The sequence below is a fragment of the Polypterus senegalus genome, chromosome 2, assembly GCF_016835505.1.
Source record: "Polypterus senegalus isolate Bchr_013 chromosome 2, ASM1683550v1, whole genome shotgun sequence".
In the NCBI taxonomy this organism is placed as follows: domain Eukaryota; kingdom Metazoa; phylum Chordata; class Cladistia; order Polypteriformes; family Polypteridae; genus Polypterus; species Polypterus senegalus.
In genome coordinates, this window is record NC_053155.1 from 73,526,155 (window position 1) to 73,670,333 (window position 144,179).

The 144,179-nt window shown below is 37.3% G+C and overlaps 2 protein-coding genes across 3 annotated transcripts in view; one reads left to right on the forward strand and one right to left on the reverse strand.

Moving 5' to 3' along the window:
* Positions 1-4,899: 4,899 nt before the first annotated feature.
* Positions 4,900-61,186, reverse strand: cnot11 (CCR4-NOT transcription complex, subunit 11). 2 transcript variants are annotated; one of them, XM_039743977.1, is made up of 8 exons: positions 60,600-61,186; positions 55,288-55,452; positions 50,019-50,171; positions 42,139-42,228; positions 27,903-28,105; positions 25,945-26,147; positions 12,251-12,347; positions 4,900-5,358 (listed from the first exon to the last, which is right to left on the reverse strand). In XM_039743977.1, exons 1-8 carry the CDS (start codon positions 60,916-60,918, stop codon positions 5,161-5,163), a joined length of 1,428 nt encoding a protein of 475 aa, XP_039599911.1. In that variant the 5' UTR covers positions 60,919-61,186; the 3' UTR covers positions 4,900-5,160. The 2 variants fall into 2 exon arrangements, with proteins under 2 accessions (XP_039599911.1, XP_039599912.1); XM_039743978.1 differs by lacking the exon at positions 42,139-42,228 and having other exon boundaries at positions 60,600-61,185.
* Positions 61,187-93,943: 32,757 nt separating this feature from the next.
* Positions 93,944-144,179, forward strand: part of LOC120523040 (TBC1 domain family member 8) — a 156,041-nt gene continuing 105,805 nt past the window's right edge. The window contains exon 1 of the mRNA XM_039743979.1: positions 93,944-94,852. Coding sequence (XP_039599913.1) covers positions 94,726-94,852 — 127 coding nt within the window. The 5' untranslated portion in view covers positions 93,944-94,725. The remainder of the gene's footprint in view (positions 94,853-144,179) is intronic.

The following is a 144,179-nucleotide window of genomic DNA, read 5'->3' on the forward strand; positions in this document are numbered from 1 at the left end:
AGGAAACATGCTGGTGGGCAACAATGGTGCCAGGCTGCATTGGCTTTATGTATTTGACTGCATTCAGACCACAAACACCCATTGGAGACAAACAAACAGGGCTAAATGCAAAGCAGCACCAGGGATCCATACACCTTTTTTCCTGCATTTTCCACCAGACCACTTCACACAACCTTCCACTTCTTTTCAAGCTGAGCACATCGCTCCCGTCACCAGATGGGAATTAACCTGTTGACAAATGAACAACGTGTTGCCATGTTTGTTAGAAACAGCGCAGAACCAAATCCACCTCGACTTTGACGGAGATTTGCTCCCTTATTTCATAACCCATCTAAATTTCCTGAAGCCTTTCCAATGGCTAATCCGAGAATTCAAATGCCCCCCCCCCCCCCCCCTCACCTTCCCAATTCCCTTTTCTTTACTTTTTCCCCTTCTCGATCTGCTCAGATGTGCGAAAATTCTGGGAAACTTCTGAGAATTGTTAGATTCTGATCTGAGACATTGCTCAAAAGAGTTTTTCTGGAACTTCTGAGACTGCGACGATCACACATGTCCACAAATCTGAAATTTGCCAGCTTATGCAGTGGATGGTCTTTTCAGTCTTTTATAAGGGTGACAATAAAATGCATCCTGGGAGTATTTTTCAGCTAAACATTGAAACTTGGACACTGGTAGGACAATGGTAGAAATTAAGAGATGATAACTGGGAAGTACTTCTTCACACAAAGGGTCGCGTTGATCTGGAACAAACCAAGCATTTGAATGGTTAAAACAGAGTGTTCCAGCTATTAAAACGGAGACCACCTGGACCACTGGCACAACTTAGCTACTAGATGCCCAAGCCAGCAAAATTGCCTCCTCATGTCAGTGACGAAAACACAAGTGACACTGCAGTCCTCTGAGGAGCACTAAATATACTGTTAATGTCGCCTGAGCCACTTTTAAATTAATGACTTGCTGTATAGAATAAGAATTACATGTACAGCAAAATGAGCCACATAATCAGAACAAGGCAACAAATCCATGTTTGCAAATATTACCTAGAAATGCTACTTCATATTAGGAGATTCTGCAAATGCATCAAGAAAAATAAAACCAAATTAATTTCTTCATAAACAGATGTGAATTTGACATTATAAGATTAACTGAATCGGCCACTGTGGCCCACCAGGGCCTAAACACAACTCAAGAGTATAGAGGACGAACATCTCAGGTCACCCCGTGGCCATTGCTGACTCACTTGTAAAGAAACAATCCATGGGTAAGACACGGCCAGAGTGAATGCGCGTCCAGGACTCGTGACTTGGCAATCTGCTGGTTGTCATGACAGGCCATGCAAGAGAAGCCAATCCTTTAAATCGATTACATTTATGGCAACAACTAGAAATAAAATTAAAATCCAAAACTCCAAAGCAAGGACTTTTGTTGTTTTTGGTTTTTTTTGTGTCATAGTAATTGGCCTGTTGCTGTCAGAAAGGCTTGGCCAACAGAACCCTTTACTCATGAGAGAGCCAGAGACAGACAGACAGAAGTCACCAGGGGGGAATTTAGCTTTTTATAGAAGTTCTTTAAATAAATAAATATATAAAGGGATAAGTAAATAAATATACTCACACACCACAATAACTACGGAGGAGCAACAACAAAAAGAAAACTTCCGACTTGTAGGTCCTGGTGAGGCACTGCGCAGGCGTACTGCTGTCTAAAGGAGCACCCATAGCATTTCTTGACACACTTTCTGTTGACTAAAAGTTCTCCGTGTTACTGCTTTGGCAATACTGTCGTGGTGATATTTCTAATCTTGACCCACGATATTTTTGCTTTGAGATGATTAGCAAATGCTTACTTGCACACACTCTAAAAAAATAAATGAATGAATAAATGCAAATTTTCAGAATAAGGAAATGATTAATGAAGGACAAGAGGAGCGCTAAGACAAGCTTGCATTAGGATAGAAAGTTAAGGTGCTGTGGAACAGGCCCCCAGCCATCAGGCATGTCAAAGCCGACAAGAGGCGAGCGCCTGCCCACATGTGACAACTTCCTAACGTTTTCAAGTCTGTGAATGTTGCTCTGAAGTCCAATGCTTTGCTGAGAGAGGTTTTATCAGGTCAAATACTGTTTGAAAGTTTCTTCATTGAAACCTGTAGTAGTAAACTTGCGAGATCAACAGCAATCAATCATTGATTACTTACATCGCCAACGAATTTGAACCAAGTGATTACACACATTGGAAATGCACTGCATTTACTTACACCAGGAAGTTTAAATGCTTTGTTGCTGAAAGCTATAAATCTGAACACATTTTCACTTACAAAACCCAACAACTTCCTCTGTTGTGGGGTTCAACATGGCAGACGCTCTGTTTTGATAGCCAGTGGTAAAAGCCATTGCAACAAAGGAGGCAGAGGATGTTGTGACGGCTCAAGTGGTCAGTCTGGATGTGTGAACAGAATCAAGAGCAGTGAGATAAACACCTACTCAGATCATTCAGTAACTGAGGAGCTGCTGCTGCTGCCCAGTCTCCATGAGCGCCATTTCACATTTGCTAGTATTCGTAAGACTGGAGTCTCTCAGGCTGCTGAGAAGATGTGACATGAGCTCTATATGGCCCCTGCTACCACCTCTAGCACCTTAATCCAGTCACTTTGTAATAAGCAGGCCATCGGTGAGCCAGAGTGCTGTGTTCTCTGATCAGATCTGCAGTGCCATCGATGGCTCACGTATCCCTGTCACTGCCCCACAAAGAATTTCACATGGATTATTACAACTGAAAGGGATGTCATTTAATTGAACTTTGGGCTCATTCGCTGTACAGGTGTGCCATTTTGGAGCAGCTAAAGGCCGATATACTTAGCAAGAAAAATACGTAACGTATTCACATAAATAACGTGAAACAGCTATGGTACCATCGTGTTCATCTCACATTGTCTCACCTGCATTTTGTGCTTTTTCTAAATTCAGAAGCACCAATAAATAATGGCTGGTGAGATCCGCTGCATGCTGTGCAGGCAAAGGAGTATCTGAGCTTGTTGTGAATCTTTCACAAGAATGGTTAATTCATTTGACTCACCATGCAGTTGTGTTGAAGGCAAAGTGTTTCTAGATAAGTGACACTGATTTCTTCTTCTTCTCTGTCCATTTGAACATCTGTGTTCTTGTTCTTACATTAGAGAAAGATACGTTTGCCACACTGCATGGCATTTGGCCACGAGGACACCCAGTGGCCAAACTGCAAACTGCAGGAATTGTAGAAAAGCAATCTTTGCTTTTCTTCTTAAAAAGGTGATTCAACCTCGAACACCTCCCCAATAACACTGACGATGTTTAAGGGGATGATGATCGACTTGAGAATTTTACATATTGTCCAAACCTACTCTACACAACAAGTCACGTCAAGTTTGGCCTTGGCAGGTTAAGAGAAATTGCGGCATAATTTGGAATGAGAAACTCGCTAAATGGATGGATAACATTAGGGCGCTATACACAAAAAAAAAAAGCAAACGGCAGTCCACTCCATAAACATTGTGCCTCAATTATCTAAGCAGCACTTGCACATTTTGTATTCCGAATTAAAAAAAAAAAATACAAAAAAAATTGAACGGTATCTGCAAAGACAACAAAGAGTTAGTTTGTTCTCCTGTGCTGTAATGAATTGCAGTATGAAAGGCTTCATCGTTTAGCAACAGAATTGACATTGTCATTGGTGACGCGGGACATTACCTCAACTGGAGGATCAAATCGCTTCATCCTTTGGTTAAAGAATTTGCGTCATTATTTAATTTCATTTGCCAACAGTCATTTTTCTTGCCTGGTCTAGCAGCTGCCTACAGCATCAGCAGATGGCAAGGTGATCAGAGAGTAAATCAGAAATGTCATAACAGATCATTCATACTTAATTGTGAAAATACTGCTTTAAAGTTTTGTTTCTACAACAAAAATATTGGGCAGCCTATCAAAGTTATAGAATCGTGACTAAGAATACTAAAGTAAAGAAAGCACTCTTCAGTTTTGCATGTTGCAGTATTCTACTGCCGATGATGTGCAGTAACCATCAATCAAACACTGTATCTAAAACCCCATCCAAATCTTTAGACCTCGCACTACACCCCGCCAACACCCAAAGCAACCAAGTGTACAAGTAGGGCAAAAATCAGTGCCTCCAACTGAAACCCCCCACTATCATGTAACTGATTTATTAGGGACACTATGGGAGCATGATGACCTACCAACGTCACCCCATCACCGGCAGGAAGGTCACGATATGGCCTGGACAGGCCACTTAGGATTTTTCCTGAGCTGCTCATCTGTTTGACACAAAATAGCGTCGGACTCCACACTAGCACTCCACGTTTCTGGTGGCTATGAGCTCAGAGCTAAATTACACCACGCACAAGTCAGCAGGCCGTCACACTGCATACTCTCACCGCCTTTTGAGAACCTTACAATTAGCCAAATAACACATAAGCACACAAGTTTAGAAAATAACACATCTTTCTGCAAAGAAGGTAAACATTATCCTACATTTAAACATTCAAGAACATTTTAAACCAAATTGCAGTGTTTCTGTGTTTGCTGACCCTTCATAAACGAACACATCTCAGCCATCAACTGATAGAAAGTCTTGCCTTCATGTTCAGTCACATTTGAAACAAAATGACAGAAATCCAAATCAAACAAAAGCTCCAATTTATCAGACGTGGCCTAAAGGGAAACACGCACCCTGCTCCGTGTGAGTCACATCCTATGCATTAATGCTGTATAAAAAGCCCACAACCATGACGGCAGCAGACAAGCCAAGTCATTCGAGCCTGATAACCTTTACAAGATACAACGGTTTGACATCTTCATTAAAAGACAGACGAGGGTCCTGTAAGGCTTCAAAAGGAAAAGAAAAAAATCTGTTCAACTTATTTATTACATGACAGTGTTGGTGTTGATTAAAGATACATTAAAATTAACAAACAAAAATAAAAGAAATAAAGTCTGTTGAGTAACCGAAAACAGTTCTCATGAAAGTGTAAAAATGATTTCTCTCGCAACACTGTTGATGTCAAATTCCATGGAGGAGGATATGCAAGCCACATAGTAAAATCTGTACAAAGAAATCTGAGACTGTATTGATTCCGCCCAAGTGCCTTTCAAATCGAACAGCAACCCCCTATTTGCTGGGTTTGGCTTCAGAAGGACTCTCCCCGGTGTCCAGTGTTTTCAGAAGGCGGAACAGTCCAGCTGCTTCTCTGATACGGCTGAATTCAATACAAAATGCCTGAACTTCTATAAACAGGTCCTGAACATTTATGATTTTGTTTCGAATCAAAGACTGAAGGAAGACACAGACAAGGCGTACCAGTCGATTCTGAAAAAGAAAAAAAAAAAAAAAAAGAGGAAGGAAGGACAAGAGATTTAGAGATGAGGGACACTGAACTAAGCAATACATTTAAAAATGTAGGCAGCACATGTTAGACAAACATCTAATGAATCCAATCATTCCTATGTCTGAGAGGCAGCCACACATGTGGTCCATGGACTCTGTTGGTTTCAGTGAGGTTTTTTAGATTTCCTTTACACTTTTCCCACTTTAATTGTGTTAACCCATCTTGGTATTCATTTCAAACTTTTGTAGGCTATTAAATCCTAAATCTATGCATAGAGCCAGTACGTGATAATGTTTTGGTGTGTGCAATCAGAAGATTGAAAGAAAACATTAAAAAAAGTATGCTTTGTTTGAGTACAATTTACAAACATGACACTTTAAAGCACACATTCATAAACACAGAAAGTGTGCTGGTGACCCAACACCTATTAGGCAAATAAATGATGATAAAAAGTAATTCTGGCATATTTTAGGTAGTAAATTGCTGTGGATGATAAAAGAAAGTATACCATGGGAAGGCTATCTACACACACTACACAACTCTCCATGATCTCATTGTCAGGAAACATTTCCCAAGAAAGGTTACCACATCTTCAACATGACTTGTATAAATAATGCTTGTCCATCTGATTTTCATCACATATGAAGACAGAAATGGCAATATAGTAGAAGTATCACTAGCCCTGCTAGAGCGTACACCATCGCTGCTGCAGGATAATCCACTGGCACTTGAACAGCTTGTTGTTGTGGCAGTTAGGACGACAGTCCCACAAAAAGGTCCAAAAAATTCTTAACTGAATTACTGGCTTCCTTGCTCCTCTTCAGTTCACAATGTTTACTTCCTTTCATATGGATTTTCAAAGCGGACTCTCCCATATTCTCCAATGTCGACCTTCTTCATACAGTAATGGCACCAGGCCATATGTTTGTTTGATTTGTTCTATAGAAGCCAATCTTTGTAGTCAACATTTTTCAACCATGTCAATATAAACGGACATGTTCCTGGCATTCTGACTGCTCGCTAAATCACTATACCAGTTCACACAGAGAACACAATGAAGGGGGTTAAAATGCATGTTTTGTTGGCAAAATATCAGATGTTTTATCTTATGATATGCAATTACAATTCAAATATTTAATTAATATTTTTATTTTAATTAATATTTAATTCATATTTTCCAGGACTTTTAAACACATTTTAAATTTTGTTTTTACAATTTCAAAGACTTTTCAGTACTGCATTTTGGCCTGTTAACTTTTCAGGACTTTCCTGTATGAACCCCGGAAGACGCACAAGTCTGGGGATAAACCGTGAGTGACGCACACCATTCTTGATGCGACCACTAACACAGCAAGTAGCACTGTTAAAACTCCCACCCAATGACCAACTCTTTTTCTAAGGAGCATATATTTGGCCTGGTAAAAAAGCTGAAAAGAGAAGTGTCAGGACAGTGGCTGGGTTGTGGGCTGCTCATGCTTTGTCTTCAATAATGCTGCTATAAGAAGAGGGGTAAAACCAAGAAGGCTAAAAAAAATTACTTGTAAAGCTGTGAAAAAAAAAAAAAATTTAACATCAAGACCCATTAAATTGTTAAAAATGTAAAGTCTTTGGCAAATAGATTTTAAAAATTCTTTCTTTAAATGTGGGACTAACATTTTCATCTGACCCTATATACACAAATATTAAAATTAATAACACCACAATAAGCAATTGTAAATTATGATTCTGCCAATAAAACACTGCAGTTTGCATAACAGTTGAGCAAATCCAAACAGATTAAGATATCTAAAACAATAATTTGCTTTAGTTGTCTATACAAGTATCTGCTTATATTAAAAGTATTCAGAACCATCTATAAACCTAATTATTCTGAAAAGTACTTGTGAAATGTAAAAGATACACTGCACTTATCTTTTTCTGGAAGTATTAAAGTGCTATTCGCTACATTTTTGAATATTCCATTAATTTTAAATACATGACTAATGTTATCTTAAATTGCTTAGCCCCAAGTCAGACTCATTTGAAAGTTTCTAGTTTGTTTCTGTTGTTTGGTAACGGTTGTTTAGCCTGCAAGCTACTATAAAGAGATAAAACCCGAGAAAGCAGCAAAGGAGCAGCAAAACCACAGGCACTCCCTCTATACTTCTGCCTCTCCATTTTGTTCTGAACTGTGAATTTATCCATGACACTCCCTGCTAGTCTTTATTCTAATCTGTATTGATCTACAGGAAGATGTAACCAAGAATGTCCTACACAAATGTGAACAAAAACACAGCAGCCAAAGTATAAAAAATAAATAAAATTCTGCTTTGGATCTTATTTCAAATGACAAGAACAAATGACCTTGTATCTCTCCTTCCAAGTTGTTTTACAGATAAGCCCACCCACCTCCATTAGAAATTGAATGTTCATACATTGTCTGCATTTGGCCAGTTATAGTTTCTAATTAAAAACAAGCTTCCTGTCCAGTATCAGGAACGTGTACGTGGTCAGCATGTGAATGGAAGATGTGACAAAAGTTTACAGATAGTGGTAGCTGGGTGACAGGGTGGTGCAGACAAAAACATTGTTTGGATGAGATATTACAATCAAAGCCCAGAAAGACGCTTTGGAAGCATTCCTAACCAGCAGGGTTCTTGAAATGACTCTTTAGTAATCCACACAATAAATCTCGATGGGAAAAAATCCAGTTTTTTCATATAATTTGAGTTTAGCTTGTGAGGCAAAACATATGCCAATACCAACTTGTTTACCAGGCTGCAGACAAAGTCCCAGAATAAAGGATTAATGGTACTTTATACACATCCAAGATTCCTTTATTTGTCCCTAGGAGCTCTTTAAATAAAAATTAATACATAGATATAATAGATATTATACACACACACACACCCCCACCCACCCACCAGAATGAATGAAAATGAAGAAAATTAAGAAGAAAGCAAACTTCTCACTTGGCAGTTAGTTACAGTGAGGAGTATTGCAGGCGTATTGCTGTTGATATAAAGGAACCCCATTTAACCATATTATTGGAGTAAACCGCCATCCTGAGGAAATAAAAGTTTGACGTGCATTCAGAATGTTTCAGGAGAGCTTTGAGAACTGGTTCCTGTGTATTTGACAATAGTCACGTGAATACACTTTGCCAGCTGCAGTACCTTTTCAGGTTGTTCAGCTTGGCAGGAAGCCAACAGATGTTTGGTGGAGAAAGCAATCCATACTAGTAACACCTTGGACATACAGGGTGCGGACTTGTGAAATGAACAAGCAGTTGCTTTCTCTCTCTCACTCTCCAGTTGAAGGGAATCAAGCCTAAGTGGGTCATGCTGTAAAATGGGATTCAGTATTAACATTCATGACTGCAATATTTACCCTGCATCTCTGATGCAAGTGACTCTGGGTAGAAAGGACAGGTATTGAAAAAGCTGCACTATAAGATGGGCAGAGAGCACTGCCTAAGTGTATCCCAACACTAAAGTTAAAATTAAATAAAATTAAGTTAAAGCTAAAATTCCCTGCAGAGACAAATAAAGTATCCTCTATCTATATATTTAAAGGGAATAAACTAATTTGAAACACCCTATAGTCTAGAGCAGGAAAGAACACCAGACCATTTATGACAAAGTATAGAAATGTGGAACTAACTACTGCCTCATAACTGAAGCAGAAACATGGACGTCTTAAAAATTGTATTAATGAGATAACGAGACAACTTTGAAGGTGATTTCACACCGGGTTCATTTTGTGTGTTTTTTTTTTCCCCTAACTGTGCAATTTCCTCATAAGCCTGGTTTATTTCGGTAAACGTGAACATGCCAATTGCACTCAAGTGTGGACTAAATAAACCAGATCAAGACCCTTTGGAAATTGTGGTCTCTGTGCAGAACCAAGCAAACCCCCAAGCAGTTTTGTATGAGGTATAAATGTGACCCCAGATCTAAACACAGAAAATACTATGCATTATGGGTGAAACCGCATGCTATGGTAGTCATGCTGAGTCTACTGTCGAGAATTAGGGAAATCTCATTCGCAGCATAATGAGTTGAGGGTTAACATGGAGCATTAAAAACAACGAAGAGGTAAATAAATAAACACACACATATGTACAAACATGACCAGTCAATCAGAGCAAGCCTGTCACTTGATCAGACACTTAATACATGCCTTTTGCACGTGTGATTGTTACATTGCTGCAAGACAGACGGTCAACCCCTCTAATCTTACATCACAAACGTGATTTCAGGTTGGGCACAGTGGCTGGTGGAAAGATAATATGCAACATTCTACAGTTAAATGAAACACACTTAATATGTCTACTGTCATAAAATTGAAGCACATCACTGTACACCCTCAGTACAGCCCGCCTGTTTTTTGTACACTCACCTATTTGAAATGTGTCTTTTTTCTGCCATGCCTGGTAGCGCAGTTTTCAAGTAGTCTCCCAGTTATTTGGTAATAGGTATTTTGCTTTAAAAGCTATGTGTGGTAAATAAACCAGATAAATCTGGAAAAAGCAGCAGTGCGCAAACACGTGGTGACCCTTCATGAAATGTTTCTGCCAAATGAAAGAAGTCAACCACATGTCCACGGGGTGTTTGTTCATGTGTTTAGTTCTCTTGAAATATGTAGTGTGAAATGCAACCAGACTAATTGGGAACTCAAAAAAAAAAAGTGGTGGCTCTGAGGCTAAGGATCTGTGCTGGTATCCAGAAGGTTGCCGGTTCAAATCCCCGTCACTGCCAAAAGAGATCCTACTCTGCTGGGCCCTTGAGCAAGACCCTTAACCTGTAATTTCTCCAGGGGTGCTGTACAATGGCTGACTCTGTGCTCTGACCCCATGGGGTATGCGAAAACTAACAAATTCCTAATACAAGAAATTGTATAAGGTGAAATAAAGAACAAAAGCTGGTCCTGGACTATAGGAGTCATCTTGTAGTGGACCTGGCCCTACTGCAGATTGCTTCTTGGACAAAGATTTAAGTGAATCTGTTCCACAAGACTTATTTTCACCTGGATAAAGCTGGCAGCACAGTGAGGATTTTTTTTTTTTTGTCCAGTGCCTTCAAAAATATTCCAGTCGTCACTGTTAAGGGGATGAGCCTATGCTGTCCTGGATGAAGAGTAACTGTCAGGCAGACCACAGTTTGTGAGACCCAAGAATTGTGTTTTTGATACAGTTGTGAGCAACACTGAAGCATCACAACACTCTTGTCTCCTTTTCTCTTCACTCTGTACACCTCAGACTTTAAATACAACACCAGATCATGTCACTGACAGAAATTCTCAGATTATTCTGCACTTATGGGGTGTACTGATAAAGGGGATGAGACTGAGAAAAGGAGTAGAGTGTAGAACTTTGTTTCTTGGTGCAAAGACAATTGTCTGCATCTTAACATCAGCAAAACTAAAAGAACTGGTATTGGTTTCGCTGCACCAAACAGCATCTATGCCCAGACACTATTCAAGGAGTGGATGTAGAGATGGTGCACTCCTACAAGTACTTGGGGGACCTCAATGACAAGTTGGACTGGTCTTGGAACACAAAGAAAGTATATACGAAAGGGAAGAACAGACTCCTTTTCCTTAGAAGACTGCATTCCTTTAATATGGGTAGTGGCAACTCTATGATGGCTAGGGTTGCTGAAGTAGTAACATTACTTCAAGAGAGGCCCACCAAATCAAAAAAAACAATTGAAATGGCAAGCTCAGTTTTAGAAAGCAAATTGGATACCTGGGGGCTGCAAAGAAGCAGAAATTAAAAACAAAACTGACTGTCATTATGAACAATGCTGCACATCCTCTATCTGACACACAAACACTGAAGCCTTTCAGCCAAACAAAATATTCAGCAAGTCAAGAAATGCTACTGGGGCTCCTTTATACGGACAGCAATATGTCTGCATAATGAGTCACTGTGACTGTGACAGGCGAGACAGAAGTTTTCTCTTTATTTTTTTTTTTCTTTATGGTGATTCTGGTGTTGTGTGTTCAGATCAAAGTGTACACATATTTATTTAAAGAACTTCTGTAAAAAAAGCCATATTTCCCTCTGGGGACAGACAAGTTCTACTAATCAAATCAATTAAAGTAACAGATAACCCTTACTTTGGAAAAGGCAAATGGATTATGAGTGTGAAAACTCTTTAAAACTTAGACAGATGAGCTTGACAAACTAAATGTTCTTACTCTACTTTGAAAGATTTTTTTATGCTGTAAATAAGAACACTGTGGGTCAACATTTTCCACAAGAAATGTTTTCTTTAAATCAGAAGCAATGATCCAACTCTTTTCGTTTATTGCTGCAGTTTTGCACCCAAACAGTGGAAATGTCCAATAACAAAAAGAGAAGGTGTGCTGTTAAGTCTCTTCATTTTGACTTTTTAAAAAAAAAAAAAAAAGTAGAAACTAGTTTGTAATTCTGCTTATGGTTAATGATATCTCAATCATATGCGACTATAATGTGCTTTGTAGAGAAAACTACATTTTCACACATGTATCAATTTGACGTCAAGTGTGTATGAAGTAATCCAGCTATACCAAGGTGAAAAGCAAAATGTACAGCAAGTCCAATAAATTAGTAATACAAGTGGCTAACGAAATGGGGTTAAAGGACTCTGCTGCAAAGAAATTGTGCATTAATAAAAAACACTGAACATTTAAAAAATATACACATCTGCAAATACCACTTATAATAACAAAAACATAGTAATTTTGTAAAGCATAGCCAATAACTGACTGAAAGCATAGTGCATTTATTATCTGGTGGAAGTACAAAATGCATACTCAGCTACAAAACAGAAATAAGAACACATTCAACAGAAAGTGTTATTTACCTAACACATGCCTTTGGTTTTGCTCATCTAGGAATTGGCTTACCTGCATATACTTGTCTTTGATTTGTTCACAGGTGGAAATGCAGTTTGAAATATATAAATGGATGAATTCAGGAGGGAGATCAACTGCTGTTGTGAGCCTACAAATTAAAAAGGAGCACAAAGGTCATTTTATAGGTGGAATCGAGTATCCACATGCTTTAGGTTCTATGGAAATGTGATGTTAAACATAGAAAACCCCTTTAATTGCCATTACAACAACCAACTCACTTAATTAAACAGAGAACATTCATAGAAAGTGTTAAATTTAAAGCACATCCTTGGTTACTTTAACTAAATTTACTAATCGGTCAATACGAAAACACACTAAGGTATTCAGGATATGCACGGACTGCCCTCAGAGCAGCCACCAATGACATTTTATCACATTGCAGTTAATGAGCTCTCACTAAGTTACGGAGTGCTGTAGACTATTGATCACATCTTAAACACGAAAAATTCAAAGTAAAAATGAAATGTTTCTATATGCATTAGTGTGGAGTGTGAATAACACCATTTTTATTTATTTAAGGAATGACACATGCATAATTTATACATGGATCAAGCACCCTGGATTGAATCTTTTTGTCTATGTGGGGTTTCTTTTGGGTACTTTGGCTTCCCTCTCACATTTCCAAAACATCCTGGCCTGGCTAACTCTCTACTTCAAATTGGCCCGGTGTTAGTGTGATTGGGCCAAGGGATGAGGGACATGTGGGTGTGTTAGTTGGTCCTGCGATGGACTGGTGTTTCATCCTGGGTTGTTTCTCACTTTGCACGCTGTGGTGCTTGAAATTCATTTTTAAAATGGGGAGGGAAATCCCCCACTTAAATTTAATACAACAGGGGGATTTCAGAAATGAGGAGGGTGGGTGCACTTTGATATTCATATACTTATTCTTTCTAATGTAAATGTATAAAACTGAGTAGACAATATCATCCAGTTTTTTAAACAACAATTTGCAATTTTGACTTTAAACAGTTGTTTAATTTCCCATGTAGTGATTTCCACTCCACCATATTTAGCCAAAAAAGACTTGCAATGGAGAAATTGCTTCAGTACAGTAATGCAAAACATTCTACAAAACAAACAATACGCTAAGAAAAAACACATTTTCTTAAACCTATACCATACGTTTTTTCCTGTCAGAGTATATTTTTTTGTAGCTTTAAGACAGTCGTACGACTACAAGTTTGAATGTACTTAATTTAAGAAATTTGAGCTATTTAGTTGAAATATAATTAACATATTTGTATCTTAGGTGGCACCAGAGTGCACAATGATTAGCACTGCCACTTTACAGATCCAGCACCCGGTTGTCTGCACAGAGTTCTCCATGTACTTCTGTGCTGTTCTTCTGGGTACACCAGTTATCCTCCTACATTCTCATAGCCACGTTTGGTTAAATGGCCCTACTGCAAGTGTGAGTATGTGCGTGAGTGGACTCAGTAGTAAATTGGTACCCTGCCCATGCCCTTTACTTGCACCGTGCCCAATGCTACGAGGATTGGCTCTAGCTTCCTGCTCCTCTGAAATGGAGTAACAGGGTTTGAGAATGACTAGGACTATTAAATGTCCCAATGAACACAACACATTTCCTTTGAGATTACTATGAACTGGTAAAAGACAATAAGAGAAAATACAGGTGAAATGTGTTACTATAAAGAAAGGGGTCCTACAAAGTCCTTTTTTCAGAAAAGTCCCTCTTTTCAGAGTTAGGTGTCTTTTAGCCATGGGTATATCCAGTGCCAATTTTCTTGAAACTTATCCTTGAGGTGGGCTGTGGGAACAATTTTTAAGGGGTGCTGCCAACTACTACAAAGACAGTTTGCATACATGACCCACATAGACCTAAATGACCTACATACAGAAAATACATGACAAATGCAGCAATGGCCACCAACTAAAACTACAAACACAGCAGGCATAGTTTTGTTTTCTGTTTGTAGAATCTTTTGTCAAGCCTCCAATAAACATTACCTGTTGTTCAGTACAGTGGACATAGCACCAACTCAGTAACTCAAGTATGTAGATTTTAATAAGTCTCTATATCAGTTTGTCAAATGTTTTTATTTTCAAAAGGGATTTCTCACTAATGCAGAGTAACAAAATTTAAATACCTGAGACGCAAGTTAAAACATTTTTCAGTAGTGATCTTGTTGTCCACAAGGCATTCCAAATGATCATTTTGTTGACCAGTACATCTCAATGTCAACTTTCTGAATGATATACAATGAGTACAAAGAAAGCGAGCAACTCATCATAACATCAGAATTTAAGAACAGTCTAGACAGACATGGGCCCGGGTGCAAGTAAACAAACACCCTAACTAATTTCGCCCACCAAAAAACCAGTAAACACTTAAAGAAATTAAAAAGATATATTATATTTATATATGTGTGTGTGTGTGTGTGAGACATTTCCACGAACATTCAGAAGTGGCATCACAGTTTTCCGTTTCAACAAAATCATCACCTTCATTACTAGAACTGGAATTTACTGTATAATACAGTCACTAGCCATTCGAACTCTCACTAACATAACTGATGCATAATTCTTCATGTGTTTCTCATTCTGACAGCCTACATTTTGCCAATCCTGCTTCTGTGAAAGCCGTGTCAGGAGCCACTATTTACTGGGGATGAATAAACTCAGGGAAGGTGGTGTACGAGCAACTAGTGGTGGATGAGCTCTCCCATTAGATTAAAGATGACAATCAGCCAGCCTTGAGGCAGGAATATCTCACTGAAAAGATGAACAACAAATCTTATTTCATATCATATATTCTGCTATCGGACAATTCGATGCTTCCATCCAATGTACTTATTAAATAAATAAACTTTATTCATTAATTGTTTGATTGGCTGTATTGTCTGCCTTGTGAGTCTGTATCCTTGTCTTTTTATGTTTCTGCTGCTGTGTGCATTTGAATTCCCCCATGGGATTTATAAAAGTTTCTTATTAAAAAATTAAAACTCTCCTAGAATGCTTAGATACAACAAGAGTTTTCCTACTTTTAAATCAATTCATTCAATAACGAAGTAAGTTTTATTACTTCTGTGAAGCCAAACTTAAGCAAGGACACAATAAAAACCTGATATCAGTGCTATATTGTCCAGTTACGCAAGACTATCCTTTAAACTTGTTTTTTTGGCATGCTATGTACTTTGGTAACAATTCTGGATACACAACACAAACACTGATATCTTCTTAAAATAATTTAACAACTACCACCACCAAAAGAAGTAAAACAGCATTATTAAGACAAGTATGGGTACAATCTGTATGTCATCATTTGAGCAAAACAGGAGTGTACTACTATAGTTATAATTTTACAATTATGTGCTTGGTAGTATGACTAATAAATTGAAATTCAGTTTGATTGAAAAGGGACAAAAATAACAGGACTGCTGGTTACATGCTGAACTGTGATTTACAATACATTTAGTCTACAGCTTAATATTCACTCATTTAGTAGGAATCCTTGTGTTAGGAAAATCATTCATTGCCTGGCTGTTCTAAATATGTCCCTATGACTGTACAAACTGTGCCTATTCTGTTACTGAAAGAAATTATCAATTTACAGGGAACAGAGTCGAGAAAAAAAGTCAAGAACACTGACTTTTTGTCATGCTGTTTTTTTCCATACCATTTAAGTGTGCTCAACTTTTGAGAATGCTTATAAACCACTCAAATTAAGCAATCTGGCATCAGCCACAAACATCAAAAACTATACACTTCATTCCAAAAGTGTTTTTTCTTCCAATAATCTGATACCAAAAATTAATAAAACACACTGAATTAGTTTCATTTTAAAATGCAGAATTAAAAGATTGTGTTTATAAACACTGAAAGCAAAACGAATCGGGTCAATTTATGCATGATATGACTTGTATCTTAAAAAAAAAAAAAATCATTCTGCCTGTGGAATGTTCATGTCCATTCTAGAACCTACTCAGACTCATAAGCATTCTGTATAGAGCTTAATATTTAAATAAATATGGTATGAACAAACTTCTTCCTGTATTCTTTCCAAAAATGCCAGTGCCTCCTTATCATTTTTAAATAGCATTGCTTAACATTCTACTTGCAGCTTCATCTTGTTTTCAATTGAATCAGTTTTTATCCTTTTACCCATCTACATTTTATATATGACTGTACTGTCTTGACAATTTCAGATATATTAACTATAAGTGTTTTTCTCTCCTTTACTTTGAAATAATTGTTCTTGATTGCAGTATCAATATATCTATACTAATAAAAGGCAAAGCCCTCACTCATTCACTCACTCATCACTAATTCTCCAACTTCCCGTGTGGGTGGAAGGCTGAAATTTGGCAGGTTCATTCCTTACAGCTTCCTTACAAAAGTTGGGCAGGTTTTATATCGAAATTCTACGCGTAATGGTCATAACTGGAAGCAGTTTTTCTCCATTTACTGTAATGGAGATGAGCTTCAACGCCGTGGGGCGGAGTTTAGTGTGACATCATCACGCCTCTCACGTAATCACGCAGTACATAGAAAACCAGGAAGACCTCAAAAAGCGCTGAAGAAAACATGCATTATATAATTGAGAAGGCAGCGAAACAATAAGAAGCGAGCGAGTTACATATAGAACCATATTCATGAGTTCTGCTACTTCGGAAACAAAGCACGATGTAAACCTACACTTTAAATTAAGTTCATAGACAGGCTGCCGCTGGCGTTTGTAATTTAGTGCCTGCCCATATAAGGACGTCCGTCAGCGGCAATCCAATAGCAAACTCCCACTAAATATTCACGGGTTAAGGACTGTGTTTTTATGGAGAGGAAGATGAGATGGTCAGGGTGGTGTTTGACACAAACTCAGCGAAACTGCGAGAGAAAGTTTTAAGTGCCAGGACTAAGGTAACATTAAATACAGCCATGGACATAGCACGAGATGGCACCAGCACAGCTGGGAACCTTCGATGCATGTACACGAGTGGCTCACGTGAACTGACGCAGTGCACAGATAAAAAGCAACAGTTCCAAAGAGCTGAACAAAACCCGAATTACACAATTGAAAAGGCAGCAAAAATATGAAGCGCCTGATAAGCATATTCATAAATCCAGCTACTGCGGAAACAAAGCACACGGTGGAAAAGTCAATGTCCCGCTAAAGGAAGACAGTGTAAAAAAACGTGCATGCAGTGTGTCAGGTCTCAGATAAAGAAGAAGACGAGCTGTTTATTGATGCAGTAAGAAACTAATCGATGAAAGAAACCTGTCATCTTTACAACGATTGACAAACACGGAATGTAACTTGAACACAACACATCCTACAAATACGAGCCTGATTGAAAGAAATAATGATAATCAAATCCTTGATGACAGCAACACTCAGTAACACTCACAAAACAAATACTGTACAGTGGAGGAAATAATTATTTGACCCCTCACTGATTTTGTAAGTTTGTCCAATGACAAAGAAATGAAAAGTCTCAGAACAGTATCATTTCAATGGTAGGTTTATTTCAACAGTGGCAGATTGCACATCAAAAGGAAAATCGAAAAATAACTTTAAATAAAAGATAGAAATTGATTTGCATTTCATTGAGGGAAATAAGTTTTGAACCCTCTAACAAAAAAGACTTAATACTTAGTGGAAAAACCCTTGTTTGCAAGCACAGAGGTCAAACGCGTTTCTTGTAATTGATGACCAAGTTTGCACATTTTAGGAGGAATGTTGGTCTACTCCTCTTTGCAGATCATCTCTAAATCCCTAAGGTTTCGAGGCTGTCTCTGTGCTACTCTGAGCTTGAGCTCCTCCATAGGTTTTCTATTGGATTAAGGTCCGAGACTGACTAGGCCACTCCATGACCTTAATGTGCTTCTTCTTGAGCCACTCCTTTGTTGCCTTTGCTGTATGTTTTGGGTCATTGTCGTGCTGGAACACCCATCCACGACCCATTTTCAGTTTCCTGGCAGAGGGAAGGAGATTGTCGCTCAGGATTTCACGATACATGGCTCCGTCCATTTTCCGTTAATGCGATTAAGTTGTCCTGTGCCCTTAGCAGAAAAACACCCCAAAGCAAAATGTTTCCACCCCATGCTTGACTGTGGGGACGGTGTTTTGGGGGTCATAGGCAGCATTTTCTTCCTCCAAACACAGCGAGTTGAGTTAATGCCAAAGAGCTCTATTTTGGTCTCATCAGACCACAGCACCTTCTCCCAGTTACTCTCTGAATCATTCAGGTGTTCATTGGCAAACTTCAGACGGCCTGCACATGTGCCTTCTTGAGCAGGGGACCTTGCGAGCCCTGCAGGATTTTAATCCATTGCGGTGTAATGTGTTTCCAATGGTTTTCTTGGTGACTGTGGTCCCTGCTAATTTGAGGTCATTAACTAACTCCTCCCGTGTACTTCTAGGATTCTTTTTCACCTTTCTCAGAACCATTGACACCCCACGAGGTGAGATCTTGCGTGGAGCCCCAGAGCGAGGTCGATTGATGGTCATTTTGTGCTCCTTCCATTTTGAACAATCGCACCAACAGTTGTCACCTTCTCTCCCAGCTTCTTGCTAATGGTTTTGTAGCCCATTCCAGCCTTGTGCAGGTCTACAATTTTGTCTCTGACATCCTTGGACAGCTCTTTGGTCTTTCCCATGTTGTAGAGTGTGGAGTCTGCTTGATTGATTGATTCTGTGGACAGGTGTCTTTTATACAGGTGACTAGTTAAGACAGGTGTCCTTAATGAGGGTGACTAATTGAGTAGAAGTGTCTAACCACTCTGTGGGAGCCAGAACTCTTAATGGTTGGTAGGGGTTCAAAAACTTATTTCCCTCAATGAAATGCAAATCAATTTCTATCTTTTATTTAAAGTTATTTTTCGATTTTCCTTTTGATGTGCAATCTGCCACTGTTGAAATAACCCTACCATTGAAATGATACTGTTCTGAGATTTTTCATTTCTTTGTCATTGGACAAACTTACAAAATCAGTGAGGGGTCAAATAATTATTTCCTCCACTGTATATTGACAGTCATGTTACGTTATTTTTAAAATGTTCCCTTTTCTTTTCTAGCTTTTTAACACACTACTTCTCCTATGCACGCTGGTATATATATATGTATATATATATTCCGATCTACATACTCGAATAATGGATACTTTATTCGCCATCAATGATTGTTTTGGTAAAGCCATACTCAGTGTATTCATTAGATGAACGGTAAAAAGTAAGAGCGAGGGAGGATGCAGGCTGTAGTGCGTCAACTCTATCTGAATTGCGCGATCACATTTCAAAAATATATCTTTTCAAGTTCTATTTAGTCCATATTTGTCAAACTTAAGGGCCACGCCACATCCGCACGGCGTGTAATTATATCCGCCCGAGATCATTTTATATACTGTATTATTGTTATTAATGGCCCAGGTATATGAAGCGCTGGTAACACAATAAACTACAGATCCCATAATGCAGCGCTTCAGCTGCCTTGCGAACACTTATTGCGGCTAGCTCACGCGATGCTGGAGAGAAAAGTTCATTCTGAAAATAGAGCCTTTAAAAAGCGATGGGAGGCTGAGTATATGTTTACTGAACCCGTGTGTCTCGTTTGTGGAGCTAATGTGGCTGTAATTACAGAATTTAATCTAAGACGGCACTATGAGACAAAACATCAGGGTAACCTGAATGCAATGCAGAAGATACAGAAAGCAGAATAATTAAATAAGAATCTGACACTTCAGCGGACGTTTTACCCGTGCACAATCACAAAGTGATTTCAAGTGAAGCTGCTTTTATGGGAGACACAACCACTTGCCCCACTTTCCCTGTTACCAAGTAATGTTAAACCAAGTCGTCACTACGGTGTTCCCAACACGCACTTTGTTGATAAACTGAGCGCACTGAGTTTGCACGGCGCTTTGGTGACTTTGAAGAACAAAAAAAGTCCGTCTACATGCGGCTCGAACCTTGTGCATGTTTGGTAGCACATATCTGTGTGAGCAGCTCTTCTCAGTGATAAAGACTAACAAAGCAGCACACAGGAGTCGCCTCACTGATGAGCACCTGCAATCCATCCTGAGAATCTCCACAACACAGAACCTCACACCAAACAGAAACGAACCTGTGGCCAAAAAAAGATGCCAGGCGTCCAGCTCTAAAATGACATATGAGCAAAGACAACTGAATGATTTGATTTGTTATTGCTGAAAGGAACACATTTTATTTATATTTCCACGTTTTGTTATGCAGCATGTTCATATTTGAATTTGTATAATTTTGACAGGATATATTTTTATGGAGAGCAAAATCTTTTGGGATATTTAAAATCTAAGTTTATTTTTTATATAAAATTACATAAGAGTAAAGAAATTTGAATGTTTGTTCTTTTAACGTTTACTTTATTTCTAACTTGTATAATTTAGACAGGATATATTTTTATGGAGAGCAAAATATTATAAGTTGTTTAAGGTTTGAGTCGATTTATTCAGGAATAATATTCCTGTCTGTTTTTACCATTCCTACCAAAGATATTTCTGTCGACTAAATAAAAATTCCTTCTATTTAAAATTTAAATAGAACTTGAACAAATACGATAGTTCATAATATCCACGCAGACTTGCACGTAAGAGCGGAGTTATCCATTTTAACAAGCAGCGTATTGCACTGATCTGAAATAGCTGTGTGTGTATATATGTAGATATGTATGTATATGTATATATATGTTTATATATGTGTGTGTATGTATATATATATATATGTATTTGTGTGTATATATGTGTGTGTATATATGTAGATATATATGTATGTATATATGTGTATATGTATAGATATGTATATATATATGTTTATGTGTGTGTGTGTAAATATATATATATGACAACAACACTCATCACTCACAACAGTGACAAAACAATTACATTGACAATCATGTTACGTTATTTTCAAAATGTTTCCTTTTCTTTTTCATTGCTTCTTTAACACACTACTTCTCCGCTGCGAAGCGCGGGTATTTTGCTAGTAATTTATATACTAGATGTTATTTTTTTCCCTTGCACTCAGTGAGCGAAGCCACTGGGTAATCAGCTAGTATATATATATATATATATATATATATATATAGTGACGGACAGCCGGGTCCCATGCCCGGCAGGGACGCCCCTGCTGCTTCTGTTCCGGGAGTCGCCATGGGCAGTTCAATACCTCCCCGGGGACGTTTGCTGGCAGCCTCCCTGGCCGACGGTGATTTACCAACCGCCCGCAGGGCTCCATGGGAGATGGAGTCCTCCACAGCTTGGTTGGGGCCCGGCATGGCCGCTAGGGGGAGCTGCCTGCTTCCCACAGCCCGGCTGGACGAGCTTTCAGCCCCACCCGGAAGTTCAATTAGGACCAGGTGGTTAATCACCTGGAATGCTTCCGGGTGGGCTATAAAAGGCCCCAGCCACCACCACTCAGAGAGCCAGGGTTGGGAGGAGGAGGACTAAGCTTGCAGAGGAGTGGTGGAAGAAAAGGCGAAGGAGAATTGTGGTGTGTATTCTGTTTGGTGCTTTGGACTGTGCTTGGGCTGTGTGGCACGGCTGAAAAAAAATAAAAGCATGTGTGTTTTGTACACGTTGCCTCTGCGTGGTCTGTGCCGGTCGGGCTATATAGCGCTTTTACATTTTATATATATATATATATATATATATATATATACACACACACACACACACACACACACACACAGTACTTTGATACATCGGTTTCAGTCAATTTACAACTTAATTTTAGAGGGAACAAATGGAAAACAGTGCAGATGCTACAGAACTAAAAGCTGTTTCACTAAATTTTTAATTTGGGAACAGAAAACAGTGTGGAGGTTTACACAGAATCAAAGACTTAGAACAAAGTGATTCGTCACAAGGACAGCCTGCCAATCAAATGTGTGTAATGTCACATGTCCCAAAGCTCCGGCGTGGAATTTCAACATAAATAATGGCCCAATGAAAAAAGAAGGAGCTGAACAACATAGACAGCGGCGTCAGAGACAAAGCCATGTCAGAGAGAGAGAAAAAATGGATCATTTGTTTGATCTGAACGTCAAAATGCTAATGTATTGCTAAATTAAAATGCCGCACAAGACAAAATCCATCCTTGACCTTGATGATTTTCAGTAAGCTTTTCTAAGACTATATTTAGACATTTGCTTTCCAACTTATTTTCTATTAAACTTTCTTCTATTGGTATTATTATACTTTAATAAATAACATGTTGTTTTACATTTCTACTTTTTAAAGTAAATCAAACTGGTGCAGGGAACTTGTTATTTGTTCATTACCTACAGGGCTATCACGGATGAGAGGTTGAACCATAATAGAAGAACAAGAAAGAAGTGCGCAATGCAATCTCGGTAATTACTAACACGAATGGAGATAAAATCATCGAACACAAAAATATAATGCACACTTTCAGAGACTACTATAAATCCCTATATACTACTGAGTTTAAAGAAGACAATACACAATCTAATGCATTTCTGGATACATTACAGATACCACAAATAGACGCTATTAGTGTGGAGGAACTTGATAAACCTCTGGCGTTATCAGAATTACTAGATGCTATAAAGTCACTCCAAGGCGGAAAAGCAGCAGGCCCTGATGGCTACCCTGCAGAGTTTTACAAGAAATTCTCTGCTCAGCTAGCTCCCCTCCTATTAGCAACATTTACAGAAGCCAGAGATAACCAATCTTTCCCGCAAACCTTTCGCCAAGCACGAATCACTGTCTTTCCAAAACAAAATAAGGACTTATTACAATGTGCATCATACAGACCAATTTCACTTCTGAATAATGACGTTAAAATACTCTCTAAAATCATAGCCAGAAGGATGGAGAAAGTGCACCCCTCTGTAATATCACAAGACCAAACTGGATTTATTAGGGGCCGACACTTATCTTCAAATCTTCGACGCCTGTTTAATGTAATATACTCACCAACTAAACCAAACACGCCAGAAATATTATTATCATTGGATGCAGAAAAGCATTCGACATGATTGAATGGAAATACCTTTTACTACATTGGAGAAGTTTGGGTTTGGCCCAACATTTGTGCATGGATTAAATTACTGTATACAACCCAGAAGCTTCAGTTTGCATCAACAACATTTGCTCAGACTACTTTAAACTAGAACGTGGCACTAGACAAGGATGCCCTTGTCACCACTGCTGTTTGCATTGCCATTGAACCACTGGCAATACATTGTCGAAATACTGATCAGATAAAGGGGATTAGCAGAGAAGGACTGGAACAGAAAATCTCATTATATGCAGATGACATGGTACTGTATATATCGGACCCAGAAAATTCTGTGCCTGCAGTCTTAGCAGCACTCACAGAATTTCAAAAGATCTCTGGTCTCAGAATTAATCTGAATAAAAGTGTACTCTTTCCAGTGAATTCTCAAGCATATAATATTAGATTAGACACCCTACCTTTTATCATTGCAGAACAGTTTAAATACCTCGGGTAAACATCACAAGTAAACATAAAGCTCTTTATCAACAAAATTTCAGTCTGCATGGAAAAAATTAAACAAGACTTGCATAGATGGTCAACCCTTCATCTCACACTAGCTGGAAGAATTAACACTGTTAAGATGAATATTCTTCCTAAGCTCCTTTTTATTTCAAAACATCCCAATATACATTAATAAATCATTCTTTAAGCAATTAGATTCAACAATAACCTCATTTATTTGGAATTCAAAACATCCACGCATCAAAAGAGCGACCCTACAAAGACAAAAGGCAGAAGGTGGCATGGCTCTACCTAACTTCCAGTTTTATTACTGGGCAGCAAATATACAGGAATAAGAACCTGGACACAAATAGAAGAACATACACAGGCTTGGACCACAATAGAAGTAAAATTCTGCAGTACTTCTTTGTATTCCTTGCTCTGTGCTCCAATAAACACACGTTATCGGCAATACACTAATAACCCAATTGTGCTCCACTCACTTAGAATCTGGAACCAATGTAGAAAGCATTTTAAGACGGAGAAGCTTCTATCTGTGGCACCTCTGCAAGAGAACCACCTCTTTCAACCTTCACAAACATATGCAGTTTTAATATCTGGAAAAATTTGGAATTAACTTGCTTAGAGATCTTTATATAGACAACGTCTTTGCATCCTATGAACAATTACATTCCAAATTTAACATTCCAGCTACAATTTCTTTCACTATCTTCAAATCAGGAACTTTGTTAAACAGAACCTTCCAGATTTTCCTCATCTTGCACCCTCATCCATGCTGGAAAAATATTGCTCAATTTCAAGGAGTTAGACTCCATCTCTACAATATATAAAATCCTTTTACAATCCCTCCTTTCAAAGATCCAAGAGGACACTGGGAAAAAGATCTCTCAATTAATATATCAGAAAAGGAGTGGAAAGTAGCAATGCAGAGAATTCACTCAAGCTCCATATGCAAAGCATACAATTATACAACTCAAAATTATATATCGAGCACATCTGTCTCGACTAAAACTCTCCAAAATGTTTCCAGGACATGATCCAACCTGCGAACGTTGCAACCAAGCCCCAGCCTCAACAGGTCACATGTTCTGGGCCTGCACCAAATTAACATTATTCTGGACAAAAATTTTTAATTACCTGTCAGACAGCCTTGGACACACAATCCCTCCTAACCCATTAACAGCTGTGTTTGGGGTTCTTCCAGAGGGCTTAAAGTGGAGAAAGACAAACAAATTGTGATTGCATTCACCACACTGTTGGCACGCAGACTTATTCTGATAAACTGGAAGAACCCAAACTCTCCTCTTTAAGTCAGTGGGAAACCAATGTGTTATATTATTTCAAATTGGAAAAATCAAATACTCAGTTAGAGGATCTGCACAGACTTTTTTCAAAACATGGCAGGATCTAATCAGTAATATTTTAAAATAAGTTCATAAAGCACAGAGAATTTTTTTTTAAATTAGGTATGTTTACAAGCCTTAAATTTAACATTATTTGGCTTGCTCTCTCTCTCAGGGTGGGGATCGATCTGTTCTTAACTCAATTTTTCTTTTTGTAAAATCTTGATTGCTTTGTATGGATTGTAATAAAATTAATAAAAAAAAAAATAAAAAAAAAGAACAAGTGTGGTAGAATCAAGGCATCATTGGTTGATAAGTGGTATATAGCCAAAGAGTGTTGAGCCTTTGTGTGTCTCAGGGACACCTGCACATTTGTTGGTGCTGGTGAAAGAGTCCCTGTGTGGATTTACTGAAAAGTGACAAGTCCCTGTGTGGATTTACTGAAAAGTGACAGGCTTGAGGCATCACTCTCACATACTTAGATCGAAAGGATCCGTTGTGGGATATTACGGAGTGACTGGGAGTTCTGCATCACTCCCAAGTGGCTGCAGGATCGCTGTGTGTGTTAATCTTACGGTACAGGAGTAGACAAACTATGAAAAAATTGACCAAGTAAATCTTACCCAGCCCACAATAGTACATTAAGCATGTCAAGCTATATTTTCAGTGCAAACTCCAGAGTGTGCCTGTTCTGTGATTTGAACCCATAACTCTAGAACTGCAAGACACTGCTCCAAGTGCCACCCATCAAGATGTGATGCATTACAATATCTCGGACCACAAGTTCAACAGTAAAGATATTCATGTTTCTCTGTAATCTACGTTTTTTTCATTAGATGGCCAAATGATGTCCAGTGATCCACTTACCTATTTACAACCTCCATAGAATGAAGAGACATATCCATATTTACAAGGACAGAAAAATACTCTGTGATCTGACTTGATTGCATCAGTTTCAGCAACATCTCAATTGCAACCAAAGGATTGTTTTCTACTAGGTCAGGAAGTTTGGAGGGTGAGAGACCAATGTGATATACCAGTTTAGGATCTTTTTCAAGTTCTCCGAGAAGCTAAAAGAGAGAAAAATAAATAAATGTGATATCTCTTTAGTCTGCTTTTGAAGCACAGTACCAGAAAAATGACAAACTTTGAATGGTATTGATTCTTTTATCTAAGTATGATGATGTGCCACCTTGAAGGCTGAAACTGTAACACTATATACAGAATTTTATGTTCTAATGTTTAAAGTGTTAAAGCTAGAATTACAATCTCTGTCCAAGTTTGAAATAGACAGTTTCCTTGATAAGTAACCAGTAGATTACTAATCTTGACAGTTTTTTTTTCTTGGGAGCTCATTTCTTCACCTTCAAAGTTGAACCAATCACCAGAACAACAATTTCATGTGTCTGTCTCCTACTTTAAGGTTCAGTTTTGTACGAATAAATGGCCATGCTGCATCCATATTTAGTATTTTTGTCTTCTGTGGAGTACAGCAGAGAATTATATACTTGTCCTCTTGTTGAGGGTGGAAGTAAGAGACAGGTCCTTAAGGAAGCCAGTACCAGATGTAACTGCAGTAGATGCAGGGTGGGAGCCAAACCTGAAGGGGTTCTGTCCCATCATGGGACACACTTGTGAACACAGAGATATACTCACTGACACTTATCCAATTTAGTATGGCCTGTCGACTCTCCCTGCATATACAGCTAATTCACCTTAGACAGCATCTCTTTGTGTATGGAGTTGTAAGAAAAGTAACTGCCGAGGATTGGATGGAAGCCTGCTTCCTGTGACAATAAAAAGTCTACTTATTTGAGTATAACAGATAGATTGAGCAATTCATCACATCTCATACATAAGGTCTGTTACCACTCAATAAACATCAAGATTCAATGCTTTCAGCCTGCTCCTGTAGCGCAAGTAAAGAGAGCCTCATCTTAAATAGACAATAAGCTCTTTTAAGAGGTAAATGCCTTTGAATTAGTCTTTTACCATGTGATTAACTGTATGATTGTTTAGCAAAACACATTACAGACCTCTTATCAGGTTAAACTTTCAGCAAGGCTATAGAAAAAAGGAGGTTTCAATTCTGAAGGACAAAGTTCCGGAGGGAAGTGTATTATTCTGCAAGTTCATAGCGACAATGGAAGACTAATCTTATCCTATGCAGCATTAAATGGGTTTACAGAAAGTGGATACAGAAAAATGAAAGGTCACAAGATCAAATAAAATGCTGAAGCCACTTTGCATAAATGCGGTTTTTGAAAGTACTTAATAGAATGGCTTGTCCACTTCAAAAATACTAACTCTGGCCTCATACTCCCACCAGCAGCCATTCAGTTTATGCACAGCAACGAAGCAGCTTCAAACCACATTTCAGGTTTCCTTTATGCCAAGCCCTAGAAACATTTCACGTGAACACCACCTCTGTATTTGTGAGGTGGACAACAGGTTGGGTCCCCCTTTAGTGTTTAATAGCATTTCTAGATGACTGAACCTTTAATAGCATGTTATCAGGTAGATTGCCTGCCTTAAGAAGTCAAGACAATCTCACTCCTGCCAGTCCCACATTGTGAGCAGTACTGACTAATGGGCTACGGGTTTTTAGCTGTCCTTATGTTAGTCTTACACTAGAACTATGTGTTGCTTCCTATTAGAAAAGAGGTGGTCCAACCAGCTCCAGATATGTACGGTATTTGCTGGTTCACTTGCACTCTAATAACCTTGGGCTAAATTAGGTTTCATCAACAAACTGCTATGTTTAAATTGCAAAATATGCTCTTCAATGTTAAAAAATGGTTTACCTAAATAGAACCAAACAATACCTGAGTCTGTTGTTGTGCAGAAAGAGGGCTTTTAAAAGCCTTGGACATAATCCTCTTAATCTCCACACCTGTACTGTTTTTCACACACATAGAACGGTCCCATTGTATAGCATGGTCAGGCTCAGAAGGGTTAAGCCATACCAGTTCATCATCACACACATGAAGAGGTGGAGGTGGACGAATGAATTCTGGCCGAAAATGACCTGCACAGACAAAATAGGAGAATAAGAACAAGACTGAAGAACAACAAGAAGTAATAACACAAATTAAATAACTAGAAAGAATACACCAGAGAAAACCTTAAGTAAAACATTCGAGTAAAACCTAACAGCCCCCTATTCAGTTAGGCTCAAGTTTCTATTATAAAATTAACAATCAAGAATTAAAAAAAATCTGTGATCTACCAAAAAGACTGGTGTATCAAAATTGTTTTACTCCCTCTCCCCCCCCAGTCAGCAAAACAATGATCCCTAAAAACTGCAGAAATACAATATTTGTTATTTATAAGATACTAGCCACAGTACCTTTTGAAGACAGGTAATAGAATAATGGAAAAATATTTGCTATCTTTTACCCTGTGTGTACTTTCAGCACCTTTCCTCTGTGTTTGCATGTGTCTGAATGTCTCTTCACCGATACTCCCCCACTTGAGTGGAATCCCATAAAGCCTGCCTCTCAGTCCTTTGTTATTTTTGAGGTGCCTTTTTTACGTCCTGCTTTTTTTTTTCCTTTTTTTATATAAAGAATTCCAGTCTTTAAAGGCAACTCTCAACATGCATTCTACACCTTTACTCCTTTTCGTTCATCTCACACTCACAATTTCTCTTCTGTCACGTCACCAAAGCCAAACTGAACAATCAATGTTCTGAGGGAGTGAACACACAAAACTGAGTGTTTTATTAGATGAATAGATACAATATAAGTTTTAGTGTGTTGTGTGTATCTGTAGTTGTTTACACATTAAAGCCAGTAAAGGGTGGGAATGTCTAGTAACTCCATGATACAATATCTTGATAATTAGGTAATATTTGATAATATTGTGATTTATTTAGATGTTTAAAAATATACTGTGATTCCATTATGTCACATGTTGTGATTTATAAAAGAAAACTTTAAATGAATATATGCACAGCAACTCTGACCCCCTGCACGTGCAACATTTGGAAGTAACTGGGAAATGACCACACCCTTGATTAAGCAGGAAATGCAGCCAAAAAAGCTAAATGACTTGAATGCAAAATAATTCAAAATCGCCAAGCTGTTGTTATAATGTGTGTTGACGTGACAAACATATTAGACCTTAAAAATGATGAATATGATGCAGTGACTCTATTTTAGATCCCTTTAAAGAGAGAGACAGTTTATATTGGCTCTCTTTTGTCACTTCTCAGGGACCTGGTCAACAGTATCTTGGCCAGGCTTCACTCCATCATGCCTGCTGTGCTGAAAGCCATTAACTGGTCAGCGAGGCATTACATTGTTTTCATATGTTGTGGTTGTACATCACAAAATATATTTTATAACGCTTTCCTAATTTTCCAAATTTGCACTTGGATTATTATTGTTCTTTTTTGAATTCTTTTCTCTCCAACGCTTTTGGGCCTCTTTTCAACGCGCTGCCTTTTCTTAATCGCTTAGTAGTTGACATTACATCTAGAATGTATAAAATTATTGTCCAGAAAAGGACTACATCAAAGGAAACAAATAGATTGTATGTCTTGTATTGAAATGAGGAAAGCAAACATTTATAAGAGCTGAGAGCACAGGAACTGTGTCTGACAACAGCATTCACACAAATGATAGGTGAGTAGACCACGAGCATAGTTAAATCTCTTGGCACAAAGTCTCCTCTTGCGGGACTTGAAATTATCTTTCTGAAAAAGTCTCACCCCAGGATTTTTTTTTAATATAATAGAGACATACATATACACATGTATATACACTTAGGGGGCTTTGCCCCCTGCTCGCTTTGCTCACCAACCCCCATGCCTGCGCTATGCGCTAGCCTCTTTGCAGTTCTTTCACTCACGTATGGGGATGCAGATGCACAATTTAAACAGATTTTAATTTTCATGGGAATTGTTACATATGCATAATAGAACTATTTTAAATTACAGTGAGTAATTAACCATATTAAAAAAGAGTAAAAGGTAATAATTTGAAAGTAAATTATGTTTCATGTTGCGTTAAGAGTTATTTGTTGTGTAATACGATTCTTTTCTGTTTGGCTTTGAAATTAACAAGCAAATGCTTTTTAACTTACACATTTACTGTAACTTTTTGAATTAAACTTTCATCAATATTACACTAAATTTTGATTCTGTGTTTGGACTTTCATCGTGACAACACAACGTATAACCTCCCGTGATTGAATTTAATTCCTCTCTCTATTAAATAAAATTACTTTTCGAATGTTTGGCTCTGAAACTCGGATTTCTTAAATGCAAAAGCTATTCTAACTGGAAATCGTTAACATTTTAATACGAATGGTATATCAAGATCAACTTTGTTGTGTAATGTTATCCGCAGAAGATGTACTATATTGCCTTTCTTGGATACATCCTTCTTTCATAAGTAATTTGGCCAGTGGAAGACCAGACAGTGTTAATGGTTATAGATATTCTTCGGGATATTGCAAGTTGATGTTTTAATCTTCCGCACAATCACCACCAATTGTTTCAGCATATGCTATTTATAAACATTTAATAAATGTGCTGTGTAACCAATCAACATTTTTGGCTTTAATTCGTTTGACTTCATCGTTGCTCCATGCTAGGATTGCCGGTGTACACATTTTTTCTGTTGATAACACTTAGTGATGAAATTCTTCAATAAGATTTGGACATAATACTTAAACTTAACTTAAAGTGAGGAAAAACATTCAAATTTATAAGAGCTGAGAGAGCAGAAATGGTGTCTGTCAAAAGCATTCACACGAATGAGAGGCGAGATTACCGTGTGCATGGTTGAATATGGTTGAGAGGAGAGCATGACTTGAAAAAAATCTCATGGCCAAAGTCTCATCTTGCTGAACCTGAACAAATTTTCAAAAAAACATATCTTGCCACTGGATTTTTTTTTATATAATAGAGATATACATATACAGAAGGCAGGCTCTATTGTAGGAGTAAAGTTGGACAGTTTAACATCTGTGGCAGAGCGACAGGCATTAAGCAAACTCCTGTCAATCATGAAGAATCCACTGCATCCACTGAACAGTGTCATTTCCAGGCAGAGGAGTAGCTTCAGTGACAGACTTTTGTTACTGCCTTGCTCCACTGACAGACTGAGGAGATCGTTCCTCCCCCACACTATGCGACTCTTCAATTCCATCCAGGGGAGTAAATGCTAACATTACTCAAAGTTATTGTCTGCTTTTATATGCATTTTTATTACTATTTAATTTAATACTGTTTTTTGTATCAGTATACTGCTGCTGGATTATGTGAATTTCCCCTTGGGATTAATAAAGCATCTATCTATCTATATACAGTGCATCCGGAAAGTATTAAATGTACATCACTTTTTCCACATTTTGTTATGTTACAGCCTTATTCCAAAATGGATTAAATTCATTTTTTTCCTCAGAATTCTACACACAACACCCCATAATGACAACGTGAAAAAAAAATTTACTTGAGGTTTTTGCAGATTTATTACATTTATACATAAGTATTCACAGCCTTTGCCATGAAGCTCAAAATTGAGCTCAGGTGCATCCTGTTTCCCCTGATCATCCTTGAGATGTTTCTGCAGCTTAATTGGAGTCCACCTGTGGTAAATTCAGTTGATTGAACATGATTTGGAAAGGCACACACCTGTCTATATAAGGTCCCACAGTTGACAGTTCATGTCAGAGCACAAACCAAGCATGAAGTCAAAGGAATTGTCTGTAGACCTCAGAGACAGTACTGTCTCAAGGCACAAATCTGGGGAAGGTTACAGAAAAATTTCTGCTGCTTTGAAGGTCCCAATGAGCACAGTGGCCTCCATCATCCGTAAGTGGAAGAAGTTCGAAACCACCAGGACTCTTTCTAGAGCTGGCCGACAATCTAAACTGAGCGATCGGGGGAGAAGGGCCTTAGTCAGGGAGGTGACCAAGAGCCCGATGGTCACTCTGTCAGAGCTCCAGAGGTCCTCTGTGGAGAGAGGAGAACCTTCCAGAAGGACATCCATCTCTGCAGCAATCCACCAATTAGGCCTGTATGGTAGAGTGGCCAGACGGAAGCCACTCCTTAGTAAAAGGCACATGGCAGCCCGCCTGGAGTTTGCCAAAAGACACCTGAAGGACTCTCAGACCATGAGAAACAAAATTCTCTGGTCTAGTGAGAAAAAGATTGAACTCTTTGCTGTAAATGCCAGGCGTTATGCTTAGAGGAAACCAGCCACCGCTCATCACCAGGCCAATACCATCCCTAAAGTGAAGCATGGTGGTGGCAGCATCATGCTGTGGGGATGTTTTCAACGGCAGGAACTGGGAGACTAGTCAGGATAAAGGGAAAGATGGCTGCAGCAATGTACAGAGACATGCTGGATGAAAACCTGCTCCAGATCACTCTTAACCTCAGACTGGGGCGACAGTTCATCTTTCAGCAGGACAACAACCCTAAGCACACAGCCAAGATATCAAAGGAGTGGCTTCAGGACAACTCTGTGAATGTCCTTGAGTGGCCCAGCCTTGAATCCGATTGAACATCTCTGGAGAGATCTTAAAATTGCTGTGCACCGATGCTTCCCATCCAACCTGATGGAGCCTGAGAGGTGCTGTAAAGAGGAATGGGCGAAACTGGCCAAGGATAGGTGTGCCAAGCTTTTGGCATCATATTCAAAAAGACTTGAGGCTGTAATTGCAGCCAAAGGTGCATCGACAAAGTATTGAGCAAAGGCTGTGAATACTTATGTACATGTGATTTCTCAATTTTTTTTATTTTTAATAAATTTGCAAAAACCTCAAGTAAACTTTTTTCACGTTGTCATTATGGGGTGTTGTGTGTAGAATTCGGAGGGAAAAAATTAATTTAATCCATTTTGGAATAAGGCTGTAACATAACAAAATGTGCAAAAAGTGATGCGCTGTGAATACTTTCCGGATGCACTGTATATATACACACATATATACTACAAACACACATAGGAAATCCGCAGCAGTGTCTGGTTCTCTAAACATAATCAAAGTATTTTACTGCACTCATAATGCAATAAGGGCACCTAGCAAGAATGAAGATGCTTGTGTTTTCCGTAAACATTAATGCACAAATCAACCAAAATGAGACTGTCAAACCATGTCAACCCATGATTCATTTATTTTAAAGCAAAGTAGCTTTGGCAGACGTGATGGTGCTGTACAAGGTGACTGGCTTCTTGGTAAGGTAACTGGCTGAACCCTCAGTTTCTCATGAGGCCTGTACTATTCCTTGTAACAGCAATCATGCCATTACATGTGCCATGTGATAATGGCTACCCAGTCAAACGATGGTGCTTTACACCTTTCCAGGACCCAAAGAGACGCTGTAATTCCACACATGATTTTGCACTCTCAGCTGTGGAGCACAGCCAGATACTCCTGAATGATGCTGGTGGAGTCTGGACATGTCAGGAGGAAACTGCTCTATCAGCTAATGTAGTCCTGCAGCATCCTGATTGCATATGTAGGACATTGATTAGCATGCTCTATAAATGGATGTTAAGTTGCATGAGAGTGTGGAATGAGGGCATTCGAGGTGCATTACACAATGCAAGTAAAAAATTTCTCAATTTATATTCAATGATTTCTACAATGCAATAAACATTATATTTGTCTTTTAATCAATTCTGCACACTACCTATATGAGAATGTTGCCATCAACATAAAATCCAAAATTATTATGGAGGTTGCCGCCTGTAATACCACATCTCCTCACCTTTATTTATAATGGACATTCCTTTTTTCTTACATATAGCACTTTGAACTTTTCTACATTAACCTGCAGTGTTCACCTAGTTTTGAAGATTGTCAAGTCCTTTAAAAATTGTTTGTGCTGCCTCCACAATAACTGTTATCCATCCAATTTTAGCACCATCTGGTAATTTTGCACATTTACTAACTATACAAGAATCTAAAGCATGTCATTAATATAAATTGGAAAAATGAATGGTTCAAGGAAAGACCTGCGAAAGACTCCAAGGATAACTTACCACTTATTTATAACCTGTGTCTTCAGCTAATTAAGCAACTTATTAAGTTTAGTAGGCTAAGCTTATGTCACATTAGATGAACTTTACACCGATTTTTAGTCGTAGCCTTCATTTAAATAATATTCAGAGCCAGCCTGTGATGCAAGTTTAACTAGTCTGGCTATGATAAAATCAAAAGGGTTTCATTTTCTTGTTAGTCAGAGGGGTGGGCTGTGTATGCAGGAGAGCTGACAAGCAATGAATGCTCATCTGGAAGTATAACAGAATGTAGCAACTTAGTATTTCAGATTAGATGGGTAAATTTGGCTTTTGACAGAAACTCTTTAAATAAATATATAGATACCATATTTAAACACATACAGTGGGTACAAAAAGTATTCAGACCCCCTTCTATTTTTTTACTCTGTTATATTGCAGCCATTTGCTAAAATCATTCACATTTTGTTCCTCATTAATGTACAAACAGCACCCCATATTGACAGACAAAAAAAAGAATTTTTGAAATCGTTGCAGATTTATTAAAAAAGAAAAACTGAAATATCACATGGTCATAAGTATTCAGATCCTTTGCTCAGTATTTAGTAGAAGCACCCTTTTCAGCTAATACAGCCATGGGTCTTCTTGGGAAAGATGCAACAAGTTTTTCACACCTGGATTTGGGGATCCTCTGCCATTCCTCCTTGCAGATCCTCTCCAGTTCTGTCAGGTTGGATGGTAAACGTTGGTGGACAGCCATTTTTAGGTCTCTTAAGAGATGCTCAATTGGGTTTAAGTCAGGGCTCTGGCTGGGCCATTCAAGAACAGTCACAGAGTTGTTGTGAAGCCACTCCTTCGTTATTTTAGCTGTGTGCTTAGGGTCATTGTCTTGTTGGAAGGTAAACCTTCGGCCCAGTCTGAGGTCCTTAGCACTCTGGAGAAGGTTTTTGTCCAGGATATCCCTGTACTTGGCCGCATTCATCTTTCCCTCGATTGCAACCAGTCGTCCTGTCCCTGCAGCTGAAAAACACCCAAAAAGCATGACGCTGCCACCACCATGCTTCACTGTGGGGACTGTATTGGACAAGTGATGAGCAGTGCCTGGTTGTCTCCACACATACCGCTTAGAATTAAGGCCAAAAAGTTCTCTCTTGGTCTCATCAGACCAGAGAATCTTATTTCTCACCATCTCAGAGTCCTTCAGGTGTCTTTTAGCAAACTCCATACGGGCTGTCATGTGTCTTGCGTCTCCTCAGTGTGTGGAGACAACCAGGCACTGCTCATAACTTGTCCAATACAGTCCCCACAGTGAAGCATGGCGGTGGCAGCATCATGCTGTGGGGGTGTTTTTCAGCTGCAGGGACAGGACGACTGGTTGCAATCAAGGGAAAGATGAATGCGGCCAAGTACAGGGATACCCTGGACAAAAACCTTCTCCATATATGCTAGGGACCTCAGACTGGGCCGAAGGTTTACCTTCCAACAAGACAAAAGCCCTAAGCACACAGCTAAAATAATGAAGGAGTGGCTTCACAACAACTCTGTGACTGTTCCTGAATGGCCCAGCCAGAGCCCTGACTTAAACCCAATTGAGCATCTCTGGAAAGACCTAAAAATGGCTGTCCACCAACGTTTACCATCCAACCTGACAGAATAGGAGAGGATCTGCAAGGAGGAAAGGCAGAGGATCCCCAAATCCAGGTGTGAAAAACTTGTTGCATCTTTCCCAAGAAGACTCATGGCTGTATTAGCTCAAAAGGGTGCTTCTACTAAATACTGAGCAAAGGGTCTGAATACTTAGGACCATGTGAGTTTTTCTTTTTTAATAAATCTGCAACAATTTCAAAAATTCTTTTTTTGTCTGTCAATATGGGGTGCTGTGTGTACATTAATGAGGGAAAAAATTTAATTTAAATAATTTTAGCAAATGGCTGCAATATAACAGAGTGAAAAATTGAAGGGGGTCTGAATACTTTCCGTACCCACTGTACTAATATGGTCTGAACACACACCAGAATGAAAGCAAATGAAAAAAAATTAAAAAGAAACAAAAAGATAACTTGGCAGTCACAGTGAAGAATTAAGAATATTTATTCCCGCTGATATAAAGTAGCCCCAGTAGCATTTCCTGACAAACTTCTGCTGAATAATTCATTGGATGAAAGTCCTGTGTTAGTGTGTCATGGAGAGGATGTGCAGCATTGTTCATAAAGGCACGCAGTTTTGTTTTAATTCTCTTCTTCACTACTATCTCCAGACGGTCCAGCATGCATCCCTTAACTGAGCCTGCCCTTGAACAGCTTATTAATTTGGTGGTCCACTCTTAAAGTGATACTACGGGACCCACACACCACAGTGCAGAAAATTGCACTGGCCATCACAGAGTCGTTAAACCTCACAAATAGAAGAGAATTGTGTCCGTTTGATGTCTCATGTTTTTTAGGTAGAGACGATGGCTGAATGCTACACAGCTATAAACCCTTCAAACTGTGCTGGCTCCGTTAGGAATTCCGATAGGAATTCGCCAGGCAAATACAGTAGAGCAATTTAAAACACTGCTGAAAACACATTACTTTAACATGGCCTTTTTATAACTTCACTTTAACATAATCCTGATACTCTGTATGTTCAATTCTTCATAATAACTATTCATGGTGGCTCTAAAATCCGTACTGACCCCTACTCTCTCTTCTGTTTCTTTTTCCGGTTTCTTTGTGGTGGCGGCCTGCGCCACCACCACCTACTCAAAGCATCATGATGCTCCAACAATGATGGACTGAAAGCCAGAAGTCTACGTGACCATCATCATCAGGTCCTTCCATGAAAATATGATGATTTATGTTAGGTAGAATGCCCAGAGGGGACTGGGCGGTCTCTTGGTCTGGAACCCCTACAGATTTTATTTTTTTCTCCAGCTTTTGGAGTTTTTTGTTTTTCTGTCCACCCTGGCCATCGGACCTTACTCTTATTCTATGTTAATTAATGTTGACTTATGTTTATCTTTTATTGTGTCTTCTATTACTCTATTCATTTTGTAAAGCACTTTGAGCTACATTTTTTTTTGTATGAATATGTGCTATATAAATAAATGTTGATTGATTGATTGATTGAGTTAGGCAGCACACTATTGGCTGGCAGAAAAAGAGGTGTACCTAACTGAACTGGAAGGTCGGTGCTCAGCCAGCAAATGTGATATGGGCTGCGATTTCCAGTTGTGCAATTTGACGTGGTGCATCACCGACATCACCAACTCCAACCAGGAAATCTAACATGCCCCACAACAAAATGTCACATAACATGACATTGGCTTTACTGTGCCACTGATACAAGTGGTTCCGAGTTTAGTTTCAGAATTTATCTTTATTGTGGAACTGTATCCAAGACTCTTTGAAATTCTTAATAAATGGTGCCACAAACTTTACATTTTCTACTATTCAAGCTCATGAAAGTCTAAATAGGTTATTTTCGTAGGACATTCCTCTCGAGTAAACCATGCCGGCTGCTATTTAGTGTGCAATTTTCATAGAGTTTCTCCAACATATTTATTATAATTTCCATAATTTTACAAGGTATAGAAGTAAAGCTTAAAAACCTGATGTTAGGATTTATTCTCACTCCTTTTTTGTTGGTCAGAGTCACATTTGCAACTCTATCAAGTTATCAGGTACATCTCTCAACTGCTGAATTACTTTTAATGTTTTATAAATGATGTCTGTCATTCCTTTTTTAGAAGAAAGAAAAAAAAATCCTATCAAGACTGGATTTCATTATTTTTCAATCCATTGAAGCCTGAAGCACATTTGACTGTTTTAAAATCTGCAATTTGAAGTTTAGTTTTACTACTGTCTGAAGTGTTCCATTTATTTTTCCTTTTACAAAAATGTAAATTTTTTTAGTTCACTTCTGCCTTATTTTCAATGGTCTCGCCTAGTGCATCACACTGATATTTTCATTTTTTAATAGCAATTTTTTCCGTTTTTTTCCACTCTCTCTAATGCTTTTTGATCCCCTGTCATAGTGTTAACTCAGGATTCCTCCAATTATGATTTTTTTGTCCGTTTAAAATTTTTATAGAATTTTCCATTTTTAATGATGGCCTTGTTTTCCCATTTCTTTAGTCTGCTTAATTGGTTTTTGGAATATATTTGGGGTCTAGCAAAGAACCATCTGCAGTCACACCATCTGTTATTTACAGCTGCAGATCTTTCATTTTCTCATGTTTTCTAGATGTTTCCACATTTCCAAAATGTCAACTGTTCACAAATTAAAACAAAAGGTTTTGGTTTATATTTGTGCTTTTTCAAAGAACAAAAAATTATATTTTACTATGTTTTAATCACTGTTGCTTAAAAGTATCAATAGCCCACATTATTATTTTGTCTTTACTATGTGACAAATACAAGATCTAGACATCCACTAGCCTAACTTAGGCTTGAAACAAACTGGTGAGAAAAAAGTAATTGCCATTAGCCACCATTTCAGTTTCTTCTTCTGTATTTCCAAGGGGTGCTTTCCAATGCAGAGTATGTTTCGAAAAATCTTCAATGATCATTACATCTTTATTTCACATGACGTATTAGATTAAACTTGCACTTGTTCAAATTACCAATATTTGGTGGCTTATAGTAAACTCCAACTGCTAAAATATATTGCTTACTATCTTAACCTAGGTTTTTCTGATATGTTCCCTTCTTTCATGTTGACATTTTAAGCCTTATTATTTTTCAAATAGTGTCACACCTCCTTCTTTTCTTCTAATCTGTTCTTTACTGAAGAAAGTATTGTCAATGATATCCATCTCCATCAATCTCATTTAGCCATGACTTAATTCCGCAAGTCTACACAGCTTCAGGCATCTAATAAACCTCGTGGATATATAAAGCACCTTTATCTGTTCAAAGATAAATTTCAACTCCAAGTACCTAGTACACCTGCTTTTTTATGTTTATAGCCGAGTAACAAGCTTATGATCGCTTGATGAGTAATAAGCTTGTGAGCTTAGGATGTGTCAAGTAAACTTAGTTTTTACAAGCTTTAATGGCTATCCCTAAGCCCTCACACACAGAGTCATGCATTTGACCAAGGAAATGCAGAGCTTACTGTAATATCACACTGAAACTCCAAATGAGAAATCCTAAATGAAAGCACTCATAATATTTCAAGCATCTAGAGCAGTCTATTCTGGGTTTTATGTTTGTCTCTCTCCCTCTATTTTGTACACACAGTATATAAAATATATACATTTTAAATAAATATATATTTGATCTTTTCTATTCTTAAAATAAGTATAGGTAAGTGACCTTGACACAAGTTAATATTTTGTATTCCCCCATGTAGAAATGGCAACAGAAAAATTGAGAGCCTTACTGAAGATATTTGGTGTCACCAAAAGCAAAGCAAATAATAAATTAATTAACACCACTCAGTTAATTGGGTTGGCTCTAAGATCCTTGGCAGTTCTTAAACCTGTAACTGTCAATAGCATGAGCCAAGCACATAAAGGCACAAAGAATTAGAGCAAGAGTTTGGTGCAAAAATGCTATTGCTTTTATTTACAAAAAGTCAAGAGTGAAAGTGCAAAAATATTGCAGTGTTCTTCCATTAATAAATAAATCAATAAATAATCTAAATAAAAAACAGGTGATACATGGAGGTTAAAAAGTCATAATAAATTATCAATAAACCATAGAAACAAGGTTAAAACACAAAGGATCAGTTAATTAAAAGCCAAATCTTGCCTCAGTGCTCCCTTTCTAAACTGACTTCTCCTCAGCGTTGAGAAGACGTTCTTCAGCAGAGGCAGGAAGACATGTTTGGCATGACCTTGTCACAAGACAAAACGTCGAGACTTCTGCAGTTGTGGTTTTGTGTGTCATTGTGGCTACGGCTTGGGCCTTAATATTAGTGTTTATTGTTTTATTATCTTCCATTTATGCTAGCACCATTTTCTTTTGCTAGTAAGTAACTTTGTAACTTAGTCATGTACCTAATTTGAGCTAACTACGGGCCACTTGGATGATGAAAGTACATCCAGTATATAGTATAGCTAGATAGATCATTTACTGTAGGTTACTAAGTAGATTTCTATTTTTTAGTTAAGAGTAAATAGGGTACTGCTAGGATACAACAGCACTGTATTTTATTGCCTCTTGGAAATTGGTTTCTGTGGCTCAGAATGATCCTGCCATCCCTTGAATAATCTTCACCAGGATTTGGGGACATGAAACCTGATTCAATATATTGCTGAACCATGCTGTACAAAAGTCATCAAAAGAAATCTAGTGTCTGAACACATTTACATTTTGTTTAAGGACACAGAAAGCTGAACTTTGATGATCAAACTAAGGAAACTTCTTTTCCACTGCAATTAAAGTCAGAATATGCATTTTCCTATTTGACAAAAGTAATGCAGAGAAGAAATGCATTATAATATCAAATATACTAAATACCTATTCAAATTTGTTGAATGTTAACATATATAGAACACTGTAAAAGCCAACGTATAATTCTCACTTATAACACACCCACACACAAACACTAGTAAACTGGTAACATTAGATCAAATACTTTTAGCTACAAAAATGACCCTGTCAACCAACATGTGGAAAAGTCTGCTTCTCAATCTGTTAGCTATGCCAACAGAAGAGAACATCTATTCAAGAGAGCATTAAAGATTACATTAGCACATAGATTATGGTGTGCCAATCTACATTGTTTTGGGAACTACATTGTGCAGTTCATCTATCAGAATGCACAGTTCCATTGTGAAAAGCTTCAAATGATTCTGAGCTGTGGACCCTTCTGCACCATACTTATTTTTACCAAAGAGAAAAAATATTGCGTTTATAGTCATCTTTTTTTCTTGCAGGAAAAGTGGATCTTCACCAGAATTGCTGTCATAAGTGACTGAATTAAAATTCTTGGCAAGTTTTTCTTTTATACTTTGCCTTACCATTGAACTGACAAAACTGAGAGGTTTATGTGTGGGTCCACCAGCACTAACTACAACTTTGTGGCATGCAAAATTCATAAAAAAAAATGTCATAAGATATTTAGATTTTTCCATGATTTGTTTACTGTGATCATCATTAGTTTTCTGACAAAACACCATGGCGGATGGGCATTAAACTACAGGTAAAATTCCGCTACACCGAACTCCCAAGGACCTAAAAAATATTTCGTTGTAACGTAAATTTCGTTTTAATGAGATTCTGTATTTGTTATTATAGTGCTTTCTTTAACTTGCGCTCAGGCATTTGCAATCATTTCAATAGCTTCTGTCGCGTTAAGTTTAAATCTCCTCCTGCCTAAAAGTTATGCTGACGAGAATTTTTCTCAGCATTTCCTTGCGATAAAACACTTTCAGGGTGTGAATGATGCCCAAATCCAATGGCTAAAGCACTGCTGTGCAATTGGGTGGGAGGAATTCAACGCAAACATTATCTAAATGTGGAGGCATGTTGTGGGCAGCAGTTATCAATCAGGAGCTGAATCATCCTTTTCTTCTTCATATTGTGAGGTTTCTGAACTCTTGAGTTTTACTTGTATTCTGTATTTATTACAACAGATTGCCAATTTCCTCATAGCAGGTTACTTGTTAAATTTCACACAGTAAACTAGAAGTGGTATTTAAAAGTCTAAATTCGTTTTACAATTCAAACTCTCTAACTACAATGACTAACTACAAATTATTGTCTCAGTATATCAAAGTCTTATTAAAATAATAAACATTCAACTTTAAAAAAATATTACTTTAACAGCTCAACATAAATATCTTTGATACTAGTGATTTGGGTATCATTCTAGGACTAACAGGCTACATAAGATAAAACATTTCTCTCAAATTTATGAAGCACTTATTGTTTAATCACACAACCAACTTTCTATCATGTGCAGTGTGTAAGATGATTAGCCTATACAATCTAACCCAATTTATTTGAAAAACTTTCACATCCCAATGCAAAGAAAACAATTATAGGCTGTTTGAAATTAATAAATTCCCACAACAAACAAAAATGTTCAGCATGCAGGCACACATTAACCACTAAAAACAAACCAAATATTTGCTTTTAATAACTTTTCATGCCTGCCAAGTTGGAAAAACTGGAAAAAGTGTAACTCAAGGAAACTGGACTTGCTTGTGAATGCCAATTAATGTATTTGAAGGCTGTAAAAACTCAAAAAGGTTTCGATTTAGTAAAGGCTGTTCTAAGTATCTTCTCTTCAGTAATTTTAAAACAAGCAGGGGTGAAAAAACACAAACAAAACTTTCAAAGTCTATGCTTCTACAAACTACCTCTACAGTTCAGATTGCTTCTACAGTTCAATAAGAAGGCAAAGAGTAAACTAAGCTTTGTTATACAGGTTAAGTGACCCTAATCCGAAATGCCTGGGACCTGAAGTACAATCCCATTTACAAAAAGAGTATGAATGCCGTGTAAAATGTAAATAAAAACAGAATGTGATGATTTACAAAATCACTTAAACCCATACTTAACTGAAAATAGCATTTTGATGGCAGCAACATGTTTCAAAAAAGTTGACAGGAGCAACAAAAGACTGGAAAAGTTGCGCAATGCTTTAAAAAAAAAAAAAAAAAAAAAAAAAAGTAATAGTGGGTCATAGCACTTGCTTTTACACAGGGGACCATAAAAAACATCCAGCAATTGTGTCTCCTAGTTTCATTGTGCTTTGCGGGATAAACAGGCCCACCAACTACTCTGAATGAATAAATCCATTTGGAATGTGCACATGATGTTCACATCCACTCAAAAATATAAATATATAAGTAAATAAATAAAATAGTGGAAACATAGGAGATGTCATGTTGGCGTACAAAGATTTTCCGATTTTGGAACTTCAAATTATAGATACTTAACCTGTACTTGCTAATTTAAAAAAAAATACCTGCCGAGGAAAAAGGGCAAAAGGAACAATGACAACATACATAAGTTTTGCTTGATGTACAGTATATATACCCATCAGAGTTAAATGTCTGATGAACTATGCTGTTCTAAGCTCCACTGTATTGTATAATTACTCTGCCTAAAACACAATCAATCCTCATACTTTCTCTATTATTTTGACACCCATTTAGTACAGAATCATCCTGAAGGTTTAAAACTGGAGCATGCATTGTTATTTTTGTGTTTATGATATCTGATCAGAATAGAAGCATTATGCCAATGACTGCTCTATACATTATTGATACCATGTGAAATTGTCAAAATATACAAAGCAGATACTACTACTTTTGTCAGATCACTTTTAATTTTATAACATTTTGGAGTAAGGTAAGAATCATAATGAGGCCATTTTTGGTCTTGATCTTAATTCAATCAGGGATGATGGAGAAGGTTAATTCCATATTGAAAAATATAAGTTAAAAAGGACATTACATGCAATACTCAACATCTGATAAGGAAGTTAACAGGATAATGTTTTTCATTTGAAATTAGGAATGAGAGTTTTACTCCAGCAGGTGCCCAGAAATATTATCTGACTCAGTTTTCTTTCAAAAACCAAACAGCCACTACTCTCCTGACAAAGTGGGGCATTATAATTAATTTGTATATTATATACTGCTACATGTAATATACTGTATATAGATGTAATTGCGCCATTTGAAATAAAAGGTTTTAGCAAACAGAATGAGCATTCTGGGAATTTTGTATATCAAATTACTTTTGTATTGTACTATAAAAAAATAATCTGGGGAAGAAGACTGAAGATTTGGGAGGACTGATTGTCAGTAAAGAATTTGCTTTGTACTCAAAATGTGTAAAGCTCTTAAATTGGTAAAAATGCATGCTTGTGGAATGAATAACAGTATCTTATAAACACACATTTTGTTGGCCAAGCACTTCATGATACACCACAAAACAAGATAACTGGTTAATATTTTTACTATCACAATTATACTAGTTTAACACAATTAGTATACTATCTTTTGTTTTCTAAAAATGAGGTACATAGCTAAAACATCTGAAGCTGTTACACTATACAAAACATGTTAAATGTGACTAATAAATAAATGCATAGACAAAATATTAAGAACTGGTATATTATATAGCCTGACAAGGTTTGTTGCAGTGCATGCATCATTAAGTTAATACCAATGAATAAACATATTGATTGGGTCATGTGACTCATACAACACTAGAAGAGTTTGTAATCTTCATCCACGGCTGCATAAATACTGACACCTAGTGCACAAATCGTGAATCACTACAAACTCAACTTTGGTAGATTTGCAACTGTGTTATGACAGTACCTTTTCACATGCCATATTATTACTGAAATGTATACTCTAAAAGGTTACTACCATGGTACATCTGCTCATTAATTTCTGAGTTCTTTCCCTTCTCTGTATCACAAGAGCATTCATATCCTGGATGATATGGACATAAACCTCTTGTGCTACATGGCATTTAATGGTTTTAATTTTATTCTTTAGATCACTTTTGGGCTTACTCAGGATGTTCAATTTTCCCTAATTCAAAATACACACCCTGGTTTTTCCTGTCTGTTGACTGCATTGAATCTATGGACATCTTTGCTTAAGGTTTCTCTTCTAATAGCACCCACCCTTCAAGTTATTAGTTGAGGTAGCAAAGGTTTGCATTGACGAATACTTAACTGCTTCCAAAAATTTTGATTTAAACCTGGTGCAGAAACATAACACTAAATTTTTACTGATATTCTACCAAGGTAACAGTATATAAAAGCAAACAACAGAGAGGTGATAATTAATAATTTGTCTGGCTACCCAATTTATGGATGGCCTCCATGATAATGTACAAAAACTACCAAAAATTCAATAGTAAAAATGCAGCCCATATGGAAGCACAATTAATTACTTTTTAAGATGAGGTATTGGTCCTAAATCCATGCCTACTGACAAACTAAGTGGATTGCTAAAGAAAATGGTCACATGTAACTTCTAGAGCTATTTTAAAAAAACTATGTTATTTTATTAACTTGGTGTGGGCACAGCAACAATAAGATACTACAAGAGTAGTAAATCATACCTATACCACCACAGCAGAACTGTGAGTTAACAGTACAGAATTCAGTGTTTCTGAAGGCAGATGTTGCTGATCAGTTAAGACAAAAACACGAGCACCACTTTGCTTGCTCATTTGCCAGTTACTGCAACAAAAGCTGGGTGCTCCTGCATTGCTGACCAGGAAGAGTTGAATAGCCTTACCACTGTGATTTTGTGGAAGGTAAATTCATTGTTTGTAATTATGTTATTCATGATAATTGTCTGCATAATGTGTGTGTGTGCGAGCAAGCATGGACGATTTCTAGTATATTCAGAAGAACTTTGCTTCGATAGTATTTGATCTGAGAAGAAAGTGTGTACATGTACGTGCAAGTACTACCTACTACCTTACTTTACACACTATTCTTACATCAACACATTTTGGTACCTGGTCAATCTCAATTGGCTTCATATTATTTTGGTGCCCTCTAGCATCAACATCTCACAAAATACAGCAATACGTATTTAAATGTTACATAAACTGAGACTCTTGCATAGGCACCTGCTGCCCAAAAAGATATACTGGCAATGAACTGCCTAAACTGTAAGACTACCACATCTAGTTGAGAATCAAACAGCTTTATGGTGAGGACAGACAACCCGCAGTAACACGGAAAGAACATGCATGTTACACATACCTCACAATTCAAATACAAAATTCCTAAGTAATAAAGAGCCCCTAAGATTCAACTAAGAGGAATAAAGACTCATTTCAGAGCATTTTAATTTTTCTAAATGTCACTGTATGGAATGGGCCTAAAAGATGCATGTGAAATATCTTCACAACAGGATGTCTTACAGAACACTTAGCTTGAAGTAACAGTACTACACGTACCTGAAGACAAGCAGTATTATGAATACTGGTTGTCAAAATATATACAGTTTGTGTAGGCTGATAACGCACCCAAAAATGTAACTGTGTTTAGTCCCACTGAGCCTTCGTCAATAGCTTAACTGAAAACATTTCACTACAAAATTAATTTTAGCACACCTGGTGAGGAATGCTTTAACATTCTCTACTCATTTGGAAAAGATTAAGTGAATACAAATTGCACCCAGAAACACACATTTATCCATCTTTAAAAACATGCTAACCCCACTTAGAAATGCACTGTACTGAATAATGTCTTGTAGTACATTTGTACATTTATCTAAGTACTGCTCTAAGGAGGCAATGACCCTCAGTGTTTGAAACAAACTGGACCAGGTGTTCCAAAATGTCTCACATACTGTGGCCTTATATTCAGATTCTTTAACCAATTCTCTGATTGTAAGATTTTATGGAAGCAGACAAAAAAAACTTAGAGGAAATATGCTGTTTGCCTAAAGTTTCAAGTTTAAACAATTGAAGAACAATTGCCCTGGAAAGGTGCAACTGCCTTACAATTGGCATTCACCAGTGAATCAATAAACTGACACATTTTATGGATAAATTCCCCACCATTAAATGATCATTATTAAAGTTTTGAACCTTAAGGACAGCTGTAAAAATTAAGACTAAGAGCACTGCATACAAGTTAGAAATAAAATAATTCAAAACAATATCTGGGGTATAGAAGTCCCAGAGGGCACTGTTAACTCAATTATCATGAAGTAAAAGATGTAGCAAACCAACCAAAATGTTGGCAGAAAAAAAAAATATATATATATATATATATATATATATATATATATATATATATATATATATATATATATATATATATATATATATATATATATATATATATGTGTGCAATCAAGAAGGAGGCTTCAAAGGGAAGTCAGAAAGAGGCATCACTTTCAAAGAGCTACAGAGTTCCACAGCTGAGAGTGAAGATGTACTAGTTATCACTAGAAGCACCTGGTCCACAACATTTGAGTTGAGTCAAGTTTTTAAATTTCAAATTAATTATTTCATCGGCATGCACATCATGCTCCTGTTTTCCCTTGACTTTTCCCAATTTGCTTCACTTCAAATGCCTGTGCTGCTACAACTCTAAAAATCTATTCAGAAAATGTATCTGGGGGGAATCATCAATCACAAAGACCTGCTATTACTGCCACAAGCAGCACCATTGAATGTTGGTACCCAAGTATAAACCACTGTCTTTCTCCTCCAGCTCACACTTGATCATATATGCATATACTTTTTTACCTAGACAAAGCCCCTTCTGCTGCTGTTACTCACATTAATGAATGTTGATTCCCAGAAATGAACTGCAGTCTGTCTACAGCAATCAACTATAAAATAATCAATGTGAAAATTCACATTTATAAATCACTCGCATTGTTTTACTATGCAATATGAAAAGAACACATCAACAATGAAAACTGTTGACACTTTAGTTATTACAATTAGGTAAAAAAAAAAACTATAAACACACATGCAATTTGATTTCAACTGTTTTATGTACTATATTAAAAAAATTACACAGCTAGCATATATTTTATGTGCAGAAGGGAGAACCTGTGAAGTTAGACATGGAGGATGGAGCAATCTAGCCACAGTGGACATCGGCTCACTCACAAAGTTTTCAGACATTGTAGACTGATAATGAATGCAAATGCAAGAATAAATGGCTGTCTTTCTTTGTGAAAATGGAAAAACCGATGCTACATGTTACTTGGCCATAAAGGAGGTGCCTTTAAGAATGATACGAGTACAGCCCAATTGCAACTCTAGAGCATGTTTTGAATTACATACATTCATAAAATTGAATCACACGTGTTTGATGGCAGATGCGTACACGTGCAAAAAAACCAATTTATTCTTGTATTTGTATATTCATACATCAGCAGGTCTGTTGGTCTGGTTCACTAACAGATCACGATCTGTCCATAATGAAAGATCTTGCATGTTTTCCCTTCCTCAGGCAAAACTGATGCAGGCTGTCCACGTTGCACACGGACAGCTTTGTTGGTATATTGAACACTTGGGCACGCTATGTAAAGAACGGCATCAGGTATTATAAGGGCAGACAAACTTGTTGATGACTAGTGATAGAAATGATCATGCCCTTAAACACAGTGAAAGTCAAATGCAAAAGACAAGTCTGAAATCGAACTATTGCTGCTGTTGTAACAAATACACAATATTCTCCATAATGTTTGGGACAAAAACACATTTTTTTCTCAATTTACCCCTCTGATTGATAGTTTTAAAATTACAAATCAAACAATTCCGACATGATTAAAGTGCATATTGCAGACTTTAATTTAAGGTTATTTGCATAAATTTCAGTCACACCTTGTAGAAATTACAACACTTTTTTATATATGGTCTCCCCCAATTTCATTAATGGTAGGTGACCCACTGGAAATGTGATTAGTCAATAAAAAGTGAATTAATCTGTCTGTGAACATTGTTGGAAAAATTACTTTTGCCCAGCACAAAAGTAGCAGTCTTAAACGATAACCAAATTTATAGTTTGCTTGTATAAAATTTATGGAGGAGTTATAAAGCGAGTTTTAAAGAACTCACCCAAAGTGAATGTAAATTTCAACTGCATACACCTCAGAATTCATTGTGCAACTTCCGTCAGCAGTTCCATCATCAATGAAGGTAAGTGTGCCAGTATCTGTGGCAGCCGTTAACACCTCAACCATATTTAACAGATGAGGTGGTATGCTTTGAATCTTGGGCTTTTGCCTCCACACTTTGCTCTTGCCACCACTCTAATACAGGCTCATCTTTATCTCGTCTGTCCACAAGACCTTTTTTCCAGAATTCTGTAGGCTCTCTTACGTACTTTTTCGCAAAGTATAATCTGGCCATCCAATTTTTGTGGAACTGCATCTTGCAGTGTGGCCTCAGTATTTGCGCTCATGATGTATTCTGTGGATAGTAATCTACAATACTGTACACTTATTTGCCTCCTGAAGACAGTTTCTAATCTGATTGTACTGGCAGTTCACGTATGCACACTGGTGACCCACAGAGCTTCAAATGCAACAACCTGTACACTTCACGATTCCTGTTGCCTTTTCACGGCAAGCTGCCATTGATCCTGGTCACTTCTGCTCCTCTGAAAAACTCAGGAGTGATCCAATCCATCCATTCCCGAGTGCCGGCCAAACGCCTCGCTGGGGCTCACTTCCCAGCTGCCTGCTATTACTGCAGTGAGTATGCCTGCTCTCGCTCACTCGCTCCTGCGACTACTGCCTTCTTCTCTCACTCTTCTAACCTCTGCTCTTTTCTTTGATCTTCCCCTCCGCAATCGCGCTTTTATTATTTAAATTGGTGACATGGCACAGGTGCGGCAATTAGCAGCTCCCAGCATCAATTACGGACACGGGTGATCCCACACCTGTGCACTTCAGTATGGAAATGCACATGCCCATAACACAACTGTGAACTGCACCGGCAACACAACCACGCCCCCTCTTTAAGCCACGATTATGGCGATTATTTATTTAAACTCTGGCCATTCTTTTCAAGCCGCTGACCGGCTACATCACACACAATTAGTGTATTAGTACTCACGGATACGCTAAGAAGCATTGCCTGTACTCTAAATTGAAACTGAAAGAGCACTGCTCAGAATACTAATATTGGGAGAACATTGCAGCAGACAATAAACTATAAAACTGCACGCCAAAATGCCTTAAAGTTATACTAAATAAAACACATACTAGATTTTTAACACATCTTTATGAGACTGATAAAGTCAACAGTTTAAAGTGGAATTTTTTTTTTTTTTTTTACAAAGCATGCAAGTACAGTACAAAACCACATGAAGGACACTGCACAAAAAATATTCTCAAGTTGACACTGGAACTACATTTTTGCCAAGAAGCTTTGGAAAAATTAGGTATTGTTAGGCATATAATCTATTTAATGATGTGAGAGAAAGCCATAGAAGAAAACTCTACTCTGTGGAACTAAAATTTTACGAAGAAAATCACATATTCTACAAGGTTATGTGAGGCATACTTACTTTCAATTGGGGGTCGAGGCCCACTGACTAAGGCTTCTGTAATCTGATTGGCCACAGAGCTGTCAAATCCCGAGTTAGATGAATCTGGATCTGGATCATTGAGGATGCTGGGAAAGCTGGCTTTACTCTGAGTTGGCAGTTCCGACTGTCGTTCTAAAAAAAAAAACATAATAGTAATTAACTTCACATGGTACTACTTTACAAAAATATAATTGCAAATGGAAATATTTCCACTTACATTAAAGATGATAATTAAGAAAAACATTTTAAGCCAATTTCATCATTTTTATATTCACCACAACAAAAAGACAGTATAAAAGACACTTTTACATGCAGATTTTAATTTAAAATAATTCCCCTTGCTTTTTAGCAGCACTACGCCTTTTCAGTGTATACTAGTGTTAGTGTGCAGGCAAAAATCAAAACATAGTAAACCTTAAGAATGCTGGTTCAGACCATACCAACTCAGTCAATGAGCTCCAACTGTAGAAATAATTGTACATTACCCTTGGGTACCGACTATAAACACATCTGATAAATTAACTAATGTAATCTCAAAAATCAGCATTACCTCTACAACTGAAATTAGCAGGTGGGCCCTTATAGATTATGACAGCAGACAATTAATAAACTCTTAGCTTGCAAATGTTATCTTTTTAGCATTTCTCTTCTGCTTTTTGACTGCCTAAAAATTAGTCAATTTCTACACTAGGTAAATAAAATGAAATGATTCAAGTCAATATCAATTAAAATACAACTAACAGGTTTGCAGTTTTCGTCCTTTCCGATGTCTGATTGTTCCTTTTCTAAAGTAATACATCAACAAAGGCCTTGCCTGTTCGAAAGTTTCAAACCTTCTGAAAATAAATCAGAAAAGAAATAATCAGGTTATTTTTTTTCCAGCATTGTTTGCTCATCTGATTATTTAAACAAAGCTGAAAATTAACCTAGGAATTATTTGGCTCTTATGTTAAGAACTACACATACTGCCATAATCATCTATATTAGTTTTATTTCCACCAATGACTGAAGCACAATTGGTCATCTTATCTTCTTTACTTAAACCTGGAGGAAAACTAATTGCCAGAACACCCATGAGCAGATACCTAAAAGCACCGAGGTTCTCTAAAATATATGCACAGATAAAGAAATTGTCACAAATTACACCAGTGTTTCTATAACCATATTAAGCATTACAGATATAGATTCTGTGATGTTATTTGTGCCAAAGATGATAATTTTTTTTTTTTACAGATTTGTTTCTTCTCTAAAACATGAATTACTTATTCTAACTATACATAACTTGTTTTAGAGAGACTATCCTAGCAGTATTATGCACTTTAAGGATAAACCCTGGATGTGCGCACCAGATCGCCATTAGGTAGGTGCATATTTTCTCTCTCTCTCAGGCCCATTTAGAGTTCACATTTATTATATCATGATCTTCTTTCAGATGTGAAAGGAAAACTGGAGTGTCTGGAGAAAACCTCATGCATTCAAGGGGAGAATCTGCAAATTCCAGTGCAGGTGGTGCTCAGGCCAGGATCTAAACCCAGCATTCTGAAGCTTTGAAGCTCAAGTACCAATCACTGGCACAGTATGTGACTACTCATTTAAAAATTTATTTTGAATTACCTGTTGAAGTTTTCCTCCTTTGATAAGTATAAAAATCAATTATAAGTGACGTCCAATACACTTATCAACAATGCCAATACTCTTGAGCAAGAAGAATGAACAATAAAAAAAGTATACCGTATTTTAAATATAATTAATCACTGATTTGATTGTCACTGTTCTAAAAATAACTAATCACTTTTTACAGGTGTAAAAGATGCTGATCTAATTTTAATATATATAAGCAGAGTTACATTTACTCCATCTGTTCAAATTGCTGTAAATCCTCCTCCAGCAGTACCTTTAAGACCTGAAAAAGCTCTTTAAACATGGAGCCTACTTTTAAACCACTTTGCATTTTTCCTGGCTAAACTAGTGACACATTGAAAAACAAAAAAACAGCATAGTGCTCAGTTAATTTGTCAGTGAAGAATGCACATTCCAACAGATGAGGGAAGAAACTGGCTAGAATTTCTTGACAGTCTCATTAAGCAGGATATACCTGTATGATGTGGCTATTCTATATGCAGCCAAAGAAGAAATGTAATCAAATTACTTTCACTGTATGACTTAAGAAGTTATTCACTAACTAAAACTTTCCCACACCTGTCTGCACCAACTGAATGAAGCTTGGAAAATGTGATATGCTAGTCTGCAGTATGTCACTAACCGGACACAAATATGATGTGAATAATGGTGTTCTAGTACAATCACATTTAAAGCCAATTAAATGATAATACTTTCAAGAGAAAGACTACTTTGTGCCTGTCAAACTGATCGTTTGCCATTTCAATATCTTTGACCACACAAGCTGTACTCTATCTTTCACAGAACATATTATCATAATGTACTTAAGCAAAAAAGTAAAGTCAAATAGAGGACAATTTACATCCATGATAACAGCGTAGAAAATAAATACTGGGAGAAGCATGAAAAAGGTGAAATGTAAAGTAAGAGCTGATACATTACACAAAAGAGAGTCAGTAAGAATATAAAATAAACACACTGCACTGCAGATATAAAGTTCAAAAGAGAAGGTAGGTTTTAAGGTGATCTAATGAATAAATATTTAAAATAAATAATTAACTTAAAACATATCAGTTAAGTGCTATAATAAATAGACTCCTTAATTAGAATTGCCACTTTTGTAATCTAAATATTTTAATTTCCAGATAATTAAAAATATCAATTTGGAATTTGTGCAGTTATGTTTTTGAAATTGTCTGCTGCCATAAACAACTGCATTGCAAATTGAACTTATAATTATAATAATATTATATAATATTATAATATAATAATTTATAATTTAAAAAAAAAAAAAGTTTTTCTGAGAAGCTAAAACAAAACTGCAAAACATTTTCCACATTTAAAATGAGACTGATTCAGCATAAATCACCCCATCTTCAAAATGCAAATAATATACCCAATTTTATGACATTCTACCATTATAGAAATTACTTCCAGTTTCTCCATCACTTCTCTTTTCTATACTGTATCATACAGTGGCATAGTTACAGATAAATGTTTCTGAAATGTAAGCTACTTAACTTAAAATTTGTTAAACCAGAAGGCACTGATAAGAAAGAACAAAAAGAGTGACATGTATACAGAAAGAGAGAGTAGCAGTGGACAGCTGCACACTTTGGAAAAGCTAAAATGGCCACTGTGACCGAATGCCAATGTTGCCATTGCCATTAGAAAACCTTTATATGCCCAATGATACCATTTTGACTGGTGATGGTATGGACTATCTTGCAGATAGAAAAGTTGTCTAGTAATCATCAAACATGCAGTTCTGGGGACCTTTTTTCCCCCAAAAGGAAATCAAAAAAGGATGGACCAAATGAACAACTTTCATTAGAGTAAATGATATTATTAATCTTGTTAGCACTGCATGACTACTTTGCTAGTGTGACAATGTTACTCGACAGATTGAAGAGGCACACTTGTTTCAGAATGTACATTTTGAAATACACTGCTACAGATACAAATTAAGTGCTATAACAACAGCTTCAAAATATTAGGATTGCTGAAAAATAAAGCATTTAACACACTAGCTATGCACAATCACAGACCATTTTAGTTAAACAGTTTTTTACATACACATCTCCCAAGAAAATGGAAAGATTTTGTATATAAGAATTCAATTAAAAAAAAAAAAACACAAGCAAAAGGCATTCAGAAGTTATAAAGCATATGTAATTAATATGTCAAAGGAGAAGAGTTTTCAGCACTTACAAATGCATAACCCCCAAATAGAAAAAAAATGTTAAGTAAATAATGAGCACATGCCAACTTCGGTGCAGAAAGGTGGGGTGTAGGCCCAAGAAACAAAGTCATGAGCATACAGGGCAACTTAGATACCTCTCCCTTCTTTGGTAAACTATTTCCCCTTTACATCCTTGCATTGTTTCTCAGGCAAAGTAATCTTAATGAGTGAAGCCTTTTTCATTGATGCTCATATTTTCTACTTGTCACCACCTAATGACGACTACTGTGAACTCTTTATATAATCATTTACATCACTTTACAAGGACTCCATTTATGTTTCTTTTCTCTAAATAGATCTATTACATGATCAACAGATCACCATTTTAAGGTGTGGCTAGCAAAAAAATAATAAAATAGAATAGAATATACACTTACATAAACAAAGTATATAAAATATTAAAACATAAGTTTTCCTTCACACTGAATACACCTACCATTCATGTTTTGAGCGGCAGGACACACTACAAAAAACAATCTACCTCTGGACATTTTAAATCATGCAGGAGACCATTAGGATAATTTTACCCATTATGTTTTTTATAAAATGTTTCCAGCCATGTACAAAAGTGAAACCAATTAGTTTCTTTCATGAACCAATCAGGACTGGCATCAAGCTCCTCCTCAAGGCCCCTGTAGCATACTTAATTTACCCTGACCATATATACATTTTTACTCCTTTGTATTCTGTCAAAGATATAAAATATAAACCAATAAAAATGAGCAGGCATAATTATTCTTATATCTGGTCATCACACTGCCAAAGCGTGGAAAAACAGCGAGTAATTTGTACACTTCATCTTTCACATTCTCAAACTGATAGCTTTCATTCCTTGTATCCCAATTATACTGTAATACTTTATTACCCCTACTAGGTACCTGATAAGTATTAACCTTCAGATTATTATGCTTGGGACCTTGACACACTGGAAAAAAATGTGGCAACATTTAAAACAGATAAAGCTACTTCTGCAAAAATCTGAAAGAATCAGCAGGTACTGCACTTTTGCTTCTTTTTCTTTTTTTGTAGTGAATTCAGGTGACATGAATGTTATATATTTTGTAGATAATATTCTGCATATAATGAAGTACAAGACACACCGTCATATACCTTTATATATAGTGTATATTAGGTATGGAATTGTTTGTAGTACCATGTCGTAAGATATCATAATCTGAACTTTAAGTGTATGTCAAAACATATTTAACTAAGGTATTAAAGTATTCTTGTAAAGCAAGAAAACATAATAACTACATAAATATACAATTTACAAAAGACTATTATTTATATAAGTATAATGTACTCTGTGTTCAATAAATTGACATTTAAAAAGTTTATTTGTACGAGGTAAACAAACACATTTCCTTTTATTTTGAATTTAGCTACCTGCTAATGCAAGTTGGAGTCCACTTATATCAACTGACTGAGGCATATTTCCAACATCCATGCATGAGATTTGCCGTGGAGTCTTCTTGAAAAGTTCCCGAGGTGGAGCCAACATCAGTTGAGACAGAAAGAATTTTTCTGGCAAAGTTATAGGTGGAAGAAATCCTGTCCAGTAAAAAAAACAAAATTACCAATAAATAAATTACAGGCGACTCTTCAAGTTGGTCTTCTGAGTACTTCTTTCATTTTTTTTTCTTTTAAAACTGTTTACATTAAAAATATATACAGGAATAATTAAGCTCAGAAAGTTTCCTAGATTTAATTTAATTATGTGGCTTGGGGAGGATTCAATTCCACTACAATAACAAATAGAGATGGTTATTGGCTTGGAGGATTTTAGCACAGGGTTTATATATATTTAAAAAAAAAGGATATATATACATACACATATATATATATATATATATATATTACACACATATATACATATACATATATACATATACACACACATGCATACACACATACATATGATCAGCATGGACTGCCTTGTTTAACATTTTTGGTTAACTGAAATACTTAAAAATCAATACAAAAAGTAAAAAAAAAAAAACACAATTATATCAGTATACCGGTCATGGTGAATTCCAAGATAATTTATGACATTCTCATAAACACATACTCTTTAAAGTTTTGGTAGGGATGCACACATTACTTTTTGAGAACTGATATTTCATGAATGGTGAAGGAGGACACTAAAAAACATTTTTATTTGAAAGAATGATACATTTTCAAGAACAAACAGGAGAACAATACAATTGTACTTAATATGGCATAGTGAATGAAATATTTTTAAAGACTAAAAATATTTTTTAATATTTATTAAAGTAAACAATAATTTGTAAATATTTTATTATCTAACCAATAACAGATATGACTTTTAAAGAAATAATTTCAATTTAAAACTGCAAACTAAATGTAGGGCTTAGATGATGTGATAAATATCTTGCTTAACTAAGTTATCAAATATACTTCTAAGAAAAAAAAACATAAAAGATCAGACTGTTTCTACACCTATCAAAAATTCCTGAAATGCACTTGAAAACGTTCATGCTAAAGTAGCCTAGTAAGGACCCATCAGACTAAAATGCTTGCCTGATAGTGGAGAACACTGTCTAATGTCAGGGTATTAAGTTCAGATATGTATCTCTACACTTTATGATCAATTTTATTATTAGGTATTCAAGGCAGAATGAATGTCTTCCCTGCATGTCTTATCAGAGTACTGACTGAAATACAATACTAATGAACAACATGCACATGTATACAGTAAGTGTTTTTTTGTATTATCAATATACTTTTTGTTGGTCACAGTGCACCTATAGCATGATGAACTGACTATTACACTGTGGCTGCAAGTTTAGTTTTGCAGTAATGGCTGGCACATCACTAGTCCTCAGTTTGCAGAATTGAGATATTGTGCTGGAACATCTTTTGTTGCTACACATAACATCCTAAAGGCAATACAGAACATAGTTATTGCAAAAGCTTTGCGGAATATGTAATCTGACTGAAACTTATTTGAGACATCTAGTGGCAGTTGTCACACTATCACATTTTTGCTTATTGCCCTATATAACTAGGTAAAACAACCAGTATGACAGAAAGTGGAAACTGCAATAGTTCAGGGGAGGTTTACAAAATGCATGGGTAGCCAAATAAGCCACCAACCCGCACAAACTTTATCATTGAAACAACAAGTGCAATGCAGAAAAACTACTCAAGAATTAAAATAAACTTAAGTTTAACTACTCAAAACCCATTCTAGCAGCACCCTTATATCACAGAGAAAGACTAGAAACAAAAAAAATGTTCACAGTTTGGATCAATGCAGTTTAAAGTACAACTTTGCTGTATTTTACTAATTGAAGGGAAACACCATTACAAAGGCTTTTTACAGTGATGTATGGAAACCTTTGTAATTTTTTTTGTATTTAGTCAAGCAAGAATTCTTTAAAAAATATTCAGGTGAAGCTACTATAATATGACACTTCCACACAATCAACCAATTACCAGGACTGTGTAGTTACATTTAGACCATGACTGTGAACAGTAATGTAATACATTCAAATTTCCAATTTACGTATACTAATTCAAGAAAACTTTGTCTTCTAGGCTTTAATACAAATAACATCTCTTTTTTAATTTAAGTTTTTTCTTTTATTTAATGTAACTGAATGTTTAATATAATACTTTAACAAACAAAATAAAAACTGCCACAATGGAATTGCTACAACCTTTAATCCCAAATTTTAACAGGTTAGAGTTCTAAAAAGCAGACAGATGATTCACATTGGCAGTGATAAAATGCTCTGTAACTTTCACCAGTACTGTATATTGGCTTAAATTACAACTAGAGGAGTCAGAGTTGGTGGTACCATAAACTGAGGAGTCAAGAGCTGGAAAAAAGTCAAAGATTATGTATTAACTCAACAGCCTTCCCAATTACAATTGAACCTGAAAATAAAATGCACTCATTTACCTTAAAATGACATGCATTCAAGTAATAAATAGACAAGGAAGCTACTCTAAAATGCATCTGCTGCTTGCATTCAAAGTACTGCAGCTACATCAGAATTCAAACCACTGGCTAGGCTTAGGAGAGAAGATCATGTGCAAAAACAAATCTTAAGCAGGTCTTCAATCCCACTTTGAAGTTTCAACTTGGAAATTCTAAAACACTCAAAAATAAAATGTTGCCACAGTAAAGAAAATGTACTTATACAGGACAGATGTTTGAATTTTTTTAAAAACTCCAAATATGACCATTTCTCACACTCCAGAGACAGCAGGTTTATATCAAAGCATTTAATTGCACAAGGCGGGAGAATGTGGTTTCTGGGAGAAAAATACTTTGCTAATTGATCTCACACATGCTATCACGGCACTGCAATCCAAAGGCTAGAGCAGAGGATGCAATTATCTATATGCTCTACTAGACTTATTTTCACATGTACAAAGCAGGCAGCATTATGAGGATTAGGTTTTTTTATTTCTCCTGAGCCTTAAAGGAAATTCAGCCATCCCTGTTAGGTGGTAAGCTCAAAGATATGCAGGCGGATGAGCCTATGGTGTTCTGGATAATGGACTATCTGTTCGCCAAAACATAGCCCGTGAGACTCAAAGACTGTGTCTCTGACAGGGATGTGAGCAACACTGGAGCACTACGTCCTGTCTCCTTTTCTCTTTACACTATACATCATAGACAAATACAAAATTAGGTCATATTACTTGCAGATATTCTCAGATGATTCTGCAGTTATGAAATGTATTGGTAAGGGTTATGAGACAGTATAGGAATCAGGTACAGAACTTTGTTTCTTGGTGCAGAAGGAATTGTTTGCATATCAGAAAAAACAAGGAACTTGTTTATTGACTTTTGCTACACCAAACAGCCTCTATGTTCAGTCACCATTTAGTTGATGTAGAAATGGTGCACTCCTACAAGTACACAGGGTCCAGATCAGTGAGAGGATGGTCTCATAACATTTAGGAACTATATGAAATAACATATAGGAACTATATATAATGGCAGAGCAAGCTTTTTTTTCTTAAGAGACTGCATTCCTTAATGTGGGTAACAGCATCCTTCACATATTCTACTGTACAACTTTGAGGAGGCAAGTGCAATTATCTATGCTAAGGTTGTTCCAGTTACATCACTTTAAGAAAGGCCACCCAAAACAACAAACTAATTAAAAGGGCAGTATCAGTTATGAGATGCAACCTGGGTCTCCTGGGGATGGTAGCAAAGGAGAGAATTAAAACTCCACTGAATGCCATTTTGAACAATACAGCGCATCTTGGTGTGACCTATTAGAGAGGTTCCCTCCGGTGTTGCCAAAAATCCAAACATTGTTTAAACCTGGATATGAATAGGTATCGTCCACCTTTGGGCACTCTGTTTTCCTAATGCAGGGAGCAATTCAACATAAAGTTCCAGGAGAATGGACCTTGGCAGCCTAGATCGGCTCATAAACAAGTTATTATACTGGGCCAAAAAAAAAAAAAAATCCCTTCAAGCAAAGCAATGCTGCTTCAAACTGTTAAGACTATTAAGAAATTACATAGCATGATATTTATACCTATCTGTATGCAGGAAGGATTTACTGCACTTTGGTTTCTAATCCAAAGAAGTGGCAATAGGTAGCCGATATAAACTGAAGAAAAACCAAAAATGTTCATAGTTGCTCAGTGGCTCTCTTAGAAGGGTACTAAAAAGTACATACATCATATTCATCACTTTTGAGGTTTAATGTTTGTCACATTAAATCAGATTATATCAACAGATTGGTAATGATGAATTATTATACATGAGTTTTATCATTTGTGATTTTGGTTGCATTTTGTTCAGGCAAGTCATCATTTCCCAGTTGTTTTCTGGTTTGGTTCAGCAACGGTCGACTTCACAAATAAATTACAGCGTATTGTAAAGTCTGCTGAGAAAATAATTGGATGTGCTCTTTCATCTGTAGCCACTGATTAGTCTCATCCAGGTCACCACTAGCTCCAAAAACTCCCCTATGGTAAATGCTTTAGGTCAAGTAAAACTAAAATAGACACCTAAAAAGTACCTTTCTTAGATAAAAGCCCTCACAAACCAGCAATTTAGCCGTAGCTCCTCATTTATTAATGCGTTTCTTATATATTTCATTAATGTGTCCATTTACAGTATGAAAACATGTATGTACGTGAGCAAGTTGTTTAACTTACGTTATTTATTTGTGAAGTTGTGTTATAAGCAGCTCCAAAGCTACCAAGTTAAATTCCTATACATTACATACTGGCGAATAAAAGGAAATCTTAACACAGAAATTCCCCTTTCCATGTTGTCTTCCTTCTCATACACCTCCTACCGGCTAACTTTGCTAAACTTGATCATTTCAGTTTGGGCAGTTTAAATACACCGACGTCCATCTGGATACAGAAAGGTTTACAAGGTCAGAACAGGGAATTCTCCTTTTAATCCACGCATAAAACAATTCATCTATCGCCCATAACTTGGGTTTCTTCTTTAATTTCCAATACAAATTATACTTCACTCTTGCAGGTGTTTTTGGAGTTTACATTGAAAGTCTTTCATCCATTTTTAACAATTACACCATAGTTTTATATTTAAATTGTACTTAATTGTAACACAGATTATTGATTTCAGTTGTTTGAACTGAAATAATAACAATCTGTGCAGACGCGGCGCTTGCAGCAGACAGAATGCCAGGCGGCAGGCCTTTATTAAGAAGACGGGCCTTTACCTGATAACGGCTTTTCCTGCTCCTCGCCAACCGGTGCTGGGTTAAGCAGGTGGGCAAAAACGGCAGCGAATGGGTTAGCAGCCAGCGGTTCGGTCCGATACATCTCCCAGAGAAGGTAAAGGGCTGTGAGCCGCTGTGGAGACGTCGGGAGAAGGTCGGGCTGCTGAAGTAACATCACTAACACCGAACCCACTCGAAAGTGTTCGGCCTTGCCGAAGCAGTGGTGGAAAGCTGTAGATAAGTTCTCAAATGTGTTGGTACAAGCATCCTCGGAAATAATCCCCAGCAGGTTGGAAAGCTCCTTCGGGGCGAGCGACATGATACTCCAGTTCCCTTGCTCGGGTATCCTCCGAAACAGACAAGAGCTGGGATCTTTCACGGAATCCACGGAGTCACTCCGTCTCGCTAAGACAACATTGTCCTATCCTGTAAATGTTCCGCTCCGTCATACAGAGTCTTTATAGTTTTCCTTCGATCAAATCAAAAGACAATGTTTGAAAATTTAAAAAACCGCCAGATGTAGCGACGCCAGACGCTTAAAACGCAATTTCTACACTGTTGCACTTTACGACAGGAAGTAAATGGTGGACACGTGCACTAATGAATCATGGGAATTGTCGTTCTCTATTGCCTAATACGTTGCCATTATATAACCTCACTGACCAAATTATTAGAAAGACTTGCACACCCACTTATTCATGCAATTATCTAATTGGCCAATCGTGTGACAGCAGCGCAATGCATAAATCACACAGATACAGGTCAGGAGCTTCAGTTAATGTTCACATCAAACACTAGAATAGGAGAAAAAGTGTAATCTCAGTGACTTTGACCAATCATTGGTGGCACAGGGACTGGTTTAAGATTTTCTGTAACTGCTGATCTCATAGGATTTTCACACACAACAGTTTTTATAGTTTACTCAAAATTTTGTTTTATGCTAAAAACTCCATTGAGTGTCAATTCTTTGGATAGAAATACATTGTTGATGAGACAGGTCAGACAAGAATGGCCGGACTGGCTTAAGCTGACTGCAAGACTACTGTAACTCAGATAACCACTATTTACAACTGTGGTGAGTAGAAAAGCATCTCAAAATACACAACACATTGAAACTTGAGGAGGTGGGCTACAGTAGCAGAAACCACATTGGGTTCCACTCCAGTCAGCCAAGAGCGGAAAACTGAGACTGCAGTAGGCACACACCAAAACTGCACAGTTGAAGACTGGAAAAACATAGCTTGGTCTTATGAATCTCGATTTCTGCTGAGGCACACAAATGGTAGGGTCAGAATTTGGTGCCAATAGCATAATTCCATGTGCTTAATCTACCTTGTGTCAACAGTCCAGGCTGGAGGTGGTGGTGTAATGGTGTGATGAATATTTCTTAGCACACCTTGAACATGTTACTACCAATCAAACATCACTTGAATGTCAAAGCTTATTGGAGTATTTTTGTTGACTATTCACATCCATTCATGGCCATGATTTATTCATCTTCTAATGGCTACTCCCAGCAAAAAAATACACTATGTCACAAAGCAATAGTTATATCAGACTGGTTTCATGAACATGGCTATGAGTTCAGTGTCCTTCAGTGGCCTTCCCAGTCACAGGGTCTGAATCCATTGAACATCTTTGGAATGTGGAAGAACAGGAGATTCCCAGCAGCTGTACAGCTGACAAATATGTAGAAACTGCTTTAGTCTGTTTTGAGTGAAAAAGGAGGCCCTACCCAACATTAGTGTACCTAGTAATTTGCTTGGTGAGTGATATATTTTATATACTGTATTGAGTGGAACTTTAACTACAAGAGTCAATACCTACTGATTACCACAAGCAAGTCACTTACAATGTATACAGTGCCCTCCATAATGTTTGGGACTCAATTTTTCCTTGATTACCCTTCTGCTCCACATTTTAAAATTAGAAATCAAACAATTAAGACATGATTAAAGTGCATATTACAGACATTAATTTAAGCATATTTTTTGGTCACAACATGTAGAAATGGGAACACTTTTTCTACATGGTCTCCCATTTGAGGGCACCATAATGTTTGGGACATAGCAATGGCAGATAATTTTAAAGCAGCCATAGTTTCTACGTTGTTCCATATCCCTTGCATATAATGACTGCTTGAAGTCTTCATTTCATAGACATCATCAGGTACTGAGTATCTTCTCCGGTAATGCAATACCAAGCCTCTAATGCAGTTATCTTCAGGTCCTGCTTGTTTTGGGGGCTTGTCCTCTTAGGTTTTCTCTTCAGCATATGGAAGGGATGCTCAGTTGGATTTAAATTGGTTGTCTGGCTTGGCCATTTAAGAATTTTGCATTTTTTAGCTTTGTGTGTTGCCTTACATGCTAAAGCCATAACACAGTGTTTAAGAGATGAGGTGTTATCTTTGGCATTCCTTTCTGTCTCCACACTTTGCTTTTGTCATCAGGTATCAGGTAAGTTTAATCTTGGTGTTATCTGTCCACAAGACCTTTTTCCAGAATTCTGTGCACTTTTGAGGTACGTTTTTGTAAACTGTAAACTGTTTCCTGCTGTAATCCTGTTTTTGTGGCTATCAAGTGGTCTGCACCTTGCAGTGTGGCCTCTGTGTTTCTGTTCATGAAGTCTTCTGTGGATAGTCGTCTCTGACACATACACATTTGCCTCCTGAAGACTTTTTCTGGGTGTTTGAGGCTTTTTCTTTACTATAGTAAGGATTCTTCTGTCATCAAGTCTTCATAATGGAGGTCTCCCCTGTCCGATTATTAAACTCACCAGTGTGTTCTTTCTTCTAAATTATATTCCACATAGTTGATTTAGGTACAATACAGATTTCCATACTGGATTGGTCAAGGCCCAGGGCGGGGTAGGGGTCAGAGGCAGGAAGAGAGGAGGAAGGTAAAACGAGTGGAACTGAGGGTAGGGACTTTGAATGTTGAAAGTATGACTGGTAAGAGGAAAGATTTAGCTGATGTGATGGAGAGAAGGAAGTTTGATACAGTATATTGTGTGTGCAAGAGACTAAATGGAAGGGGAATAAAACCAGGTGAATTGGGGGTGGATTCAAATTGTTCTGTCATGGTGTGGATGGATGAGAAATGGAGTAGGGGTTATTCTGAAGGAACAGTATGTCAAGAGTGTTTTGGAAGTGAAAAGAGCATCAGACAGAGTGATGATTATGAAGCTGGAATTTGAAGGTGTGATAATACTGTAAATGGTATTAGTGCATATGCCCTGCAAGTTGGATGTGCGATGGATGGGAAAGAAGATTTCTGGAGTGAGTTGGATGAAGTGATGAACTTTCTTTTTCAAAGAAGTATCAGGCGTGCTAATTGATAATGTTCTGGACATAGTAAATTCGTCATTAGATACGGGGGTCTTCCCAGACTGTCTTAAGACTGCTGTAGTTAAAACCCTTCTTAAGAAACATAATCTTAACCCCTCGGCTCTTGAAAATTTTAGACCCATCTCTAACCTGCCTTTCTTAAGTAAAGTTCTGGAGAAGGCAGTCATTATGCAGTTAAATGACCACCTCAATAAACATGCTATTCTTGATTATTTTCAGTCGGGTTTTAGAACAAATCACAGCACAGAAACTGCACTTGTTAAAGTAGTAAATGACTTGCGGGTAAATGCAGACAGAGGCCATTTATCTGTTCTCATCCTCTGAGATCTGAGTGCTGCATTTGACACCATTGATCATAATATTCTTAGAAATCGCCTTAGTCAATGGGTGGGCCTCTCTGGCAGTGTCTTAAATTGGTTTGAATCCTACCTGACAGGGAGAAAATTTTTTGTTAGTTGTGGGAATTACAACTCGAAGACACATGATATTCAATATGGTGTTTCACAAGGCTCTATCCTGGGTCCGCTGTTATTCTCAATCTACATGCTTCCATTAGGTCAGATTATCTCAGGGCACAACGTAAGCTACCACAGCTATGCTGATGACACACAGCTGTACTTATCAATAGCACCTGATGACCCCGATTCTATTGATTCACTAACACAATGTCTGACTTATATCTCAGAATGGATGAATAGTAACTTTCTCAAGTTAAAGAGAAAACTGAAATCTTAGTGATTAGCAATAATGGATACAATGAGGCTATTAGAAATAAACTGGATACATTAGGATTAAAAGTCAAGACGGAGGTAAAAAGCTTAGGGGTAATTGTTGACTGTAATCTGAATTTTAAATCATATATTAATCAGATCATTAGGACAGCATTTTTTCACTTAAGAAACATAAGTAAAGTTAGACCTCTTATATCACTGAAAGATGCTGAGAAATTAGTTCACGCGTTTGTTTTCAGTCGACTAGATTACTGTAACGCACTCCTCTCAGGACTACCCAAAAAAGACATAAATCATTTGCAACTAGTGCAGAATGCAGCTGCTAGAATCCTAACTAGGAAAAGAAAATCCGAACACATTTCTCCAGTTTTAATGTCACTACACTGGTTACCTGTGTCATTCAGGATTGACTTTAAAATTCTGCTTATGGTTTATAAAGCCTTAAATAATCTCGCCCCATCGTATATATTGGAATGTCTGACACCTTATATTCCAAATCGTAACCTTAGATCCTCAAATGAGTGTCACCTTAGAATTCCAAGAACAAAACTTAAAAGAAGTGGTGAGGCGGCCTTCTGCTGCTATGCACCTAAAATCTGGAATAGCCTGCCAATAGGAAATCGCCAGGCTGATACAGTGGAGCACTTTAAAACACTGCTGAAAACACATTACTTTAACATGGCCTTTCTATAACTTCAATTTAACTTAATTTAACTTAATCCTGATACTCTATATGTTCAGTTCATCATAATAACTATTCATGGTGGCTCTAAAATCCGTACTGACCCCTACTCTCTTTTCTGTTTCTTTATCCGGTTTCTTTGTGGTGGTGGCGCAGGCCACCACCACCTACTCAAAGCTTCATGATGCTCCAACAATGATGGATGGATTAAAAGGCAGAACTCTACATGACCATCTTCATCAAGCCCTTCCATGAGAACCCTAAATCCAAAGAGGACTGTTTCACTTATGTTAGGTAGATTGCCCAGAGGGGACTGGGCGGTCTCATGGTCTGGAATCCCTACAGATTTTATTTTTTCTCCAGCCGTTTGGAGTTTTTTTGTTTTTTCTGTCCCCCCTGGCCATTGAACCTTACTCTTATTCGATGTTAATAAGAAAACAAAATAAATCAACATTAATTGTGTCTTTTATTTTTCTATTCTTTGTTATGTAAAGCACTTTGAGCTACTGTTTGTATGAAAATGTGCTATATAAATAAATGTTGTTGTTGTTGTGTACCCAAAGGACAGAGAGTGGTGATTGGAGTAGATTTCAATGGACATGTTGGTGAAGGGAACAGAGGAAATGAGGAGGTGATGGGTAGGTATGGTGTCAAGGAGAGAAATGAAGAAGGTCTGATGATAGTGCATTTTGTGAAAAGGATGGACATGGCTGAGGTGAATATGTATTTTAAGAAGATTAAGGAGCATGGGTGACTTACAAGGAGGTAAGGCAGGCACTGGGTGGCAGTGAGGAGTTACCAGACAGCTGGGCATCTACAGCAGAAGTAGTAAGGGTGACAACAAAAAGGGTGTTTGGTATGACATCTGGACAAAGTAAGGAGGAAAAAGAAACCTCATGGTGGAAGAGGAGTATACAGAGTTTGGTGAAAAAGAAATGGGACAGTCAGAGAGATGCAGAAAGTAGACAAGCGTACAAGGAGATAAGGTGAAAGGTGAAGAGATAGGTGGCAAAGGCTAAAGAAAAGGCATATGATGAGTTGTATGAGAGTTTGGACACTAAGGAGGAAGAAAATGTCCTGTTCCAATTGACTAGACAGAGGGACTAAGCTGGGTAAGATGTGCAGCATGTTAAGGTGATAAAGGCTAAAGATTGAAACATACTCACAAGCGAGGAGGGTGAGTTGAGCAGATGGAAAGAGTAGTTTGAGAGGCTGATGAATGAAGAGAATGAGAGAGAGTGAAGGTTAGATGATGTGGTGATAGTGAATCAGGAAGTGCAACAGATTAGCAAGGACAAAGTAAGGTCAGTTATGAAGAGGATGAAGAATGGAAAGGCCTTTGGTCCAGATGACACACCTGTGGAAGCATGCAGGTGTTTAGGAGAGATGGCATTGGAGTTTTTAACCAGATTGTTTAATGGAATCTTGGAAAGTGAGAGGATGCTTGAGGAGTGGAGAAGAAATGTTCTGGTACGATTTTTATGAATGTTCAGAGCTACAGTAACTACAAGGGAATAAAATTCATGAGTCGCAGCATGAAGTTATGGGGAAGAGTAGTGCAAGTTAGGTATAAGAAAGGAGGTGATGATGACTGAGCCGCAGTATGGTTTCATGCCAGGAAAGAGAACCACAGATGCAATGTTTGCTCTGAGGATGTGGATGGGGAAGTATGGAGAAGTCCAGAAGGAGTTGCATTGTGTTTTTGTGGACCTGGAGAAAGCATATGATAAGGTGCCTTGAGAGGAGTTGTGGTATTGTATGAGGAAGTCGAAAGTGGCCGAGAAGTATGTAAGAGTGGTACAGAACATGTACAGTACAAGGGAAGTAACAGTGGCGAGGTCTGTGGTAGGACTGACAGATGCATTCAATATGGAGGTGGAATTACATAAAAGGATCTACTCTGAGTCCTTTCTTATTTGCAATGGTGATGAACAGGTTGACAGACAAGATTAGACAGGTGTCTCCATGTACTATGATGTTTGCTGATGACATTGTCAACTGTAACAAGAGTAGTGAGTAGGTTGAGGAGACCCTGGAGAGGTGGAGATATGTCCTAGAGAGGAGAGGAAATAAGGTCAGTTACAGCAAGACAGAATAAATGTGTGTAAATGATAGCGAGGTCAGTGGAATGGTGAGGATGCAGGGAGTAGAGTTGGCGAAGGTGAATGAATTTAAATACTTGGGATCAACAGTACAGAGTAATTGGGAGTGTGGAAGAGAGGTGAACAAGAGAGTGCAGGCAGATTGGAATAGGTGGAGAAGAGTGTCAGGAGTAATTTGTGACAGATGGGTATCAGCAAGAGTGAAAATGAAGGTCTACAAGACGGTAGTGACACCAACTACAGTATATTATATGGGTTGGAGATGGTGGCACTGACCAAAAAAACAGAAGACAGAGCTGGATTTGGCAGAGTTAAAGATGCTATGATTTGCATTGGGTGTGACAAGGATGGACAGAATTTGAAATAAGTACATTAGAGGGTCAATTCAGGTTGGAAAGTTTGGAGACAATGTCAGAGAGGTAAGATTGCATTGGTTTGGACATGTGCAGAGGGGAGATGTTGGGTATATTGGGAAAATGATGGAGCTGCCAGGTAATAGGAAAAGAAGAAGGCCTAAGAGGAGATTTATGGATGTGGTGAGAGAAGTCATGCAGGTGTTGGGTGTAACAGAGCAAGATACATAGGACAGGAGTATATGGAAAAATATGATCTGCTGTGGCAACCTCTAACAGAAACAGCTGAAAGAAGAAGAAGAAGACAGTTGATTTAGGTAATCCTAAGGTTCTACCAATGTCTTGAATGGTTTTATTCTTGTTTTTAGCTGTAGGAAGCTTACTGTGTGCCATTTGAAGGCCTGATGTTTTTTTTTCAAATAAAATTTGTGAATTTAGGTGTTGATTGGAGACTTTACATATTCCCACAGTGACTGAATGTAGTGTGTGTCCTTTATCATATCCTGTCCACATGTCTGTGTTGTACTTAATGCTGCCAGGATAGATTCTGTGAACTTGTGAATTTGAAAGGATTAAAAAAAAAAAACAGTTCAAAAATGAATGAATTAAAAGTTGACATCAAATACTAAACAGTTACCTTTTTTAAAGCTATAAAATTACAACTTGTATATGGCATCTTGCCATCTTTGAAGTGAAAACTTAAATCTAAAAGAAGTATTTACTCCTAAATGAGAGATGGTATGTTCAAATATGAAAGAAAGTGTTTGTCTAAATTCTTAGTGTGGCTGCATCTAAATTCAGGAGAACCAATACTCCCACATAGCTCTATGGCCTGTATTCTATTCCAAGCCTAGGAGCTGTTTGTGAATAATTTGGAATTTTGGCCAGTTTTCTCTGAGTATTTTGGTTTCCTTCCACATGAAAAAAATGTTAGGTTCATTCATTGTTAAATCTAACTTGGGCTGATATGAGTAAAGGCAGGTATGTGCAAGTGATCGCCTTGCAGTTGATAGGTGTTTCATGCCAAGTTGGTTTTGGCCTTATGCCTAGTTCTGCAGGGATACATTCTTGTTCCCTGTTGCCCTGTAATGGGAAAGAAAGGACATGAAAAATGAATGGCATCTAAATACAAGGGGAGCACGCTGTACAAAGGACAGGTTTATGAGCGTGAAAACATGTACACATCTAACTACTGCATTCCACGCAGACCTTTACAGAGTTGTAGGGTAATGTCAGATATCCTAGATATATTAGGCTCAAAGCAGGAACCCATGCAGGTTGGACACCACTTGTAGAGATGCAGGTTCAAAATATGGAACATAAGGTTTTCAAACCTGCTTAACCAAACAAAAGGGCGTGAGCTGAGCCTGAATGTATCCTGACAGTACCAGTCAGTCCATTGCAGGGCTGACTGTAAGATAAACCTTTTTGTAATGCTTTAGCAGTATAAACTCTGAAGTACCCATTGTCCTTTAACTACTTCATGTTAGTACATTTTCCAATGTGCAGCTGTTGTCTCTGAGCAAGTGCCAAAAGACTATCATATAACTGTGCCTTAGATTGTCCTAATATTTCTTAATATTCCATATAATGAATGCTTCTATGTGATACACATGTGCTTATCAGTTAAATGTTAAGAAAACATTTGTGTAATCATGATACTTTATAAAAGCCTTTGTTAAACAAAGAACCCTAGCATAGCTGCTTTTGCTGTATGAAACAGGTAGCCTCATGTGCTTTAATCCGGAGAAATACCTTATTTAAATAAAATATTCCACACATTTCTGGAGTCTGAAGAGCCTTTGTCTAAAAGAGATGTCCTGAACTGGGAATAGGAAATTTTCTCCATCACCAGTCACTCATACATCCAATCACCCTAACCAGCATATCTTTTGGAATTTAAGACAAACTCCATGCAGACACAGAGAGAAAGGAATAAGACACTGAATCTGTGAGGTAGCAATGCCACTTACTGCACTACTAAAACACCTTCCTTAATATATGTATAAACAATATATTCACATATAAACAATAAAAAGCAGAATATCATATTATTTTGCATCAGTTTTAAAACTTGTCGATTCTCCAACTCTATTTAAAGGTCTTAGTTTTCAGAGATACAAGTATGTGTTTTTTCTATAACTTCATTTGACAAAAACAGTCATCTGTCTTTCATTTTAGTGCTCTAACAATGTACTGTTTATTATCCTATCATCTGATGTATAGAAGAGTTCTGTTTTACATATCAGAAGATGGTGTTTGTGGCAAACAGTAAGTGCTTGAAGACTCTGCCAGCATTGCCTGTTGCAATATACTGTATAATGTTGAGAGTAACCATCCTCTTGTCAGTTATGTGAAAACTGAGGGGAGCTTTTTTTTGATCAAGGTTCTTCCTCCAGGTTGGCTATGTCAGAGCTTCAATGGAACCAGATAGGCATGTGGTTTCTTTGACATCTTCTAAAATATTCTCCTGTGTTCTCTATTGTGTAGTCTTGTTAGTCTAAATCTGCACACTCACACAATAATGTTTACTCATAACAGAAAACATTTAGAGTCACCAATTAAACTAACAGGTACCCACTGAAAAACCCACACAGATTTGGGGAAAATGTGAAGTCAGCACAGAGTCCACCTGAACCAGAATTCAAACCCAAGACCCTGGAGTTGTGAAGTAACATCACTAACCTCTATGTCACACAATTTTATTGGTCAGTGTCTCCTTCACAAACACCAGATTCAAACAAGCTCTGTAACTGATTGCACCTAACATCACTTGCATGGGCTGTGCGTCACAGAAATATGCACAATGGATGCAGCTACTCACCATGGGCACATACATGACTGTCACTCATTCCCAGTCTGAATCTATTATCATCACTAAAGACCACTGTTTCTTATTCCTCCCTCCAATCACACTAGTCAAGTAAGCACTACAGTAGTTTGTGGTTGTCCTGCTTCAAGAAGATGAGTGATTCAAGTGGATACTTCTGATGTGACAGTGCTTTGTTGAGTGCCACTGTGGGTGTTCAGTCTACTACAGCCTTCCTTCTGATGTGTTTTTCTTGACGTACATCTGTATGTCTCGAAAGTCCAAAACCACTTTTCTGGGTATAAGTGTGTTCCTTTTTCCATTGTACCTAACACTGCGGCACCCTAGACACCACTCATCAAATTCATTCTGCCAAATGATGGAAAGACATCTTGCTTCACAAAGGCACTCCTAGTCACAATCCTAGTCAAACTCTATTAATTGCAGCAACTCTGCACAATGATATCTACCAGGCACGAAGAGCATTTCACAGAATACTGTATTTCATGTGGTACCACAAGCAACAGTTCCCATAGTGCTATGAGCAAAAGCATGACCTTTACCGTACTCTATAACGTTTCAGGGTGCTATACTGATCTTGGGACTATGATTATTTTCATATATTTATACTGTATATATATAATTCTTTTCATGTTTGAAATGGTAATTACGTATGACCACGCAAAACGGAAATTACGTATGACCACAGAACATATTATAATATAGGAACTAATCACTTTGTTTATGGACGCCATTTTTATATCGTCTTTACGAATTGTTATTATTTGTGTCAGAGTTATTTTACTGATATTGAAAAGAAGTAAACACAAACACGCCGATCTGTCCCATAGAAGTGCACCCTGTGTCGCCCTCCACTCTGGACTCCAGCGCTGAGCCGTCCGCCGCCAGGCATGTTCTGACAGTGAAGTTTTATTTATTCGTCCACGTCACTGTCACGGAAACTGCCACATTATAACTTTCTTTAGTTGGCAGTACTTGATAGTAGAAAAGATGAGGAAAACAGCTTTGTGTCTTTCTACTTTTTAACTGCGCCGAGCTGTAAACAATGTGAACACGACACCGCCTTCAGCGACAAGAGGTCGTGAGAACACAGTGGACCCTGGGAGGCGCGGAATGTTGGGGCTGTTCTAAGAAGATGTACCGACCTCTTCATGTTAAGTTTTGGACTTGGGAATTGTTTGGAACTTCTGCCCGTTAAGCACGGAAGGGCAGTGTCCACATTTCTCAGAATAATTTTTCTCTTAAATCACAGGCACGTACTGTAGTGCAAGGTTGTTAGGCAGAAATTTGCAGGATCGCATAGAAAATGTAATTTCTATACCACAGCAGTCGTCTAGCGCCTTTCACAAGGGGTCTGCTACCGAGAGATGATCCAAATACATTTAAGCTGCTGTTAGTGCTACTTACCTGTTGTGTTATAGCGCCTTTAAAATGTACTTTACCCAAAAGCATTCCAGTACTGCTCAATGTATCTTTACTTCTTACATGTTAATGTTTTACTGTTTAATCTATACTAATAAAAGGCAAAGCCCTCACTCACTCACTCACTCATTCACTCACTCACTCACTCACTCACTCACTCACTCACTCACTGACTCATCACTAATTCTCCAACTTCCCGTGTGGGTGGAAGGCTGAAATTTGGCAGGTTCATTCCTTACAGCTTCCTTACAAAAGTTGGGCAGGTTTTATATCGAAATTCTACGCGTAATGGTCATAACTGGAAGCAATTTTTCTCCATTTACTGTAATGGAGATGAGCTTCAACGCCGTGGGGGCGGAGTTTCGTGTGACATCATCACGCCTCCCACGTAATCACGCAGTACATAGAAAACCAGGAAGACCTCAAAAAAGCGCTGAAGAAAACATGCATTATATAATTGAGAAGGCAGCGAAACAATAAGAAGCGAGCGAGTTACATATAGAACCATATTCATGAGTTCTGCTACTTCGGAAACAAAGCACGATGTAAACCTACACTTTAAATTAAGTTCATAGACAGGCTGCCGCTGGCGTTTGTAATTTAGTGCCTGCCCATATAAGGCCGTCCGTCAGCGGCAATCCAATAGCAAACTCCCACTAAATATTCACGGGTTAAGGACTGTGTTTATGGAGAGGAAGATGAGATGGTCAGGGTGGTGTTTGACACAAACTCAGCGAAACTGCGAGAGAAAGTTTTAAGTGCCAGGACTAAGGTAACATTAAATACAGCCATGGACATAGCACGAGATGGCACCAGCACAGCTGGGAACCTTCGATGCATGTACACCGAGTGGCTCACGTGAACTGGCGCAGTGCACAGATAAAAGGCAACAGTTCCAAAGAGCTGAACAAAACCGAATTACACAATTGAAAAGGCAGCAAAAAATATGAAGCGTCTGATAAGCATATTCATAAATCCAGCTACTGCGGAAACAAAGCACACGGTGGAAAAAGTCAATGTCCGCTAAAGGAAGACAGTGTAAAAAACCGTGCATGCAGTGTGTCAGGTCTCAGATAAAGAAGAAGACGAGCTGTTTATTGATGCAGTAAGAAACGAATCGATGAAAGAAACCTGTCATCTTTACAACGATTGACAAACACGGAATGTAACTTGAACACAACACATCCTACAAATACGAGCCTGATTGAAAGAAATAATGATAATCAAATCCTTGATGACAGCAACACTCAGTAACACTCACAAAACAAATACTGTATATTGACAGTCATGTTACGTTATTTTTAAAATGTTCCCTTTTCTTTTCTAGCTTTTTAACACACTACTTCTCGCTGCGATACGCGGGTATATATATATGTATATATATATTCCGATCTACATACTCGAATAATGGATACTTTATTCGCCATCAATGATTGTTTTGGTAAAGCCATACTCAGTGTATTCATTAGATGAACGGTAAAAAAGTAAGAGCGAGGGGAGGATGCAGGCTGTAGTGCGCGTCAACTCTATCTGAATTGCGCGATCACATTTCAAAAAATATATCTTTTCAAGTTCTATTTAGTCCATATTTGTCAAACTTAAGGGCCACGCGCCACATCCGGCACGGCGTGTAATTATATCCGGCCCGCGAGATCATTTTATATACTGTATTATTGTTATTAATGGCCCAGGTATATGAAGCGCTGGTAACACAATAAACTACAGATCCCATAATGCAGCGCTTCAGCTGCCTTGCCGAACACTTATTGCGAAGCTAGCTCACGCGATGCTGAGAGAAAAGTTCATTCTGAAAATAGAGCCTTTAAAAGCGATGGGAGGCTGAGTATATGTTTACTGAACCCGTGTGTCTCATTTGTGGAGCTAATGTGGCTGTAATTACAGAATTTAATCTAAGACGGCACTATGAGACAAAACATCAGGGTAACCTGAATGCAATGCAGAAGATACAGAAAGCAGAATAATTAAATAAGAATCTGACACTTCAGCGGACGTTTTTACCCGTGCACAATCACAAAGTGATTTCAAGTGAAGCTGCTTTTATGGGAGACACAACCACTTGCCCCACTTTCCCTGTTGCCAAGTAATGTTAAACCAAGTCGTCACTACGGTGTTCCCAAATACGCACTTTGCTGATAAACTGAGCGCACTGAGTTTGCACGGCGCTTTGGTGACTTTGAAGAACAAAAAAAGTCCGTCTACATGCGGCTCGAACCTTGTGCATGTTTGGTAGCACATATCTGTGTGAGAAGCTCTTCTCAGTGATAAAGACTAACAAAACAGCACACAGGAGTCGCCTCACTGATGAGCACCTGCAATCCATCCTGAGAATCTCCACAACACAGAACCTCACACCAAACAGAAACGAACCTGTGGCCAAAAAAAGATGCCAGGCGTCCAGCTCTAAAATGACATATGAGCAAAGACAACTGAATGATTTGATTTGTTATTGCTGAAAGGAACACATTTTATTTATATTTCCAGGTTTTGTTATGCAGCATGTTCATATTTGAATTTGTATAATTTTGACAGGATATATTTTTATGGAGAGCAAAATCTTTTGGGATATTTAAAATCTAAGTTTATTTTTATATAAAATTACATAAGAGTAAAGAAATTTGAATGTTGGTTCTTTTAACGTTTACTTTATTTCTAACTTGTATAATTTAGACAGGATATATTTTTATGGAGAGCAAAATATTATAAGTTGTTTAAGGTTTGAGTCGATTTATTCAGAATAATATTCCTGTCTGTTTTACCATTCCTACCAAAGATATTTCTGTCGACTAAATAAAAATTCCTTCTATTTAAAATTTAAATAGAACTTGAACAAATACGATAGTTCATAATATCCACGCAGACTTGCGTAAGAGCGGAGTTATCCATTTTAACAAGCAGCGTATTGCACTGATACGAAATAGCTGTGTGTGTATATATGTAGATATGTATGTATATGTATATATATGTTTATATATGTGTGTGTATGTATATATATATATGTATTTGTGTGTATATATGTGTGTGTATGTATGTATGGGTGTATGTATTTATGTGTGTGTGTATATGTATGTGTATATATGTAGATATATATGTATGTATATATGTGTATATGTATAGATATGTATATATATATGTTTATGTGTGTGTGTGTAAATATATATATATGACAACAACACTCATCACTCACAACAGTGACAAAACAATTACATTGACAATCATGTTACGTTATTTTCAAAATGTTTCCTTTTCTTTTTCATTGCTTCTTTAACACACTACTTCTCCGCTGCGAAGCGCGGGTATTTTGCTAGTAATTTATATACTAGATGTTATTTTTTTCCCTTGCACTCAGTGAGCGAAGCCACTGGGTAATCAGCTAGTATCTCTATATATAATCTTCATTTGGATCTTGATCTTTGTTTGTCCGCGAATAAATTAGAAGAAGCACTAGATGGCAGTAGAGAGACAGCTAAAACATTGCATTAAGAATCTCCTCCAGGCTTATACTACTGAAGACTGTAGTACTCCAGTCACACCTCAAAACACAGACATTCAAACTAAACAAATTGTTGCGCTTTAAATTAACTAAAGAGATCTTCATTTAGATCTTGATATTTGTTTTTCTGCGAATTCCACACATGCGTAGACCACCTTCCAGTTTAGTACGTTGTTGCTACTCACGGATGTCAACAATGTGCCGGAATAACAAAAGGGGTGGTGGACAGTATTATGCTGGTTAGCTCCTGAGGCCTGGTTAGAGAATGAGATTGCCGAAGATAAAAGGTACGTGCCTACGTAACATATGAATGAAAGAAAGACAGTGGATAAAATGAATGACAACGTAATAGCGAGTAATAACGAGACTGACTGTGAACGGACAGAAGCAGAAATGCTCCTACACCACTACATAATTACGATTCGGACAGTGATTCCAAGTAGGCCGTTCCTATCAAATCAATATCCAAGGGTTTTCTTTTGTAATTTTGTTTCTCTTATAAAAAATCATAATGCTGTGCAACGAAGGACCCAGTTCACAACTGGCAGCCACATTTAAACAGGGAGCCCTTCACAGACAACTTTAACACGCGCAACGTAGTTGGGCGCACATGGCTAGTTCACAAATATTTGCTTAGCAGACACTTTGTCTAAAGTCACTTACAAAAGACATAAACATAACTGAGCAAACATCTGTCTGAGGAAATGTTTGGGGAAACAAGTGTTACAGGACAAATTTGAAATTGATCACTTCAAGTTATGAGTTCACAACAAAATACAACCTAGTTACAATTCCAAGGTTACAAAAGCTAACAGCTAATATCTGTCAATCAGTCCGTCATTTTCCAACTGGCTATATCCATACACAAGGTCATGGGGGTCTGCTGGAGCCAATCCCAGCCAGCAAAGGGTGTAAGGCAGGAACAAATCCTGGGCAGTGCACCAGCCCACCGCAGGACACACACTCACCAGGGACAATTTAGGATCACCAATGCACCTAACCCACATGTCTTTGGACTGTGGGAGGAAACCGGAGCACACCCACACGGACATGGGGAGAACATGCAAACTCCACGCAGGGAGGACCTGGGAAGCGAACCCAGGTCTCCTTATTGCAAGGCAGCAGCGCTACCACTGTACCACCATGCCGCCCCAGCTAATATCAGTTAGACAGAAATTTACCAAACAAGAGAGTCTTCAAATGCCTCTGAAACGCAATACTGATCACAACATCTTCTGCCTTCTATTTTCGCCATATTGAATTCCAAAGTGGACTCCTTTCTTAGTGTTAATTTTGCAGTTTCCTTCAGTTGTAGTATTGTCACATGTACAGTTACATTAATTCACTGTACAAAAATTAAGTCTTTGTTCAGCTCATTAATTAAAAATACCAAATGACAGTTCTTCTAAAATGAGAAGTGATGTCAATACAAGTCCTTTCATAATGAGAATTCCATAGGTGTTGGCACAGCTGCAAAGTTCTAGGTATAAATCCAGGCACAGACACTGTGCGGACATTTAACATGCTTACTGTTCCTGCTAATTTGTTGTAATGTTTTTCTTGTTAAATTATAACAACATTTATGTTGAGTTATATGGCTACTTTAAATCAAACTGATCCATCATAAGTGATTGTGGATGTTTGCACAACACTGCCCTGTGATGAAGTGGAATCCCACCCAGGACTTATTCCTGCTTTGCACCCAATACTACTGGGATAGGCTCTGGCCCATTGTGACAATTGCACTGGATTAAGCAACTTAGATACATGATGGATGAATGCTTCTGGAAATGGTTGGCATGAATATAGATGTTTTTCCTTATCCATGTGCAGAACATTTGAATCATTATGAGGAGTTGCAATAAAAAAAACACTTGAAAATCTCACAGAAAAGGCTACAACTTCCACTAAAATCAAGCAATAAAGATATTATCTAGAAATACTGTAATTAGCAGTATTTCATTCATTCTTGCTATGTTTACTGTATAATGGGTAGAAAATTCTCAAACAGAGGTGGGTAAACTACTGAAATGCATGGCATTAAATGCACAGTGGAGTCTGAGCTGTTAGGCATATTTAAAAATAGATTTGCTTTGCACCAGCAGAGGGAGATCTATCATGGGTTGCCACAGAGTTTATCTGTTTTTTCTTGATTGGAAAACAGCTGCTGTTTTTCATTTTCCTTCCCATATTTTTGCATTCTGTCCATGCAGACTCCCTCATGTTTGTTTTGATCTGTATAACTGCTGAAATTCCAAATGACATTCTTAGTTTTGTTTTTAACTGAAAATGTATTTGAAAGAACAAACATTTTTTTCATTTTAAGAAAATTTTTAAATGATTAAATAATGTATGGATGAGGAGTTTTCTATGGTCTATTAATTTCTTGAAGTCTTTACTTGAGCCCCTAGAAGAACAGTTTTATTTGCATAACTATTTATAATGTTCACACTAAAAATAAAATAATGCAACTTTAAATTTTACTCTCTGGGTTGTTAATACGGCAATCTGTCCACCTGTTACCCCTCCATTTTCTGAATCTGTTTTTAATCATTATTAAGTTGCAGGTAGGTAGTGTCTCTTCCAAAGAAACACATAAAGACTAGACCCTGGCCCTGTACAGCCTTGCACACACTCACTTACATACAACTGAGCAATCTACAGTTGCTAATGAACCTAAGACAGCAAGACAGAACTGGGGTTAGCACTGCTTTCATCACAGGCCTAATGTCCTAGTCTTTGAATCCAGCTCCCTGACTATTGTGAACCCGGCCCGGACACAGACAGGCGGACATGTTGTTAATCAAACCACCACACGTTTATTTACAATATTTACAACAAATGGTCACACAGACCCAAATAATGGTCACTAAGACCCAGTCCAAACAGTGCACACAAACCCCAAACACAGTCCTGGCCACAAATGCCTTTCTTCGGGCCGCCTCCACTCTCTTCTGCCTCGTCCTTCTTCCACCCGACTCTAGCCCTGAATGAAAGGAGACGGTCTCTTTTATACAAGTCCCGGATGAGCACCAGGTGTTCCCGGCATTCCTCCCTTGACCACGCCCCAGCGTGGCGGAAGTGCCGGCTGTCCTCCCAGCAGCTCTCCGGGTGCCGTCCAAAGTCTTCCCCCCAGCACTTCCTGGTGTGGCGGAAGTGCTGGGGTAACAGGTCCCCAAGGCATTGGGGCGCCTCCTGGTGGTGACCACGGGACCCTACAGGGTGGAGCTTCCATGCCCTGTACCCGTGGCCCCCAAAGCAACCAGGAAGGCGACCCCCACGTGATCCAGGGTAGGCACAGACCCACATCCGGTCCCTCATGGCGTCCCGGCTGGGTCATGGCCCCTGGCATCCCTGACACTATACTAGTTTTTCTTCCATCTCTCCAAACACATGTTAGGCTAGGTTAGGCTAGGGAAATAAGGTTGCAGCAGGAAAGTACAGAACATAAGGCTTTGTTACACAGATACAAAAAAGTAAGCCAAGATACAATAACCACCAACCAGTATTATCATAAGTGCGCATTCTCAAGATTAGTACAAGTCAAGTCAAGTGAAGTTGGGGAGCATGCACTGGTTCAGTGCATTGCCGCACCCACTACACGTTGAAACAGCTCAGGATCCCGGTTGGCAACCCCCCAGGCAGACACGCGGTCCAGTCCAACCATCCGGAAATTACCCTCTATCTACCACAGCCAGGTGTTACGTGGGTAACCCCTTGGCCTGGTCCAGCCACTTGGGTCCCTAACAATGAGGATCTTATGAGCCGGATCCCCCTCTGTGAAACGTGCCACATGGCTGTAGTGCCGTAACTGATGCTCCCACATAATGTAGGTAATGTGCCTCATTCGGGACTCCATGAGCAACCGCTCATTCGACACAAAGTCAAACCAACGGTACCCAAGGATTTTCCAAAGAGACACAGTACCAAAGGAGTCCAGTCTTCATCTCAGGTCACTAGATAGTGTCCATGTCTCGCCACCACATAGTAAGACAGGAAGCACCAGGACTCTAAAGACTTGGACCTTCGTCCTTTTGCATAGATATTGGGAGCACCAAACACCCCTTTCCAGCGACCTCATGACCCCCCAGGCTTTCCCAATCCATCTACTGACTTCACAAAAAGACTCACCAGAGATATGAATGTGACTGCCAAGGTAAGCAAACCTCTCAACAAGGTCAACACACTCTCCACAAACAGACACACTGCTGATGGCTGTGCCCAAGAGATCATTAAAGGCTTGGATCTTGGTTTTTATCCAGGACACTCACAAGCCCAGACACTCAGACTCCTCACTCAGTCTCTCGAGCACCCCAATTAGAGCCTATATTGACTCTGCGACGATCACAGCATTGTCAGCACAGTCAAGATCCGTGAATCTTTCTTTACCAACAGATTCCCCACAGCCACTGGACCCCACGACCTTGCCAAACACCCATTCCATACAAACACTGAACAGAGTAGGAGCAAGAACACACCCCTGATGAACCCCAGAATCAACTGAGAAAAACGCAGAGGTCCTGCCTCCACTCTGCACAGCACTCACAGTACCAGTGTACAGGCCGGCCATGATATCCAGCAACCTCGATGGGATCCTGTGAACCCTCAAGATGTCCCACAGGGCAGCTCGATCAACTGAGTCGAATGCTTTGCGAAAATCAACAAAAAAAAGATTAGTATAAAAAAGAATAATTACCTTTAACAGTACACAAAGTAATAATTTAGAATTCTGCATTAATTCATTAATTCCTACAAATGCTATGTGTGGATACACTAGACAACTCTAAATTTGCCCTAATTTGCCCTAATTTAGGTTTTACACATACAAAAAGATTTTAGAATTAAAGCCAATTTAATATCTGCAGAGAACATTTAAAGATTTACTGTTGTTGAGATTAATATTTAAAATATTGTGGATAACCCTTTTGGAGCTCTTGATGTTTGTGCAAAGCTGGTGTTTAGAGTGGGAGGGGTGGATTTTACTTCTTCTCGATACACCATTTGAGCTATATCCATACATCCATTGTCTTTTTCCACTTTGTCCAGAGTGGGGCTGACAGGGATAGGAACTAATTCTGGCAACACTGGGTGCAAGAAAGGCACCAACATTGGACCTGGCACCAACCAGTCCATCAGAGATCTTAGATAAATATAAAAATACTGATGTATAGTTAAATGTATATTTGTCCACTTTTTAACAAATGTCAGACATCCATCCATCCATTATCCAACCCGCTATATCCTAACACAGGGTCACAGGGGTCTTACTCTAAAACAGTAAGTCTTTTACCAAATAAGATTCATAACACCTACCAGCACAGGAAATCTTTGTTAAATCAAAGTTACAATCATTGACATATTTTCATATGCCAAAACCTGTCAACTTGCATAAAAAAAACCAATTCACCTTAGTGTGGGATCAAACTGGCAGCATTTATAATGTGGGTCATTCAGGTAGGTAGCATTTTCCCCATTCCTGGACCTTCAGGGAGATGCTATAAACTAAGCTTGTCAATTGTAAAGCAAAGAGAAATGATCCTCAGTGTGGATGTGAACATCAAGATCACACTGGATGTGTTTGTGTCAATCTTTCTAGATAAATGAATGTTCTGTCTCCCAGTAAGTCTAAATGCACTTATTTAACCAGAAAGTCCTATTCAAGTGGGCTAAAAATACAGAAATCTGATGCCTGCTGCTTTTCCATGCCAAATTTAATGTCTGCTCTTTCTACCCAGTGGACTCTGAGAGATCATCATATGGCACTTGAATCCACAGCAGCTGTTCAAGAACAAATCTGATGAAAGATGTTACAAAATGACAAACAAGCCCATTCAAAGCTGCCCAGTACTGAATTATGACTCTTGTTTCTTGTCAGTATGTTCATAAAGCTTTACATTTTTTAGGAAATTTTTCACTTTTTCATTTTTAACCCTGTAAGTAATAGGGTTGTTCACCCAGAGAGGAATAAAGTACTTAATCAAACATATATACATAACAAATAAGCATTCTTGATCAGTACATACATAGATGTAGAAAGGTAAAAGTCTGCTATGGTAATTTCCTACTAGCTAATTCATGTCTGTTCAGTGAACATTGTTTTTTTTTTAATTATACAGTGAAATCCCCTACACTTTATCATTTTAGTAATTTGGAAAACTTATATTGGTTGAAAAGCATAGGATTTATTAAAATATTCTTGATCTTGAAATATTCAAACAGTTTAGCAGTTGAACAAGTATTTCTGTATCTCCTAAAACCTGAAGGATGATTACAAAGGCTGCCTTGGGACTGAAAGGAAGATGCATAAATAAAGCTGTGATAACTGAACGAGCAGTGCAACCCTTTAAAAATACATTTTACAGGTAGAAGCATTTATCTGCCCACCTGTTTTATCTACCCATATCCGGGCAACATAAAGAGAATGGTTGGAAACTGTACTGGAAGGAACACTAGCATTCACACACAAACTCATAAACTCAGTCACACAAGGCCAAGTTAAAGGAATGCCAACCCAAGTGCTTATTTTTAGTTTATGAAAGTAAACCCTGAATGAACCCTGAGTTCCTGAAGGAAGGAAAAATGCACAATTGTAATCACCTAAATAAATTTACAAATTTGCACTCACAAACTAGCACAATTACGTAACAGTTTACTAAGATATAATACACTCAGTGGCTTTTTTAGGTATACCCATCTAATACCTTTTAGGATGCCCTTCTGTCTCCTGACCAGCTGAGTTGTTGGGTCTATTTTAACTATGCTATGGTTTTTCTGGAAGACTAGCCAGCAGAAAGACATTTTTCTCCAAGAAAACTGAAGGTCAAAAGTATCATGCAAACTTTTATGTGAGAGGACAAGATCTCCAAGTGTCCTCTTAACAGGTTAGAGTGAAGTGGGGTGGTTAAGTCATAAGGTGTGCCATGTGGAAGAGTAAGTTTAGGATAACATAGCATTCATCTTTAAGAAATAGCATAAAGGGTTAATAAATGTCGGAAACAATATAAAGGTCAAATGAACAACAAAATGTACACTGAAATATAAGAATTGGTTTAAGAAAAATACTGAGATGGCCAAGTAAATAAAGAATGTACAAGAAAGGTTGATGTAATATACAAAATGTACTGAAGGATGACTAAGAAATCAGCAGAAGTCCTATAAACAATGAGAACTGACAATTGTTATATGCAAAGGAATTTCAAGAAATTTCAAGCTCATCTCAAAAGGTAAAAGAAGAATATGCTTTTATTTTATATAAATCACTTGGCTGTATGCCAATGAACTAACCAGAGTAAATGTATGCATTGATTGACACTATATGTAAATTCAACAGTTTATAAAATTAACCTCTATACTTTGTTTTTCTGACCATTCTTACCATACTATATCAGACATTTTGCTGAGGAGTAATTAAAAGATACAATGAACAGCTTTTCTCCTGCCCGATTACTAAATTGTCCTGTTAGAGGATGTTTCTTTCTTTCATAAGATGTTACATTTCGACCACAGCCATGTTTAGTGAAGAAAAATGCGATGTATCAAGAGAACTTCATACTAATAATTAAGCATCATGGTGAAGGGATGATAACTTGGGGTTTAACCCCACAAAAATTCTGTGGTGGAACATTAATAGAGATGAATTTAAACAAATATCCTCAAAAATTAATTAACTGAAGCAATGCTATAAGGGATAGTGGACAGACTGTGCCGGAATTCTGCCAATACAATGTAGGAGATGAATTTCTGCAGAAAATGTTTGCTTTGAGTGACTGCTTCTAAAGCTGGTCTGACTGAATCATAATGTGTATTTTCAAACCTGGCTATATATACATAATACAGGGAGAAATAAGCAATTGTGCACCCAATAAAAGAAAGATAGCTTTGTAGTTATAATTACTACTTTGGAACAATGCAGAACCTTTAGAATATTGCAAGCAGGCAGGAGTTTTCTAGTTATTTTTCTTATGAAGCTATGAACAAATACATTTATTTCTTTACCAACCCTCTAATCCAGGTGTCTAGAGAGGTAGTTTTCATATTTCTCCAACTGAAGCATTATAATTTGCTGAAAGCCACAAAGATAATGAACAGCAATTCCATGGTTAAAATGGTCTATAAGTGTAATTTGTAATCTAGCAACATCTGAAAATATTTGAAGGGTCTGAATGCTTTTGCATCCATGAACTAGAATATCAGGGGTCGCTATGTGGAATCATCTATTTTCAGCCTTCTGAATTAGAGTCCAGTATAAAGGACACTATAGACTGAAGTTGATGACAGCACACCACAGATTATTGCTTGAGTACTGTTGTTGGTTTCAAAGCACCAAAAACTTGTCAATGAATTGGCAGCAGCAGGTTAAGTAATTGCTCTTGCAGAATAAGAGCCTAACAATGACCTTGCCTGGTGCAATATTCTGTCAATGCTCAAGGTCCTCACTGAAAGGGTCCCTAAGAACAGCCAGAGTAAATGTCAAGGGGGTGGAGTCACAAAAATGATGTACATATTGATCAAAACATACAAGGAAAGAAGGAAGAAAACAAGAACATAAAATATAATATAAAACAAGGTGAAAATAACAATGATGCTTCCTTCCTGGACCTACAGTTCCTCCAGAAGTTTTAGCCTAATGCAGTGGTTCATAAGCTTTTTTGGTTCGTGACCCCATTTTGAAACCTGATCTTTTTTGTGACCCCGGTTGTCTGAAATATTTTTAAAAATATTTTCAAATATTTTCTTGTCACCCCATTAGCATATCAGGTCAACACACTTGGGGTAAGAACCCCAAGGTTGGGAAATGCTGGCCTAATGTCTACCTGATGGAGTGGCTCGCTCATTTGCTCAACTTAAAATTCAACAAAACACTTTACTCCTTTAACTTCTTTCACCTCCAGAGTCTCTCTCTTATTTACATTTTCTTGTCTTATCCTAACTTCTTTCCATTCTAAATGTAGACCTTATAAGTTTACTTTCATAAGGTATACCATCTTGCAGGCTAAATTCTGCTAAACCTAGTACCACTTCCAGAGGCAGCTCAAGGTCTGTAATGCTTGGGGTCACCAAGTTACAGGTACCTCTGGTGACCACAATCCATTTGTACTGTTATATCTCAAAGGCTTTAATAACCCTTAAAGACCGAGGACTGTTACATAGCTTTTTTACTCCATAGCTTGTAAGGGCCATGTGGTTGCTCTCCTTTTATTCTGGGACCATATACTGTCCCTTGATTGACTAGAAGACTGGGGTGTATAAACCACTCATGTTAGTTCTCCTGGACCCTACCTTTAAAAGGACAGTTGTCTCTACTCTATGATGTTGGCTGGGAAGCAAACACTAAGAACTCCATCTAGTAATTTTAATAAGCATTTTCACCATAACTAGGGTTGCTTTCGACAAAATTTGCAGTTTGGCATGCAGTTGCCTCTTAGAGAGAAATGTCTGCAGCTTAAACTACTCTGATTATTAATGATTCAATATAAATTAAGAATGCTGCCTGAGCATCATGAAGGAATCCATACAAGCCGTCTTGGCTACGCTGCTTAAGGTTAATTTATTATTAAGACTCTTTAGGGTTTCTCCTTTGCCCAAAATGTTTTTAAAAGCTTCTGTAGCTTTTTCCTACCAGGTCAGGGCTAACGCGGGTCACTACTTGTGAAAAATGGATCAGTTGTCAGGTCTCCTTTATGATTATCAGTTAGCTTATGATGCACTTGAAGGAAAACTTGTGACTCTAAACATGTGTGTTCAATTATATGAACTTCTGAATATATATATGAATTTGGCACACTAACAGAAAACAATAGCTGAAATTCACAATGATTAATAACACAGCTTAGAAACTGTTAAGAATGACTGAACACACTTTTGGTGATGTCTCTTGTGTATCTGAACTGTTTTAGACATGGTGCATTTACCCCATTGCTGTAGGTCCACCTGGAGGATCCACCTTTTTAACTTGAACTTGAAGTAGGAGAGGAGATATCATGCAATATCTTGTTTAGTGCTCCCACCTGACATTCATTGTAAATTAGTGTTTACACAAGCTTAGTTTCATCCACCTCTGCTTGTTTGCTGAATGCTCCATTTGTCTTACTGATTTTTGTTTTTTGTTTCCCTGTCAGCTATGTTTTTTTTTTCATACTCTGAATATTTTTCTGACTGATTGTTTATGACTATACCAGGATAAAACATCTATGCTAGACTTTGCTATGCAATTCTGTGCAGTATGAATGTTGCAGATTCAGAACGAGAGAAATATGTACTAATGATAATGTTCAGAAATGGGCATGAGACATGTAGCAATGTGGGCAGCCATTATAATAAGTCTGTTATACTATATTACTGGATACACCAAAAGAAATATAAGAAAATTAGACAGAGGCTAGTTTATTTGGCTCCTTGTCTTCTAGAACACAAAACTACTCTTGATTTCAGTAAGTTATCTCTATGGAAGTCATGTAAATTTACTGTCTGGACAAATAACTCTGTTAAAATAGCTGTTCAGAAGTAGAACTACTACCCTTTGAAAAGAAAAGCTGGAGATGTAACAACGGTACTGTATGTACAGTCTGTAATCGATCAAAAGTAATTAACATTCAACCAAATGGTCTTCTATGCTTTTTGGCCATTTTTAGATGGCCTTGGTCCCAGTTGGCCATATATTTTATCAGTCCTTCTCAAGGCAAAACATTGTTTTTATTACTGTGGCCTGTTTAAGAAAAAAAGTGTTTATTTAGTAGGTGGCACATTGGCTAGTGCTGCTGCCTTTTAGATCCAGTGTCCTAAGCCTGAATCCCTTACCGGATTGTTGTCTGTGCAGAATTTGTATGTTCTTCTCATGTCTATAGGGCTGTTCCCTTCCACACCCTTAAAAAGATCCATGTTTTCTGCCAGGACTAAAATGGTAGTGTGTGTGTGTGTGCGTGTGTGTGTGAAGGTGTCCAGAAATGAACTGGCACTCTGCCATGGTTGGAGCCTCTCAGTCAAATTATAGTGCAGATATAGTATTTTATCTTTCATCTCAATGAATATGGTCATAATTATCCATGGTTTTTTATCTCTGATTAGCCATCTTCAAGTGGCAGAAAACACAACATTGTATACTGAAAAGTTGTGAGCAGAACAGAATTTCCACGGGATCTTTATGGCGAGACACTTTTCATTACTCGAATGAGTGGATTTACCAAGGAAAAAAAATAGCCAATGCAGTTCTACAACAGTTTTAGATCATTTGTGGAATGACATAAGTGTGACAGATGATTATTGGACGTAAAGGCATTTTTGGAAGGTAAATACTTAGTAACTTAGTAAAAAAAACTGCAGGAAAATGTAAAATCAATAGCAGGCAATATTCCAAAAATAAAGACTCTGTAAATTTAAGAGCTAAGAGTTTATCTAATGTCAGGGATGCCAGGGGCAACGACCTGGCCGGGACACCTTGAGGGACCGGAAGAGGGTCTAAGCGCACCCTGGATCACGTGGGGGCCGCCATCCTGGTTGCTTTGGGGGCCACGGGCACAGAGCTTTGAAGCTCCACCCTGTAGGGGCCCGTGGTCGCCGCCAGGGGGCGTTCCCATGCCTTGGGAGCCCTGGACCTCAGCACTTCCACCACACCAGGAAGTGCTAGGGGGAAGAAGAGCAGGGACACCCGGAGTGTGTCCGGGGATGTAGCCGGCACTTCCACCACACAGAGGCGTGTTGGCGGGTGATTGCTGGAGCCCACCTGGAGCACATCTGGGTGATAATAAAAGGGGCCGCCTCCCTTCATTCAGTGCGAGAGTCAGGAGTGGAGTACACTGAGCTGAAGAGGAGAGAAGGAGGCGGTCTGAAGAAGGCATTGTGTGGCCAGGACTTTTGGGGACTTTGGGGGTTTTGTGGTGCACTTTTGTGAATTTATTGTAAATAAACGTGATTGTGATGAACGTGTCCGCCTGTCTGTGTCTGGGCGAGCTTCCACACTAATGACCCTGACAAGAAGCCAGAAGAACAGGTCATAAATTTCACAGATAAATAAAACAGAACTGGTAGAGAGTAAAGAATATGTTTAAATGTTCAATTGACCAAAAGCAATTGTTAATGATGGCTTACTAATTACCATTAACTGTTTTTACTAAAGAAGTAACACAATAACAAGTAAGTTGTCAGGGGCCTGGTATGAATTAAAGTTAATGATAAGTATGTATAATGCACACTTGGGAATCTAATTCAGATCTTGTAGGTCTACAGTGGATGCAGGTTTATGTTTGAGAAACTTTCTTAAAGTAACCTATTGCTACTAATTGACTTGCTTTTAAAGATTTAGACTATTTGATTGTTTTTTTCCTCAACATTAATGAGGTACACAGCAAGCTACCTGATCACAACCTATCTCACAGGCCTTAAACTGAATTGCTGGAAGACCACCATATTTACACCACAATTCCTTAATTACAAGACAATTCTTTCTCTCAGTGAAACACATTATTAAATTCTATTATTCTATTATTATTAAATACTGCGATACAATATACTTCTTCATTAAAATTAAGGGAAATTGTGTCTCTTCAATTAGCAGCAAAAATTGGTTATTTATTAGCGTGGTCCATGGCCAGCCTTTTATCCTGGGCAATACCCCCAGGCCACCAGAGGGAGCCATCCCTACGACATGGAGATGCTTCAGATTCCAGCAGGGCATCATGGACTATGGAGTTTTCCTGTAAAGCCCTGCTGGATAACATCAGGACCACCAGGGGTCGCTCCAGGGAGAACCAGGGACTGCTATTTGCCCTACGCCCCGGAAGTACTTCTGAGTCACATGAACGGAAGGGTGAAAAAGGGACCTTTTATTTGACCCGGAAGTGATAAGGAATTATGGACTGAAGGATGAGAAACACTTCCGGGTCAGGTACTATATAAGAACTTTGAGAATTCCCAGACGACGAGCTGAGCTGGGTGGTAGGAGGGCAATGCGTCTGGGAGAGGAGGATTGTGATTTATTGTTTAGAATTGTTTATTTGTGAGTATAGTGTAGAGTGGTGGTGCTTGGTAAACTTTATTATTATAATAAATAATAATTGTTGATTTTTACCTGGTGTTTGGCGTGGTACCTGAGGGTTCGAGGGAGCGATAGCGCCCCCTACTGTCACATTAGAAAAAATGGGTAAAATAAAAATATACAGCCACTGCAAACTTTCAAGATCTGGGTTGCATACCTCCACTGTCCACATTATTCTATTTGGAAAAAATCACTCTTTCCAGAAAAATGTTTACATTTTGTTGAAATGGTAATAAGGATCAATCAACATTTATTTATATAGCACATATTCATACAAAAAAATGTAGCTCAAAGTGCTTTACAAAATGATGTATCTGTTCAATTATAACCTAACCTAAATAGGCCCTGGCAACAAAAACAAAAAGCTTCACCTTTTTACATTCCCCGAAACATAAAAAGTTGGGGTAACTGTAGAATATTTTACAGCAAAGGGGAGTGTAACTACACTGTGGATGTGAACTCAAATGTGGCACAACCTCTTCACAGCCAAAAGAGATAAGCATCGAGATTCATAAGATAATAGAAATTGGTTTCAATATGGGGGCATGTGGTGTTTTACTAAGTAAAACTTAGTAACAACTCAGAGGTTTGTTGGCATTGGTCCCTTCACTTGCAGACTGTAAGAAATCCACTGTTTAATGTTTTATTTTACTTCAAATTACGTTCTTCTTCTTGTTCTGCTTTAGAGCAATTTAGAATATAAAATAAATAAAAAGAATCAAAGTTATTATATATTACACCATGAATAGGAAAGATAATATATTAGAGGGGAATGATCCTAATAGGTAAACTAGGAATATGTATGTGTTGGTCATTACTGGTGTCATAAAATGCCAAATGGGTGTATTTAGAAGTCTTTTTGGTCATAATTTTCCACTCATGATTTGTGGCTAGGTAGCTATAAGCTTTAAGAGTTCTAGTAGCAATATTATCATGCTAGCAACATACAACTGCTTAAGCTTTGTTTTGGCAACATAAACTTGGAGTCCTGAAAGTATGTAGCAATTTAAATAACAAGAGACAATATGTTAAGTGGATTATCTATCATGAATAGCTGGACACTGTGACGAGATGTCAGCTGAACAAACAGGTTTAATTTAAGGTTAGTGTGCATTATGCAGAGTTGTTCCTGTCTCTAATGTTTAATTAAGATAAGCACTGCCTAATTCTGAAGGGATAAATGCTAATTGTAATTATTCACCTCATCTTTACAATGCATTTATCACTAACTAATATGATTATTTAACAATATTAAACACCCCAGGCCAAGTGCAGTACTGCAGAGGTCTTGAATATTCAGTAAACAGAAGTAATACAGAAACGTCACTGTCATAATGTTACATAAAATATATTGTAGTCCTCAACAGTGTTTGCCAACCTTGACCCAATAGACTTTTGTTTATTGTATTGTTTGTTTAGGTAGGTTGGGATCCTTATAAAGACTGCTCGCTTTTGTCACACTTACCTGGTGATCGTGTGCTGTGGCAGGTTCACGTTTTTTGTCAGGTTTCCCCACAGCTCGTCTGAATAGTACAACACCAGATTACACTGCTTCTTCTTGCCAACTTGCCACTGTTGTTCTTACCTTCCTCTGCCAATGTAAGAGTCAGCACTGTTACAATATTGAGGGGTGCACAAACATTTCAGAAAGCCACAAAAAGTGTAAAAAATTGGGAAATTCATATTATAACAATACACTTCAGCAACAAGGTTTAATATATCCATGTCTTCTAGGAATATTCACAATTAGAGCTACAGGAAACCATGAACCTGGGGGTGAAAGGTTGCCATGACAGGAAATAGGCAATGAATTGGTCAGCCAAAATTCTAACAAAATGTTGGAATCTTTCCGGAATTTTTCAGAAATTGACAACGATACACTGTTTTACAATATGTGGGCAAACAACAACAATATTTATTCATATAGCACATGTTCATACAAATGATGTAGCTCAAAGTGCTTTACAGGATGAAAAAAGAGAAAAATAAAATTAGGCAATACAGTACTAATTAACATAGAATAAAAGTAAGGTCCGATGGCTAGGGAGGACAGAAAAAAAAAAAAAACTTCAGACGGCAGGAGAAAAAAAAAAAAATCTGTAGGGGTTCTGAGGCCACTAGACCACCCAGCCCCCTCTAGGCATTCTACCTGACATAAAGTATCTTAATCAGTTCTCATGGTATTAAGGCTTCACATGGAAGAACTTGCCAATGATGGTCATGTGGATTTCTGGCTTTTAATCCATCAATGTAGCGACATCACAGTGCTTTGATTGGGTGGTGGTGGTGCAGATTGCCACCACAGAAAACTGGAAAAAGAACAGCAGAGAAAGTAGGGGTTAGTATGGATTTCGGAGCCACCATGAATGATAATAATAATAAAATGCATATACAGAATATCACAATTAAACTAAAATGAAGCTATGAGAAAGCCTTGTTAAAATAATGTGTTTTTAGCAATTTTTTAAAGTGCTCCACTGCATTAGCCTGGCAAATTTCTATCGGTAAGCTAGTCTAGATTTTAGGTGCATAACAGCAGAAAGATGCCTCACCACTTCTTCTACGTTTAGCTCTTGGAATTATAAGCAGACACTCATTTGAAGATCTAAGGTTACGATTTGGAGTGTAAGGTGAAAGACATTCTGAAATATAGGATGGAGTGAGATTATTTAAGGCTTTGTAAACCATAAGCAGTATTTTAAACTCAATTCAAAATGACACATTTAACTAATGTGTGACATCAGAACTGCAGAGATGTGCTTGGATTTTCTTTTCCTAGTTAAGATTCTAGCAGCTGCATTCTGCACCAGATGCAATTGATTAATGTGTTTTTGGGTAGTCCTGAGAGGAGTGCGTTACAGTAATCTAGCCGACTGAAAACAAAACCATGAACTAATTTTTCAGCATCTTGCAACGTTATAAGGGGTCTAATTTTTGCTATATTTCTTAAGTGAAAAAATGCTGCCCTAGTAATCTGATTAATATGTGATTTAAAATTCAGGTCAGAGTCAATAGTTAACACTAAATTCTTTACCTCTGTCTTGACTTTTAATCCTAATGAATCAAGTTTATTTCTAATACCCTCATTATATCCATTCTGCCAATCACTAAAATTTCTGTTTTCTTCTTTAGTTTGAGAAAATTACTACTCATCCATTCAGAAATACAAGAAAGACATTGTGTCAGTGAATCAAGAGAGTTGGGGTTATCAGGCGCTATTGGTAAACTCAAGATATGGAACAATACTCATGAATGTTTTTGGCTTAAAAACAAATGTATTCAAAATGTTTGTAGGCTTTTATTTTCATGTTTGGACCAATGCCTTATAAACCCCATTTTAAACCACAAGAATAGGCACAGTATTTTTTAATAATTCATAGAAAAACTTCTTTTGGGAGAAGATTCATGTCTAGGATGACTGTATCTTGCAGGGTCACACACTCCCTCAAAATGTGGTTCATTTATTTTGCAGTGGCATTTAGCAAAGGCTACAGCACAGATGCACCACAATAAAATTGACAGGGGGACGAAACACTTGAGAGTGATATATCACTTAGCTTAGCCTAAACACTGATTTAGCACAGTCAATCAATCGCTCATCATCAAAGCAAGAGACTCTGGTACATCAGGGACAGAGGATTATGAGGCGAGTTCTTGTCTCTTAACTAGTTCTTAACTATTCAGTGGTGTCCCACATGGCTTGTTTCTGACGCTGAATGACTTGAACTCCAACAAGACAGCACTCAGACTTCAACCACTTTAAAAGACAAAAAATAAGTGAGAAGCAGGGTGTGCTACAAAAGTATATCCATTAAATGATTTAATACCTAGTTCAGCAAGAAGTGACAACAGCAGTTGGGGAGAAAAGATAATACAGGGCAGTCATGATGAGACAACCAGGAGACTGGACTAGATGGGAGAATGTGGCTGAGAATAAGGTGACCTGGGTGGAGTTATGAAAATCTAAGCTACACTACATATAATTCCGCATACAGGAAGTGTATCATGTGCTGACTACTCCATTGCACCTGCACATATAGGATAAAGAACAGTCTCCAGCATGCTCACTCTGCTCCAAGCAAGGCACCTTTCAATACATCAATACATCCTGAGCAGCTGCTCCAAATAGCTTAGTAAGGGAAGTTGCAGATTGTGGCATGAAGGCTGAAACTACCTATCAGTGAAGGAACTATTGCAGCCAAGTGTCCCTGTCTCTTTAACCAGATGAATGCTTTTGTTAGAGCAGGTGAGCTGCCTAAAGCCATAAGGAAAACATCTCTAAGCACCTTGGAATCAGTAAAAGATTGACAGTTTCAGGTGGACCTGAAATGACAACTAAAGTTCCCCAGTCACACCGGTGTCATTGCTTTGCAATCTTTTCTGAAACCACCAAGCAAATGGTGACATTGGAAGGGACAATCATATTGGAATAATATCTGAAAGAGTCCCATGAGAGGAAAATCAACAAATATGCAGAACTGGTGAGGGAACTCACCAAGCTGGACGGAGAGCCAAATGCCTTCCTACGTAGGTTGGTTGCAGGAGCTTTGCAGCCTGTTCCTTAATCAAGGCCTGCAGTTTTTGGGGCATAGTCGGATGTGGGAGGAGGAGATCCATTCATAAGACCAAAAAAAGTGGCACAGAGAATCTCTTGATGTCTTTGATTCAAGGGAGGAGAGAGTTGAAGTTTAAATAGCTTTTGAGTCAGCTGGGCACAAGCTGGGATTTGAGCAGCCCCAGCTGTGTTACCAGGATAATGGTTTATGGTGCAGAAAGACCTGAAACACCTGATGATTCCTGGAACATCACTTATGATTTGTCCAGTAGAATCAGTAGAAATATTTCAATATTATGAACTCAGACAGTTCCCCTAATTTCCTCTGTATCTACAATATTTTTGCAAGTTCTCAGTTATGATAAAGGTCAGTCCAAGCTTGTTTTGTGGTTCATTTGTTCATGTTTGCATTTGAAAAGTGTCTTTTCTTATATCTTAAAGCACATAATATTCATTACTTTGCACTATGTAAATACTTTCAGGAATGCGTAAATACAAGCTAAATCTATGTGTAATACAGAAAAAAAAATACCTTTGTATAGCTTTTAAAGCACAATTCATAGTACTGATTATTGTTTACAGTCTTCCAAAATGTACATCCAATCACATAATGGAGTATCTTATTGTATAATAAAATATTCTAGACCAATCCAGCAAAAGGAGATAATTCAGTCCAATTGGGGCAATAAAGGCAGACTGTCAGCTCCCATCATCACAGTCAAACTACAAGCTGGAACAGTCCTGCTTTAATAGGAAAATCCTCTTATAAAATACTTATGGCTGTTATTGAGTAAGGGATAATGACATCAATAATTTTCTGTTTCTTATTTATATTGATTTTTTAACTCTATACTTGGATTAAGCTGGTTCAGAAATGGATGGAACTTAAATCTCGAAGGACGTGTTGAACTGTGCTTAGACTTTGATATTAAATATTTTTGTTGATGTCCCCTCGGTGACTGATATAAATATTACTGCTGAAATTTCCTAAGACAGCGAAAGATACCATGGAATGAGCTATTATGCAGAGTATGTATCTGCCATTACGTACTTCTAACCTACGTTAACTCTGAGGAACACAGGGCACATCCCAGTCTAACGCATCCCTCTCTTTGCTGGAGCAGCAGGCTCACGTTGTCTCGTCTTGCGTTATTTTGGTTGCTACCTCCACCGCAGCCGCAGCTGCGCTCAGAACCTCTGCCGCTCGCTGTCACGCCTCACGCGCCTGCTGTTGTTTCTCACTCAGGGAAGGCTGGCGTATTCACGTGGAAAACACCAATCACAGGGTCAATGGGCTCGGACTTCCTCTTCTCGATCCGGAACTCTGTAGCAAGATGGTAAAAAATATGCGGAAATCAGCCCCTGAATGTATCTGCAGGCTTCAAAGCTAAAGCGCATTTTATGTGTGCGTCGGGGCCAGGAGACTGGCGGCCGCGAAAGAGCCACGCTGGGCATCCGTCTGTGGAGGCAGTAGGGGGTTCTTGAACGGCTCCTCTGAAGAACGGCGGTGTGCGCCCTTTGGAAGGCGTGGATAGCATGTTCTTTTCACTTTGAAGAAAAAAAAATGTGGTTAAAGCCCGAAGAGGTTTTATTGAAAAACGCTTTGAAGCTATGGGTGACGGAGAAATCCAACTCTTATTTTGTCTTGCAACGTAGACGAGGGCATGGAGACGCTGGAGGCAAAATATCAGGTAAGGAGACGTCTTTAGACCTAGCATTATGGACGGTCCAGTGGAAATGAACGTTTTAAAGAAAAAAAACAATAATAACAGTAAAACTCTTTTTTTACTTCACTGTTCTGCGTGCCTTACGCGGAAAGTCTGCGTAGGTCCATCTTCTTCGCGACGCCTCCTATAAATAACATTCACAGGTAAGAAGGGGTACGCATGAGGTATATTTTTAAGATGACGGGAAGTTGACCACTAGTTCCCAGAGAACCCCCAGCTGCATACCCTTACCACGGTATCATTTACAAAGAGGGAGTGTCAAAGTTACCCTCTGATTATCTAATTTTCTCTCTGTTTAATTTTCACGCGTTTCTAGTAAGTGCTAGAAGGGAAATTCGCCAACCCTGGACGGGATGCCTGTCCATCTCATGACGCACTTAACGTACCTAATAATGTAATGTCAATGCAAAGCGGGGTCTCCGTCAGTTTTTTTATCAGGTGAAGTGGTGTGATCATCGGTCCGTCCATTCTTCTTCTAAAAGGGACCTGGCGCACACCTTAGCAAGCATTCCGTGCAAGGCAGGAACAGTCCCTGGACAAGGAGCCATCCCATCGGAGGGTGATCACACTCGCGCGCACACAAACGGACGTAATCATTTGGACATAAATGCTATAGATGATCGGACTTGGTCTAAAAATCAGCATTTAGTACGGAAAAAATCGATAGCGTTTGCTTTCTAATGAGGCTTTTTGATCCGCTTCATTACTACGTGTTCCTCTCGTATGCCGATAATTTTATTCCCATTCCTGCTTTATTTCAGGCTTGTGACGCAGTAGGGGTGCATTTCTGTAAGGGTTGGCACTCGGTGGTAAATAAGTAACTCGCCACATAACATCCCGACGGTGCCTTGCGCAGCCTGGAGCAAAACTTGCTGGAGGTGAGGAGGCCATCGGTAAAGAGAGCCGTTTGTGATGATGTTTCTTGTGAAAGTATTTAACGCGCGCTGGTTATAAACAAAAGGGCATTGTCCGCTTTATAGATTTCTTTTGATCTCAACTTCTCACTGCGTCAGGTGATTTATTAACACTTGTGAATGTGTTACTTTGTTATATTAAAACACACCTGGCATTCCAACGACGCCGGCAGTACACGTCGCGCATGCGCGCAAGACACAGGTGCTGGCGGAGGGTGCCATGCGCAGCTTATTTATGGGTCTTCTTTCATCTGCAAAGTGCAGACTTGTAAAACCTTTTAAACCCAATGTATGGCAAAAATATATCGAGAAGCAAAATGAACTGGTATGCAATTAGATGTGTGGAGATATACTTAATTCCATTTTAATTATCCGTTTTGTATTATTACCCAGTGATGTATCTTGAATTGCAGTTACATCATGCAATTTACATACGAACTTTTTTCTGGTTGAAGCAGTGTATTTATTGACTGCACTTTAAAAGGATTACAATTTCTCAAAGCTCAGTTTTTGCATTGCTTAGGTCAGCAATGAATTGGATTGCATAAAGCATAGGCTTTCTGAGTTTTCTAGATAGCTACTGTATTTTGTGGTATATTATGACATAACTCTGTTATACACTATTGGTCATTACCTAGAACAAATGCTGTTATTGAATATAACATTCCCAGACTTGCTTGGTGCAACACGTGGTGATAAGCTGGACAGACAAATAGAGTAATCTTTATATACTGTACAGTCACATTATTACACAGTTCATAGCTGGGGACAGGCAACTAAATCCAAAACATATGAAACTAATTCCAGACAGTTAATCAAACCCAAAATGTGTCCACTTTTCCTGTTTTGAGCACCTCAGAAAGGCTAAGGTTATATTAAAGTTACTGTTTTCTCAAAGTTCATGTTGCCCAGCAGATGACAAGTCATTACCCACAGCTTTATTTCTCTCCATGCTGTCTTTAAACAATAACTGAAATATTTGGGTTTGCATTGTTTAATACTCTATCTCCATGCAAAAAGTGTATTCCAATACAGATGAGGTGATATCAATGTATTGGGAGTGTTAACTGGAAACTTCATTCTTTTAGAAAGAATTGGGTAAAGGTGTATTTATGAGAAACTAGTAGAAATAGTTGTCACCTAAAAGATATATACCACAGTAATTTCATCTTCTTTATTCTTCAACTAAAGAGTATCCTTCTTGCATGTGGTGCCACCATATCGCAGCAGCCTCCTCCACTTATTTGTTGTATACTTCATACCCCTATCTCCCTTCCATCCCTATTCACACAGTTTATCTACTTTATCTATGATCATTCTTCTTTGTCTGGGCACTTCCTTAAATGCCAATGATTCTTCTCATGACATGTCCATACCACTTTAACATTCTTTTCAGTGTTTTCTTTGTGATTTCCCCAATTTTAACAGTGTATCTCTGATTCCCTAATTCCTGATGTTAAGATTTTTTACTCCACATATCCATCTCAACATCCTCATTTTTGTAGCATCCAGCTTCCTTTTAGGCACATTGTTAATTGCCCCGATTTCTGATCCATACAACAGTGCTGTTATGACCACTGTTTTATTCTCTTTAGCCTTCACTCGTGCACTGTTTCTTTGGTTACATGATACTCCTGATACCCTTTTACAGTTTTTCCAGCTTGATTGCATTCTAAGGTTAGAATGCTTTGGGTAGAGGGGTCCTTTCATCAGATTGGCCGTCCCAGCACAGACTCAGCTGTGGACTGGCCAGTACGGGGGAGGCGCTTGTTGGTGGAGGCCTTCAGAACTCTGAAGAAATCTGTATCCTCATATGTGATAGTTTTAAATTTAGCGAGTGATATAATCTATTCTTGCATTTTTGCCTTGTAGTTTGTATTTTATTCCTAAACTGGTAATGAAAGATTGGCAGTCTAGCTCTGTGAAGAGGATTACATGTGTATTGTGTTTTGTATTAACCTCATTTTTTGACCCCCCATTGTATGCCCAACCTACCTGGAAAGGTCTCTTTCTGTGAATTGCCTTACCCAAGATTTCTTACATTTTTGTTGCCTTCAAGGGTCTTCTTCTAGTCTTCTTAGGGACGCAAGTCTGGGGTGTGTCAAAAAATGGGGCCTGTTAAAGCCCATCGCTCTACTCCTTGTGCAATTTTGGGCTATACAAGAAATAAATTGTTGTTTTAAGGCTCATTTCTAGATCTAGTTGTCCATCCTCTATTATGGTTGATCAGAGATACTTGAAAATTTCCACCCTTTGAAGTCTTTCTCCCTGGAAAATAATTTCCCCATTTTGTAATTGTCATCATAACACACCTGGAACTAGACTGTCAGCTTCATTCTGGTCTCTTATATTATTGGAAAAGTGGCAAGCACACTAATATAGAATACATTGGTAAAAGTTACATATACACCTCTATTCATTTTCAGAAGCTGTTTAATTTAACTACTGGGCTCATGTTAAATTAACCCTGGATGCGACCACAAAAAATACAAAGCACATAAGCACACATCTTCACATACATTGATACCACTAGAGCCACCATTAAACATAGTAATTGGTATATAGAAGTAGGATGTAGAAGTAATTCTGGGTACTCCGAGACAGTCTATGCAGACTCAAGGGGACTGTGAAAACTCTGTACAGTTTTTGAGATAGTACTGCTAATTACTGTACATTCCCATCTTAACTATACTTTTTTTTCAGAATATAAATTAGTAAATGAGTGTTTTGGGTAAATATCTGTGCCTTCAACAAATATTTTTACCTTTCAAATAAAGCAAGAAACTTTTTTTTGGGTTTTCTCTTCTGATTAGGATTAAACACTTTACCTAGTTCAAAAAAGGTGTTCATTTTAGCAGAGCTTTAAGACCACAGGTTCAAATTACACTGGTGACCTACATATGATCCTGAGCAATTTACAGCAAGCTTGCCAAATTTAAAAATATATACTGTATATCATCATCTTGTAGTGTACGTCAGTTACATAAGCAGTAGTAAGATTGAGTTTCTGAACCCTTTGGAATGCTCAGCATTTGTGCATGATTTCTTGCTAAAATGTGGTCTGATCTTTTTACTAAGTCATAATAATAGAAAAAGTTAGTATGATTAAACAAAGAGCATGTACAGAATAGTAAGTTGCTATATCTTTAAGTACCACATTATTCTGTCATTTAGCACTGCAAAGGAAAAAAAACATGAGAAACCTTCAGGCAGTGTGTAGCTGGAAAGAGGGAAATTGTAATCTAGGCTTTCAGTATATCAAATGACATTCCTCTATACTATAGGTTTGGGGTGTTGCATCCTATTAAAAAATCTTAACAATTTTTGTTTCCTTTACCACTGTTCATACCAGGCATCTGTTAAAGTGCAATGTAGGATTTTCAAAAGTGAGTTGCTAAAGCTTGTAAAGTTGGCAAACCCTACAAGGGTTCTTTTAAAGACCTTTGCCTTCACCATTCACAGTCAGGCAGGCTGTACACATTGTGGAACGTGGCCTGGACACAGACAGATGGACATCGCTTTGTCACCCCACACACATTTTATTTACAATATTTACATACAGTCAAGTCCGTGCACAACCCAGTGCCTCCAGCACTGATCCCCCAAAGTCCAGGCCTCTCTTTCCGGTGCCTTCCTTCCGGCCGCCTCCACTCCTCTCTCTCCACCCCTCCGGGTGTCCCCAGTCTTCTTCCCCCCAGCACTTACTAGTGTGGTGGAAGTGCTGAGGTCCAGGGCCCTTCAGGCACCGGAGCGCCCCCTGGCGGTGACCACGGGCCCCTACAGGGTTGAGCTTTCAAGCTCTGCACCCGTGGTCCCCAGTGCAATCTGGGCAGTTGCCCCCTCGTGGTCTGGAGGTGGCACGAGCCCTCCTCCGGTCCTCCTGGGCGTCCCGGCTGGGTACCACCCCCAGCCATCCGCCACAACATATAGAATAAATTCTGAGCCATTGATAACTGCAAGATCTTGCCATTCAGTACTAAGACAACTGCTAAGGATGTTCTGGTGTCTCTTGCAATGAATCCCTTCTGTGTTCGTAAAGGTACGGTAAGAAAATTACTCAACAAGAGTGGTATTCATATTAGGTAAGAAGCAACTTGTCTCCAAACAACACTGTTGTCAGTCTTACATCTGTGAGACACATGAGAAAAATTTTGGTAAATGCACATAGCATTAAGTTTGGAGAAAACAAAAGACATCACCATATCTTACAGACAGGAACAAGTTGTGGCTGAGGGGGCATCATGGTATAGGGCAGCTTTGCTTAATCTCATTCTGGGAGAATAATTGTGTGAATAATGATTTCCAAGTTAAATTAGACATTTCAATGAAACATTATCAAATCATCTTTAAGTGATCTAAAGCTTAAAACAATTTGTGTCATGCATTGTGATGGTGACCCCAAACACAGAAGTTAACACAAGAATAACTTAAACAGAAGAAATTCCAAAGTTTTGAGTGGCCAATTTGGAGCCATGAGCTTCGTTTACTTCTTAAATGCTACTTAATTGTGATTAGCTGCTGCAGGTGGTGTTTGGCATTGGTTACATAGAGATTGTTGTCATTTTCTTAGCACTATTTTCTGCCCACTAATGAAGAGTGAGTGAATGTTGTTTTTAACTCTTCTTTTTGTCACTTTTTGTTTCAGAGTTTCTGTAATTCACACTGTTTATAGTTGATGTGTGCTCCATGAGATACCCCTTCATTCTGCTTAATTTGATTATTTTATTAATAATACGTGATTGGTATTTCTTGTATTAGTCCAATGAAAAGCACTATGTATTGGTGAGTTTAGTGATGTCTTTGCAGTGGTATAAAGATAGTGTACATGAGCGAGCAAAACTACACATTGAATGGATATAGTTGAATATATGCAACATAAATACATACTGTATCATTTTTATTGTCTCTAGGTGCTTCTTTCAGATGTTAAAAGTTTTGGGTTTATCTTTTCTGTACAGTTGTGAACAGGAAGCTGTTATAGGATCTCAAGATTTTAATTGATGATTATGGTTTCAATCCTCATATTAAAGCACCTCTTAGTGTCATAATTTGCTTCACTGAGAAGGTTAAAAAATCTCGACATGGATAAACGGTAAAAGTAAGAAAAATGGTATGCCAGCAAATTTATTATGAATAAATGTCTCCTTAGTCTAATACACATTACCTGAGTTTCCAAAGACAAAATGATCAAAATGTTTGTTTTTCAAATATACTATTTAAGACATGCTGAAAACTGTATAGTTTTTAACGTTTTTACTGTAGTTGTATATTTTAACAGTGCTCCTCAAACTGTTAATGGCACAAGCCAATTGATAACTGCAGTTCTAGCTACCTGAACATACAAATGTTTTTCCTTTTTTCTTTTTAAGAAAACCAAAACATCTTCCCTTAGGCATTTTTATTTACACCTAACTGATTTATTTCCACTTTAGGACTATTATTAGTATTATAGAGCAAATCAGAATGTTTTTCTGTGATATATTGTGTTTCTGCATTTGATTTGTTAATCATCTTTATTTAATTTTCATTAGCTAGATTCTGACAGTATATTTCAAGTTATTTTCTGTACGTTTTGTGTATGTCAGTGTTTAAATTGGTTGATATGTTATTTGCTTCATGGAGGTAAAATAATACCATTGTAAATTATTTTTCCAAAAAAAATATTTGTTTAATGATGTGGAAATGACATGTCTGCCAGAAGTCTGAAATGTTTCCAGTCAGTGTGGTTATTTCCTTTCTTTTTATCTTTAGAGGAAACCTGGTGTCATTCTTTTCAAAAATGTAAATGCTATAGTTTTGGTGGCTACTAAAGGCAAGTAATGGCATTTAATGCCTTGTCATGATTGAATGTGCTGTAAGTTTGCCACCTGTTCAACCCTACAGTGTGACTGATGCGTAAAATGGAATTGTTAAGTGTCATGACCATAAATTAAATGATGTATTAAAATTAATAACCTTTTTCAGATCAGTAGCTATCCTATTCCCAAGTAGTGAAATTTTTTGTGCGACTTAATCACCACTTGGATGGTAAGTGAAAATGGGCAAATGTTTGATCACATTTGAAGTTAAAAAGCTACTTGTTTGGTGCTGTATTCTTACACTAATATTAGTATTTTACAATTACAGCAAACTATTTTGATGCTTTATCAGAGTACTCTTAACAGAATTCACATTTTTCGTCATTGAAGTAACACATTTAGTCTAATTAGTCTATTCCAGGAAAAATCCTACCTGCATCTAATGAATTTTACTCATCCATCGATGGATCTGTAATGCAATTCAATTTTAGTTTTAAATAGTGCATCTCCCATTTACATGCTTAGAGTGCTGTATTCATTTAGGAAAGTGTTTAAATAATATTTACTAAAAAGAAAAAATAAATAAAACACACAATGTAGAGCTGTCATTTGAATCAATATTTGAAGATTTTCAATTCGTGTTTCTCAGTATTTCATGTCAATATTTTGAAATGCAGTATAGGTTAAAAACCTTGACTACATAGGCTTCTTTGGGAGAAACATGACACTATCAAGGAGACCCTTAAAATGATCTTTTGGCAGTAAGGGTTTTTACTAATCTTTCACATATTTCTAATTTATGGTTGTGTTTTAGGTAACCAGCATAATGTGTTGGGCACAGTTTGTTTCTGTAATGATAAAAAAAGTTGTATCCTAATTAGTCTTCATTGACTAAACCTGATTAATCTAATGTTAGGGTTGTGAGTAGCTGAAGACTACTAACCACATTAATTAATCCCTCCCATGGCAGCAAACAAAGTGCAAGCTCAAAAAAGAGTGGAAAGGGGACATAAAGTGAAAAAGTGTAAAAAAAAAAAAAAAGTAAATAAATACTAAGTTCACAAAAGGTGGTGGGTTTTATTGCACTGTTTATTTTGCCCCCCTCTCTTCAATTCTCCTGTAAACCACACACCTTTATAGTCGGCTTTTCTTTCTGACTGGAAGAATTGCAGAAAGTTGTTTCTAGCTGGACAGACACCGCCCATTTCTGTGATGACAGGGAAGCCACCCAGCCAAAAATAGGAATGAGCCTTCGATGCGGGGCCATTATGTGGAATAATGTTGCCTGTGGCATTTTTGCTGTACTTTAACCACCAACCCCTGCATTCCGGGTTTATCCTTACTAGGCATGAGACAATGCTCTTAATTCACATATATTATGTATTGTTATACAAGCTTCATTGTACAGTGCATTCTCTGAACAACAGACATAAAAATAAATAAATTATTTCCCGAAAAAATTATAAAAAAAATAAAAAGATTAGCGGTAAAGCATTCAAACTCATAAAAGACACTAAGAACAATTCAAATGTTTAATGTGAAACTCATCCTGCACGCTTGTCTAAACACCTTTGTTCACCTCATACTCCATACTGCAAGTTAAAAGGTGGAGGTTCCCAAAATTAACAAAATTTCACAGAATGGTATAATCACATTATATATTCAATACAATATCCACGTGCACCAACCTGTCATAAACACTAGAAGGGAGGAGGGCAAAGGTATAGGTTACAAAAAACATATGCATAGTAATCCAACAATAGTAATAAACTGGCATATAATTGGAGACACAGGCATGGCAATATAAAATTAAACACAACTGAAACTACAGAATTTATATGGATTGTTAAAGGTGGATTTAATTCAAAGTACAAATACCTCTCAAAAAGGCTTACATTAAAAGTTACACTAAAACTCCACAAATTCTATTCTCTCTTTTTCAGCACTAGCAATGTTTTAATGATTGTACTCTTCACATTCACTCCCGTTCCTGCCATGCTAAAAAAAAAAGAAAAGAAAAAAAATCATTCCACTTTGATTTCATTTGAAGTTTTAATATTAGTCTAGTCAGTTTAGTTCAAGGGAATGAATATATTTTACATGGTTGCAGTTTAGAGGTCTGCAAAGTTTAAAACAAAAAAATTTACTATGGTGCTATTACCATAATTGTAAGTCATGTTTTATACTGGCAGTTTAAAATGCAGAGTGATGATATTTTATAGACATATATGTCAGTTTAATGTAGCTTTTTTTCCCTGATAACAAATACTCAATATTTTTAACACAAATGTGAAACGGAGAAACTTTTTTTTGTGTTTTACGAAATGCCATATAATTTTCAAAGAGACATATTTGGCAGTGATTATTCCATTGAAAGCATCTGTGAGCACTGGCCTTCGTGTGCTGACTAGTTCACTGATGTCCCAGGCTGTAAAGAATTTAAAGCCAAGATGTAGCTGCTATTCTTGTTTATACAGTCGCATCTGTCTGATGAATCATTTTTCATCCATTTTGCTGATTCAGGATAGGTATCAGGAAAATGAATGGTAATACCATGGCTGGCATGTTAGTTCAACATACGAATTTGCTGTTTTGATTCTTGGATGCCTGCAATGTGCTGAGGTGCTGAACTACATTTTGTCAAATCTGAAACTTTTAAAATTAAATTTTTATCACCATTTTTAAAGGTAGTACATAAATAAAGCAATAAGTGTGTGTGTGTAAAATTCTCATGGCTCATACCTAACTTTTTTGTATAATTTTTTACGATCTTAAAAAAAAAAATAAAGCGCTTAATGAAAATGTCTCCCTGAATAAAGTGGCACCTCTTTGCTTCACTTGAGCATGGCACTTTTTAGAAGAAGTTAAAGGTTGTTCGAAAAGTCTCAAAATTTTTCTGGGATGTTCTAGAATGTGGTAAACTTGTTTGTATGCTCGGCTACATGTATACTCATCGCATTTTCATGTTCTCTCATATTCTGGTGGGGTAGGGTTAAGTACTACTCTGTCCTAACCCTGCCTACTCTGGTGGTAGGGTTAAGTCCCTTTTAAAATCACAGAATCTAGTCACAGGTTTGAGAAATGGCTAGACTCTCAGCAAGAGATTCTTTTCACAAATAAACTGCAGCCTCTATTCACCCATGATTCTTGGACTTACAGTTCACCAGCTGTGAAACACGGCACTTGAAAAATAATTTAATAATAGTACTTTTATCACAGCACAGACATTTAAAACTATTTTTAAGGTTAAAGCCAAGCTCTTTTCTTAAGTGTATATATAACAAAAGCAGAGTAACAAACCGTTACAGTGAATAGATATACACTGTGAAAGAAAGAATATAAGCTTCAACAATGCACAGAACTATTACTTCATGTTATGATTTCCAGCCACCATGAAGCACAAATCTTGTATCACAGCTCCAGTTTATTCAGAACTCTGCTGCAAGAGTCTCTACACAAACCAGCAATAGCTAGAACATAACACCCATCTGACTTTGCCTTCAGTGGCTCCCTGTGTCTTACAGGATCGAATATAAAATTCTATTAATAACCTACAAAGCTTTAAATGGCCTTGCACCGGACTACATCAGTGACCTTCTCCATTGCTATGATCCTGGTTGCCTACTTCGGTCCTCTGTTGTGTTGTTGTGTCCCCCATTAACCTGCACTCTATGGGTGACAGGGCCTTCAACGTTATAGCACCCAGACTTTGGAATGACCTCCCAAAATTATTTAGATCAGCTGGCTCCATTCATTCTTTAAAAAAAACAAAACAAAAAAAAAAAACAACTTAAAACTCATCTGTCAGGAAGGCTTTTATGTTAACCTAACTCTCTGCCCCTTCTTTCGGTTTACCTCTCTGCCCCAAACTCAATAGGCAGTCTTTCAACTATGCATAATCAAGTGGCCTGCCTCCTTGGTCTTTATGTACAGAAGACAGGGCAGACAAAAATAACAAAGCAAACTAATACATATAATATAACATAATACATTTCATAATAATTAATAATCACAATGTAAAATAACCTAGAAAGAACAAAAAAGTATATAATAATGCAATGTGAAAAATTACAGCATGTTTAAATAACAACAAAAAGGCTAAATAAACAAGGAAAAGGATCTGCATGGCTATAATAGCCCATTGTTTAGCTTTTAGTAATTGCCAATTTTGAAGGTGTTGAATTAAGGAGCAGAACTTTTCCTGTAATGTTTAAATGGTGTAGTTTTTGAAAGACACAATTTTATTCATTTTGTTCTCTACTGAAACAGCCTGTTCTAACAGTTTGTGACTTGGCTACTGTAAAAGGTTCCTTGTCTGTTAGTGCTTTTGAATTTGTTTAAGAATTACCTGAATATTTTTATAATTAGTTTAAGTAGAAAGTGTAATAAAATCTATTGTGTATATTGTAAGACGTGTCATGTTTCTGTTGAAAACCTATCAACTTGTTTAAATCAAATGTATAATGCAGAACTTCTATCATAATGCACACACTGTTTCATAAACTGTTATACAAGCATGCTATGCTGTCGTCTTCCATTTTTGATGTCAGTAGTGTCAGGTAAAGCAGCTTATTTTGTAAGCATGATTGAAATTTTCTAAGCTTCATATGATGGCAAAGAGCTATATAAGGTTAGAAAAGAAAATGAAAAGTGGGGAAGTCAATCTAAGATTGCTCTGAATTACTGTTTATACTTTAAGCAATACAAGAAGAGAGCCACCTTGAAAGGCTAAACATCTTCCAGTGCCAGGTTGTATGATATGCATTGTCACACTCTATTTTGTTCTTGTTTATGGCACTCTCTAGGTGTTTAATGCTTAATGCTTACATTTTATTATACATGCTTTTCGGACTGTACATTTGCTTTGTTTTACCACTGGAGTGTATGAACCAAGTTTCTGTTTTAGCTAGGTCAATCAGTGATAAGGGAAAGAGAAAACTGTAAAATCTGAAGGAACTATTGACAGTAAGTAAAATCTGAAGGAACTATTGACAGTAAGGTAGTGGAGTGTATTCTTGGGAGCAAGTGCTTTGCAACGGGGAACATTTTATTCCCAAAGGTTGGTAAGTATATAGAGTAGGCAAACTGAAGTATTGATAGAGAATTAAATGATATATTGTGGGTCCACATTGTAAAGAATCTGCATTATTTAAGAGGGGTTTATGTTTTAAAAAGAGGTGTCTTCAAAAGCCAGAAGGTGAAGCTTAAGGTGACTCATCAAATAGTTTTGCTAGAATTAACTTCTAAAGACAGAATAAAAACAAAAAAAATACACATGAGAAGCAAAAAGAATGTCTGCAGTGTAGATTAGTTTTTTCAAAGAATACCATTTCATGTTCCTGTGTGTCATTTTACAATGTGATTGATATCATGAAACTTATGTCCTTTTGATTTCCATCATTTGCTTAAATAATGGTATTTAAACAACTGCCAATTTGGTTTTCTAGAAAATGATGATATGCATTTTAACATAGTCAGTCAGATACTTACTATTTTTTAAAAGTTGTCCCACAAGTTCATGGTTCTCCAGTTACATGTGTTTGGTTGTGTATGGAATCAGGAATTTCACTAAACCTCTTTGTTTACTTGCAGGGTCCGGTTCTTTCCACAGAGGAATTTTTAACAAAGGAAATAACAAACCTGAACAAAAGTCTTGACTTGCAATGTGTTTGTTCAAACACTGCACAGATATCTAATGTATTGGAATTTAAGGCAAGGTCATTAATGCTGATAGTCAGCAGCTCTTACAACTGTGTTGTTGTACTGCCCAGCTATTGAAACATTCGTAATAAATAACAACAAAATAGGTAAATCTGATCAAATTAATAAAAAAACAATTGTTTTACCTAATAATGTAATATTTAGTTTTTTTTTGTTTAAGTGTGTTACTTCAGTCTAATTTTTCTAATCATTTTCAAGAAAATTACAAGATTAGTATTCATTGCTGTAGGGAAAAATTAATCTAACAGTGCTGTTCATTCAGCTCTTATATAAGGTGTACTTTTAGGATGTGTCTGCAATATTTATAGCATCTACAGTAAATCAATAATGCCATTTTCTTGATGCTATATAATATGCCTGGTGAAAAGTGTACTCAAACGGTGTTCATGTGATAATATTATTTGTTTTAATTGTGATTTCACTGGAGTTAGAACTTAGGTTTACAAGTTTAGATTACACATCTTCATTTTGTTTTCTGTATGTTGACGTCAATTTTAGGTAAATTTCAACTGACCATTTATTAAAATTAAGGAAGTTTTAGACATTCCTTTGTAATAAATGGCCAACCATCATAACTGAAGTGGTTTTGCTCATGTATTAATTTGCTGTATGTGGAAGACCAGTTATTATTATACTTAAATGTAAGGTAAAGATATGGTGGTTCAGAGGTTAAAGCTGCTTCATCTTAACTCCAAGATCTGGTATTTCCTGAGCAGTGTCTATATGGAATTTACATATTTTCCTATAATCTATTTGTGTTTTAACTGCAAGGTAATTCATTTTTATCTAGCAATTAAGGTTACATTCACATCTGCTGTGTTCCCTGTGGTATTCAAGCAAATGTATAACACAGTGAAACTGCAGTACACCAGTTGAACCAATTATAGCATATCTTGTGGCACCCCGTTCACATCCATGTGGAGGGGTACAGTGCATTTGAAAGAAAAAAAAAAAACAAAAGTGACATGCTGCACATTTTATATGCATCTGCTCATGAAAATGGCCCATTGAAATTAATGTAGTAATGTGGATCTTGAGTTTTAGCACAACACTGGAAGCTGCTGCAAAATCTTGCCACTCTCTTGCAACTCCCTTTCTTGTTGCCTGCTGATCAGGCTGAGCACATGCATGTTCCCTAGGCCATACAGAACACCCAGTGCAGTCTGTTGAGACTAGAGCACTATTTTGTCACTTTTTTTTTTTTTTGTAAGTAAATGTTAGGTTAATTTGTTCTTTTACAGCAGTGGAGGAGTGAGATGCTATAGCTTTCATACAGCTTATTGCATGCTAAAATTTAAAAATATTGTAATAAATAAACAGAATCTCTTCACTTATTTAAAGTTTACATTTTTTTGAAGGCTTTTTTAATGTTTTGGCCATATTTTAGCTGATTTGCAATGCACATTTCTTCCTAATCTGCATACAACTGCTGGGATATTCTGCTGTCTTGATTGTTACTGGCTTAAGAAGAGACAATCTAAAGTTGTCATGAAAAATTAAATCGAGTTCTTTGAGAAGCAGTGTTTCTACTTCAGTCCACATTAAAACAGTCCGAGCTGGATGAGAAAATGTTTATTGAAACACACATACAGAGGAACAAGTGAAGGACTGATTGCCATAAATGATCATGTTGGCTAACTAGCTAGTAACAGGGAATAAGTCAAGGTTAAGTGCTATAGTGTATCAGGTAATTAACAGGCATGCAGATTCACATTCTAACTTTTTGGCATGATGGGCTGGTTGGAAAATGAGAGTGGTAATAAACCAGTAAAACCTTTAAAAGAAAGTATATATTTTAATAATGGCATTACATTATATACTGTATACATATGTATTTTTCATCACATTATATTATAGTTATTTACTGGATATTTTAGTTTAAATAGTGCTAGGGATACGTATCACATTGCTTTTGTACATAATTTCAATCTACTAATTTGCTAAACTAAATGCAGGATGAGCTGATTTGCTTCTGTTTCTCAAAGTGTCTTCCGGGCTTGAGTTTCAGTTGTGTTTCATATAGAAATTGTGCTGTGTTGAACTTTAGAAAGGAGGAGAAATAGCACTATTCAGAATTCTGACAGACTACTTTTATCTAGATATAGCTTTTTTGTCATGAAGGCTTGCTTATTATTATAGGTCTGAAAAGCAAACAAAGAAAACGGCCTACACATTGAGTAAGACGTAACATTATCCAGCATAAAATATATAGTTGCTTCTGAATTAATCACCTGAATATTTTTATTGCTCTGAAAAGGGAGCAAAAAAAAATCAGATTTTTTCCTGTAAATAACCAATGAAAATAGAACTTAAATATTTTTTCATTACATACACTATTTTTATATGTATATTTATTTTTTTGAAAGAACCATACATGTATAATGGTTCACAACTGTAAATTATGCCAGTGCTATCAAGGCCAGGTAGCTCAATCTTTGCAAAATTTATTAAAAATTTAAAAAAAAAAAGAGATTGTATTAGAATACAATATCAAATATACAATACATACATTTAATGTTTTCTAGAAATTAGATGCATTCTGATTTAAGCATTTTCTAGTTTGGTGTCACTTGAACAAAAGTATAGACATTTTGAGTCCTTTATGTAATTAGCTGTAACTCTATTCTTTAGTAATTGCCTTTTGCTGTTCTTTGTAACCCTTGATGGGAGGAGTAAAGGACATAATCATGAGTAGTACTTAATCTATTTTGTGCTCTTTGTGATTCTCAAATTACCCGGCACAAACATTAAAATTTATAAAGTGCACACTACCTCAATAAAATTGAAGTCCATTACAATGCTAAAATGTGCAATATATAACACATTTTTAGACTTGACAGCATTTTTCTATGGGGGAGTCCCAAAATTCCCAGAATCGCATTCAAAATACTCTCCTTGAGTTACTTGTACATTAAAGTTTTGTGAGGTCTATGGGAAAGCATCAGGAAAAAGCAACAATGTTTTTTGCTAGATCTTGCTCCCTGTGACTTCTTTTTGTTCCCAAATTAAAATTGAGACTGAAGCAAAGAAGATTTGCTGCCATGTTAGAAATCCAAGAGAAAAGGGAGGAGGCTTCGGTAGTGTTGGATTGGAACTAAAAGTTTGACTTAGTATTGATACCAGCTTTCGGACCTCCGTACCGATACTGAAATAGTACTGAAGTAAATAATGGATAGCTCCCCATAACCCTTTCCAAGCCCCCTAAGGTAACACAAATGGGTATTGTATCTGTTGTGCCACATAATTACTCCTCTCTATACTTTCCTACAGCCAATAATTGAATTCTCCTGTACATTTAAATTTGTCTAGAATGGGGAGGTGGTGGTTTGGAAGGGTTTGTTGTCTACCAGTGTTTCCCAACCTTTTTTAGCCACGGCACATATTTTACATTAGAAAAATTCCACGGTGCACCACCAAACCAAAATGTCACAAAGTATATGTAATGAAATATAATCTTCTTGTTTCAACTTACTCATAATTTACTTACTTGTGTGAAACCTGGGCATGATGTATGCTGATATACATACAGGAATTGAAAAAAGACAGACTAAAATCTTCTTCAACAGCTCTGAGTCTCTCTCTCTCTCTCTCTCTCTCTCTTTTTTTTTGTTTTTATAGCAGTCATGCTTAAAGTCAAGCTTGCATAGGTAGGTTGTGGAAAATGGGAGCAGAGCTGAAATAGCTCTGCTTGCCAGAATGGGGAACTACTTGGCAGCAGTCAGCCAAAAATTGTCCAAAGGTAGATCAGCAAAGCTCAGCTTTAAACCACAATTTTCTCTCCGCAGTTATTTCCTCCTGCTCCTGCAAAGTCGTATCCTTTCCAACTGCGGTGGAGCTATATGGGCTCCTAACCTAGTCAGTGGAAACTAAAGGCAAATAAATGACAACTTCTGTTCAAGAGTTTTCATATGCTTGCCTATTGTCTCACACAGTGCAGTAATGTTGATACCTTGCCATTTCTGGGTGTGTGGGAACATGTCAAGGTTGGCACTTTCCATGTTGTTGCCAGAGCTGCACCTTTGAGCGAAATCCATTTATTTTATCTGCACTTGTGAGCAGGTTTTCATTTTGGCCTTGCATCCGTGTGTTCAGGTCATTCAAATGTTGAAATATATCCACCAGATATGCCAGTCTTGCACACCTCTCATTTTTCAAAAACACTTTTAGTTCCTCTCGCAACTCATACACATGGGCTAAAACTTTGCCACGGGACAACCACCGGACCTCCTGCACTGTATGCTCCTCTCCCATTTCCTCACACAATGATACCATTTCCTCACACGATGCAAACATGCGACTTTTTACAGGTCTTGTCTTCACAAAGTTTATCATGCACACAACATAGTCCAATATAAGAGCTAGGTCTGCTGGTAATGTCTTGGCAACGAGTGCCTCATGGTGCAGAAAACAGTGTGTCGCAATAACATCTGGATGTTGCTCTTTTATTCTGCTTATAAATGCTTTGGTGCACCCGAACATGGTGGCTGGTCCATCAGTGCAAACACTTATGCAGTTTTCCCACTTAAGTCCTCTTTTCCAAAACGATCCTTTCCATCGATACGTCTGGCAATTGTATTATGCGAGGGAGGGACTTGGGCTATTTCTTTAAGAGCGCCAGGGCCGAGCATCTCATTTACAATGATATTGGAGGCAAGTAGTATTAATGTCACTGCCACCGTGTGTGGCTGTTTTCATTTGGCGATGAATTCAGCAACTTGTTAGACGCTCCTGTCTATAAGATTCTCAACTTGCACCTCCGGACAAATTTCTCGTGCATTCCGAGAAAGGCTGGGCACACTGAAATCAGTCATGTTTCCATTTCTCCATTGCTGAGATGTGAGGTTGTTGATGCCTTTCGTGGCAGTAATTCCCAAGCCCAGTGGTGGATGCAAACAGTGGAAGGAGCTGTCAGATTGAAGAGGGAAGCTTTTCAAGCTTGGCTAGCTTTTGAGACCCCAGAGGCAGTTGACAAGTACAGATAGACCAAGCCGAGTGCAGCTGTAGAAGCAAAAATTTTACCCTCAACAAGGATTCTGGAGGGTTCTTGAGAGTATGCCCAACCTGTCTACATGTGTATTTAATAATTTTGAGCAGAATTTCTTGGCAGATTAATAAAGTATCTATCTATCTATCTATCTATCTATCTATCTATCTATCTATCTATCTATCTATCTATCTATCTATCTATCTATCTATCTATCTATCTATCTATCTATCTATCTATCTATCTATCTATCTATCTATCTATCTATCTATCTATCTATCTATCTATCTATCGCGTGTCCAGTTCGGTGATTTCATGATCACATCTCTGTTTTTTGTGGATAATGCGGTCCTATTGGCTTTATTGGGCTGCTGTGACCTTAGACACTCGCCTGTGGTAGTTTGAAGCCGGGTGTGATGCGAGCGGGAAGAGGATGTGCACTTCTGAGTCTGAGGTCATGGTTCTCAACCAGAAAAGTGTGGAGTGTACTCTCCAGGCTGGGGATGAGGTGTTGCCTGAAGCGGTGGAGTTTTAAGCATCTCCAGGTCTTGTTTATGAGTGAGGTAAGAAGGGAGCATGACATTGATTGGCGGATAGGAGCAGCATCCGCAGTCATGTGGACATTGTACCAGTCGGTCGTGGTAAAGAGAGAGCTGAGCCAAAACGCAAGTTCTTGATTTACCAATCAATCTACATTTCTCCCCTCGCCTGCGGTCACGAGCTGTGGGTAGTGACCAAGAGCAGATACAAGTAGCACAAATTTACTTTCCCTCACTGAGTGTCAGGGTATCTTTGCTTAGACTGCTGTCTGTGTGACCTTGACACAGATAACCACCAGAAAATTGATGGATTAATGCTTTCTGCATTGCTTTGTCTTTGTATTGTTCAATTAACATAAACACAAGTAACAAAAGTATAAATGTACACTTTCAAAAATAGCTTTATTTACTGTATACCCACTTAGGGAATGTGACTGATGTTTCTGACTACATGCTTATTTTATCTTTGTCTTCCTGTATTTATTTTTTTGTACTTGAGGTTTCTGTTGTGCTTGCTAAGACTCTCTATAATATAGTTAGTGCTTAATAATTCTTTATCATGTTTTTTAATCTTGTGGTTTAAAGTATTTTCATAACAGTAAGTTAATAATTTAGTAACATTTTTTGTAAAAGATTTTTTGTTTGTTTTTGTTGCTGTGGCATATTGTGCAATAGTTAGTGCTGCTGCTGTACAGCTTGTGTGATATCTCTGTTTCCATGGTCCCCTAGAGTACTTTTGATGTACTATTACAGTAATCCCTCCTCGATCGCGGGGGTTACGTTCCAGACATCCCTGCGATAGGTAAAAATCTGCGAAGTAGAAACCATATGTTTGTATGGTTATTTTTATATATTTTAAGCCCTTATAAACTCTCCCACACTGTTTATAAATATTCCCTGCAGAGTTATACAGCATAATCCCTTTGTATTCTCTTAGATATTAGGTAAGATTCATTGAAATTCTGTGTATAAACACACTGTTTATATACAGTAAAACCTAAATATTATTTTAAAGATATCGAGTGTCTCCGATATCACATATGTTACAGCCATTACGATAGACAGGCCACCAGCAATAAATACGTACAATGCAAGAAAAATAGTATACAGTAAATGTGTGTACAGTGACACTAAACGTACGTACATGTACTAAGTACTGAAAGTATAAAATTAATTATGGTTACTCACCAACAATGACACGATGACTTGTCCGATAACAATGAGTTTAATTTTACTGCACAACAAAGGAGAGCGTTACAGCCCTTCTAAAGGAGCCACTTCAGGCGATTGTGAAGCACTGCTGCTGTTCTTCTTCTGGCAGTCTTCAATCCAAATCAAAAGCAAATTCCATCCAGACTACTGCCTTATTACATCCACTTATAACTCGTTTTGCACCCTGATTAAAAAGACACTACGGCCGTAGATCTTATATTCCTTTCCTTCTTTTTAAATAAACAGAATCATAGCCTCATTGATGCTGTAATGGCATCCTACAGCGGTGTAGCTTTTCCCTTCCTTCAACAAATGCAAAACGTTTACCTTTTCGGCAATCGTTAACATCTTCTGTTGCCGCTTGGGCACGGCCCCTGAAGCAAGAGTAGTAGGAGCAGATCGTTTTGGAGCCATAATGAAGGGCTTGACTATGCACAAAGATAAACACAAAAGAGCACAAAAGTTAACTCTTTACACAGCGAAACACGTTGATGCTGAATAAGCGAGACGAGACTTCCTGGTTAACACTGCATTCAGCACACAGGAACTTAACTGCGTGCTCTGATTGGTTAGCTTCTCAGTCATCCACCAATAGCCTCCCTTGTTGTATGAAATCAACTGGGCAAACCAACTGAGGAAGCATGTACAGGAAGTAAAAAGACACATTGTCCGCAGAACCCGAAGCAGCGAAAAATCCGTGTTATATATTTAGTTATGCTTACATATAAAATCCGCGATAGAGTGATGCCGCAAAAGTCGAAGCGCGACATAGCGAGGGATTCCTATACATCCCAAAGCTTTATAAATGTGTTTGTGAAACTGTCCCGATTGATTGATAGGTGTTTTCTTTAGGTTGTTTCTTTCATTGTGCCCTGTGGATGGTTGGTCTTTTGCTCGATTCACTCTTTAGTGATATGGTACTTTAGGAAAATAATGCTATTGTAAAATATTTGTAATTGCTGTTTTATACTTAAATAGCCCTTTATGCTTTATAGTGAAATGTTCTCATTCAAGACAGGAATAAAATTGTCTATTAAGATATTCCAAAACAATTTGGTACAAGGTGCGATAGAGTATAGGATACATGCATACATGAAGCTATACTAACTCAGACTTGGCAAATATAGAGTCGCTAGTTAATCCAACCTGCACATTTTTATGATGTGGGAAGAAAGCACATGCAGATATGAGGAGAATGTGCTAACTCCTGTCTGGCAGGTACTGGGCCTGGTTTTCATGGACTGAAAGAGAAATGTTGCTGGTGCTGATAATAATGATATAATAAATAAATACCAGAGAAATGTAAAAGTTACCCATATCAGCTCATAGCAGTTGCCTATTTTCCACATTACTTATTTAGCAAAACAAGGAGGTTAATTTCTCTGTAGATCAATACAAGTCGGATTCATTTCTATTCTAAATCATATGACTTATTAAATAAAATATCTTCTTGTATTAGATTATTACCCCACAACCTTGCTTAAGCAGGCTTAGAAAATTGTATGTTATGGCATTAAGTCACTAAGAGTATTTTAATTTTTAATAAGCAGTTGAAGGTGTAGATGATAAACTGGTTAATCTGGTATACAGAGTGAAAGTACATTATACTATATATAGATGCTACTCATTCTTTTGTGTTTGTTAGTTGTGTATGAGAAGTTAGCAAGAAGTATTAATTAATTGTGTTTTGACCTTGTAGGTACTCAATAGTAAAGGTTGTCTAACAAGCAACAAAGGTGTCTAACAAAATAATAGCAGTATGTTCATATTCATATTGAAGTACGGACAGATACAAGACATGTCGCCAGAGCCATAAGACTGTTAAACTCTTTACAACAGGGGCAGGGGGTGGTTGAGCTATGAAGTTGATACACCTTATGAGCAGAGAAAGAGTATTAGCTATGCACTAAATAATCTGATATTTCACTATTTGGTCATTAACGTGGTAATTGTATAACCCGTGTTTTTTTTTGTTTTGTTATTGCCCTATCAGAATAAGCCATGTCACTTTATTTTATTTTACTTTGACTTTAACTCACTTTTGTATCTTTCACTTTGACTTTGATATTATGTGCCACCTGTCACTTTGATAGTAGTATTATTCTCACTATTCTCACTGCACTGGCATTATTGTATGTACCATCTAGTATACAGTACTGTGATTGGACTATTTGTACAGTATTTGTTATTTGTGTAATATGTGTACTTATCGCTAAATGTTTATATAGACTTGGTACATTAATTCTTGGCTACTGGCACTTGTATTTCCCTTGGGATCAATAAAGTATCTATCTATCTTTCTTGAAACTTTCATGGTATAAAACTCTAAATATCTAAATAATAACTAGGGACATTTTAATGTTTAAGTTCACATAATCTTTCTTGGTGGTAGAGGAATTACTCAACTGTTAAAAACAAGACAACTAGCATGCTCTCCTTTTAGCACTGCTTTTTTATAAACTATTTCAATAGTCAATAGACCGCTAATTAGTTACTGACCTTTGTACTAGATTTCTGATTATACAGTGCTTATAAAAGGTATTTGCCATCTTGGAAGTTACAATGTTTTATTTACATTGAATTCCAGTGGATTTAATTTGACTTTTTTTGACATTAATCCATAAAAAAAACAAAAAACTCTTTAATGTCAAAGTTAAAACAGATTTATGCAAATTGTCCTTTGTCAATTACAATTATAAAATTGAACTCATAAGTATTCACCTCCTCTAGGTTAATATTTAATAGATGCACCTTTGGTTATCCACATTTATTAGCTTTGCACATCTGAACAATATTTTTTTTTTCTCCTTTCCTGTCCTCTTTGCAGATCTGCTCAAGCTCTGTCAGATTAAATGAGGATCATGCGTGAACAGCCATTTTCAAGTCCAGCCACAAATTTTGCATTGAGATCTGGACTCTGACTCGGTTACTCCAGGACAGTAACATTGTTGTTTTATGCCATTCCTTTATACTTTGTATAAAGCTTTGGCTTTAGTCTTGGGGTTGTTGTCTTTGTGGAAAACAAATCTTGTGCCAGGACGCATGTTTCTTGTAAAACTGCATAAGGTTTTCCAGGATTTTTCATTATTTTGCTGTGTTCCTTTTATCCTCTATCTTCACAAATTTTCCAGGGCCCGCTGAAGAGAGATATTGCCACTGCATGATGTTGCCAACATCATGTTTTCTGGTGGGAATGATGTGTTTTTGATAATGTGCAGTGGTTATTCTACTGGTTGTAAAATAATTCTTATGAATTGTATCCAGTAAGTGAGATATACTGTAACTATTGTCAAGCACATGCAAATAGGAGACATCTTCAGGGCTATGATCAAGTAAGCAATGACACCCTGGGACAAGAGGGTGAGCTTTTGCTAACGTAACCTCTCTTTACGTCCATGATTCAAAGGGACGTTGACCGGTAGACAACTGATAGCACTTCTGGGTCTTCACTGTCAACACCCGATTCCGGGAACCAGCCCCGGAAAAGGGAGTCACTGTTGTGGCTCAACACAACTGAGATGGACTGTCCAGAAGCTCTTCACTTATTTTTTCATTTTAGCACCCATGCATGCTAAATATTTTCCATTGTGTCTTCTCTGAGCTCTCTTTTGCACACAGTATACTGTCATCCTTTAAAACTGTTTACACAGGTTGTGCTTTCTCCATAGTGTTGTGCACATTTCTGATTTGCACACTCATTTTAAATATGTTTATAATACAACTCCAATGGGTTTTTCCAAATTTGAACCCTCGTGCTGTGATAAATTTCTTGACTAGTGCCTGACTAATATGGACATTTTAGACCATAAACAATATTGATATGTGAGAAACAAAAAGAATTGACTACTGATACATATACATTACCAATATTCTGGTGTTTAGATATTAGGTTTACCTAGAAGAAAAATCAGAGACAAAAGATTAAGTGTGTGATGCTTTCACATGAACATGTTTTAATTTAAAATTTAAGCAGGTTACAGGGCTTTTTTTTTTTTTAAAGAACGAACCCAGATCATAGTGATAGCTGACATTTGTCAGTCTCTCATAACTGTGCACTGCAGCTGACGTTAACACAAGCATCACTTTGTTAAACTGATTCCTATGAATATAATAATATAGCCCATGTTGACTTCAATTTAAAAAAAAAATAACGTTTTTGTTGTTGTACACTCCTATTTGATGATTATATAATGCAAAAAAATTTAGAAGTGATTAATGATGGAATAAATATATCAGTGCACATGTCATTACTGTATCTAAGATAAATGTGTGCATTAATTAAGTCATTTAAAAATATATATTCATTTGTGTATATGTATCTGCATATAATTTGTATAATTCATTGATATTGTTGTACAACTAGGTTTATTTATCTAGATAAACTAGGTTTATCATAGATTTATTCATCTTTATTTACAATGCATTTATTTTTTTGGCACTTAAAAGCTGAATTTGCACATGTAATGATTGCTGAAAGAATATCTTCGAATTAGACTTGATAGCCTAATGGAACATTTAAATTTGTGTATTTTCCAGGATACCACTTGTCATGAGACTGACATTAACCTCTTACATTACCAGATTTTGAAGATAAATACAAGAGTAGGTGGAAGTAGAAGCTAAAACAATAGACTTGAAAAATGAGTGACTGTTGTAAAAGACATACCATTATGTTTTAATAATGTAAACAACATAACGGCACCAGTCATAGACCATAATATCAGGCATTTGTTATTGAAACTTAAAAACTGCACCTTAACTGAATAAAAAGCTGTTTGAGAGCCAATTGTTCTGGCTTTTGCTCGTGAGCTGAGCCAAATGACTAAATTCAGTGAAAAGAATCCAGATGTTAATTGATAACCTAAGCATTCTTCATCACTTTTGCAGTTGCCTGTATGCATCTTTATTAACTGCAATACTTTCAGGCAGAGGAGTCACATAACTGTTTTTGCAGCTTTTCTTACAGCTTAAACAAGGTCAGTAAGAAATTATGCAAATGGTGTGAATAAAAACGTATTTTTTCCTTATAGCTCTGTGTAAATTAAAGTGTAATTTTTAAGGATGTGTAACATATAATGATTTCTTTGACAAGGCAGCTTGCAAAACCTTATGTACATAAAAAAATGCTCAATTCACTCTAAAGTAACAGATGAGGACTCTTTCAAAAGCAAAGGATTTAATTTACCTTTCTGGAGAAACAGCTAACTGGGAAGTTCAAAAATCGGACCGAATAAAGACCTGCGTTTCACTTTGGTTAGAAAACAGATGTTTGAATAGTGGCAAATGCTTACTTACAAACTCTCTCAGTGTAAATGCTTTTCCAAGAAGTCAGTCAATGCATAACAATTTGAAACCGAAACCTGTTTTTTAATTTCAAGCAAAGCTAATCTTAATTACAAAGTAAAAACCTTGTTCACACTTTGAGTAGACTGTGCGGTAGGCATTTATATGGTCTGTGAGGACAATGGGGAAACGTAGAAAAACACTGAATACAGTATTTGAACAGAAAAATTGTGTAATTTTAATTATAATAGTAAGAAAATGAATGACTATGCATCCTCTGTAAAAAATTTGCCTTATTTTTAACCGATGAATATAGCCAATATTTAATGTTTCAAAGCCCCTGGAATTATTTAGCATATATACAGTATTTTAACACTCTGTTATTACAGTCATTGTGCTAAGGCAAACTGAGGCTGTTTATACTAAAAACAGAAAATCTTAATAGACCTGCTTTGCTTTGAAGAATTGCAGTATTATAATATCAGTTGATGTTCTTCTGATATCAGTACGTGTATGTAAAGACCGAATGTTAGCCCAATATTACCTTGACATAAATGTGAAGAAAACTAAATAAATTGTTATATATTTTAGGGGAAAACAAACATTTCTTTTTGCTCGGATTGCTTGGAATCCTACTGTTACTTGGAAATCTGCCATATATTTTAATGATCAGTTAAGATTTTTCACTTGTTACTAGACTGTGGTTGCAAATGTTGAGAAAGACTGCTTGATAGTAATGTTTACAGCTACATTTTTTTAAAATATTCAATGTGTGTGTTGTGTCATATTGTCGGTATTTATCGGTATTTTTGAAAGCAAGATAAAGTTGAACTGCATATTAAATCATTGAATAGGGGCATTTGTTTAAGGTGAGCTAAGTGCAGACTTTGTCCAGTTTCATTAAATGCTAGTTATACTTGGCATTATAAATTTAGTCTTTGTAGTTTGACAAGTCATGCAGTACTTCAATGAAGAATAAAATTCATGTGATTTAAGACATCATTTACGTCTTTTGCTTATAGGCTACAGTATTTGTAAGGACTGAAACAGATTCGATGCCTATTATGAATAAATAAATGGCATACTTTTATATTTTTTGTTTCTTTGTTTGATATTTGTTTTTATGAAGTTGTAACATGCATTATAAATTAATTTCTAAAGTACTTTGACTTTGAGTTTAATTGTTAACCAGGTATTGGTTTTATAGCACCTACAGAAAACTGTAGAAACATATTCCAAGTGACCCATAATTTACTTTTGCAGATAGTATGTGATAGTTCCACTTCCTGTATTATAAAGGCTCATGAGAACACTTATTGCACAATTACATTGATTTTTTTTATTAACTCTGACTATGTTTACACATTGGGTAAAGTGGTATGGAGTTGGGTCGCAGCGTAGGGTAAAGCAAGGGGATGCTTTATTGATATACCAGTCTTACTTTTACTCTTTACAAACTCACAAGTTTGCATATACAGTGGAGTTTAAAAACCATTTTTGGAAACCATTTTTCTCTGACCTTCTTAATCCTTGTGTGTTGATAAACTTGTAAAAATGTTGCCTTTTATTGGATAATGTTAAATATTTATAGTGCAGAGTAAAATCTTTTAGAGCAGCAGGAAATTACCTTAATGATCGTGGAACAAATGATTCCACCAGTTTTAGAAGTGCATGGCCTGATAAATCAGAATTATCAAAGATGTAAATCTTAAAATATTTTTTCTGTTCACATAGCAAAGGTCAGGTCAGGTCAGGTTGGGGACCATGTAGTGGTACAGCGTGTTGCTGCACCTGCCAGACAATGAAACAGCTCGGGATCCTGGTTGGCAAACCCCAGGCAGACATGCAGTTCAGTCCCACCCTCTATAAATGACCATCTATCTGCTGTAGCCAGATGTTACATGGGCATCCCCTTGGCCTGGTCAAGCCACTTGGGTCTTCAGCAGTGAGGATCCTGAGAGCCAGATCACCCTCGGGGAATTGTGCCACATGGCCATAATGCGATAACTGACTCTCCCTCACAATGCAGGTAATGTGCCTCACTTGGAACTCCATGAGCAACCTCATATTCGACTCATTCATTCCTTATACAATGCTTTACTTCATAATAGCAGTACAAATATGCTGTAAAATTACATGTGCCAATAAGTAGATAGAAACAAGTCCCCTTGTAGATAGAAACAAGTCCTATTACTAACTTAAGTTAACCCTTATGAATTTCAAGGTTGTTGGTGATAGTATGGTGTAGAAAGCTAAACCTATTTGTTTGATTTTATCAGTTGGATGGTGGAAAAAACTGAGAAATGAAAGTGTTGTGCATGAATAGTCTTATCTTTTCTTTACAGTACAGTTTCAAATAAAAGCCGATTGATAACAAAATAAATAACATGCAGAAGACATTTTGATTAAATTTTTGATGACTATGATTCTGTAATGTCAGCTAAGGATTTTGAGCTGAAACAAGAAAGAGAAGAAAAAATATATTGAGGTATGCTGGATTATCCCTGTTCTTACTGATGACAAAAAGGAAGGTAAAAGAATAGCGGAACAGGAAATGGGCAGATCAAAAACTGAAATTGATAAAGAGAACTTGGCTGTTTGCAAAAGTCAAGAATTACCAGGAGAGGAAAACCCAAATGGTAACCACATTTGTATTCAAAAATAAACCCACAGAAATTCAAATCTAAAAGCCAGACCAAAACTGCTAATGCTATGAAAGATTTTTATTTTTTTTTTAAATCTTGGAAAACCTAGAAGTGTGTGATGCTTAACTTTATAACGTTGCTGTAATGATGTCACTTGTCAGAACTTTGTGGCATCATAGGATTTTCAACTAGCCTGATAATGAAATGCCAAAAGAAATAAGAAAATAGCTGTACAGAAAAAAACAATAAAAATATTTTTCTACCTTCGAACTTATTAGAAAGTCAGAACCTACCTATTAAAAAAAACAAAAAACCAAAAGACACAAAAATTGCACATAGAAATGTATCTCAGTATATCGTAAATTGTTTTAATTCACTCAGCTCTTGACAATGCCCAAGTGTGAGTGAGAGTGGAACCATCATTACTCTAATGTGTTTTCTTTTCAGGTATTCGTACAATACAGTTGTCCGTGCCGCAAGAGTTCTCCAGATGTGAAGTTGAAGTGGTGCCACACATTTGAGTTCTTTGTCTTCAACCTTCTACCATATTTACATATTTTGTCTTGGTCATTTCTCAAAATGTGTGATATGATAGAAGTTATCAAAATTATGAAGGATATCAGTTTGGTGAACCCCAGCTGTTACTTTGAAATTAGTTTTTCAACAAAAACGTAGGGACACAGATAGAAACTTAAGGGTTGATTTTGCACAAACATTAGAAAGTTAATCTTCACACAGAGAATAACATCCATGGAATGAGCAAGTGGTGTAGTTGACAGTAGTACTTTGGGGACTTTTTTTTTTTTTTTGCAAGAGTTACAGATATACAGATACAGAATAGAAAAATGTGTTGGGCTAAATAATATAAACATTATTCCAATATAAACTGTTCTGAGAGAAAATAACTCGGCACATTTAAACTGACTGCAAGGCTGTTCGGAGGAAATGGCATGTTGATTTTCAAGTTAGGTTTTGTTTTCCTGTAAAACATTTGACAGTGTAGTTATCCAGTTCTCTGGTTGTTTTTGAGTGGTTTATGGTAATGGCAACAACAAATAAAATTAATAAAGGCCAGTCCTATATAATATTATACTATTATTCCTATATACAGTACAGGCCAAAAGTTTGGACACCCCTCCTCATTCAATGTTTTCTTTATTTTCATGACCATTTACATTGGTAGATTCTCACTGAAGGCATCAAAACTATGAATGAACACATGTGAAGTTATGTACTTAACAAAAAAAGGTGAAATAACTGAAAACATGTTTTATATTCTAGTTTCTTCAAAATAGCCACCCTTTGCTCTGATTACTGCTTCGCACACTCTTGGCATTCTCTCGATGAACTTCAACAGGTAGTCACCTGAAATGTTTTTATTTTACCAAAGTCAAAAAGAGAAAAATATGTCAATTTGAGAATCAATAAGTATTTGAAATAAACGCACATGGTGCCCCTCAATGGTTTGTCCAAAGGTGCTATATGCACCTTTATAAACACCAATTATGAAGTTATATAATGATCATGACAGCCCTAGTACTTTTTTTTTTTTTTTTATCTATACTAATAAAAGGCAAAGCCCTCACTCACTCACTCACTGACTCACTGACTCACTCACTCACTCATCACTAATTCTCCAACTTCCCGTGTGGGTGGAAGGCTGAAATTTGGCAGGTTCATTCCTTACAGCTTCCTTACAAAAGTTGGGCAGGTTTTATATCGAAATTCTACGCGTAATGGTCATAACTGGAAGCAGTTTTCTCCATTTACTGTAATGGAGATGAGCTTCAACGCCGTGGGGGCGGAGTTTCGTGTGACATCACGCCTCCCACGTAATCACGCAGTACATAGAAAACCAGGAAGACCTCAAAAAAGCGCTGAAGAAAACATGCATTATATAATTGAGAAGGCAGCGAAACAATAAGAAGCGAAGCGAAAGTGACATATACAACCATATTCATGAGTTCTGCTACTGAAACAAAGCACGATGTAAACCTACACTTTAAATAAAGTTCATAGACAGGCTGCGCTGGCGTTTGTAATTTAGTGCCTGCCCATATAAGGCCGTCCGTCAGCGGCAATCCAATAGCAAACTGCCACGGGTAAATATTCACGGGTGAAGGACTGTGCTTATGGAGAGGAAGATGAGATGGTCAGGGTGGTGTTTGACACAAACTCAGCGAAACTGCGAGAGAAAGTTTTAAGTGCCAGGACTAAGGTAACATTAAATACAGCCATGGACATAGCACGAGATGGCACCAGCACAGCTGGGAACCTTCGATGCATGTACACCGAGCGGCTCACGTGAACTGACGCAGTGCACAGATAAAAGCAACAGTTCCAAAGAGCTGAACAAAACCGAATTACACAATTGAAAAGGCAGCAAAAAATATGAAGCGTCTGATACATATAAGCATATTCATAAATCCAACTACTGCGGAAACAAAGCACACGTTGGAAAAAGTCAATGTCCCGCTAAAGGAAGACAGTGTAAAAACCCGTGCATGCAGTGTGTCAGGTCTCAGATAAAGAAGAAGACGAGCTGTTTATTGATGCAGTAAGAAAGCGAATCGATGAATGAAACCTGTCATCTTTACAACGATTGACAAACACGGAATGTAACTTGAACACAACACATCCTACAAATACGAACCTGATTGAAAGAAATAATGATAATCAAATCCTTGATGACAGCAACACTCAGTAACACTCACAAAACAAATACTGTATATTGACAGTCATGTTACGTTATTTTTAAAATGTTCCCTTTTCTTTTCTAGCTTTTTAACACACTACTTCTCGCTGCGATACGCTGGTATATATATATATATATATATATATATATATATATGTATATATATATATCCCGATCTACATACTCGAATAATGGATACTTTATTAGCCATCAATGATTGTTTTGGTAAAGCCATACTCAGTGTATTCATTAGATGAGCGGTAAAAAGTAAGAGCGAGGGAGGATGACTTATTGAGGCATGCAGGCTGTAGTCGCTCAACTCTATCTGAATTGCGCGATCACATTTGAAAAAATATATCTTTTCAAGTTCTATTTAGTCCATATGTGTCAAACTCAAGGGCAGCGGGCCACATCCGCCCGGCGTGTAATTATATCCGCCCGAGATCATTTTATATACTGTATTATTGTTATTAAAGCCGGGTATATGAAGCGCTGGTAACACAATAAACTACAGATCCCATAATGCAGCGCTTCAGCTGCCTTGCCAACACTTACGCGTTAATCAAGTCTAGCTTATGATGCTGCAAGTTATTGCGAAGCTAGCTCACACGATGCTGAAGAGAAAAGTTGATTCTGAAAATAGAGCCTTTAAAAACCGATGGGAGGCTGAGTATATGTTTACTGAACCCGTGTGTCTCATTTGTGGAGCTAATGTGGCTGTAATTACAGAATTTAATCTAAGACGGCACTATGAGACAAAACATCAGGGTAACCTGAATGCAATGCAGAAGATACAGAAAGCAGCATAATTAAATAAGAATCTGACACTTCAGCGGACGTTTTAACCGTGCACAATCACAAAGTGATTTCAAGTGAAGCTGCTTTTATGGGAGACACAAATGCACCAGTTCACCTTGCCCCACTTTCCCTGTTGCCAAGTAATGTTAAACCAAGTCGTCACTACGGTGTTCCCAAATACACACTTTGCTGATAAACTGAGCGCACTGCGCACTGAGTTTGCACGGCGCTTTGGTGACTTTGAAGAACAAAAAAAGTCCGTCTACATGCGGCTCGAACCTTGTGCATGTTTGGTAGCACATATCTGTGTGAGAAGCTCTTCTCAGTGATAAAGACTAACAAAACAGCACACAGGAGTCGCCTCACTGATGAGCACCTGCAATCCATCCTGAGAATCTCCACAACACAGAACCTCACACCAAACAGAAACGAACCTGTGGCCAAAAAGATGCCAGGCGTCCAGCTCTAAAATGACATATGAGCAAAGACAACTGAATGATTTGATTTGTTATTGCTGAAAGGAACACATTTTATTTATATTTCCAGGTTTTGTTATGCAGCATGTTCATATTTGAATTTGTATAATTTTGACAGGATATATTTTTATGGAGAGCAAAATCTTTTGGGATATTTAAAATCTAAGTTTATTTTTTATATAAAATTACATAAGAGTAAAGAAATTTGAATGTTTGTTCTTTTAACGTTTACTTTATTTCTAACTTGTATAATTTAGACAGGATATATTTTTATGGAGAGCAAAATATTATAAGTTGTTTAAGGTTTGAGTTGATTTATTCACGAATAATATTCCTGTCTGTTTTTACCATTCCTACCAAAGATATTTCTGTCGACTAAATAAAAATTCCTTCTGTTTAAAATTTAAATAGAACTTGAACAAATACGATAAGAGCGGGAGTCATCCGTTTTAACAAGCAGCGTATTGCACTGATACGAAATAGCTGTGTGTGTATATATGTAGATATGTATGTATATGTATATATATGTTTATATATGTGTGTGTGTATGTATGTATATATATATATATGTATTTGTGTGTATATATGTGTGTGTATGTATGTATGTATGTGTGTATGTATTTATGTGTATGTATATATGTGTATATGTATAGATATGTATATATATATGTTTATGTGTGTGTGTATATATATATATATATATATATATATATATATATATATATGACAACAACACTCATCACTCACAACAGTGACAAAACAATTACATTGACAATCATGTTACGTTATTTTCAAAATGTTTCCTTTTCTTTTTCATTGCTTCTTTAACACACTACTTCTCCGCTGCGAAGCGAGGGTATTTTGCTAGTTTTTTTATAAACAGCTTAAGACATGATATATTGAGATAAAAAACTATCCTCTGCCAAACAGCAGTTTGATATGAGGTCAGTGCAGCGAGTAAGGATGAATAAATTACATATTACTGTAATTTCCACATATTATTTCCAAGCTTGGACTTTACATTTGTTTATTTTTAACTTGCCAGCAGAGGGAAATTTTGCCCAGTGGACTTAAATCACTTGTCTTTTTTAAATAAGGGAATAATATAATTCCTTATGAGATTTTTTTTTTATGTGTTGAGGTTTTTGTAAGACTAAAGTCATTTTCCATTTTTTTGTAGTCATAACGTTTATATTATGTGTGCATTATGATCTTTGAAGTGGATAAGTGGGTTAGAAAATGGACAGATGAATTTTATTATATCAGAGTATTAATTTACCATTCAGCAGCAATGTCATATCGATTGAGACAATTGTTTTGCTATGTTGTAGATATTTTCTACTTTGTAGTTCTCTTTTAAACTGCTGCATTGAAAAATTATGGGATATAGTAGGTTCTTATAGTAACACTCTGAAATTGATATTCAACTTATATAATCAATCCCAAAATGAAATTCAGATGCTTAAAGGAATGAAGACATGTGCATCTTTGTCTTTGACTTACAGTTTAAGTTATATTTCAATTATTGGTGTGACAGCCCAGTGTGGAAACAAGTATGAAGCAATAGTCAGCTGCTAGGTTAGAGCCTGAATTTCATTTTGGGCTAGGCCATCATTGACTACCTGATTTATCTCACAGTGTATCTACCATTTTATATTCACTGATATTTTGTGTTTGATAAATGGAAAATAAGCACTGCCTAAAATCAGCACTAAGTTAATTTGTCAGGTTTTATGTTTACTGCTGTGCAATTTATCTGTGCATCAATATATAAAGAAAACAGTTACTAGGGAACATCATGCACTGAAAAATAACATTTAAATGACAAGTCAAATTAATTAAAATTTCAAACATCACAAGCTACTAATGCTTTAATTATATAATTTTCACAATTTTTCTGTCTATTCACACTGCTTTTTTAAAACCAAACTTTTAAATCTGAATTTTAATCCATTATTTCAGAATTATTGTCAGAATACTATTGGTGTTGTGTTCAGGGTACCTTACAGGAGTGATCAGATATATGTTACTCTCTTGGCTCTCTAGCCACTGGACTAAACTTTATCAAGGTACATTTAATTGGAGATTGTATCCCAACTACTCATGTACCATACAAATAAAGTTTGTACCATATATGTTTTCACTGTATGTTTCAAGTTATAGTTGTGCTATTGAAAATTATTTTGTTTTCAAAAATCCAATGAACATCACAAATGTAATGTTTTATTAATTCATTTTCAGCAGTCCAGTATCTTTACACATGGCATTAACATGCAGCTCGTATATGGATTGTATTTAGCATTGGTTTGGATGGCTTGCATTTACACCTGACATGGTAAAATGCATCTCTGTCTGCATAGTGTTTGCGTGGTTATATGAATAAATGCATTTTTATATACACTTGTGTTAAATGTGGTTGTGTTCTGTTTCTGACCAATTCTATATGTGGTATTAATGATTCAATCACAATCCAGTTACAAGTACAGGGTGGTCCAGATTTAACTATGCAATAATGAAAAGGCAAACACAGGCCACCTGCTGTTCGACTGACAACTGTCTCCCCGCCATTTTGGAATGCAGGGCAGGTGCTGCCATCTATCGGCAACAAAAAGAATTTTTTATGAATTCTCTATGTAATAAACTTAAGTTATAGCGTAATGAAAATTGCATAATTAGATCTGGACCACCCTATATGTTTTTGTGTTTTTAACTATTGATGATATGATGTGCACACTTGAGGTCATTCAATAAGGTGACACTTGGAGATTGTAATACTGCCGACCTTGTCTTAAAGCATTTACTGTCATGTAGCTGATAGTGAGGTATTTTATAAGCAGAACTTTATGAGCAGGGATTTTTTAACCGTACCATTTTTTTAATAAAAACTATGAGATACGTCTTTGGTTAGATTAAGTTGCACTAATGCTTATAATAGGGCCTGTACACATCAATGTACAACATGTGCAGTAATTAAACTGACCAGAGCAATATTGCGGAAATGCACCATTCTCAAAAAGTTAGAAAAGGAAAGCCATTTTCTTGATTAACTGAAGAAAAAAAAATATTATTTGAAGAATTTTGGTTGATTTATATGGAAAGCTATCAGAGACTTCTTTTAGAAAACCCAATTTTGTTGTTCTTTAGGTGGTAGACAATAGAGCATGGCCGTTATTGATTTCCAAGGTGACAAAATGTTTTAGTAGCTTATTGTAATTGAAATCTTTATTACCTTTTAGCATTCTTGCCACCAGACTGCCATTTAAGATCTAAATTTTAAGATCATATTACTCATTATATTTTCTGGAAACAGAATTATGTGTAGTTGGTGTGACTAAGCCAGTGATTCTTATCCAATGTCTTTTTAATAGAACAAGAAAGCTTTAGCATTCTCCTGTCCCATGTGTATTAATTTTTCTAAGGAAAACATGTTGAAAATGTTATATTTTACTATATCTGAACAGCATCATTGTTTGAAATAGGTGTGTTTTAGTTATTGGTATTTGTGGTTATATATAAATACCTGGCTTTTAGCATTTAATTTTCATTTCTGAAAAACAAATAAAACAGTTAAAGAGATAAATTGGTGACTCAGTACTTGACAGAGCTGGATGGTCATTTGTTATTTAGTTTGATATATGCAGTTGATTATTTTTCTTTCTGTAAGTTAAGTATCTGTTTAAGCCTACATTATGCAGGAGGAACCTAATGGTAAAGGATTCTTGTCAAAAAGTAATTTATTCAAACTTAATACCTAACAAAGGCTTAACAACAGATATACACTTTTATAACTTTTTTGCTTTTATGTGATAACCGTTACCTTTTTTTTTCTTTTCTGACTTAAAAATAGCATACTGTTTACTCAGAAGTTTGCGGAGTATTTTTGCTGCACCACTAAGAAACTGTGTAAGAATCTGCTAGCTAAGGTTAACTACTCTAAGATGTAGATAAGATATAACATTTCTGTTGCATGATCATCTGACCTGAAAGGCAATGCTGAAAGATCGAAAAAGTGGAAGAAAAAAAAAAAAATGGGAAAACTGTATCTTACTTTAATATTGTTGCTGACTAAATTATTGTTAATATCAAAATATTTTGCATTACATTTAATATAATTGCAGGATATTTGGATAGCAGTTTTGTTTGAATGAAGGAATAAGGGCATAGTTAATTGTATCTATAGTGATTATTAAAAATTCTAATCTAACCTCAGTAATATAAAATATATAAAATGCTTAGAACAGTGTTATAAACAAAATTCTGTGTCATTTAATGTGATTTTGTAAAGTAGGGTGTTGTAGGGATTTGTTCATTTTTAACGGTTTCTTTAATTTTTGACTGCATATTAATGAGTTTAACATAAAAATAAACCTTGACTTGTATGTTGGTCTTGCATTTTATAAAGTCTCTCTTTCACACTTTTATTTGAAGCCATAGTATAGTGCATTTCAATTCACACCTCGACACAAGCTTCCTTACTGCAGCATTATATTTTTGCAACAACGCATATGCATATTACAAGACAAGTTAAACAAGCATTTTATTTTTTTGTTTGTATGTTTGCTCTTGCCTGGTACTGTGCACTGTTTTATCACGACTGGAGTAGAGGGGAAGGAACACTGATCAAATAAGACTTTGGTATTTGAAGTTCTTCTGTATATGTAATGTATGTAAAGAATGATTCTGGTGTGTAATTTCCTATTAAAGTTAATGTAACTATCTTAAAAATGGGTTACATGGTGAAAAAAAATGATCAGTGATGCTGCCTTCATTATCTAATGTCATGAAAAGACATCCCAGTCATGGTTCTGACAGATTATCCAATGGGTATTCTAGTTTTCTTTCCAGAGATGTGCAGGTTAGGTTAATTGAAAACTCTAAATTGGCCTTGTAAGTATTTGCATGAATGAGCCCTATAGTAACCTGGTAAACCTTGTTCCCGTTTCTCACATAATGTTCCTAGTATAGCCTGTAGCCCACCACAACCCTAAACTGAAATAACTGATTTTCAGAATGTTATAGTAAAAATAGTTTAAATGTTGTCTAAGCCATTTCATATTGAATGATAATGCAAAAACATTTCACAGTTCAGCATATAATAATGTTGATACCCTTGCCCAAGGTCAGTAGAGGGGAAAGTAATGTGTGACCTTTGAAATTCTCAGTATCCAACTAAATGAGTTTGAATTTGCAGCCCTGGTTTCAACATTTCTTGTATTTTTTCTTTACAACTTTTCTCTTGTCCAGATGAATACATTTTGCACAGTAACACAGTAAAATTAGTTTGGAGTTATTTTAATATTTAAGGTAGTATAAAAATGTCTGATTCTTTACCTACATAACGCTATGAATAAAATATCATTTTTAAATACACTTTTGTCTTATTTCAAAGTTTGTGTTGATTATGGATTGTTACAAATAAGTAATTGTTAATGCATCCATCTATTTTCTAATGGGATTATCCAGTTCAGGTTTGTGAAACCTGGGAAGCTTGTGTCTATGGTTTTACCCAACCTTAGATGGCACCAGTTTGTCGAAGGACACACTGTACAGGGAAAACATCAATGCAGACATTAGAACATTAGAACACTCTAGACGAGAACAGGCCATTCAGCCCAACAAAGCTCGCCAGTCCTATCCACTTGCTTCCTCCAAGAAAACATCAAGTCGAGTTTTGAAAGTCCCTAACGTCTTACTGTCTACCACACTACTTGGTAGCTTATTCCAAGTGTCTATCGTTCTTTGTGTAAAGAAAAACTTCCTAATGTTTGTGCGAAATTTACCCTTAACAAGTTTCCAACTGTGTCCCGTGTTCTTGATGAACTCATTTTAAAATACAAGTCTCAATCCACTGTACTAATTCCCTTCATAATTTTAAACACTTCAATCATGTCACCTCTTAATCTTCTTTTGCTTAAACTGTAAAGGCTCAGCTGTTTTAATCTTTCCTCATAATTCAACCCATGTAGACCTGGAATCAGTCTAGTTGCTCTTCTCTGGACCTTTTCTAGTGCTGCTATGTCCTTTTGTAGCCTGGAGACCAAAACTGCACACAGTACTCAAGATGAGGCCTCACCAGTGCATTATAAAGGTTGAGCATAACCTCCTTGGACTTGTACTCCACAGATCATGCTATATAATCTAACATTCTGTTAGCCTTCTTAATGGCTTCTGAACACTGTTGAGAAGTTGATAGCTTAGAGTCCACTATGACTCCTAAATCCTTCTCATAAGGTGTACTCTCGATTTTCCGACCGCCAATTGTGTATTCAAACCTAATATTTTTACTTCCTATGTGTAATACTTTACATTTACTGACATTAAATTTCATCTGCCACAAATCTGCCCAAGCCTGTATGCTATCCAAGTCCTTCTGTAATGATATAACGGATTCCAAATTATCTGCTAATCCACCTATCTTGGTATCATCTGCAAACTTAACCAGCTTGTTACTTATATTCCTATCTAAATCATTTATATATATTAAAAATAGCAGCGGCCCTAGCACTGACCCCTGTGGAACACCACTCTTAACATCGCCAGTTCTGATGAGGTTCCTCGCACCATCACCCTCTGCTTCCTGTGTCTGAGCCAATTCTGCACCCATCTAAAAACATCACCCTGAATTCCCACTTCTTTTAACTTGATGCCCAACCTCTCATGTGGCACCTTATCAAATGCTTTCTGAAAGTCCAGATAAATAATATCATAAGCTCCACTTTGATCGTATCCTTTTGTTGCCTCCTCATAGAATTCCAACATGTTAGTAAAACACGACCTCCCTCTTCTGAACCCATGCTGACTGTTCAGAATAACTCCTGTCCTTGCCATGTGTTGCTCAATCTTATCCTTAATAATTCCTTCCATTAATTTTCCTGTGATGCTTGTTAAGCTTACTGGCCTATAGTTGCTTGGATCTGCCCTGTCACCCTTTTTATATAATGGGATGATATTTGCCATTTTCCAGTCCTTTGGAATCTCTCCAGTACACAGTGACTGCCTAAAATATGTGTCAAGGGTTTATATATGTACTCACTAGCCTCCTTAAGAACACGAGGATAAATATTATCTGGGCCTGGTGATTTGTTTGATTTCATCTTATTTAATCTGAGCAGCACTTCTCCCTCTACAATTTCCAAATCCCTCAGTACCTCCTTAGTAGTTGTTTACCTCTGGAGGTTATCCACTTGCTCACTTGTAAACACCTCAGAAAAATGTAAGTTTAGGGCATCTGCTATTTCATTGTCTGTATCTTTTAATTCCCTTTACTATTCCTGATGAACTTGACCTCCTCCTTAACTGTTCTTTTACTACTAAAATACTGAAAGAATCTCTTGGGGTCTTCTTTCGCCTTATCTGCTATATTCCTCTCCAACTGTCTTTTAGCCTCTCTGATATCCTTCTTAATGGTTGCCCTCATGTTCTCATACGCTACGGTTCTCTTTGCAGTCATTAGTCTTATATGCCTTATACAGCAGTTTTTCCTTTGCAACTTCTTTTTAAATCTTTATTAATCCATCATGGAGTTTTTTAGTTTCCTATTACTTCCAAATTTAGGTATGTATCTGTCCTGCATTACATGTAAAACATTTTAAACCTGTTCCACTGCTCCTCGACTGTCTCCACATTTAAAAGCTTATCCCAGTCTATCCTACTTAGACTTTGTCGCATCTGCTCAAAATTAGCCCTACTAAAGTTCAACTTAACAATTTTAGTCTTTGCATCTGTACTCTTACAAAATACTGAGAATTGTATTACATTATGGTCACTTGACCCTAGTGGTTCAATCACCTCTACACCCTCAATTCTATCCTGATTATTACAGAATACTAAATCCAGACAGGCTTCACCCCTTGTTGGTGCTTTAACATGCTGTGTTAAAAACAGTCGCTGATTACTTCTAAAACTCCTGCTCTTGTGCTCCTCCATCTGTAAGGTTATCCCAGTTAATATTTGGATAATTAAAGTCCCCATGACTATAATATCCCCTGTAAACTTGCCTTTTGATATTACTAAAAGATGTGTGTTGAAATTACTGTCTGAATTGGGTGGTCTATAACACACTCCTAAAATGAGACCTTTTCCCTAATATTTTCCAGGCGAAGCCACATGTCCTCACTAAGATGGGGCTCATCATCCAACTGAAGATGACTTACATTTAAACCTGTTTGGCATAAACAGCAACCCCACCTCCTTTTCTGTTCTGTCTATCCTTCCTAAAAATGTGTATCCCTCTATGTTACACTCATCCCCATCTTTGTTATTTAGCCAGGTTTCCGTTATTGCTATAATATCATAATTATGCTCTGCTACATACAACTCCAACTCACTTACCTTATTTTTGATACTTCTAGCATTAAGGCAAGCTATTTTTAATGTGTTAATCCTTCTACTTTACGTGTTTGCTTAAAATTTACATTACTATGCATTTTTATTTCTACACCATTGTTTGTTCTTCCATGTATAGATCTAAATCTGGTCTGTCCTAAACTCCCTGCAACATTGCCTAGTTTAAACAATCCTTGACTAGCCTACACATACGCCTCCCCAATACATTGGTGCCCCTCCGGTTTAGATGTAACCCGTCACGGCAGAACAGGTCCCATTTGTTCCAAAAGGAGTCCCAATGCCCCATAAACCTATACCCTTCTACCCTGCACCAAGATTTGAGCCATGCGTTAAGCCTTCTAATCTGCTCATTCTTACGTGGACTGGCGCGTGGCACAGGCAGAACTTCGGAGAAGACTACACTACCTTGTCAGTTCTGCTCCTCAGCTTGGTACCTAACTCTTTGAATTTGGATTGCAGAACTGACAGACTACCCTTATGTATGTCATTTGTTCCAACATGGACAATGACAATTGGATCCACCTCTGCTCTGGCCAAGAGCCTATCCACCCTTCCAGGGAGGTCTCCCACCTGTGCTACACACTGTGCGAGATTCTCTTTCTCTGGAGCACACCTGCGCTTCAATCCCCCTAATGACTGAGTCCCCAACTATCACTACCTCTCTCTTTTTGGGAACTGGTTTTGAGGTGGCCCGTTGGGGCTCCTCAACCCTGCCTACCACCTCAGAATTATCAGAGTCACCGTCCAGCTCTGAAAGACAGGGCATTTGAGCTGTCAGCATTGATAACTCTAATACTACTGAAATGCCAAAGAAACAAATTATTCTGCACTAAGTTTTCATTACTAAAATAGATTTTGCCTTTTTTAAAAGCTCTGCCATCCAGCATAATTTCTAAGCAGTCTATGTTCTCGAGCAGCTGACATACCCTAAAGCCATTTCCCTCACAGTCTATTCATTTGTCCTTTGTTAGCTTACTAAACATGAAAAGGCTTCAAATGTAGTCCACATAGTTTGATTATCAGAAAGCATTATGAACTGCAGAAACAAGCAGTGCTTTATATATGCATTTCAGCACAAAGTATTGAAAAGGCTTTACATGGCAGAGCCCAAGAACTTGTGCAGCCACAGGCTATTAAGAGAAAGGAATGCTTGCCATCATCATATTTATTTCTCAAAGAACAGCTGATGGAATCATTACAGTGCATCTCAAGTAGAGTGTTGGAAAGAAAATGTGTTTGGAATACAAATATTACATGATGCTCAGTAGGAAGATGACTTGAGCACAGCTTTTGGAAGGATCAGCAATAATGTGTTATATTTGTTTCACTTCTTTTGTCTAAGAAGATTTCCTGTTCAGATAATACTGCAATTATTCAATTGTAGTACTATTTTAATTAGTTGCCACCTTTTACAAGTATTCTTCTTTATACTACTTGAGTAAAGCTGTACAATTTTTGAAAGAATATATTAGGCAAATACGCTTAGAAATAATGCTTAGAATCTTATTTACATTGCTGGCATTAAAACCGAGGAGCTAAACCAACACCCATCAATGTTTGGTTCCATTTAAAACTGTGCAAACATTTTTTTCTTGGGAAATCTGCTGTGATGCACTATTGTTCTTAGTCATCTGCTACTACAGTTGTGCTTGAAAGTTTGTGAACCCTTTAGAATGTTCTATATTTCTGCATAAATATGACCTAAAACATCATCAGATTTTCACTCAAGTCCTAAAAGAAGATCAAGAGAAACCAGTAAACAAATGAGACAAAAATATTATACTTGGTCATTTATTTATTAAGGAAAATGATCGAATATTACATTTGTGAGTGGCAAAAGTATGTGAACCTTTGCTTTCAGTATCTGGTGTGACCCCGCTTTGCAGCAATACTGCAACTAAATGTTTCCGGTAACTTTTGATTATTTCTGCACACCGGCTTGGAGGAATTTTAGCCAATTCCTCCGTACAGAACAGCTTCAACTCTGGGATGTTGGTGGGTTTCCTCACATTAACTGCTCGCTTCAGGTCCTTCCACAACATTTTGATTGGATTAAGGTCAGGACTTTGATTTGGCCATTCCAAAACATTATCTTTATTCTTCTTTAACCATTCTTTTGGTAGAATGACTTGTGTGCTTAGGGTCGTTGTCTTGCTGCATGACCCACCTTCTCTTGAGATTAAGTTCATGGACAGATGTCCTGACATTTTCCTTTAGAATTCTCTGATATAATTCAGAATTTATTGTTCCATCAATGAAGGCAAGCCGTCCTGGCCCAGATGCAGCAAAACAGGCTCAAACCATGATACTACCTCCACCATGTTTCACAGATGGGATAAGGTTCTTATGCTGGAATGCAGTGTTTTCCTTTCTCCAATCATAACGCTTTTCATTTAAACCAAAATGTTCTATTTTGGTCTAATTCTGTCCACAAAACATTCTTCCAATAGCCTTTTGGTTTGTCCATGTGGTCTTTAGCAAACTGCAGACGAGCAGCAATGTTTTTTTGGAGAACAGTGGCTTTCTTCTTGCATCCCTGCCATGCAGACCATTGTTGTTCAGTGTTCTCCTGATGGTGGACTCGTGAACATGAACATTAGCCAATGTGAGAGAGGCCTTCAGTTGCTTAGAAGTTACCCTGGGGTCCTTTGTGACCTTGCCGACTGTTACACACCTCGCTCTTGGAGTGATCTTTGTTGGTGGAGTCCAAACTCTTTAGAGATGGTTTTGTAACCTTTTCCAGCCTGATGAGCATCAACAACTCTTTTTTCTGAGGTCCTTGGAAATCTCCTTTGTCTGTCTGTGCCATGATACACTCGCACCTGGTTGTCATCCCATTGATTGAAAACACCAGACTCGAATTTCACCTTCAAACTCACTGCTAGTCCTAGAGGTTCACATACTTTTGCCACTCACAAATATGTAATATTCGATCATTTTCCTCAATAAATAAATGACCAAGTATAATATTTTTGTCTCGTTTTTTAGCTGGTTTCTCTTTATCTACTTTTAGGACTTGAGTAAAAATCTGATGATGTTTAGGTCATATTTATGCAGAAATATAGAAAATTCTAAAGGGTTCACAAACTTTCAAGCATAACTGTATATGCTATGCACACTTTTATAAAAAAAAAAAAAAAGTGGCCTTTGCTATGGTGTTTGAGAATTGCAGATTCTGCTGGTTTTATTTTAGGTAAACTCCCAGTTACCCATTTAATTAGGTTTAAAATGAGTTCTCACTTAATTCACTTAAGACAAAATCAAATAATTAACCAGAATAGTGTTAAAAGCTGTGATAAAACTATTGTTTTTAAGTATATGTAAAATATCACCACAAAAATGCTTTTAAATTATATTATTATCATTATTATAATTTATGCATTTGAATAATTAGGCCTATGAACATGGTTTAGAAAAAGTGATTGTAATAAGTAATGCAACTTGTTAAGCATCTGCAGAATTTGCTTGCTAAGATAAGAATCAAGAAAGTAAGCAGTTATTCCTGTTTTCAAAAGGCATTATTTATTTTTTCAAACAAAAAGAGAAAATGATGCATCTTAAATGACCATTACTTTAACAAAATAACATTATAGGTTGCTGGGGAGTGAAGGAGGTATGTTTCATTATGTTCATCTCTGGATGTTTACAGCTTTAAAGAAAATTTAAAGAAACACCTTTTCATTTTATTTTTCAAGCTCTTAAGGCTAATACTGATGCACTTTATGAGAGGCTGGCTGGCTGACAAGAAATGTCCATGACAATAGCACTTTCAGGGTGGAACAGAGAAAGATAGATAATCCAGGCAGAAACCTGAAATACTTCCTTAGGAAAAGAGAGGGATGCCTGAGTGTCTGTCTACAGATAGAGGGAGAGACAGAGGGAGAAAGCATGCACACCCATGGTCAGCTGCTGGTCCTGGTCCCAGAGGGGGTGGGGGTTTATGGGGCCTTGCCTTTCTTCAATACAGCAGGGTTTTGGGGAGATTCCTTGAAGAGTTTGTCTTTTGTGTGCGACTGGAGGCTCATGGAAGGGTCATTAGGGAAAAGTTCTAGGCTGGTGTACCTCGAGCAAATGTAGGACTGTCCTGACCAGGGAAGTAATTCTGGAATGTAGCCTCAGAACCAGAAGTTGCCTCAGAACCAAAAGCAAATTGAATACAAAGTTGGGAAGAACATGGGGCATTTGCTCAGCTGGTGGAAGGAAGAGAGGACTGAGTCTGGACAAAGCAGAGAAAAAGAGGTAAAAAAGGAGTGTTATAATGGAGTTAAATTGACTTTAAGTGGCTGAACTACTCCAGCACATAGTTATGGTTTCAGAAACCCATATGGTCAATCCCAAAGCATCAGCAGGTTTGGTGTTTTTCTTTTGTTCATCTTGTACTCTGTGTTTTCTACGATATATTTTTGTTTGCTGAAAGTGTCTTTTAATGCATCAATTTCAAAATAAAATCATTTATAATCCACTCCTTAATCTAGACATGAAAAGACACAAACAATGATCAAGGTAATGCATGGATGGAACATGAGCCGGCAATCAAAGTGGTACAGTGCAGGATAAACTACAAAACTTTTTTGATTGTGTAAACTGGGACATGTTTAAAGACTCCTATGCAGACTTTGTAATGGAATACTTCAAAAAAATATTTGACATCTGTCTGCCTAAGAAAACAATCTGCATTTTTCCTAATAAAAAACTGTGGATTACTACTGACATAAGGAATTTCAAAACTGTGACATGGGAACATACAAGAGATGTAATGGCTAAACATCAGTACAGGTATAAACTAGAGATGGAATTTAGCAGCTGTATCAATTTGTGGATACTGTGGTTGGGGTTAGGGATGTTTACAGACTAGAAAGTAAAACCTAATCCTCATCTGCGCTTTCTCTTACTGATCATCTTACTATTTTCTGTACCTGTATTGATCATGAGAACAAACAGCCCGCTATTTGATTTCCTGCAGCACTGCATGTTTTATCCTTCTTTACTTCTGTATATGACATAAGGAGGACGTTAAACTAGTTAATGTCCACAAGGCATCTGGTCCCAATAGACCAGTAGTAGCCAATTAGCTGACCTATTCATTGATATCTGTCTGCTTTCAAAGGACAAAAGAGACTAAATGAGTACAGTCTGGTGACATTCACTCCAGTTGTGATAAAGTGCTGCGAAAGATTGATGCTCTGGTCCATTAAATAGAATATTCCTGATTGTCAAGTTTACTTCTAGCTTGCATATCACTACATCCAGTTCACACAGGATCCCATATCCTTTCCGCTTCCTAAATTTTGGCTCTTGTCAAAAAGGCTAGCTGGTACTTCTCCATCCTCAGATGTTTGAGGAGAGCTCAGATTTCTCCATCTGTTCTCACAAACATTTACAGGTGCACAATGAAGTTGTTCCTTACTGGCTGCATCACATCCTGGTACGGTACGTACTTGGCTCAAGAACGGAAACCACTGCAGAGGCTTGTAAAAGTGGCACACAATGTTACCTGCACCCAGCTGCCTTCTCTTCAAGACATATACAACGCTCTCTGTCTTTGAAAGATAAACGGTATAATTAAAGACCTCAGCTATCCTGCACAGTCGCTTTTCTTGCTGCTCCCTTCTGGCAAACAATACAGAGCCATTGGGACTAATACTAGTAGATTAAGGGACAGTTTCAACCCAAGTCATGAGGTTACTGAACAGCCACTCACAGTAACAAATACTGTAACATAATAAACTGAGTGTATAATATATAATACTTTCAAATACATATTGTATGTTTGATGCTAAATATACTGCTCAAAAGAATTAAAGGAACACTTTTTAATCAGAGTATAGCATAAAGTCAATGAAACTTATTAGATATTAATCTGGTCAGTTAAGTAGCAGAGGGGGTTGTTAATCAGTTTCAGCTGCTGTGGTGTTAATGAAATTAACAACAGATCCACTAGAGGGGCAACAATGAGATGACCCCCAAATCAGGAATGGTTTAACAGGTGGAGGCCACTGACATTTTTCCCTCCTCATCTTTTCTGACTGTTTCTTCACTAGTTTTGCATTTGGCTACAGTCAGTGTCACTACTGGTAGCATGAGGCGATACCTGGACCCTTAGGAGGCTGCACAGGTAGTCCAACTTCTCCAGGATGGCACATCAATACGTGTCATTGCCAGAAGGTTTGCTGTGTCTCCCTGCACAGTCTCAAAGGCATGAAGGAGATTCTAGGAGACAAGCAGTTACTCTAGGAGAGCTGGAGAGGGCCATAGAAGGCCCATAACCCATCAGCAGGACCAGTATCTGCTCCTTTGGGCAAGGAGGAACAGGATGAGCACTGCCAGAGCCCTACAAAATGACCTCCAGCAGGCCACTGGTGTGAATGTCTCTGACCAAACAACCAGAAAGACTTCATGAGGGTGACCCAAGTGCCCCATGTCCTCTAATGGGCCCTGAGCTCACTGCCCAGCAGCATGCAGCTCGATTGGAATTCACCATAGAACACCAGAATTGACAGATGCACCACTGGTGCCCTGTGCTTTTTACAGATGAGAGCAGGTTCACCCTGAGCACGTGACAGAAGTGAAAGGGTCTGGAGAAGCCATGGAGAACATTATGCTGCCTGTAACATCATTCAGCATGAGCAGTTTGGTGGTGGGTTAATGATTGTCTGGGAGGCATATCCATGGAGGGTCACACAGACCGCTACAGGCTTGACAAAGGCACCTTGGCTGCCATTAGGTATCAGGATGAAATCATTGGACCCATTGTCAGACCCTATGCTGGTACAGTGGCTCCTGGTGCACGACAATTCCTGACCTCATGTGGTGAGAGTATGCAGGCAGTTCCTGGAGGATGAAGGAATTGATACCATTGACTGGCCACCACACTTTCCTGACCTAAATCCAATAGAACACCTCTGGGACATTATGTTTTGGTCCATCCAATGCCACCAGGTTGCACCTCAGACTGTCCAGGAGCTCAGTGATGCCCTGGTCCAGATCTGGGAGGAGATCCCCCACAACATCATCTCAGAAGCATGCACCGATGTTGTCAGGCATGTATACAAGAACACAGGGGCCATACAAAGTGCTGCGTACAATTTTGAGTTGCTGCAATTAAATTTTGGCAAAATGGACTAGCCTGCCACATAATTTTTTCACTCTGATTTTTGGGGCGTCTTTGAGTTCAGGGCTCTGTAGGTTGATCATTTTCATTTCCATCAAACGATGTGGCATCCTTTCGTTCCTAACACATTACCCGGTCTATATCAGTATAGCTATCCAGGAGGATTTCTTTTTCCCATTGAGATCTGATGTGTTTTCAAAGTGTTCCTTTAATTTTTTTGAGCAGTTTATATTTATTTATTGTATTTTTGTCATCTGCCTGAGGAGACATGCAAGTATTACATTTTATTGTTCTATGTATATATGGTAATAAATGCAACTTATTTTAAGGACATTTACATCAAACGTTGTCATATCAAAAATGTTAGCATTTTATCCCTTATGTGTTGTTCTGGCCCATTTTGAACTTCAGGTTATTGAGGACAATGTAAATGTCATCTTTTTGCCTTGAAATATGATCACAATTCAACCATAATTTACAAAAATGCAAACATTTATCGAGTTTCAATTTTTTTTACAGGTGCTGCACATTTTGTAAACAAATATTCTGTCTGGATTAGACTAACCATGAAGTTTAAATCAAGAAAATCTAAAAACATAGGAAAACCATTGGTTTACCTAGTGGATAAGCAGTTTCTGTTATTGGTCAGACCTAACAAAAATTCCACACCTGGACCTACCCACCCAAATAACACAACAATCAATCAGCTGTCAGTACACCAATTATGAAAGGGGGGGTAGTTAGTGGAGTCATATAACTGTAAATATACCATAATTGCTGTACCTGATGCCATAAGTACTGCCTTAACTGCCTTTGCTATACCTGCCAATCATATTATTTAACATAATTGATATTTCCACATACAGCTCCTTTGTGATGTGAAGTGAGCTAAACTACACCTGAAAGCAAGCTAGAGGAATTTCTGCAAGAGGCAGTTGTTGGAAGAGCTAGAAAAGGGGCTAGTTACTCCTCTCATGAAAAGGTGGTAGCAAATTGCTCACCCACCATTTACTGCAGTGCTTGTAAGGTCTCTACAACAGTCTGCCCGTGGTTAAGCTGAAGTCACATAGGAATCCACCTAAAAGGGAGAGAAGAGTAGATTTGAACCCTGCAGAACAGGATCACAAAAACATCACAAGCTGCAGTAAGCGTGGAAAGTAAATGAATAGGAAGGGTAAAATAAGGTCAAAAATACCCTGTCCATACAGTCAAGATTCAGAATATAAATAAAATATAAACAATAATGGACATAAATCATTGCCTGATCATTCCAGTTAAATCTATTATTATTATTATTATTATTAATTTTATTGATTTTATTGTAATCATTCCATACAACAAATTATTTTTAACAAAGATTTGTAATAATACAATAAAACCTTTTCTTTTAGTTATTTAATATTTGCTTTTTGAATATTCTCCTAAATTTCTCCTAAATATTTTTGTCTGCTTCTAATTTAGTTACTAATGCTGCAATTATATTAATTTAATTTAGGTAAACTTCAATACACAATTAAAACATCATGCCTGAGGCTGAGAAAATGACCATGCAAAGCATCTCCAAAAAATCCCTTAACGATTCAACTAATCCTCTGGACTATAAATTCTATATCAGTAGTTGGAACAGTAATGGAGTCCTACTATGAAAACCGTATGATACAAGCGCTTGTTTGTAATTTAAGAGATTTGACAGTTTAATGATGAAGAGTAGCTCATTCAAAACAGTTAACAAGTGAGCATTTTTCATTTTATTTTACTTTATATATTTTCTCATATTCTTTCATTTAATTGGAATGCACATGATGATTATGGTCATTTTAAATTTGGCCTGATTTTTTTTCTTTGGGGAGAGTACAATTGAGCAAGAATTCCAAATGCACCAGAGACCTATGTTAAATAATTATTATTTAATAATAATATTTAATAATCACAATTATATAAACAAGAAACAGCTAGAAGTTAAGTCATGAAGTTTTATATCTGAAGCAAGATAATAGTTACCTCAACATTGTAATGGGTGGAGTGTTTAGCAAGTTGTCGAAATTACACTTGGTTGAAAGCTCGCGACCTTTATTTTGGGTTATAATTGAGAAAATAAATATTTTAACTTTGAGAAGCAGCTGATTACATACAATATTTGATATCTGGTTGGAATTTAGAGATTTAGACTCTGGCTGCCTTTACTCAATGTCTTTGTTTTTTTTTACCAGATAATGTTGCACATTTACTGAACACAATACTTCTCAATTCCACTGTTGCAGGATTTGTTTTATCCAAACCAATTATTAGAATTGCTCATAACGAATATACTGTAAAACACCTCATGCTACTTGAATCAGAACTGACAAATGGTGCATTAGTGAATATGAGATAGCTGTTGAGGAAAATACTACATGTTGTCCTGTTTTTGAGGTGGTATTATAGTGACAATAGACTGAAGTTGTCAGTTATTTCTTTAAATCCAAGTCTTCAGCTTCATTTAGAAAGTTTCCAAGCATGACAAGGCGTTCTGAGAGAGAGAGAGAATCTCTGTTGAAAGTTTTAGATATGCACTGGGATCTCTTCGAAATGGGCTGTGCCTAAAATACAGTACCTTCCAAGAGAGGTGGTTAGTGGGCATCCCAACTGAACGGCCAGATCTTTTCAGCTGGCTCTTGTTAATCCAGAGGAGTAATTGATCACTTTATTCCTCCTCTTGACATCTTTGGGTTGGAACCTCATTTCAGTCATTTGTATCTTTTAATGTGATTCTTTTGGTCACTAACCATT

What these genes read in the sequence shown, in the direction of transcription:
- cnot11 (XM_039743977.1), bottom strand. Translation starts at nt 60,918, where the DNA reads ATGTCGCTCGCCCCGAAGGAGCTTTCCAACCTGCTGGGGATTATTTCC. An exon ending in GCAGGAAAAGCCGTTATCAG is followed by an intron (nt 55,453 to 60,599) that starts GTAAAGGCCCGT and finishes TTTACTGGACAG; the next exon opens with GATTTCTTCCACCTATAACT. An exon ending in ACTCCAACTTGCATTAGCAG is followed by an intron (nt 50,172 to 55,287) that starts GTAGCTAAATTC and finishes TTTTTTTTTTAG; the next exon opens with AACGACAGTCGGAACTGCCA.